Below are 144,179 nucleotides of genomic sequence, written 5' to 3'. Positions count from 1 at the left end.
CCACGTATCCTCCTCTGTTGAGGCTTCTACTTATTCTCTCTGTCCTGCTGTAGGCCCAGACGATGCAAACTACTGCCCCCATATTAGGGGACAAGTGGTCTGAACAGAATCCTTGAAGTCAGGACTAAGTCTTTCAGCACTTGCCACAGAGTCTCTGTAGATTTCAGCAGCCTTAAATAACAGTGCAAACAATAGCCTATAGAAATCAATCAGCAACTTATCTGAAAGTAGTTGATGTTATCTTTAAATAGCATAGGTGGGTGAACCTTCAACTGCACGAGATTAGGAAAGCACATTAGCTCGAGTGTTGAGCTCCAGAATGGCAGCCCCGGTATCAAATTGGTGTTACATGCGGACTGATGTCACAGTAATCAAATCAGCAGAGGTTTTGGCTCACATTCCCAAACCTGTGCTAACCCTGTGCTAAGATGGTATCTGGCATATTTCGCACCAGAAGTGAGCATGTGAGCCATGGATGCCATTGGAACTAAGATGGCATCTGCAGCCTCAAACGTGTAAACAATAGGCAACCAAATTTTGCAGCCGCAGAACGTAAACCATTGTGTGTAAGTTAAAAAGGTTAATTTGATTCCAAACCTGAAAGCAAAGTAGAGAAAAAGAAAAATGGGATTAAGAGAGAGAGAGAGAGAGAGAGAGAGCTAAAGGAGCCAAAAAGAAAAAGGAAAAATAAATTGATTTTTTAATTGTTTAAAATAATAATTCAAATCTGAAGGAATGAAAACTCCACCATTTTAAAAGTAAATTTTCAGTTCCAAAGAGGTTGTTTGGCAGTAATTAAGACTTATCACATAATTAAAAAATCAATTAATGTTGAATGGACCAGTATAAACTATTTTTTCGTATGTTTCGTGGTCATCAATTGGATAAGTGCTGCAACTTTGCACCCTTTGTCTGTTTGAATGTAAGGCTAGAATCTTTCATTTGGAGTGTGGGGCCCACCCCTACACATGATGCGTGGTGACATCAGGTGTGCGTCCTGATGTCACCACGTGTCAATTCTATCTTCAGTTTGGTGGGCATGCACCAGAATCGGCTGCGCGCCCGCCGAACTGTCAAAGGCCTGTTAAGGCCATTAATTACCTAATTGAAGTGATTGTCAAGTTTGCCTGTCCAACATTAATGTTGGCGGGGGGGGTAGGCGAAGAGCCCAGGCGGCCTTCGCATTTATCATGAAACCTCATCCATGGGCGGGTTGAGGTTTCATGAAGGGTTTATAAATTAAATAAAATTTTTTATTATGATTCATAAACATGTCCCAGCTCATGTGACGCTGTCACATGAGGGGACATGTCTGAATAATTTTATTTTTTATTTTAAAAATCTTTTGAACTGAACTTCGTCTCCCTGAGGCAGCTCTGTGCCTTGGAGATTTCTGTGCTCTTTCACGCGCATGCGCAGGCCCCGACTCTCCCTGCTCCCCCCATCCGCACAGGTAGCGCTGAGCGCTTCCGGGTGCACGTCACTCTAGGCGAGCCTTAATTGGCCATGTAAAATGGCGGTGGGCAGCCAATCGCGGGCGGCCATTGGCTCCACACCTTCTCCCAACTGGATCACCCAATGGGGAGAAAACTCTCCCCTAAGTGTCTTGCTGAGATGTTGTTAGAGTGAAGCTACTGGAGGAGCAAGGCCACTCTGACAGAAGGTTTTCAATTTCCAATTTTAACTGCGCATGTGCTGACACCAGAAATTGTTGACCAATTTACCCAAGTGATAGTGTGTGCTGTGAGCCTCAGTGTTAATCTCATGTAAAATCTAGGCCAATATCTTTACCTATCCATCATGATATCAAACCCACAAGAAATCAGCAAATGACATTGCTGGCTACAGATTTCAACTGTAATTGAAACTCAAGTTTTACACAGGAATGGCAATGTGGAAACAGGTAATTTGGCCCAATAAGTCCACGTTGCTGTTTATTCTCAGTATAAGTATCAGACATAATCCTCCTGCCTGCTGCCATATTCCTTTATTTCCCTCTCCTTCCACCACGCATCTGACCTATTCTTAAATGACATGGTCCAAGCTCCATTCATTAACTCTGGTAATGCACCCACAGCCACTCAAGTCTCTGTGTGAAAAATGCTTCTCCTGCTCTCTGTCCTAAAACTCTCCCTACCAGTGAGAGATGTGATAGCATGAATAAAGGACAGTCTAGGTTTGCAAGTGTTGGTTGCATTCAGAATCCCGTTGTTTTATGTAGCAGAGTTGGAATTGTTTGATTATGCTTTATGAAGGACTCAATTTGTGAACCACATAGCTCTAAAATTAATCACCATAAATGACTGAAATTGTTGCAGGGAAGAAATTAAAATGATCCATTCCACAATGCTCAAAAAGAATTCAAGCTGCAATGTCTATTACATAAAAGCTCAGCAATTATTTCATGTTTAATTAAAAGAAAAGAGAAACATAAATTATGGGCTTACTTGATGATTTTAACTTGAGCTTTGTAAAGATGTTGATTGAGATTTTAGTGCTACTTGGCTTTATTTGTTTTGCGCTCACACTGCGGCACTGGAAAATACAAACCAGCAGAGCGGCAGTGTGAGACTCCCTTCAAATCCATGGAATCATCAGCATCTAACAGTTATATAAGTTAACAATTAAAAATTTAGTGGGAGATGGATTTAAATAACAATCTTCTTTGAAAAACACATTAAGCTGTGCTTGTTTCAAGAGGTCTTTCACTTGGAGTGTAGTTACCTATGTCAGCTGTGCCATTTTATGTTTATTTAGTTTTTGAAACATTGCCAATGAAACAGCTTTTGAAATCTGTCTGATCACTGCTTCAATTATCTACATCAATTATAAATAAATAAATAAATATATCTTTCATCTTTATTTCAGCGCCTTTTCCCAGTGATTGTTGAAACAGCACGCGCTGGCTTGAGCGTAGCTTCATAAAATTTTAATCTGTTCAAGTTATTTTTAAATGGCAGGCAAGGTGCCACATAAACATGCTAATATAAGAAGGAAACAAAATGGTTCCAGTTGTGACGTACTGGAACTTAATAAGAATAGGAGGAAAACAGATAATGATAATGATACACGGGAAGTTTTGGAGAAAGAAATATTGGAACTGGATGGCACAGTGAATTGACACATGGTGTAAAGAAAGGGTTACAAATGTACGAACAATGGACAGTTTCAGGATGAAGTCATAAGTGAACTAATAAAAGATCACATCCCTCCCTCACTATATAAAAAAAATTTTGCCTGCTCTTTTTCCATTAGAGACTGGTTTCTAAAATGTTCGAAGAAATTTAAGCATTTGATAAAATGAGAAAATGCTGGCAGTACTCAGGTCATATGGCATCTGTGGGGAGAGAAATATAGCCAACCTGTTATCAAGGGAAGGTAGTGGTGTAGTGGTATTGTCACTGGACTAGTAATCCAGAGACTCGAGGAACTTGGGTTCAAATCTCACCATGGCAGATGGTGGAATCTGAATTCAATCAAAGTCTAATGATGCTCATGAAACTACTGTTGACTGCTGTAAAAATCTGACATCCTTACCTGATCTAGCCTACATGTGGTTGACTTGCAAATGGCCTAGCAAGCTACTCAGTCTAGAAATTCAATAGAAAGTCAAATTGCATAAACAACAAGCAAGAGACAGAGCTTGCCACACTCCCAGCCAAGCTCTTCATGTACCTGGCAATGTGGGAAATTGCCCAGGTATGTATTGCCCACAAAAGGTAGGGCATTTCCAATCTGGCCAATTATTGTCCCATCAGTCTATTCTCGATCATCATCAAAATGATGGAAGGGGCCATTGACAGTGCTGTCAAGCAGCACTCGTTCAGTTTGGGTTCCACCAGGGCCACTCAGTTCCTGACCCCTTTTTTCCAAACATGGACAACAATGCTGAACTCAGGAAGTGAGGTGAAATAAAGTTACTGACCTTGACATCAAGGCAACATTTAACCAAGTGTGGCATCAAGGAACACTAGCAAATTTGAAGCCAATGGGAATCAGAGGAATAACTCCAACATAACATAAAGGAAGATGGTTGTGGCTGTTGGATGCCAATCATCTCAGGCAATGCTTCAGGAGTTCCTCAGGGTAGTGTTCTAGGCTTCAGCTGCTTCATCAATGACCTTCCTTCCATCAGAAGTGGAGATGTTCGCTGATGAATGCACAATGTTGAGGTGTTCAGATACTGAAATGGTCCATGTCCAAATGCAGCAAGACCAGGACAATATCCAGGCTTGGGCTGACAAATGGCAAGAAACATTCGCATCACACAAGTGCCAGGCAATGACCATCTCTAACAAGGGAGAATCTAACCATCACCCCTTGACATTCAATAGCATTACCAGCAATGAATCCCCACCATCACTATCCTGGGGGTTAACATTGACCAGAAACTGAACTGGACTAGCTATATAAATACTGTGGCTACAAGAGCAGGTCAGAGGCAAGTAACTCACCTCCAACTCCCCAAAGCTTGTCCACCATCTACAAGGCACAAGTCAGGAGTGTGATGGAATACTCCCCACTTGCCTGGATGAGTGCAGCAACTCCAAAAACATTCAAGAAGCTTGACACCATCTAGGACAAAACAGCCTGCTTGATTGACACCCCATCCACAAATATTCGCTCCCTCCACCACCAGCGCACAGTAGCAGCAGTGCATACCATCTACAAGGTGCACTGCAGGAACTCAGCAAGCCTATTTAGACATCACCTTCCAAAACCATGATCACTACCATCTGGAAGGACAACAGCAGCAGGCACATGGGAACACCATCACCTGGAATTTCCCCTCCAAGTCACTCAACATCCTGACTTGGAAATGTATCGCCGTTCCTTCACTGTCACTGAGTCAAAGTCCTGGAACTCCCTTCCTAATAGCACTGTGGGTGTACCTACACCACATGGACTGCTGCAGTTCAAGGCGACAGCTCACCACCGCCTTCTTAAGGGCAATTACGAGTGGGCAATAAATACTGGCCGAGCCAGTAATGCCCACATCCCATGAATGAATTTTTTTAAAACTAGACAAAGCTAGTAATGTAATAAATTTTAAGCAAGTGAAAATTGGACAGTTTTTTTCTCATTTATTTGTTCACAGGATGTGGGTGTCGCTGGATAGGCTAACATTTATTGCAAATTCCTAATTGCCTTTGAGAAGGTGGTGGCAAGCTACCTTCTTGAACTGCTGCAGTCCATCTAGTGTTGGTACATTCAGTGCTGTTAGGTAGGGAATACCTGCGACAGTGAAGGAATGATGATATAGTTCCAAGTCAGGATGGTGTGTGGCTTGGAGGGGAACTTGTAGGTGGTGTTCTTCCCATGCATCTGCTACCCTTGTCCTGCTAGGTGGTAGAGGTCATGGGTTTGGGAGATGTTGTCAATGGAGCATTGGGTTGTTGCTGCAGTGCATCTTGTATATAGTACACGCTGTTGCCATTAGTGGCAGAAGGAGTGAATTTTTAAAGTGGTGGATTGGGTGTCAATCAAGCAGCTGCTTTGTCCTGGATAGTGTTGAGTGTCTTGAGTGTTGTTGGAGCTGCACTCACCCAGGCAAGTGGAGAATATTCCATCACTTCTGACTTGTGCCTTGCAGACGGTGAACAGGCTTTGGGGAGTCAGTAGGTGAGTTACTAACTGCAGAATTCCCTGCTTCTGACCTGCTCTTGTAGCCACAGTAGTTATAAGGCTAGTCCAGTTCAGTTTCTGGTCAATGGTAATCCGCAGGGCATTGATAGTGGGGGATTTACCACTGGTAATGCCATTGAATGACAAGGGTGATGGTTAGATTCTCTCTTAGATTTCATGGAGATGGTCATTGCCTGGCACTTGTGTGGCATTAATATTATTTGCCACTTGTCAGTCCAAGCCTGGATGTTGTCCAGGTCTTGCTGCATTTGAACATGGACGTGAGGAGTTGTGAATAGTGCTAAACATTGTGTACTCATCAGCGAACATCCCCACTTCTGACCTTATGATGGAGGGAAGGTCATTGATGAAGCAGCTGAAGATGGTTGGGCCTAGGACACTACCCTGAAAAACTCCTGCAGTGATATCCTGGGATTGAGATGATTGACCTCCAAAAACCACAACCATTTTCCTTTATGCTCGGTTTATTTCCAACCAGCTGAGAGTTTTCCCCCGATTCCCACTGACTCCAGTTTTGTTAGGGTTTCTTGATGCCACACTCAGTCAAATACTGTCTTGATGTCAGGGGAGTCACTCCCACCGCACCTCTGGAGTTCAGCTCTTTTGCCATGTTTGAACCAAGAATGTAATAAAGTCAGGAGCTGAGTGGCCCTGGCAGAACCCAAGCTGAGTGTCAGTGAGCAGATTATTGCTAAGCAAGTGCCAACGTACTGGAAAGAAGCCCCTAACACAGCCATAACATACTGTCAGCAAGCTAAACAGGCTAAGAGTGGTACCTGTGCCCCTCAATCAGGTGACTGGTGATAAAGTCAGATTGGCCGGCAACTCTAGTAGTCGCTGCGGTACCAGACTGAGTAGGAGGTGCTTCTGGAACTGCAAGCAGGCCATGAAGAAGGCAGCCATGGCGTCCAGACCCAGGTAAGTCGGGGTCTTAGACGGGGAGGGATCAGGCAGCATAAGGAGAGGGGGGCAAAGGGGGTATTTTGGAGATCACGCAGAAGTGAACAAAGGGAAGGACGTAACATATTGGGCGGGTGTCCTCGATGTGCAAAGGACACCCCCAAACACTGTGCCTCCTTCCTTCCTGCCTATATAATTTTCTTTTAAAAAACAGCCTGCACACTCCCACCCGCCAGCCCAAACCAACTGTTTTATGGCATGGGCGTGTATTATCTGTGTCAATTGGCTTATTAACAAGCTCAGTTGACCCTTAATTATTTATTTTGGCAGGCTTCCAAATTTGGCACCCCCCCACCCACTGTATTATGGGGGACAGCTCGGGCGTTAGAGGGAAGGTGGTGGACATGCCATTCATCATATTTTACATACCTTCCCACACCACCCACTGCTGAAAACATGCCCGGCAGGGTGGGGGAGTCATAAAATCCAGCCCAAAATCACATTGCCAGGTCATCAGACAGCGATGTTTGAGGGAACCTCAGAAGATGTGAAAGAATGTGAATGTACAGTATCACTGGGCAAGAATAAGTGGCCTCATTCCCCTCAGGTAACTTAGTCTAATCTTAACATTTCCACAGAACGATAGAAAAGTTACAGCACAGAAGGAGGCCATTCAGTCCATCGTGTCTGCGCTGGACAGAAAAAGAGGAAAAAGAAGCTGGCCGCTCATTTTTAGTCCCACTTTCCAGCACCTGGGGAGCCATGTTGGATTAGCTCCCTGACCATGTCCTGTCTTCAGGGAATTTTACTGATGGTGGGGCTGGAATCAGGCAGGCTGCCCACCCCAAGGAGATGGCTAGCCAATTTAAATATACGGAAGCCCTATTAAGGGGCATTTTACTAGACCGTCGGCATTTATCCAGTGGTTGATCGACCCCCTGCCATGTGGGGAAGACCCAGGGAGGGAAGGATCTTTTAGTCAGATAGGAGACTGGAACAGGGGAGGCATCTCCTGCGATTTCCCTGTAGATGTTTTCCCTCCAGCGACCAGTCTCTCAAACTTTTAATTTTTTTTTACTTACCTGCTGAATGCAGATGGTCTCCAGTCTACCCTGAGCAGTGGCTACGGCTCATGGTGGTGCTGCTGAGCTGCCTGTCCTCTGATTGAGCCAGCAGCTCTCGGGGACTGTTGTCATCCTGAATACAGCAGCAAACCCGGCAACAGCCACTTAATTAGCTGCAGCCTGCAGATCAGGAGGGAAGGCCACCCACTCAATCGTAAAATTCAATCCTTAGTCACACTCAGAGAAACCAAAGGGATATGGGAGGGGGTCAAGGCTGGTGGTGGGCTCAGGGGGTGAGGTCAATTAAGCCTATGGTTAAGAGTAGACTGCAGAAAAACTGAATAATGTAATTTGCTCTATTAGCCATACTGACACCCTTCATTCTCAGCATTGAAAACTCCAAAGCTAAGTGCTTGAACAAACTAGATTATTCTAACAAAGTACATTTAATACAAGTGCACAATTACATAGAATTTACAGCACTGAAACAGGCTATTCAGCCCTGTCTGTTTCGGTATTTATGCTCCCATTCTACTTCACCTTCTGACCCTATCAATATATCCTGCTGTTCCTCTCTCCCTCACATACGTGCCTAACCTCCCCTTAATTGTATCTATACTATTTGCCTCAAGTACTACCTGTGGTAGCGAGTTCCAACTTGCACTGTATAAGCAAGTTCCTCCTGAATTCCTTATTGGATTTATAATTAGCCAGTGATGCACTGAGAGCCATACAGTCCACAATTCCCGGGTTTGATCCCTGGTTTGTTAGCAACAGTCTGGACAGCTGGCCCTGTGTTAGTGTTGCTGATTGAAAAGAACCTTCTCCATACAATTGTTAGTAATGCTGTAGAGGAATAGGTAACGCTGCAGGAAGGGGGGAGGTTGAGGCCAAGATGTCCAGTGACTTCTCCTGGTCACGTGGACATTGCTGAGAATCAGATTCAACGCTGAATGTCTGATGGTCAAAGACGCTTATTAGCATCAATTTGAGTATAATTCAGTCTCTGAATCAAAATGCATTGCTTTTAAATTCACTTAAAGTATTTAAAATGTGAGCAATTGAAAAGGCTTTCCTTGACAGAGTTTATATCAATTAATTATTTTATGCATGATGTCACACTCCAATAGAATGCAGTATCATGCATTGAGAAGACTGCAATACAATTATGACATGCGCTGCTCTAATTCACACTCCAATCATTGGGGCTCCCTGCAAACTCAGGCGAGCGATTCCAGTAATGGCCTGATAGAAATCTTGTGCACTAACGAGTTCACACGAATATGCTCTAACAAAGCAATTTTAACAGTTTACTCATTCACCTGTAAATGTTGCCAACATTGCTATAGTGTCATGATGAGTCATACAGATTCGAAATGTTAACTCTGTCTTTCTCTCCACAGACGCTGTCAGACCTGCTGAGTTTCTCCAGCAATTTTTGTTTTTGTTTCAGATTTCCAGCATCCACATTATTTTGCTTTTATTATATTGCTAGTGTTGCTCAGTAAGTAACACAGAGAACTGCTGGCAGCTACTCCCAGGTATCATGGCAATTGCATGCTCTGTTTGCTGCCTGGCTCTGTTCAATTCTACTGAGCCTTAAGTGTATAACATGATCAGTATGTTTCTCAAATTCTTTTTCCCTCTTTATAACATAATGCCTCTCTTTACCACCTTTTTTTTCCAAAATCTTCCAGCTGCCACCCCACCCCCCCCCACCCCCCCGCAACCACACCCCCACCCCCGCACAACTCCCACCCCCCCCCCACCCCCCCCGGCACCCCCTCCCCGCACCTCCTTCCCCGCACCACACCACAGGGCTGGCGAGCCATTGAAATCTCCCTTCACACCGGCGAGACCAAATGATCCTGCTGGCATAAGGGGCTGGAAAATTCCGGCCACTGTGTCCTGTGTCAGGATTTTGTGGCCCCTCCTAACCGGTGGGATATTACAGCCCTGAATGGGTATTTGAACGGCTCGTCCCATCCGCTGGTTGGGGGGAGGCATGCTGTGGGTGAGGCAGTAAAATCCTGGCCACGGCCTCTTATTTTGTTTAACTTTGTTTTAAAATTTTCCATCGACCGAGGTATAGAGATAACAAAGAGGGATGAAAGCAAGGAAAACTGAGAGAGGGAGGGAGAGAATAAAAGAGGGTTCAGAACAAAAAAGATTGAGCTGTTGTCAAGAATGAAGATGACCATAGATCAGAGATATTAGAAAATGAGGCAAATGTTCCAAGATTAAAGAGCAGGAGATAGCGAAGAAGAATGTGGGAGCAAATAAGTGCAGGAAAGAGATAATGTCCCATAAACAGAGCTGAGTGGGAGGCAAGAAGAATACATATATGGAGCTTTCAGTGTGGAATTGATAGAGAACAGGGCACCCACCTAACTTCTTACCAAGACATAAGTATAGAGTTGGGAGAAGAAAAATAGATAGCATTTGAAAGTAGCTATTTTAAGGAATAAATTTGTGTGAAAATACCATGGGGAGGATAGAGGAACATCCGTGTGGTCAGTTCCTGTCAGGCTATACAGAATGGTGCAGAGCAGAGGCCAGGTATTTCCTTGCAAGCAAAAGGAAACCGATCACATTTCTTCACTTGCCTCCTGGCAGTGCGTTTGAAGTTGGAATCAGTCCACCACCTGTCCTGCCAGCAGTGGGAACAAGTAGTGCGGAATGAGTGATGAAAGGAAGGGTAGAAGCAAGACATGTACATGCTAGTCATTACTCTGACTCAGAACTGAGGGTTTGGGGCTTGGGGGAACCAGCAGTGAGATGGGGAAGGAGTTGAATGCTGCAGATCTCAGATCTGGCCTGCTAGGTACAGCGTTTATTATGAGTGAAAACATTCTTCAGTGCCACTGAGCATCAAAGGGGAAGTAACTTATCCCTGCCACTTTAGAAAAACCATTCAGAATTTTACATTTCTTTGTAAAATCTCTTCTTAGTCATTTTGCTCCAGAGGAAATAGCTCCAGTACATCAAGCTTCTCCTTTTAACAACAGTTTTGCATCATCCTGGTTAATCTATTCTTTCTATAGTTTTAAGGTGCTTTTTATAGTGGGCTGCTTAAAATTGAAGAGAGTGCTGACGGTGTAGAGAAATAAGGGACCTTGGAGTGAATGTCCACAGATCCCTGCAAGTGTGGGCCACTTTGATAAATGTGGTTAAGAAGGCAGATGGAATTATTTTACTTACTTGCCAAGGCATAGAATATAAGAGTAGGGAGCGCCAAGTGCAAGTGGCCTGTTTCTGTGCTGTCAACTTCCTATGATTCTATGAGTACACCAAATGTAGCTTAACCGTAGTTATGTATAAAGTTATTACATATTTATTCTTGTACTCTATGGCATATTTATAAAATATTGGCCAGTTTACACCTGCAGATATACTTTCATGGAATTTATTGTTTGAACACTAATGACTATTTGTCTACTCTTTTACAGCATCTTTCCAGCCCTTTTTCTCATTTTTACATCTGATATCCCTTAAGCCTGTACCATGTAAAGAAATATATTTACTCTTCTACATTTCAAAGTGCTTTTCTGTTAAAGAACAAGGGCCAGAGGTTGGAAATCTCTCCTCTATAGTTGAAGCTGCTGGTAATGCTGAGTCTAATGGACCTTGAGATAACTTACACTCTGGTTCTGCTGCCACCTTTAAATGCTGGCATGGCATTCTTTTAAAATTATTTTAAGTATATTCATCTCCTTTTTGTGCATGTGAAGATAACAAGGAATCTAAAATTAACATTGAGCATTGGATGACACCAAGTTGTCTTTCTTTTTGCCTGAAGTCCTGTTGAATTTTAAATTATATGGAATTTAAGACTTAAAAGCTGAATTTGTTTTTAACGAGAAATCTTTGAAGGGTTTACAGAAAAATGAAACATGGTGTGCGTGTAATCAGTGCAACAGTGGGATTATAAAGTTGAAGTTGTTGCTGGATGGAGACAACGTTGTATAAATAACAGGAGTGGAAAGGAAATTTGAAGGATCTGACTGATAATTCTCAAAGGAATAGTGTTAGTCAGCCTTTCCTCATTAGTATATGAGACTTCATCCATGAACTGCTCAGTACAAGGTTGTGTCATTCTGCAGGCCTTTTACTTATTTTTGTTGATGATCTTGTCCATTTAAGTTATTTGGTTGGTCAGTCAGGAAAAGGAATGTTTCTCAGTAATGAAACTCTTAAGAGGAAGTAAAAACGGACATTGTGAGTCAAAAACTAACTTTCAAAGTGAAGATTTCTGCCCCAGAAAACCTCATTAGCCAAAACTCATCATATTTTTGAAACAAGGAAACATTTCAGTTCAATTGTTTATAATTCCAAATGCAGCTATAATTAGTAGATCAAAGAAATCAAGCTGAGAAAAGACCAGAATTATCTCAGAACAGCCAAGAGCCTCCAGGGACAAGGGATTAAAATGCTTTCTTAATACCTCCATCTGAAAATGAAATTGTCAAACTTCATAATTTTCAACATGTAATTGACCAGATTTGTACCAATTCTATTTGTTTCTGGATTAAAATTGCAACCAAGTCCCATTCCAAATCTACAGAATATAGTTTTGAATATTACGCATATACAAAAGAGCTTTAATCTTTTTGCAGGCATTAAATTGAGTCCCATCTGATCTCTCAAGTGGATATATAAGATCATTTTGCACATTTTGCAGAATATGGGAGACATCTTAATGTCCTGACTGATATTTATCCCTTAACCAACATCACAAGAACAGAGTATTTGACTATTTATCCCATTGTTATTTGTGGGAATTTGCTGTGTAAAAATTGACTGCTGTGTTTCCCTACAATAGAATAGTGGCTATGCTTGGACAAAGTTGTTGACTGTAAAGCATAATGGTATGTTCCTAGCTCATGAAAGGGGGTATTTAAATGCAAAAGCAAAATATTATAGATGTTGGAAATCTAAACTAAAACCAGGAAATGCTGGAAATACTCAGCAGGTCAGGCTGCATTTGTGGAGAGAAAAACAGAATTAACATTTCAGGTCTGTGACATTTCATCAGATGAAAATGTGGTTTTCTCTTCTTTCTTGAAAATTGCACAATTAAAAATTTAAGACAAGAGTGCTACCTGCTAAAACCCATCTACCAGGCTATTCATATTCACTGAAGCAACAGGTTCCATCTTGCCAATGGGGAATATCAAAACACTGAAGAAATAATGTGTTCCAGAAATACAGGCCAATTGAGAACAAAACCTGCACTAAAACCACTTCAGGGTAAGTACATAGTTTCATCAAATTTCACCTCGCCCCGATCATCATTTACACAAATGTAAGCTGGAGGAAAAGAGTTACAATTTGGACAGCTAGGAAGAGGATAAAGTCAGTCTCAGGAGACAGAAGTAGGATGATTATTTATTCCAGACAGAATAAAATGGCTCAACTTTATAGGTCAGCCAGTAAAAGCATTATTTGATTCTTGTTCATGAGAATTTTTAAATCAAAGCTTTGCCAGACTGAGTGCTGAACTAGGGCAGGGAGTATGGCAGTGATAGCTGAATGTGACTTAGTTTGCAAACCGCAGAGTCTGGATGAGTTCAGAGGATGAAAGGCAAATGCTGGTTCAGAGAGCTTTGGAACAGTCAAATCTGGAAATAACAACGGCATGGATGAAGATTGCAGTAGCAGGTGAACTGAGGTAGGCTAGTGTGATCAGATCTATGGGCAAAACTTGTATTTTCTTAGGCAGATGTTTATTGAAAAAGGAAATTGACCCTCCCAGTTGCTAAGGAAACATACTGAAACTGAGATTGGAAACCAGAACTTCTGATTGAAACTATATAGGATACAGAACCACCAGAGCTCAGTAGATGATGAGTCCAGAGGTGCAGTACAGGCAGGTTAAAGAAGACAGAAGCTAGATCCAGAAGATGAGAACAAGAAAATTGTAGTAACTGAAAGTATAGCCTCTCCTGCTGTCTATTAGGGGTCATGGAGGTTCCAGCCAATGAGCCCTAAGCATGGGCAATCTGGGGGGTTGGGACTTCCTGACAAGAGTCCTGATTGAGCAGGTAAGCACCTGTAAAGCTCTCTATAATAAAGTTCATTTGCCTCTTGTTGAAGCCTGCCCGCTGCATCGAGTCATTACATGTAGTGAGAAGGGTGAAATAGCTCTGACGCTGCACCTCGTCTTCTTACCATGAGTACATTGAATCTTAAGAAAAAGAAAAGAATATTCACCAGTCATGTCATTTTTCAGCAGAATCGATCCTTATGATGCGACTATGGAGCTCGTAGCAAACAAAGTTATTGCAGAGGAAAATCAGAAAGCCATCCTTTTGAGTGCATGTGGCAGTAAGTCATACAATCTCATTACGGCCTCGAGTGTGCCCAATTCTAAGTCCTATAATGAATTAGTGGACCTTATGAAAACGCACTTGCAGCCAAGGCCATCTACAATAATGAAGCGTTTTAAAGTTAACTCCAGAGTTAGGGCCCCAGGCGAGTCCATGTAGCAAACCATAAGCAGTTGACAGAGCACTGTGAATTTGGGGACACATTAAATTATTTGCTGCTGGACTGATTAGTTTAAGGAGTTCAAAACAATGCCGTAAACACCATTGACTCGCCGGGGTCAACATTGACTTTAAGTGCGCCCTTGAAATCTCTCTTGCCATGGAAAGTACTGCGAGAGACTCGCGGGCTTTGCAATACATACAACATAGTGCCGTTCTTCATGGGGGGCAGGAACCTTCCACCAAGTGTGGCACGAAAGCCAGGCCCACAACATCTACCAATATCTGCTGGTAGAAACATGAAAAGACCTAGTAGAAACACTTCAGCAGCAACTCCAAGATTAACCTGTTATAGATGTGGAGGTGACCGTGGACCGGATACCTGTAAATTCAAGGAGGCAGAACGTCATTACTGACATAAGAAAGGTCATGTAGTAAGACAATGCAGGGCAAAGTTGAAACAGCCCGTAAAGCAGCAAATCAACATGACTAAATTAAAAAATACAGCAGAACCTGAAGATGCCAACACTGACACTTATTCCCTGTATAATGCCACTGCAGTAAACACCGAACCTATCACTGTCACAATCCAAGTTAATGAGAAGCCACTAATAATGGAGGTAGATACGGATGCCTCAACTACAATGGTGGCAGAGAACACTTTCAAATACCTTAACAAAGGTAGGAAGCCAGTAAACCTGGAGCAGACAACCACTAAATTAAAGACATACACTGTAGAATCTATTCAGGTAAAGGGCATTGCCACAGTACCAGTGTTTTATAGGCAACAGACAGTCCAGCTGCCTTTGGCAATAGTGAAAGGAAAAGGACCCAGTCTTTTAAGCCGAGACTGTTACAGAAGATCAAGCCTGGCTAGTCTGAGATATTTCACCTGAAAACAGGAGGAGTTCCTCAGCTACTAAGGAAATACGACAGGGTATCAGGATGAATTAGGGAGGTTAAAAGGTGTGCAGGCCAATGCATATGTGGATCCTCAGGCAACAACACATTTCTTTAAGGACAATCCTGTGCCTTATGCATTGAAGGAGAAGGTGGATGCAGAACTGTGCTGGTTAGAAAAGCTGGGCACCAACCAACCTGTCCAATTCTCAGAATGGGCAGCACCATAGTTCCAGTGGTTAAGCCTGACCAATCCATATGCATTTGTGTGGACTATAAATCGAACATGAATAATGCAGCAAAATTAGACAAATACCCCATTCCAAGGAAAGATGACTTATATGCAAAGCTGGCTGGAGGCAAGTCCTATACAAAATTGGATATGAGCCATGCCTACCAACAATTAGAACTGGATAGCAGGTCAAGAGAATACATGGCTATAAACTGTCCTGCTGCCAGGGTTTACAGGCAGTGATGCAGCTACCTCAATATGTCTGAGGCGCAATGCCGAAGGAGGCTCTGTCTCTCAAGGGAGACAGTGACCTCCAATTGTCAGAGGATCGGCCCTGAGATCAGCTCCGACTGTGTGGGTGGACACCCCATGCCCATGGCGCTGAAGGTCCCAGCGGCCCACTCTCTAAGTACGGCGCCATTACAGCCTGACCAAACCCACCCAAGGAAGACCTCGCAGGGCTCAGCTGATTCGTGACTCTGGAGCCACAAGGCACTCAGTCCAAGCAGTCAGGGCTCACCCCCTTCCCTGGATGCTGCCTTATTGACATTTGCCACACTCACTCTAACACCTCTGAGGTCCACAGGGGAATGGGCCCCTCTTAACTGCTCTGTAAAGTGACCCATGCCAACACGATACTCACCCTTCCCAATCACAGATCATTGAAGCACTTCCAGCACTACACCCATGTGCATCTCACCACATTGTGGCTGCTGACCCTGGATGCTACCTCCTCCCAGGCCTTTTTGGGGAGGTGGGGGAGGCTCCACGCTGCTACCTCCTCCAGGGGGCAGCAAGGCACTCATCGGAAAAATGGGGAGGGGCCGAATGCCCCGCCTACCTGCCCTCCCGCCTGCCTTATCCACCCACAATGCTCTCCATCACAACTTCCACATCCTTCAGTGGCAGCATTCCGAGAGCTGCCAAGGCTGCATTTGAATCCAGTGGACATTGAGCACCTGGCCCTGCCCGCCCCTTTGTGTTCATTCCGCAGCTGTGTCTTACACTGGGCAGGCCTTAATTGGCCTGCCCACGTAAAATCGTGATGCGCTGCCGATCGCGGGCACTGATCCCCACTGATCCCACACGCCAAGGGCAAAATTCTGCCCTATGTGTTTACTGTTGCCTTAATGGAGGTGTAACTGGAGTTAGCTTAATCAGAAGAGCTAGGAGTTATCATAGTAGTAATTTGTAGACCTATGTACGTGCTTAAAATCATTTCTTCCTTTAATAAGTGTTTAATTTAGTTTTGTAAAAAAAAAAAGACTCGGTGGGCTCATTACTATTGAATTCAAGGCACGCTTCCTGAAATAAATATACAAATAGCAAAACAGTTGTGGCAGCTGTTTCAAGCTTCCCTCTGGGATTTGAGCAGCTCAGTATTTACCATCGGCTGTGCCATAACAAAATACACACAATGGTCTTTATCGATATAGTTGCCTACCCTTTGGAGTATCGTCTGCATGCGCTATCTTCCAGAGAACAATGGAAAGTCTTTTGTAAGGACTTCCCCGAGTAGTATACCTAAATTATGTTCTGATCACAGGGTCAACTGAGACCAGACACTTGGTCAACCTGGAGGAGGTGCTAGGAAGATTCATGGAAGCCGACGTACAATTAAAGAAGGAAAAACGCACATTTCAAGCACCAGAAGTTACTTCCTGGGTCAGAGGTGGACGCCATGTGTTTGTATCCGGTAGAAGAGAAAGCTTGGGCAATAAAAGATGCACCCTCACGATCCAATATAACCAAACTCAAGTCCTTCCTGGGTATGATCAACTACTATATCCGCTTCTAGCCTAACTTATCAACTGTGTTGGCACATTACACTTGTTAAAAAAGAATCACCTTTGGTCATGGAGTTCACAACAGGAAGAAGCCTTTTTGAAAGTAAAGAAACTGTTGCATTTGTCGTGTTTATTGGTACATTACGACCCATTGAAAAAGTTGATATTAACATCTGATGCCTCTTCTTATGGTGTAGGGGCCGTGTTATCACATAGAATGGAAAATGGATCTGAAAGGCCCATTGGCTATGTCTCCAGAACCCTCCCCAAAGCCGCGAAGGGTTATTCCCAGCTAGAAAAAGAAGGTCTATTGGTGGTATTCGGAGTGAAGAAATTCCACCATTGCCTGCGTGGACAATATTTCACCGTTGTGTCGGAGCATAAGCTATTAATGGGTTTATTCAGTGAAGATAAGGACAATCCGCCAATAGCATCAGCAAGAACAAAATGTTGGGCTCTGTCATTATCAAAGTATGAGTATACTTTTATATACTGTCCTGGCTTACGCATTGCTAATGCGGATGCACTCAGTCCTCTCCCATTACCAGATAGCATTGTACACGTTGTCCTGTTCCACAAGAAGCTGTGCTAGTACTGAATTTCTTGGATTCTTCCCATGTGTGTGCAAAGCAAATTAGAAATTGGACAAACAAAGATCCAATATTGTCGAAAGTCAGAGACTTTGTTTTGCAAGGATGGTGAAATTCACCTGTACCTGAAGGTTTGAGACCATTCCATGCCCTAAAAACAAAGTTAAGTTGTCAAGAAGGAATTTTGTTGTGGGGATCAAGAGTTGTCGTCTGTTCACGAGGCAGAGAACCACTCTTGACAGAGCTTCACAGTGCACATCCAGGCACATTGAAGATGAAAATGCTTGTGTGAAGTTATGTCTGGTGGCCATACATTGACAGTGACATTGAAAAAATGGTCAAGCACTGTCTCCATTGTCAGCAACAACAGAAATTGCCTGTTTCAGCTCCACTGCATCCGAGGGAGTGGCCTAGTTGACCTTGGGTTAGACTACATATCGATTATGTAGGACCATTCTTAGGTACTATGTTTTTGTTGGTTGTAGATGCACATTCCAAATGGGTGGATGTATAGGAAGTAAAATCTCCAACATTGAGCGCAATTATTGAGAAGCTGCATCATTGTTTTAGCACACATGGCCTACCTGAAATCGTCATTTCTGATAATGGTACAACCTTTACCAGCACAGGGTTTCAGAAATTCATGAATCTGAATGGAATCAGACATATTAAAACAGCCCCTTTACCATCCCTTATTGAATGGTTTAGCTGAGAGAGCTGTACAAACTTTCAAGTCTGGTATGAAAAGTTTATCAGGAGGTACGCTCGACTTTCCCACTTTCTTCTCAGTTATCGTACAACCCTACGTTCGACTACAGGTTCAACACTGATGAAATGCCCTGACGTACATGGTTAAACCGATGTTTCCAAATTTAGAGGGGAAGGTAGAGCGTAATCAGAGTAACCAAAAATTAAACCATGATATACACAGCAAAGCTCGCATGGTGTAAGTGACATGATTTTCATGCAAAATTTTGAAGTGAATCTTGTTGGGTTCCTGGAACCATTGTCTCAGAGACTAGTCCATTATCTTTCCAAGTACAAGTTGAATATATAATGGCTTATAAGCAAGTAGATCATATTCGTGCTAGAGAGAATATCTCTCTATTCCGACAACCAAGTATTTTGCCTGTGATTAATGTCGAATCATCAATTCCTGAGGTGACAGATCGACCTAGAATAGACATTCCCCTTGTCTCTGCAGAGTTACCAAGCCCAGAACTGCCACTTTCTAATTATGTGCCTCATGCTGCAGTTCCAGATCCTGTCGATCCTGTTGAGGAACCTCAAGTGGCAGAGCTACGCCGCTCTAGCCATATAAGGACAGTACCTCAGAGTCTTGATCTTTTATCACATGAAGTTGTATTTATGTATATAGTGTTGGATATTCAAATGTTTCCCTGTAAATAGATATTGTAAAGAACTAAAGGGAGAGGAAATGTAGTAACTGAAGGTTTAGCCTCTTCTGCTGCCTATCAGCGGTCACAGGGTGGGGTGGGTGCTTCCTGACCAGAGTCCTGATTGAGCATGTAGCACCTGTAAAGCTCTCTGTAATAAAGTTTATCTGTTTCTTGTTGAAACCTGTCTGCCCCGTCGAGTCATTATGCAGCCTTTTCAGTTACTTGAAGGTAACATTGGTGGATCTACACCATCCAGATAATAGTAAGCAGAGTTGAGGTGGTTCTGCAGATGTGCGCCTTTATTGGTGAAGACCATGCCCATGGAATTAGGGTTGGTTATATGATGCAGTTGGCTAAGGATCAAGTTAAATCCTAGAAGAGGAGCTGAAATTTTCTCTGAGGAACACAGAGCTGTGAAGGATGTTGTGACTGAGATTGATGACCTATATGCTGTGGGCTGCTGAGCCAGTTTGTAAGATCTGCCTTAGTTGTATCTGCAAATAATGTGCATCCCGATGTCATCACACACGAGCAATATTGAGGTGGGCGGATGCGCGCGGGTGTCAGAGCTGTGCCTGCCGACAATTATAGGGACAATTAAGGCCATTAAAAAGCTAATTGTACCCTATTTTACATTGCTCATGTGGTTTTATGCTCGTCCCATGGGCAAAACGGTCAGACAGCCCGTTTTTAATGAATCGTCATCCAAGAGCAGGATAAAAAAGGTCTGGAATATTGCCTTTGTGAGTAGTGGGGAGTTTAGGAGATAGTTTGCTGCTGGTTGCGTAGTGAAACTTGACAGCTTCACCTCTGTTTTGAGGTTCAGTCTTTGCATTGCTCGCCTTCATTTTAGGACTTATTGGTGTTTCCAAGGCCACTGGAGGCTTTATACCGTGTGGAGCCTTTCAGTCATCAGGCAGCCTTCTGTTTCTCTGGTAATGGGGATTGTGTCTGGTGGCACCTCTTCGGAGGAGAAAGAGAGGGACAGAACGGAGAGGAAGCCAGGTTCCGTAGGCAGCATTCAAGGGAGCAATTTGTGGGAGGGCAGGTGTAGAAACATGTGGCACAGGGCCAGCGGGGAGTCAAAGGCGGAAGGGGCAACAGAAGATGCCACTATCCTGCTGCCAGAGTTCACAGGCAGCGATGCAGCTATGTCAACATGTCAGAGATGCAGTGCCGAAGGAGGTTCCGCCTCTCCAGGGAGACTGTGACCTCCATATGTCAGATGATTGTGCTGGAGATCACATCCAAAGGTGTTGGTGGCCACCCTTGCCAGTGGCTCAAAAGGTCACAGTGGCCCTCAGCTTCTATGCCTCTGGCTCTTTCAAGGGGTCAGTGGGGTGTCTGTGCGGAGTGTCCCAATCAGCTGTCCACAGTTGGGTGAAGCTGATGACTGGAGCTTTGTTCAGGCAGCTCATGACATTTATTCATTTCTGGATGGACAAGATCAGCCAAGCTGAGCAAGCCAGAGGCTTCACTGCAATTGCTGTGTTCCCCCGCTTTCAGGATGCCATCAACTGCACACATGGCCATCAAGACGCCCGTGGGTGAGCCGGGTGCCTTTGTCAACAGGGATTCCACCCCATGAATATCTAGATAGTTTGTGACCACAAGATGCAGATTCTGCAAGTCTGTGCAAGTTACCCTGGCATGTCCTATGATGCATACATGCTCTGACACTCACAGATGCCAAGGCTGTTAATGGCTCCAGCTCAAGTGGATGGATGGCTGCTGGATGACAAAGGCTGTCCATTAAAAAGGTGGTTTATAACGCCTCTCTGGCACTCAAGAACAGAACCAGAGCAGAGGTATAATAGGAGTCATGCCTCCACAAGGGCAGTGATTGAGAGGACCATAGGTCTGCTGAAGATGAGATTCAGGTGCCTGAACCATTCATGGGGAGCACGACAATACCCTCCAGAGTGTTTCTCTCTGATAGTCGTTGCATGCTGTGCTCTCTGTAATCTAGCTCTGGCAAGGGGGTTGCAACTGGAGGAAGAGGATCTTAAGGCAGCTCCAGAGGTGATGACTCTAGTGGTGGATCAGAAGAGGAGCCCAGGGAGGAACACGATGAAAGCATGGAAGCAGACCTCTAGAACCTTCAGGAAGGCAGGGACATGAGGGAGGTCTTGATTTAATGCTCCTTCAGCTAGGCTGCCAATGCACTGCTTCCAACTCAAGTCAGGGGGGGCCACCAGATGTTTGAAATGACTCATTCCATTGAGCCCAAAGTCTACTCAGTAACTGTGCAAGAAAGTTTAGAGCCACTCACGTCCAGTATGATATACTGGTGTGCCTGGCACCTACAAAACAAGTGAAGCATACTCAGGCCATTAACACAAAAACAAAATTTATATAATGATGACACTTACAGAAAATGAACATAATATAAGGTGTTAATCATCACACCAATAAACAAATTAACAAAACATGGCAGAACATAGGGTCACCTGCGAGTAGTCCCTCTTGTGCTCACCATGCCTTAAAGTAACGCTTGCAAGTGTTGAGTCTTGATACCCCCGGTTGCTGGCAGCCTGCTAACTGTGCTGTCCTGTTGGTCTTGACCTTGGTAGTCATCCCCTGGCTAGTGGAGCCTTTGCAGGTCCCGCTTGGGAGGGAGAGTCCTGTGCCACAGCTGGGCAATCCTGTCATTGTGGCCTCATCAGATGCCACAGTCACTGGCAGAGGTGTGGAGGACCTGCTGCTGTCATCCAGAGCGCCCTGAGAGGAGCCCCCAGAGATGACAAGCAGCTCGTACCCCAAAGTGAGGTCGGTCTGGATCTCCCTGCTCGCCATTGATGGAATGGCACCTAGCATAGCATCATACGAGGTGCCTCATCCATCTCTCATACTGGCAGAGACCTTCTGAGATCATTAACTGTGTCAGGGTTTGCAGGTCCAAATGCAACCCCAGAAACCACTGATTCTATTCTTGGAGCTGCCCCTCCATGCAAATTGTCACTCTCTCAATGAAGAAGGCAGTGCACTTGGTGCTGAGGGTCAACTCAGTACTCATGTTCTGCATGGACTCCTCCATGACATAGACCATGGCACACTGACCCTCAGGAATCTCTGCCAGGTTCTCCTGTGCATCCCATTGGACATCCAGCACGTGCCGCCTAATGGACGACTCCAAAGGCTTGTCATCTACCTTGGACTCAGCATGGTCCTGTTCTCCAATAGTCCTCTAACCGCCAGCGCCCTGGGCACACTCTGCCTCTACCTGCTACTCATGCGAGTGTGTCGTGCTCTCACCACTGTGCACTGACATTGTAGCCGATGATCTAATGCCCACCAAGCTGCTGGTATCTGCACTGGTGACTGGCATAGAGAGGGGGTGTGATGTAGGTGCATCTGATGGCCACTGGTCCTCAGGTGTCAAGGGTGGCTCATCGGGGTCCTGCACTCACTGGCTGGCTGGAGATTCTAGGGAGAAAAATTATGGCTTTAGTATTAGTCATCACACTGTCATTGTGAATGCTGGGCAGGCTGGTGAGACAATGGACATCCACATCAGATCAGATCTTTCATTGAACAATGGGGGCTTCAGATTGAGGTTTCCTTTATAGATGAGACAACACAACAATGATTACACACTCCAACACTCCGCACTCTTATCTTGGTCAGAGACCTCTGGCTCTCTACTGCCAGTGGACCAAGCTGGGTGCTGGCACTCCATCTCCATCTCGTACCTTGTCAATATGTGGTGGTTTGGGGGACCTCTGCCTGTCCTTGACCTCTCCATGTTTTTATGGCTTCTCTTCTCCTGAAAGGACAGAGGAGCATTGATTAGTCCACTCTCTAACTGTAGAGCCATTGCAGCCTGGCCGCCCTACCCAAGGAACACCTTGCAGGGCACATCAGAGTCATGGTCCTCAACCTGTAACCAGGCCAAACAGTCAGAGCTCACCTCCTTGGCCGGCACTGACGCCATTTACAATTGGCACTCAGACTGTTACATCCTGAGCACCATGGGGGGACAGTGAGCCATTAATGCTTACCCACACAGATCCATGTCAACTCAATACTCACCCTTGCTGAGCACAGCAGACTGTTGAACCTTTTGCGGCACTGCACCCATGCATGCCGCACAACATCCTGGCTGCTGACCTGGGCTGCCACCTCTGCCTATGCTTTCTTGGTCAGGTGTAGTGGCCTCCTCTTGCTATACCAGCCCACAGGACTTGACCTCCAGCCAGGCGCGCCCAGGTGCAGATGCCATTGCAGATCAAAAAAACGTTTCGTCAAACAACTCCAAAGCTGCAATGTGTCCCCGGGCAGCCTTCAGGGAGCTGCCTCTGCTGCTTTTAAATCCCCCATTGGGTCACCCTCGGACCCGGTGCCTGAAAGCCTCCCGCCCCAGACCGGCCCTTTCAACCATTGAGCAGACACGTTTCATGCTGGGCAGCCCTTAATTGGCCACTCAGCTTGAAATCATGTTGGAAACGCGATCTCGCTCAGGAGCGGGTTATACATCCGCTTCTGGGCCCACCCACTTGGTGCGCATGCCAAGCATGAAATTCAGGCCATGGTCTCAGCTGGGATTGTGACAGTGGAGTTAGGCAATATTACTGAGTGGGTGGCCTTAGTGATTGGAATAGATATAGGGTTAGAAGCTCAGCTAGGGGTCACATTGGGCACCAGGCATTGAACAATCCAGTTCAACCATACAGTGTGGCCAGGGAGAAGGGGTGAAGTCAGTGGCTAGGGAATCAGGGTATGTGGAGGGGAACAAAGGCAATAGCTCAGGTCTCTCCAATAGTTAATTGGAGGAAATTTCTGCTCATCCAATACTGGATGTCAGACAAATCAGATTCAAACTGCTTAAACCAGCTTATATTTCACCCCTCTCCTATTTTTACTTAGTTCTGTTGAAGGGTCATGAGGACTCGAAACGTCAACTTTGTTCTTCTCCGCTGATGCTGCTGAGCTTTTCCAGGTACTTCTGTTTAAATCAGATTCAATGTAGGAGATAAGAGAGGTGGTGGTGAGGTAGAGATTGGTGGTGTCTTCTTACATGTAGAATTTGATGTTGTTTTCGAATGGAAGACCAATATCATGAGAAATAGATGGTGCTGAGGATAAATCCTTGGGGGACTTCACAGGTAACAATGTTTGGGAAAGGTACTGTTTATAGAACATCCTGCGTTTTTTATTAATACAGGGCTGATGGGGGTAGTGTTGTTGATGTATATATGGACTTCCAAAATGTATTTGATAAAGCACCACATAATAGACTTGTTAGCAAAATTAAAGCTCAGGGAATTAAAGGGACAGTGACAATATGGATCAAACTGACTAAGGGACAGAAAGAAGAGAGCAATGGTGAATTATTTTTTTTTGATTGGGAGGAGGTACACAGTGGTCTTCCCCTTGGTGTTCGCATTCAGATCACTTTTTATTATAGATTAATCACATGGACTAATGTATATAGGGTATAATTTCAAAGTTTTTAGCTGAAATAAAACAAACTTCATAGACAAGCTGGTGGAAGAGGCAGGTACATTGCAAATGAAATTTGACACAGTGTGAAGTGAAACAATTGGAAGGAAGAATGAAAGGCAACATAAATTAAATGGAACAATCGTATGTGGAATAGGGAGACCAGTGCACATAAACAAATGTGGGAAGACGGCAGGGAAAGTTGAGAAGTCTGTTTAGAAAGGCCTAATATTGGCTTTATTAATAGAGGTACAGAGCACAAAAGTAAGAAGTTATGGTAAACCTTTATAAAGCACTTCCCAGGTCAACTTGAGTATTGTGTCCCAATTCTGGGCACCACATTTTAGGATAGATATCAACTCCTTGGAGAGAATGCATAGATTTACTAGCGTGGTGCCAGGGAGGAGGGACTTCATTACATGGAGAGATTCAAGAAGTGGGGACTTATTACAGCAGAAGTGGTTAGGGAGAGTTTTAATAGAGGTGTTCAAAATCATGGGTTTTGATGGAATAAGCAAAAATAATAATAAAACTGTTTTCACTGGCAGAAGGGTCAGTAATCAGATTCAGAGATGAGATTGAGTTTTTTTTTTTTTACACAAATTGCAATAATTTGAAATGCACTGCTGAGAAGGGTAGTGGAAGCAAATTCAATAGGAAATTTTCAAAATGGAAAAGGCTATGGGGAGAGAACAGCGGAGTGGAACTAATTGGAACATAGGAACAGGAGTACATCATTCAGTCCCTCTTCCACCAATGAGGTCACAGCTGATCTGTATCTTAATTCCTTCCATCTGTTTTGATGTCATAACCTTTGCAACCCTTGGCTAGAGAAGAAAAAAATCAGTCTCAGATTTATTATTAATTGATCTAGCATTTTCTGCTATTTGTGGGAGAGATCCACACTTCTAACATCTTGCGTGGTATTTTCTAACTTCTCTCCTGAATATCGATTCCTTTCAACGCCAAAAAATTACAAATCAGCCCTTAACTTTCTATGTTCCAGGGAATACAAATCTAGTTTATGCAAGTTCTCCTCATAATCTGCTCCTTGGGGCTCTGGTAACATTCTTGGGAATCTGCAGTGCGGTCCTTCCCCAGGTCAATATATCTTTTCTTGTGGTCTCCAGACTGTACACAGTGGTCTAGGTGTGGTCTAACTAGGGCTTGCTATAGTTATGGCAAGGTTTTCTTCCCTTTATATTCTACCCCTCTAGTGGTAAAGGGTAATGTTTCATTTGTCTTTTTGGTAATTTTTCTCTATGGCATTAGATTTATGTCTACATCGACTCCTAAATCTCTGGATTTCCACCGATCTTAGCTTTTCATCATTACAAAAATACTCAGATCTATCCATTTTTGCTACAATATTTATGTCCTTACACTTTATTGCATTGAAATCTACCTGCTACAGTTTTGCTCACTCCTTTAAGCCATCAATATGCCTTTGTAATTTAATGCTCTCGTCTACATTACTTTCTATTCCTCCAATCATTGTGCCATTGGCAAATATGGTCTTTTTGTACTAAGCTTTTAATAAATATGGCGAATAATTCAGGCCGCACCACAGATGCATGTAGCATACTACTAGTCACTTCCTTCCAATTCGAGTATACACCCATTATCCCTACTTTCAAATTCTACCACTTAGCCAATTTCTTAGCCAGGTCAAGAATTTGCCTTCAATTCCATGAGCTTTAATTTTAGTTAACTATCTCTTATGTGTAAGCCTTATTGGATACCTTATGGAATACCATATAAACTATATCCATAGCTGTTCCCACCTACTACTTTAGTTATTTCCTCAAAAATTCAATTAGACATGATCTACCCTTCTACAAATCCATGTTGGCTCTAATTAGCTCAATTTCTCTAAGTGTTTAGTCACTCCCTAATTAGAGATGCCAATAACTTTCCCACAACAGATGTTAGACCCTGGTCTATAATTTCTTAGTTTCTCTCAGCAATCTTTCTTAAATTTGTAACTTTCCAATGTAAAGGAACAATTCCTGAATTGAAAATGCTTTGGAAGATGGCTGAAGTGCCTATAACTTCCTTACTGACATACTTCAAAATCCTGGGATAAAAACCATCAGGTCCTGGGCATTGTGAATTTTTAGTGCCATAGTTTTTTTCCTAGTGCTGTTTTCTTTAGGTGAGTTCTAATCCTTGATTCATTCATTTTCCTGGTATGTCTTTTCCCTCTGCTGGGAATACTGTAAGTAATTAGTAGTTTTTCAAAGAGCTGGCACTGGCACAATGGGCAGAATGGCCATGTGCTGAAAGCTTCCACAGGCAGAGATACCAACAAACACAAAAGCAGTCTGAAGTACTTAGTTCAATTTTAATTAGCATAAAAAGGCAACAAATTTCAATTTGCACATTTATTTTCCATAAAAATCACAACATGACAGTCACTTAGAATAAGACAAACCAATGGACTATTCAGTAGTTGCATGTATTACCCTGAGGAAGCTGTAACAAATTTACATCATGAATTGCAGATCACAAATAATCCTCAGAATATACAAGCACATTTTAACCCTTGAATTGATTACTTAAACTAATTATTTGACTAATAGACTGGCAAGTAACGAAGGAGGGGAGGAAGGAAATGGATGGGGAAGGAGGAATGAAATAATTTCCAACATTTTGCTGTACAGCAGTCTTCCTTCTCCCATTCATCACAATTCGTGCAGTTATAAAAACAGGTTGATATTTGAATTCTAAAATAAATTCACTGGCATAAATACAATTATAAAGTAATGTTAATACTTTAATATTGTGCAAACCTGACCAGCAACTCTGTTCTGTCAAGGTATACATTCAGTACTGGCAGAAATAGTTATTCAACCCATGTAATCTGTACAACACACAAATACACTGTACATATTTATACACATACACAGAAGGCTAGTATGCGGTAAGCTGTGACTAAAACCATGATCTCTAGTAGTGTACTTAGAACATGAAGCTATATAACCTTTGCATTATGCAACTGTAACAGTCCAGCAGGTAACTTCCTATAAAATCTATCACATTATTTTAAAAACAAAGTTTGCACATATTAATGACAAACTAACTACAAAAGAAGATTGAACAGAACTATGCTGGTTGTACATAAAGGACACTTTTAGTGTGTGTAAAAATATATCCCAAAAAATAAGGGATACCCATGAATGACACCAAAGCCTTCAAGACCATTCTCTAAAGGCTAATCTTTAATCACTAATTGGCCTCAAGATCTGATCTCTTAAATGCAAACAGTTGGTGATTCACTTTTCTGGGAAACTAGTCAGACTATTCGAAACACTAATTGTTGGGAGCACAAGGCTACGTTCACTTCTGCACGAACCAAAAAAATGAGGTGGATTTGGACCATTTGTAAGCTGCTCATCGCTCCATGCTCCTTGAACATTGGTTGTTATGTCACTTTAATCTCCCCAAAGCCTCACAAGCCTTGTGCAGATCAAAATCTCCAACAATATAAATGAACTGCTTCTTTAAATCTAACTCTTTGACTAAATTTTTGGTGACCAGCTCCAATATCTCCATGTGACTCATTGTCAAATGTTGTCTGATAACACTCTTTGTGAAGTACTTTGGAACAATTTACATTAAAAGGTGCTTTATAAATGCAAGTTATTGTTGCTCAGCTGTAACAATTGCTTTTGAAAAGGTTAACTTTAGTGAAGTACCAAAGCCATAAAATCGCAAACAGTATGTTTAAAAGTAGCCTGCGCCTCTCTCAACTGTCAGTTTGACAGGGTAAACACCTTTCCAAGTGCAGATAACATCCATTTATTTTCCCAATCTTCCCATTACTTTGGAAAAAAGGTTCTCCCAACTTTCTAAACATTGATATAGCACTAGTTGCTCTAAAGCAGTTAGAATTTTAGTGTTAGCTTAAAGCAAATTCCCATTTTATTTTAGTCCTTGTAACAATTACGTAACAAACGACTCTACAAAACTGATCATGTTCAATGCATTATTTTATCTAGGCAGTCACTATCCAACATGGAGCTAAATGTAAATCATGCACTCAATCTAAAACAGTTATATTACCCATTGGGCCCAGTCTTAACCAGAAAGAAGCCATCTGCAAAATGAAGCACTGTGGTGTAATCCGTTCTAGATTAAATATGGCTATCCTGGATTTAAAGCCAGGTTTTGAAATGCTGAAAACTAACCATATTAATGAATTTTAGATATGACTTGTTCTGATATTGCTAAAACCCAATGTTTAACCTTATTCCTCAATGTGATCCTTTTCTCAACTGTCCTTTTTGCTCCTCTTGCAGTTAAAATATTTTAGTTAAGCTTATAGTGCAAATTAAAAAATTGCAGTACTATATGTACTATACACAGTTTACACTCATTTCCATAAGCATTTATAGCATTGGTTAATATAAAGGCCCTCCTACTGTACAATGGTGCTCATGCATATATTGCAGTACACCAACTTTTGAGCCTCATGAGTAAAAATTACATATTAATGCTAGATTTGCTAAGAAGCACAAGAACTAGGAATTGAGTTGAATGTACTCAATATATCTCAAGCAACCTTACAACCAATAAACTGGCACACACATCAGTGTGGTATAGATGTGCTGGTCTCAGAAGGTTAACAACACGAGATCCTGATATTTTTAATCAATAATTTTCCCTCTAAATTCTATATTATATCTAATTTCTCAAAAATAAAAAAAACAAAATGAACATTACTCATTTTGATTGCTATGTGGGAAAAGGGATGGATTCATGAGCTTTCTATAAATACATCACTACTTATCAAATTCAAAGAAAGCTTTTTATCAAAGCTTTCTATTTGCCATGATCTCTGTCAGCAGGAGGTGGGGGAAGGGGAAGGGCACAAACCATCTTGGATCTAATTTGGTATTGTGAATACAGTAACAAGATTTGGTCTGAATCAATGAATGGGAAAACATTCCCATTATGGTCCGAATCTGGTTCACCTCTGATCTAAAACAAAGCCAACAGGTACTTGAGCTCAACCATAAGTGCAAAGCAGGACAAAAGTGCCACATAAGCTAAGGAATAGCTACCTTCTGCACCCAATTTAGTTGACAAGCTCTATATAAATCTCACCACATGGCACTTGATCTGTTAGATAAAAAAAAGGTTGCATTGGATATAAAACATCATTAAGGAAAAAAAGACCAACTCTTTACACCAAAAATGCAAAGTCACCACTGATAAGAGAACGTTGAGATATGTTGAAAGTAAATTTCCAGATTAAATCCAAGCATGCAATTAAATAGTTCTTTAAAAAAACCCTCCCACACAGCTGCCCCACAAAAACAGAAACTTAAGTACATAGGCATTTATAAATCAGAACTTGGGTACACTTTCATTGACTAGCACCAGTGATTTAACTCCCTGCTCTGTTGTGAACTTTAAAACATCACAGGTTCCATCCAGAATTCAATAACCATCATAGAAATTTCCAAATATAATCATCCACAAAACAAAGTAGGAAAATAAAACTACATGCATTTCACCCAAAACAACCTCTGTCCCTGCAATGAAAACAATGTTTTGTGCAGACTGTTACTTATTAATCTGTACAGAACTCAAGACAGTAAAGTGCTTTGAGAAAAAGACAAAAATGGCAAACAAATCAAAATCACTTTGGACACTATACAACAGAAGCAAACCAAACTAACTGTTATTACTGACAGTAATATTGGTTATGGTGACTGTTTGAGAAACCAGTTCTTCAATGGACACATAGGTCCCAGCCACAAAACCCACAAAGCCCACCACGCTGATCACGATGTTTTTGGCAATCCGCAATCGGCTCATCCCCTCACCATAGTAGGTAGTAATTTCTAGAAGCGGGGGGATAATTAAAGCAAGAGTGCTGCTACTTATTGATCCAACTAGTGTGATCACAATTCCCAGACGTGGGATCAGGATAGCCAAGGCACCTGTAAAAACAAAAAAAAAATAGTTGAGAGAAAAAGGAAACAAAATGAATGAACATCACATAAAACTTCATTGTATTTAAATATTTATATTTAAATACATAGTTATGTGGGCAAATGAAGAGTGCAGGAGGGCATGCCAGAAGCAGGACCAAGCACACCTAAAAATGAGGGGTCAACCTGGCGAAGCTACAACACAGGACTACTTGCATGGCAAATAGAGTAAGCAGCAAGTGATAGAGCTAAGCGATTCCACAACCAATGGATCAGATCTATGATCTGCAGTCCTGCCACATTCAGTTGTGAATGGTAGTGGACAATTAAACAACTCACTGGATCCCAGCACATCAGTGCAAAACATAAAGCTGAAGCATTCGCAACAATCTTCAGCCAGAAGGCTGAGATGGATGATCCGTCTTGGCCTCCTCTGGAGGTCCCCAGCATCACAGATTCAGCCAATTCGATTCACTTCACATGATGTCAAGAAATGGCTGAAGGTACTGGATATTGCAAAGGCTACGGGCCCTGAAAACAGTAGCGTAGGATTGGAATCCCCTCCAGCTGGGATATTTATGGAACGTAATTTCAAATCCACAGACATGTTTTGATCTTACGATTGGAACTATAAATTACAAAAGCCAAATTGCAGTTAGCAGTTCAGGGCTGGGCAGTAAATGATTAATTCAGACATTTAGTAAAAAAAGGTGACTCATCAAAAGGGCTTGGACATTGACTGATTGCTGTCAAGGAACAATGGTACTAGAGAAATGTCATTACCTGCCATCAACTAATGCAATCAAGAAGTCTGGATGCCCAATACAATGACACAAAGGACATATCATCAATACAGCACATTCAAGTAATTATGCAACTAAGGTCTGCACCACAGACTGGAAGAGGGTCATTCAAACCCTTATTAACTTTGGAGCCAGGTGCTGTTTCTGTACCACCTCTAAAAGGAGAATTGCTCATGTAATGAGAACTGTTAATATTCATCTGGATAAATTTTCCATGGAAAATCCCGTATTGTTTCAACCAGCAGGAGCTGATGATATTTGTCTGGACTTCGCATGGAATCAATTTAATGGACATTGGAACAACAGGAAATATGTTTTGATGTGTCTGAGTTAAAGTATTATAAAAGAAGAGCAGATCCAAGTATCTGGGCTGCGGTTGGAAGGAGGTTTAGGGCTGATCACCTTGACTCAGGCCTACATTCTACACCAGACAGACCAGCCATGTTGGGGATTAAAGGTGTTTTCAGTCATATCATGGTGATATTGGCCTGAAGGTTTCAGGCTGCAGTCGCAAAAAGGGTCAAGTTTGGTCATCTTGACTCAGCCTACAGTCAACACCGGACAGACCAGCCATGTTGGGGATTGTATATTTCAGCCATATCTTGGTGGTATTGGTCAGAGGATTTTTTCATAAGGTTTCAGGACAAGAAGTGGTGTTTTGCCTGTGTTTTTGTAAGTTTAAACTGAGTTGTGGGGACTTCATATGGAGTTAGCATTTTTATAAGTTTAAGCCCAATGCGTGGTGACTTTGTGTCAGATACTGGGAACAGGTCATTTTAAATTTTGGGCTTTTCTATTGTGGGGTTGTAGGTAATTCATAATGCGATTATGAATTATCAGAAGAAACTTGTCTCGCTGGTTAGTCTGTTCAAGCCATACACTTGTGAATCTGGTGTCATGAACTTGAGTGCAGGGAGCATCTCTGAGGGAAAGGGGGAACCCCAAAAACAGTACTAAAGGCTTGTACTTCTAAACTTGCCACACTCCTAGCCAAACTGATCCAGTACAGCTTCAAAGTTGCATCTACCTGGCAATATGGAAAATTGTCCAGGTACATAGAAAGCATGACTAATCTAACATGGGCAATTACCGCCCATTCAGTCTACTTTCCATCAGTAAAATGATGAAAGGGATAATTACCAATGCTATCAAGTGGCACTTGCTCAGCAATAACCTGCTCGCTGACACTCAGTTTGGGTTCCGCCAGGGCCACTTAGCTCCTAACATCATTACAGCCTTGGTTCAAACATGGACAAAAGTGCTGAACTTTAGCAGTGAAATGGGAGTGACTGCCCTTGACATCAAGTCAGCATTTGACCGAGTGAGACATCAAGGAGCAATAGCAGAAATGAAATCAATGGGAGTCAGGAGGAAAACTCTCCGCTGGTTGGAGTCATACTGGTGCAAAGGAGGATGGTTGCTGTTGCTAGAGGTCAATTATCTCATTTCCAGGACATCCCTGCAGGAGTTCTTCAAGGTAGTGTCCTAGGCCCAACCATCTTCAGCTGCTTCATCAATGACCTTCCTTCCATCATAAGGTCAGAAGTAGGTATGTTCATTGATGTTTGCATAATGTTAAGCACCATTCATGGCTCCTCAGATACTGAAACAGTCCATGTCCAAATGCAGCAAGACCTGGACAATATCCAGACTTGGGCTGACAAATGGCAAGTAACATTCACACCACACAAGTGCCAGGCAATGACCATCTCCAACAAGAGAGAATCTAATTGTTGCCCCTTGACATCCAATGGCATTTCCATTGCTGAATCCCCACTATCAACATCCTGGGGATTACCACTGACCAAAAACTGAACTGGGCTAACCATATAAATACTGTGGTTACAAGAGCAGGTCAGAGGCTAGGAATCCTGCACCAAGTAACTCAACTCCTGACTCCCCAATGCCCGTCCACCACCTACAAGGCACAAGTCAGGAGTCTGTTGGAATACTCCCCACTTGCCTGGGTGAGTGCAGCTCCAACAACACTCAAGAAGCTTGACACCAGGAAAAAGCAGCCCGCTTGATGGCACTCCCACAAACATTCACTCCACCCATCATTGATGCACAGTTGCAACAGTGTGTATCATCTACAAGATACACTGCAGGAACTCACCAAGTCTCGTTACACAGCCCCTTCCAAACCCACGACCACTATCTAGAAGGACAAAGGTTCCCCTCCAAGTCACTCATCATCCTGACTTGGAAATATATCACCGTTCTTTTGCTGGGTCAAAAACCTGGAACTCCCTCCCCAACAGCACTGTGGGTGTACCTACACCACATGGACTGTAGCGGTTCAAAAAGGCTGCTCACCACCACCTTCTCAAGGGCAACTAGGGATGAGCAATAAATGCTGCCTTAGCCAGCGAAGTCCACATCCTGTGAATGAATAAAGAAAAATGTACCAGCCAATTTGGACATAGTGTGGTCCCACCTAAATAAATAACAAGTTAATCAGTTGGGAGCTAAATTGTGGCTAGGACACCAGGAGAACAATTCTGTTCTTCAAGCAGTTATAGAATTGTTTTTACAGGGAGATATGGCCTCAGTTTAACATCTCATCTGTAAGACTGAATCTCCAATAGTGCAGCTCTCCTTCAATACTGACTACCACCTAAGTTATGTCTCAAGTCTTAAGAATGGGGTTTGAGCTCACGACCAGAGACAAAAAGATTATAACTGTGCCAAGCTAACACCAGGTCCATAACATTTAGTAAAGAAATACAACTGAAACCATCAACTTAAATGACGACATTTAACTTAGAGACGCTACCGGGGTTTGCGTGACACGTTCGCCGACATAAATGATTACACTTTAAAAATAATTAATTGGCTGTGAAGTGCTTTAAAATGTCCTGTGGATATAATGAGTCTAAATGTTTTATGTAACAAATAGTTGCATGGGAAACATGATGAAACATCTTCTGGGAGATGAAATGTTGCTTTTGGAAACCAAAAACCTTTTTGTTGGCGGGTGGGGGGAAGGAGGTACACTATCATGTTTTACATCTTCCACAACAAGGTAACTTAGTATCACCCTACTGAAATACTTTGACAATGTAAAGTATTAGTACATAGCACATATACAGGCTCGAATGAGGTTCAAGACCATTGACTAAGTATCAAATAACCACAAGCGTAGTCCAGTCTCAACTTGAAATTTTTAGGACTCAAGCTCACGCAAAAGCTCTGTGAGGTTTAATAATTGCTTAATGTTTTAATTATCAGACCTTACTAATGTTGAGCAGGATTGTGATAGCAGCTGGTGGGTATGTCTCAATCTTAAACACACAGTTGGAATAATTCCTCAACTAACAATTTAAACTATATTGCGCTTCACACGAGGCAGAAATATGATTGAGGATTTTTATCAATGGAAGACATTAATTAGTGCTTCAATTATCATTGCTTGGAACTATAATGCATCACAGTACAAATTCTACTGTGTCCACATACAAAACATCTTGTTGAAAACTTAATTTGGGAGCAATTAAAAAGACTGAAGAAAAGGTCTACATTGTAGAAGTCATGAATAGATTTTTAGGTAGATCTATGGTTGGCAGAATCCTGCTGAAGGAAATACTCAACACAAGTCTCTCCTTTGTCCATTTCCCAATAAACAGACCTGACAACCCATGCTATATTTAAAGTAGGGATATAAAGGCTCCTTTGCATTTCCCATCACTTCGCATTAGCAAAGCTGAATACCAGGGCTGCCAATTAACCACTAGTGTCTAATGAAGCCAGCAGCTGTGTTACGGCTCTCCAAGAGCTGCTAAACATGCCTGAGAATGCGGGAATATATTTAGCTTTTAAAACTAGCAGCCACACACATGCTGCTTTCAACTTCTGGCCCAAAACTGGAAAGCTCTCTGTACTCTCATTAACAACTCTCCTTGGCTGAGATCACAGAGTTGCAGGGTCTATCTCTAGGGTTGGGAGCTCTGCTGGAGATGTCCAGTGTCAAAATCTGGACTCATATTAAGCACCTTAGATTTCACAAAATCATTTTGTATTCAGCTACTCAGGTAGACTCCAAGTACTTTGGTCTATTTATTTTACAGCAGCTTAGGTCTTGAGGTAGCTGATAGAGGTCTATAAAATAATCGAAGTGATGGAGAGAGTTGACGTTTCGAGTCCTCATGACCCTTGAAGGGTCATGAGGACTCGAAACGTCAACTCTTTTCATCTCCGCCGATGCTGCCAGACCTGCTGAGTTTTTCCAGGTACTTCTGTTTTTGTTTTGGATTTCCAGCATCCACAGTTTTTTTTGTTTTTATATATGATGGAGAGAATTCTTATTAATGGATTGAATGGGGACCTAGAGATACAAGTTTAAACAATAAGAGTAGGAACAGACTGGATGCAAGGTGTTTCATCCTTATCTAGGCAGTAATGAGCCTCTGAAATATATTGCCAGCTGGAGTAGTGGATGCTGCTTCTCTGTACAGCTTCAAAAGGAAGCTGGATCAGTTCTTGACTCGGGCAGAGATCATAGCACATCAAAGATGTGTCTTTACAGATAGTAGTTGATCCATGTGGTCTTCTGGTTAATCGTGTGAAGTGGTTGCAGAGATTCTAAGCTTTTCTTTTTTTGCAACCCTGTGAAGATGGATGTGATTGTCTTTAATATTTTGGGAATATGGCTGTAATCTTTAAAGACTGTGCACGTGCATCCATGATTAATTAAACTGGGGGGAAGGTTAGTAAAGACAGCTTGTCTGTGGGAACCGAGAGATGAAAGGTAAAGGTGTTAGGTTTATGCATTTGTAATGAGGTTGGATTTACAAGTAAATAGGTTGGGTTTGAAATTTGCATTGAGATAAGTAGGGACTTGACTTTTCAACTGTTAAATTTCAAAGGGGAGTTTAGAAGTGACAAGGAACTTCTATAACTTACAAAGGTTTCATAAGTAAACAAGGGAAGGTTAAATTTTATTTGACCCAGATGGAATCTGGCATCAGCCCAGGCACTGGAAAAGACAAAGGAATTCCCTACACAGTCGACCCTGCAAAATCCTCCTCACCAACATCTGGGGACGAGTCAGGTAACAGCCTGATAATCATAATCACCAAATCATATCTTACGGCCAATGTTCAACTCCCTTTCACTATCCTTGGATACCAGCAGGACAGACCCATCAGAGTTGGCGTGGCACAGAGGTACATATCACAGAGGGGCCTTGGGAGCTTTTTTTTTTTTTAATTCATTCATGGAACGTGGGCATCACTGGCTAGGCTAGCATTTATAGCCCATCCCTAATTGTGAGAAGATAGTGGTGTGCTGCCTTCTTGAACCGTTGCAGTCCTTGTAGTGTAGATACACCAACAATGCGGTTGGGGGAGTTGAGGGGTTTTGACCCAGCGATTGTGAAGGAATGGTGATATATTTCCAAGTCAAGATGGCGAGTGGTTTGGCAAGGAACTTCCAGGTGGTGGTGCACCCACATGTCAGCCTTCTAGGTGGTAGCAGGCATGGGCTTGGAAGGTGCTGTTTAAGGAGCGTTGGTGAGTGCTCAACATAGGGGTCAGAGTCAATGAAGTCTCATGGTATCAAGTCAAAGATGGGCAAGGAAACCTCCTGCTGATTACCACCTACTTCCTTCACTCAGCTGAGGAATCAGTACTCCTCCATGTTGATCATCACTTGGAAGAAGCAATAAGGGTGGCTTGGGCACACATGGTACTCTGTGTGGGGGACTTCAATGTCCATCACCAAGAGCGGCTTGGTAGCACTACTACTGACTGAGCCTGAAGGAAATAACTGCTAGTCTGGACTTGTAGCAGCTGGTAAGAGAACCAAAAGGGAAAAACTGACTTGACTTCATTCTCACCAATCTTCCTGTCACAGATGCATCTGTCCACAACAGTTTTGGTAACAGTGACCACTGGAGAGTCCTTGTGGAGACAAAAGGCTCATTTAAGGTTACCCTCCATTGTGTACCATTGTGCAAAATGGGACAGATTCAGAACAGATCTAGCAGTTCAAAACTGGGCATCCATGAGGTGCTGTGGGCCATAAGCAGCAGAAATGTATTCAACCAAAATTCATACTTTCATGGCCCAGTAACATTACCATCAAGCCAGGGGACTAACTCTGTTTCAATAAAGGGCTGTTGGACAGCATGCAAGGAGCAGCACCAGGCATACTTAAAATGAGCTGCCAACCCAGTGAAGGTACTACATAGGACATATACATGAGAAACAGCAGAAGGAGCACGTTATAGACAAAGCTAAGCAATTCCAAAACCAACTGGAAGAAGAAATTCCACAAACATCTTCATCCTCAAAATGAAAGCAAAATGCTGCTGGAGATCTGAAACAAAATCAGAGTGCTAGAAAAAAGTCAGCAGGTCTGGCAGCATCTGTTGGGAGGGAAACAGAACCTGAACAGGAGCCATATTGGACTCAAAACATTAACTCTGTTCCTCTCTCCACAGATGGTGCCAGACCCTGCTGAATTTTTCCAACAATTTGTTTTTATTTCTCCATCCTCCATGATGGGGGAGCCTAGCACCTCAGTACAAAAGACAAGGGTGAAGCATTTACATGCATTTTCAGCCAGAAGTGAAATGTCGAATAGATGATCCATCCGAGATGCCAGCTTTCAAATAATTCGATTCACAGCATACAGTATCAAGAAACAGCTGAAGGCACTGGATACAGGGGAATATGGGAATATAAAATCCCGAAGGTGGTGCTGAAGAATTGTGGTATAAAACTGGCCGCGCCCCTAACCAACCTGTTCCAGTACAGTTGCAACACTGACATTACCCTGGAAACATAGAAAATTAACCAGTTAGTTTTGTCCACAAAAGCAGGACAAATCCAATTCAGCAATTACCACCCCATCAGCAAAGTGATGGAAGGTGTCACCAACAGTGCTACCAAGCAGCACGTATTCAGCAATAGCCTGCTCACGGATCCTCAGATTGGGTTCAGCCAAGGCCATTCAGCTCCAGCCTTTATAACAGCCTTAGTCCAAACATGGACAAAAGAGCCGAATTACAAAGGTGAGGAGAGAGAAAGACAGCACTTGACACAACACAGCATGTGACTGAGGAGCTCTATCAAAATTGAAGTTAGTGTGAATCAAGGGAATACTCTCCACAGGCCAAATTCATATGTAGCACAAAGGAAGGTGGAGGTTAATCATCTCAGCCCCAGGACATTGATATGCAGGAGTTCCTCAGGTTAGTGTCCTAGGCCCAATCATTTTCAACTGCTTTACCAATGACCTTCTCTCCATCAAAAGGTCAGAAGTGGGTATGTTCACTGATGATTGCACAATGTTGAGTACCATTCGAAGCTCCTCAGATACTGAAGCTGTCCATGTATGCTTGCAGCAAGGCCTGGGCAACATTCAGGCTTGTGCTGATAAGTGGCAAGTAAAATCTGCACCACACAAGTATCAGACAATGACCGTCTCCCTTGCCATTCAATGGTATTACCATCATTGAAACACCCACCAACAACATTCTGAGTTACCACTGACCAGACACCAAATGGGCAGGTTGTCTTATGAGGAAAGGTTGGACAGGCTAGGCTTGTATCTGCTGGAGGTCAGAAGAGTAAGAGGTGGCAAGAGGTGACTTGACTGAAACATAAGGTCCTGAGTGGTCTTGACAGGGCGGATGTGGAAAGGATGCTTCCTCTTGTGGGGGAAGCTAGAACTAGGAGTCACTGTTTAAAAATAAGGGATTTCCTATTTAAGATAGAGATGACGAGAATTTTTTTTCTTTCAGTGGGTCATTGAGTCTTTGGAATTCTCTTCCTCAAAAGGTGGTGGAAGTAGAGTCTTTGAATATTTTTAAGGCAGAGCTAGATAGATTCTTGATAAGCAAGAAGGTGAAAGATTATTAGGGGTAGAGAGAAATGTGAGGTTGAGGTTACAATCAGATCAGCAATGATCTTATCGAACAGTGGAGCAGGCTCGAGGGGCCAAGTGGCTTATTGCTGCTCTTAATTTGTATGTTCGTATGTATGTTAACTGGACCAGGCATGCAAATACTGTGGTTGTAAGAGCAGGTCAGAGGCTGCAAATCCTCCGCTGAATAACCCACCCTGAACTTCCCAAAGCCTGTCCACCATCTACAAGGCACAAGTCAGGAATGTGATGGAATACTTTCCAATTGACTGGGTGAGTGCGGATCCAACAAGATTCAAGCAGCCTCATACCATCCTGGGCAAAGCAGCCTGCTTGATCGGCACCCACCCACCACTGTAAACATTCATTCCCTCCGGTGCAGAGTGGCAAGTTTGTATCCTCCGCACCAACGCTCCTTCAAAAGCACCTCACACCTTCCTCTCCCTCCCAGAACCATGATAGGATCCCCCTTGTCCTCACTTATCACCCCACCAGCCTCTGCATTCAAAGGATCATCCTCCACCATTTCTGCCAACTCCAGCATGATGCCACCACCAAACACATCTTCCCTTCAACCCCCCGGCGGCATTCCACAGGGATCATTTCCTCCGGGACACCCTGGTTCACTCCTCCATCACCGCCTACAACTCAACCCCCTCTCACGGCACCTTCCCATGCAACCACAGAAGGTGCAACACCTGCCCCTTTCCTTCCCCCCTCCTCATCGTCCAAGGGCCCAAACACTCCTTTCAAGTGAAGCAGCATTTCACTTGCACTTCCCTCAATTTAGTCTACTGCATTCACTGCTTCCAATGCAGTTTCCTCTACACTGGAGAGACCAAAGGCAGACTGGGTGACCGCTTTGCAGAACACCTTTAGTCTGTCCGCAAGCATGACCCAGACTTCCCTGTCGCTTGCCATTTCAGCACTCCACCCTGCTCCCATGCCCACATGTCCATCCTTGGCCTGCTGCAATTTTCCAGTGAAGCTCAACGCAAACTGGAGGAACAGCACCTCATCTTCTGACTAGGTACTTTTCAGCCTTCCGGACTGACTATTGAGTTCAACAACTTTGGAACATGAACTCTCTCCCCCATCCCCTTTTTCCCAATAATTTATATATATTTTTCTTTTCCCATCTATTTCCATTATTTTTAAATGTATTTCCATCCATTGTTTTATCTCTACCTTTTAGCCTATTTTGATCCCTTCCCCCCACCCCACTGGGGTTATCTGTACCTTGCTCGTCCTGCTTTCTACCCTTAATGTCACCTCTTAGCACATTTCTTAGCTAATATCACCACTGTCAACACCTCTTTGTCCTTTTGTCTATGACATCTTTTGGCAATCTCCACCTATCACTGGCTCTCTATCCAGCTCTACCTGTCCCAACCCCCTCTTAAACCAGCTTATATTTCACCTCTCTATTTTTCCCTTAGTTCCGTTGAAGAGTCATACAGACTTGAAACTTTAACTGTATTCCTCTCTGCAGATGCTGTCAGACCTGCTGAGTTTTTCCAGGTTATTTTTATTTTTGTTTTGGATATCCAACATCCACAGTCTTTTGCTTTTATCTTAGCAACGTTCAATTCACTTAACTTAATCAGTTGCCAAATGTCTCTACTGCAGGGCATTGACTTATTTGACTTAAACACGATAACTATAATCCAGCATATTCGCTTCATCTTTCTTCACCTCAACTTGCCCTCAACAAACCTGGCTGTCAATGTGTGACTTGTTCAACTGAAAATCAGGTTTTGCTCCTCAAGTCCAGGAGCAAATTGTCCAGATAACTCTCCCTTTCCCCAATGTGGCGTCATGTCTGCAACTCGGACTCCAGCTACTCAACTTGGATAGGAAGTTCCTCAAACTGCAAAAACTTATTACAGATGTGTTCGCTCTAGATCACCTTGGTGTCCAGCAGATCCCACATGCTGCAGCAGCAACACATCCAGTCCTGCCATCGCTAACTTATTTTATTTACTAATTACTCTGGTATCCGCACTCTTTACACTTTATTGTAATTATTTTTTTCCACCACTTTATTGTAATTATTTTTTTCCACCACTGATATTGAATTCCATCTGGCATAATTCAGCCCCCTTGGAATTCAGTCTTGAGCTTGAGGCAATTGGGAATTACAGTAGGTCCAGCTATCTTTTTCTAGTAACTCTTGATTAATTTACACCAAGCTTTTGAAATTACTTTTTGTTTTTGATCAGAAACAGCAGAGGTCCCTGATTCTCTCTCATTGATTCCCCAGAAATCTCAAGGTGCACTTCTTAACCTCATTAGTTCCTTAAGTATTATCTGTTACTTCCTTGGCTAAAACTTGGATAAGGAACTTGCTAAGATATCCACTGCTTTACATTTATGAAGCAGTATTTCCCATTTCCTGGAAACATCCAAATGATGTGTAACTTCAATGGTTTCCAAGAAATGGAAGAAATATTGGCTTGCATTTAACTGATTTTCATAATTAAGTTTCTCAATGATCAACTGTTTTGTCAGGTACTGATGCAAAATCTGCACCATTTTTTTGGGGTTTGTTCAATCATTTGGCAAGTACAACACTGGTTTATTGTCAGTTGCTTGCAATATCCCTGTACTGACCGTGGTTTTCACACAACAATTGTTAGTACTTTTTGGGCCTGATGTAGTTTCACTTAATCTCAGGTTACTTATATGTCAACTGAGCACAGCCACATAAGATAACACATTCCTGGTACTTCTTATATCAGGAGTTCCTTAACCTTGAGTTGAGTTGAAACTCCCCAATGGAGTCACAGGACACGCAAGTGCAGTCACGGCCAAGATTGGCTCTAAGGCCCCATCACACACGTGTGCCTGATTCTTTTTTCGAGCCCTCGTTCGCTGAGGGGTAGGGAATGAGCACAGAGGCAGCATACCCAATTATTCCTCTGTCCCCGACTTGCTGGGAGGAGGGGCGAGTACTCTAAAGTAACCCCATGTATAACGGGGTCACATCAAATCAACAGGAACCCAATTAGAAGATCAGTGAGTGGATGAGGGAGGTCATGCTACAGTTGGACGATTGGGTGAGGAGTGAGGCTAGGAAGGAGCCCCCAAGCAGAAAGTTCCAGAACTCCTCATTAGCATGGTGCTTCTCTAATCTGGAGCTGTACAGTTGGGCTCAGTGAGTACATAAGATAACATTTTCACAAATTAGGTTAAAAACACACATATATCCATGTGTGTGATGCACTGTATGTTCACCTTTAACGTGCAAACTTTATTAAATACTGAATGTTGCTACGCTGCTTTGTTTTTGTTGGCACCTGAGGACGTATCAAAACGAGATCATAATTGGAAAAAGGCTAGGAAGCACAACCCTGTATTTAATACTTACAAGAAGTAGTCATTTAGTGTGTTAACTATGTAGCTATTGTTTGAACTCTGAATCTTTATGCAATCTCCAATCTTTAATAAAGCAGAAATCACTAGTTATACTCAGCAGTTCTAGCTGCATCTGTGGAAAGAAAAACAGAATTAACTTTTCAAGTTGGTGGAGTTCTGACGAAGGGTCACTGATCCGAAATGTTAACTGGTTCTCTCTCCACAGATGCTGCCAGAGCTGCTGCATATTTCCAGTATTTTCTGTTATTGTCAGTTTTCCAGCACCCACAGCACACTCCTCAGCCATTTTTTTTTTAATATTCTTGTTAGAATGGTAGAACTTATTACTATTGCGTTGGGTCTCCATACTTATGGTTACCTCTACTTCCTTTTCCTGAATACCTTCCACGCAATTGTATCAAGAATGTATATTCAGATTTTATGAAGCTATTTACAAATAAGGGTACATTCAGATTGAAATAACAGAAAATGTGGGAACTACTCAGCAGGACAGACAACATCTGTGATGAGGGGAACAGTTAACATTTTGGGTTGATGACAGTTCTTCAGATCTGGGAAAAGTTAGAAATGTCATAGGTTTTGAGCAAAGGATGGGTGGGATAGGAACAAAAGGAAGGTCTGTAGTGGGTGGTGGTTGAGGGGGGTGGAGAAGAGATGGGGAGAAGTTAATTTCCTTTCCTATCTTTCTGGCCTGTAGGAATTGGTTCTTGTTCTACTAAGAATGGGAAAGGAGCTAGCTCTTTGGTGGGTATCTGGTGAGTAGTTAAGGTCTATTCTATTCCCAAGGTTTAAAGTAGCATACAAATTGATGGTAAAGTTGCAATAATATATAAAAAAGCAACATAAATAATTGAATAATATAATTAAGTAATTATTTAAAACACATTAAGGATGGCAGGACAGGTGACAGCATCTGGCAGTTTTTGGATAACATTGTGATCCAGGGCAAACACATCTGCAGTAAGTGTTTGCAGCTCGAGGAAGTTCAGCTCAGAGTCATTGAGCTGGAGGCTGAGCTGCAGACTCTATGACACATCAGGGAGAGGAAAGTTACCTGAATGCTTTGTACCAGGAGGCAGTCACACCACTTAGGACACAGTCTTCTGATTTGGTCACTGATAGCAGGGTGAGACTGAGAATGAGGCAAGTAAAAGGGACCCAGGGTGCAGATGTACAGGTGTGAGAGCCTCTGCAATTGTCCAATAGGTTTCAGGTTCTCAGCTTGTTTGGATGAGAGCGGGGGCTGCAGGCTAGATGAGCAAACTGATCGTGGCACCATGGTACAGAAAGCCATCCAAGGTGGGGGAGCAAAAAGGAATGCAGTGGTAGTAGGGGACAGTATAGTGAGGGAGATTGACACTGTTCTCTGCAGCAAAGTGCAAGAGTCCAGAGGGCGTCATTGCCTGCCTGGCGCCAGAGTTCGGGACATCTGTTCAGAGCTGGAGAGAAACTTGCAGTGGGAGGGGAGGATCCAGTTGTCGTGGTCCATCCAGGTACCAAAGACATAGGTAGAGCTAGGAAAGAAGTTCTCCATCGAGAGTATGATGAACCAGATACTAAATTAAAAAGCAGAACCTCATAGGTTATAATCTCTGGATTATCTGAGCCGCGTGCTAATTGGCATGGGGTACATAAAATTAGAGGGATGAACACTTGACTCAAAGGCTGGTGTGGGAGAAGTGGGTTCCAGTTTTCCAGTTTGTGAGGCACTGGCACCAGTACTGGGGAAAGTAGGGGCTATACTATTGGGGTGGTCTACACCTGAACCATGCTGGGAACAATGTTCTTGTGATCCACATAACTAGGGAAATAGAGAGGGTTATAAACTAAATAGTGGGGACAAGGGATCAAATGTGGAAGATGTGGTATATCAAAGAGTAGAGACAAGGTAGGAGTGGAAAATAGTATGCAATTCTCCGACCCTCATGGGAATGAGGATTGGAGAATTGCAGGAAAGGACAGGAAGAAAAAAAACCTAAGAATACACCAAGAATCAAGACTAGATGCTACAAAGATAACAAAAGGACAAAACTAAAGACTCCATATTTGAATGCACATAGCATTCATAAGAAAGTAAAATATTTGATAGTGCACATTGAAATAAATAAATATGTTCAGATAGCCATTACGGAGGCGAGACTGCAGGATGACAAAGATTGGGTCCTGAATATTGAGGAGTATATAACCTTCAAGAAGAATAGGAAGCTAGTTAAGTGCAGAGGGGTAACAGAGTTAATCAAGGATGGCATTTGTGTAATAGCTAGAAAAGACCTTGGTTCAGAAGATCAGGATGCAAAATTGGTTTGTGTGGAGATGAAAAATAGTAGAGGAAAGGAGTCACTAGAGGGAGTGGTCTACAGGCCGCCTAACAGTAACCACAATGTAGTTCAAAGTACACAAGAAATATTGGGCACTTGTGATAAATGGATGGCAATAATCATGGGTGACTTTAATCTACTTATAAACTACTTATGATTGAATTTTATATTCAGTATGAAAGGGAGAAGAGTGGGTCGAAGGCTAGTATTTTCAACTTAAATAAGGGCAACTATGTGGGCATGAAAACTGAGCTAGCTGAAGAAAACTGGGATAGTAGGCTAGGGGATAGGTCAATAGAGAAGCAATGGAAGACATCTAAGGGGTATTTCAGAATACTTAGAATAAGTATATTCCTACCATAAAGAAAAATTCTAAAGGGAGGACCCGCCATCTATGGTTAACTAGAGAAGTTAGGGAAAGCATCAAACTTTAGGAAAAAGCATAACTTCACTAAGATGAGTGACAGGTCAGATGACTTGTTAGAATATAAAGAATGACGGAATGACTAAAAGGTTCATTAGGAGAAAGAAATTAGAGTACGAGGGGAAGCTAGCTAGGAATGTAAAAATGGATAGCAAGCATTTCTACAGGTATTTAAACAGGAAAGGAGTAGGTAAAGTGAGTGTTGGGCCTCTAGAGAGTGAGAATGGGGAATTAATAGATAATAAGGAAATGGTGGGGCGGATGACATGAACAAATATTCTGCTTCTGTCTTCTAGAGAGTATATAAAAAAATATTCCAGTAATAGCTGTAGATCAGGAAGTGGAGCAGAGAGAAGAAATTGGTGAAATTACAATCACTAGGGAAGCGGTACTGAGCAAACTGATGGAGCTGCAGGCTGGCGAGTCTCTGGGCCCAGATGAACTATACCCTACAGTCTTAAAAGAGTAGCTACTGAGGTAGTTGATGCGTTAGTGTTCATTTTCCAAAATTCCCTAGATTCTGGAAAGGTTCCATCAGACTAGAAAGTAGCAATATAACCCCTCCATTAAAGTATGAGGGGAGGCAGAAAACAGGAAACTATAAGTTAGTTAGCTTGACATCTGTAGTGGGGAAGGTGTTAGAGTTGATCATTAAAGAGATTATAGCTGGGCACTTAGAAAAACACAAAGTAATCGGGAAGAGTCAACACTTTTGTGAAATGGAAATTATGTTTTCCAAATTATTAGTGTTCTTTGAAGGAGTAACATGCTGTGGATAAAAGGGGTAGACATACTGTATGGGATTTCCAGAAGGCATTTGATAAGGTCCACATCAGAGGTCATTGCAGAAAATAAAAGCTCAAGGTGTAGGGGGAAGCATGTTAACCTGGATAGAGGATTGCCTGGCTGACAGAAAACATGCATAAATGATTGGCAGGATGTGGCTAGTAGAGTCCAGTTAGGCTCTGTGCTGGGGCCTCAACATTTTGCAATTTATATCAATGACTTAGATGAGGGGAGGGAGCGAAGGCATGATAGTTAAATTTGCAGACAACACAAAAGGTAGGTAGGAAAGTATGTTGTGAAGACATAAGGAGCTTGTGGACAGATATAGGTAAGTTGAGTGGGTGGACAAAAATCTGTCAGGTTTAGTGTATTGCGGCAAAATGTGAAGTTGATTACCTTGGCAAGAAGGATAAAAAAGCAGAGTATTACTTAAATGGAGAATGACTGCAGAATTCAGAGGTGCGGAGGGATCTAGGTGTTTTCGTGTAAGAGTCACAAAAAGTTAGTACGCAGGTACAGCACGTAATCAAGGTGGCTAATGGAATGCTATCCTTTATTACGAGAGGATTGAACATAAAAGTAAGGATGTTATGCTTGAGTTATACAGGGCATTGGTGAGGCCACATCTTGAAAACGTGCGCCGTTTTGGTCTCCTTATTTACGGAAGGATGAAGGATTGGAGGCGGTTCAGGAGTAGTTTACTGGAACGAACAGGTTTTCCTATGAGGATAGGTTGGACAGGCTGCGCTTCTTTCCATGGGGTGAGGGGTGACCGGATTGAAGTATGGGAGATCTTGAATGGCCTTGACAAGGTGGACATGGAAAGGATGTTTTCTCTTGTGGGCAAGTCCAGAACTAGGGGGCACAGTTTTAAAGTCAGGGGTCACCCTTAAAGGGCAGAGATGAGGAGAAATTTTCCGAGGGTTGTGCAACTTTGGAACCCTGCCTCAGAAGGCAGTGGAAGCGGGGTCACTGAATATTTTTAAGGCAGAAGTAGATTGATTCCCTTGCCTGACAAGAACCTAAGGTTATCAGAGGTAGATGGGAATGTAGAACTAAAAGCACAAACAGGTCAGCCATGATCTTATTGAACGGCAGAGCAGGCTCGAGGAGCCAAATGGCCTACTTCTGCTCCTATTTCGTATATTATTAATAAGGAAAGGATGGGCAAAAGTAAACATGGTCCCTTAAAAGTTAGAAAGGAGATATTATGATGCAGAGTATGGAAAAAGAGGCATTAAACAAATACATTGTTTTCTACCATGATGACAGATGCGAAAACAATTTCAAAAAGTGATGAGGCAAGTATCTACTGAAAATAAGAAGCGTGAGGACATTGTTAAAGAAATAATGGTGGAGAAATTAGTGGGACTAAAAGTCAACAAATGGATGAGGATTGGTTAACGGCTAGAAAACAGTAGGAATAAATGACTTGGGAGTGCAGAACTAGGGATCATAGTTTCAAATAAGGCATTGGCCATTTGGGTGAGATGAGAAATTTCTGCACTCATATGAGTTATGGATCTTTGGTATTCTGTACCCCGGCCATGGATGCTCAGTTGTTAAATATATTCAAGATAGAGATTAGTAGATGTTTGGATACTAAAGAGAGTGTGGAGATAGTGTGGGAAGGTAGAGTTGAGGTCGAAGATCAGCCATGATTTTATTGAATGACATGGTCAACTTGAAGGGTTGAATGGCCTACTCCGGGCTCCCATTTCTTATGTTTTAACTGCTGCCTAGTTAAATACATCACCCCATTTTTGGCCCAAATGCCACATGCTTCTTCATTGCCAAATGCCAATTCACTTAGACAGCTTAACTCTACCATGCTTATAAGGAGGGGAACAGAACTACACAAAGGCACACACACACAATCAATCCCAGTTCCAAATAGTCAACTCCCTCAGCAGGGCAGTCACAGGATCAACTGCTTTTGCTGACTAAGTTCCATACTTTCACTTCACTACAAGTGAAAAGTTAGGGAAAGCCAACAGTTTGCTTCTGACTTCTTAGTTTCAAATTTGGATTCTCTAAACTACACAGCCCAAGGTATCCTCTCTTTTGAGTCATGCTCCCAATTTTTCCTCCTTAGTTGAGGACTAAAAATTTCTTTCCCAAAACTCAAATCCCAGAATCATCCTGGACATTCACTGAATCCTCTCCAATGAATTAATAACCTTTTAAATGCAGAGTGCTTAAAAGCACATAAAAATAAAAGGCACAATGATCCAAAGGATTGTTTTTGTTGGGGCTTGAACCCTTTCTGGTTCAAATCTAGCTCAGACTAATGAGTTAAAAATCTCCACTCTGGTGCATGGGTCTTAAACGAGATCCTAGTTCTCAGTGGGTGCCAGCCAGGAGGCCGAAACAACCTAGTATCCAGCAATTCATTCATTAACAAACGCAGGAAAAAAAAGCATTGAAAACGTCACTTTAAGGACTGTAGGCAAGTCAAGAATATTTTGTAATGCGATGTCGAATTGCCAAACCCCCATTAAGGCACAAATGCGTGCAGCGAAAATGAAGCATTTAATTCTAATAGTCTCACTGACATTGATGAGAACAATAAATAATCTATTCCATTATAAATACATAGGTAGCAGGAAAATCATGTCCAAAGTGATTTGGAGCTCTGCTAATGTTGACATGAAGCTCAATCCAGTGTATTGCTGGTCACATCTGAAATTTAAAATATGGCTCATTACAGATAACCTGCAACTGATGTGTAGCAGTACAAGAAATTTCATGACGGTCTCACAACAGTGCCAAACAGCAACATTGGCTACCTTCATGCTGCATGTTTTTTGGCATCAGTGTACAAAATGGAACAACTGTTATATCTATCAAGTGTTTACTACCAGGATGTTATACCTCCAATTAGAACTTTCTACACAAGTCCATTTTTCTTACCTCCCATCTAAGTATCTCATCTTAATAGCCTCATCGTAACTTAGAAACTAGTACATAATCTTCAATGCTCATTTTTCTATTAGCTTGGATTGATTTGCTGCCTGCCCTAGATATTAAACTAAAATGCAAAACCTTCGCAGGTGTTCCACACATGATGCAAATCACTTCTGCAGAAGAACCATAAATCATAAATACTACTATAAATAATTACATCAGAATGCTATTTTGAACCATTACTGAGATCGTTCAAGTAATGGTGTCCAGTCTCCATTTATATTTCAGCCATTGAAAGAATTGGGACCTAGATTATCCTAAAAACACTTTTGTGCAGCTATTCAAATTACAGATAAGCTAAAGAGTTAATTTGAAGTATGTTGCCATTGTCATAAGAAACTAACATTTCACTGTCTTGATGTCAAAAAAGCAAATAAGCTTACAAATTAATTAGTATTCAGTCATACTATCCTGAAAGTGAATTCATGAATTTTTTAAATGGTGACCCAATCACAGAAAGGGACCTTAACATCAAGTAAATCAATCTTAAAAGCACCAAGAAAGTAAGTACTCCGAGTTACTTCCAAATTACACAAATGATCAAAATATGACATCTGGACATCCACTGTAAATAACTCCATTCTTTACTTTAATCAGGAATTGAAAAAAATTGCCCCACTTTAGGCAGCACTACACTGATTTTGCTTCGATTACTGCTAATCAATATAATTAACTAAAAGAGCTAATTTGCTGAATGGTGCCAGTCATGGGAAAATACTGAAATGAGTTAGGAAGGCAACATTCAATACCAATGTCAACCCTAGTGAGCGTGCTCTGGTTCAAATAGTTGGCTGAACAAAACAAGAAGTTACAAGTCTCAAGAAAGCAGTTCTAGATTTAACATTTAAAATTTAATTTAAAAATTCCAGGTATCATGGCTGCAGCTGATAGCCATTGCTTAATAACAGAATGGTAGAGCACAGAAACAGGCCTTTCAAAAGTGTGTGCCAGTATTTATGCTCCAATATGAGCCTCCTCCCACTTTACTTCATCTCACCCCAACATATCCTTCTAGTCCTTTCTCCCTCAGGTACTTATTTGGCCTTCCCTTAAATGTATACATGCCATTCTCCTCAACTACAAGCTCCACATTCTCATTACTGTGTAAAGCTGAACTATAATTGATATAATTGAAGAGGAAAATAGATGCCTTCCTTTAAACAAACAAACATTTAACTTTGTATTGAAATAGGGAAAAGTTTCCAAATGGATGTTTTCCACTTGATGAAAATGTTAAATAGCATTTTGCTGGCTACTGTCTCCACAAATTAAATACCATGGCTACTGAATAGAATGACTTAGTGGCTCAACTCCTGGCAAGTTTGAGTCTTCAATGCAAATTTACCTAATTACCACAAGACTAGCAATACATGCACACTAGAAAATAGAAACATATACTTGTTTTGCATGCACAAATATCAAAAGCATATTTATAGATATTAGATACCAGAGCTCTTGTGCAGTTTTGGAGTCAATCTTTCTTATATTTTTTAGCTAAAACCTATATGATTTATCATCCACCCAACCTTCTTAAATGGCTGCCCCTCATGGTAGACTCTTTGTTTTCAAGTATGTCCAAGCTATAAGTGATTTCAGTATCATCTTTGGGTTCTCTCATGACTCAAGAACCCAATGTGTGATCAGCATGGACATCCTCAGAAGTGATGGCTCATGTTATTGTTGTTGGTGTTTGGAAGAATCTTCGCAAATGTGCCACTTCTGGACTCCCTCCTTGTATCATTTATGCTGACCATCTTGATGTTGTTTGCTCTGAAGCAGTTCCCCATAGAAGATCTGCTTGGGGATTATGTAGTCACCCATGTGGAAGACATGGCCTATCCATTTAAGTGAATTTTCTGGAAGGTAGTCTCCATCCTGTTGAGCCCAGCATGAAGAGGGACATCTGTCTGCAGTTTTGTCTTGCCAGCAAATTCTCATGATGGAGCTCAGGTGTATTTAGTGGAAACTTTTCCAGAGCTTGATAGCAGACCCAGAATTCAGCACCATACAGCAGGATGGTAAGGACAATGACCTGACAGAGTTTGATTTTAGTTGCTCGCTCAATGCCATGCTGCTGCCAGATACAATTATGGAGTCGACTGTAGACGGAACTTGCTTTCTGGATGCATACGCAGGTATCTTCATCATTCCTGTCATCCCACAGTATCATTTACTACCTACTCTACCTTTTATATATGCAAGGCCAGGGAAAACAGCTACGTCAATGTGCTTTACATTGTATGGTCATCACTGAACGTAGAATCATTGGTGGACTGCAGCATGGAAGAAATCTATTTAGCCCATTGTGCGCCAGATCAAACCAAATACTGCCCAGCTGTTACAGCACTGTATCATATTTTATCCTCTTTTAAAAATATATAGATGGATAAATATTTGAAGAAATGGTTTCCACCTCAATTACTGCACCAATGCATTTCATGCTCCAATAAATCTTTGCATTAAGAAACTTCAAAATTCCACAGATACTCTGGAGGAAAGCCTTTCCTTATTCACCTCAAAGCCATTCATAATTCTTTTTAAACTCAATCTCCCATTGTCTTCTGCACTAGAAATAGTCACGGAGCCTCCAGTCTCAACTATAGTTTCTCATCCCAATTATCTTGATTAGTCTAAGTGCTACATTGTCCTACATGCTTTCCACAAGGGGCACCCAAAACTGCAGTGCTGTGGTCCAGCCACAGTTTGTACAAATTCATCTTTGCACATACGACCCAAGTTCCTGCTTGTGCAAGTTAAAGTACTGTTGGTTTGACCTATCTGCCCTCAAAATGCCACATGTCCGCTCACCCTTTAGCATCATTCCATTCAAGTGCACAGACTCATTCATTTTTTTCCCTTCCCAATAACCTCCGCATTAAATGTATCTGTCACCTGTCTGCGCAGTTCATTAGTCTTTTGATGTCTTCCCGCTGTTTGCTGAAATCTTCATACCACAAAATTATCAATGTCATGCTCCCTGTGCTCGTGCATAAGCACGCTTATTAGGAACAGAAGTGAACCTAGCATTGAACCCTCTGGTATGGCATTTCTCATCCTTCTATCAGATCAACAGCCATTACTTCCTGTCCAATCAAATCTGTGTCTATACAGCCACCTTGACATACTGTATGCCTGAGCTTTTGTAACCAGCTTTAGGAGGCATTTCAAACTTCCTGGGACAAAAGAAAAGTACATCATACATACTTCAATGTTTACCCAATTGGTCACTTCAAAGAAAAATACAAAAACCAACTTAACTTTAATAAACCTGTGTTAACTGTCCGATTCACATACATTTTTCCGTTCTCACTGATTTCATTTTCTCTATTGGCAGTGCCTGATTTATGTTTCAAGGTGCTATATTTCTATCCTCCAACCCAAATTTTACATATCCAAACATTGTGGTTGGAACCAATCCTCGTCTGATCACCCTGACATCAGATGCAGATCATTAGAGGTGGATAAATTGTCATACCTAATGACATTTTTAAGCTTTGAAGTTATAGCATCTTCCTCCATTACAACCACATTCCATTATTTGTAAAAACATAAAAATTCTATCCTATTTCCATATGAGCAGTCCATCCTCAAGCCTTAAAAGTCCTTACTATTTCCTTTGATCTATTTTCATATCCCATTTATCCCTTCTAATCTCCACCCATTACATTTTCAACATAGTGATTTTTTAGTATTAGCCAGAGTTGAAAGCTGAATTTTTAAATTTTAACCTTAATTTATCCATGGAGTTCCGATGATTTTTTAAAAAACTTTAATATATCTACTGTGTGCTCTTAATTTCATTTGAAGATTTCCCATTGTTGATCTGATATCCCAGTTCCTAACTGTTTTGGCCAGTTAATTTGAACTAGCCCATTATTTCACCAAAATAGTCTTTTTCTGGACTAGCCTTAACCCAATTTAATTTTTCTATTTTACATTCCTTTAAACGCTGGAATAGTCACTGCAAGTGAGTTTGCCTTTCGCTGGTGTTTTTGGTGGTCCTTGTACACCAATGGCTGATACCCAATATGCTCCTATTCAACGTTCATTGAGACAGCACATCCATACAGCAAAGAATGAACTACAATTTCAGCTAAGATACAATGTTATTTTTTCAGATTAAAAGCTGCAACTTTTTGCAGGAAGTCCAAATTACTTTACACGTTAGAATTTGTTCAAAAAAGTTGATGTAAAAGTTGAAAACTGACTTTATTTGCTTTGTTTTTTTGAAAAAAAAAAGCAGCTCAAAGAAGGTTATCAAGCACAACTGTGCCTTATAATTATATCGACAGCAACACAGCAGGGACAGTATGCATGTTTGGACAGAGTATAGCAGAGATATCTTAAGTAGAAAAAACAATTTAGAAGAGTTACAAGCTATGTACCAACTCCCTCAGCACTATAAATTCTGCATCACAATCTGAATCCCTCATCAGACTACATTATACAACTCCATAATAATCTGAACAAACATTCCACAGGAATCTTGTATGAAAACTGCTATCCCTTCAGGGCTAAGGGATAAACTAAGCAAACCCTATTAAGAAGCTCAATGCATTATATCTCTTTGCTTTACCTTACTTTCATGACATACAGTTAAAGTAGATACATAAAGTGCTTCATTTATTCTCCGCTTGCCCCCACCTAAACATTTACCAACAGTTACAAGCAACAGCTTGCCAGCAACGTAAATATGCATACAAACTTGAAGTAGTAAACTTTGTTCATATTTTCCCTATAGCCAGCCTAAAGGTATCAGGACAGGAAGACTTTCTAAAAACCTCTCAAGAAATGGGTAATGCTGAACCCTATTAACTGTGAAAGCAATGATGTGCTAGGCAAGATTTGGTGCACAGCTGAATGGCTTGTTGGAACATTAAAAGTCTATTCAGTGTGCTCGACAAGACTTAGTCAGAATTAGTTAACAAAGTAGCCATTTATGACAATGATTTCCAAAAGCCACAGCATGGATTAAGGGTATCAAAAAGCTTATAAAAAAGTTGTACTGTAGTACCCAGGATGATTCAAACTTTCTATAGCCTCATGTTGAATTGAAGTGTTTGAGAGTATAAGTGGTTCAACTTCTTGTTCAAACTTCTGCATGAGACTCTAAAATTCCAGCCGGTCACACAACAACTTGCATTCACATAGTTTCCTTAATGTAGTAAAACATCCCAAGGCGTTTCGTAGGAGCTTTATCAAACAAAATTTGACACGCAACCATTTAAGGAGACAATAGGCAAAGTAATTAGGCTTTAAGGGACATTTTCTTTTAAGAGGACATGCCAAAGGGAACATTGGAACAGAGGGTAAGCCTGATCAGCCGTCATTTAATGAGGTCATAGCTGATCTGTGACTTGACTCCATATACTCACCTTTTCCCATATCTCTTAAAACTTTCAATGGCAGTTGTGAAATTTACCATTCATGTAGCATCAATTGCCATATGTGGAAGAGATCTAGACTTCTACCACTGTATCTAGAAGTGTTTCTAATTTCATTCCTGAAAGGTCTGGCTCTAAACTTTAGATTATGGCACCTCCTGCATGTCAGAGGTCCCCCTAATACCCCATCAATCCCAGACTCCAGACTCCCCAACCAGCAGAAATAGTTTCTCTCCATCTACCCTAAATGTACCACATAATACCTTGAAAGCTCACCAAATCGCCCCTTAATCTTTTAAATTCCATAAAAGTCATTCCTCATTTGCATAATTTTTCCTTGCAATTTAGTTCAAGTATCATTCTGGTAAACTTACACTGCACTCCCTCCAAGGCCAATATATCCCCCAAATGTGCGATGCCCTGGATAGCTGAAGTATGACTTTTATTCCCCTATATTGTACCCCTATAGATATAAAGGTCCTAACAGCTGGCACATATAGGTTCTAATGTATGGAATATATGGTGAAAGCTAACAGAAAGAAAATTAATGTAAAAATATTGAAGGGCTGAATTATACACAATACTGGATTCTCTGCACGCGGCCTCAACCATATTATTGGGGGAGCGCCAGCTGTCGGTCAAATGGCTCTTAATTGACTTGAGGCAGGACTTCAGCCCTTCTGGATCAGGAAGTCGTGCCTCAGAAAGCTGTTGACCAATCAGCAGCTCACCATCACCTTCTCAAGGGCAACTAGAGATGGGCAATAAATGCTGGCCCAGCCAGCAAAACCCACATCCTGTGAATGATTTTTTTTAAAATCAGAGGCTGGCAGCTCTCCAGTACTTCAGGTCAGTGTTTGGGGGTCTTGCCGTGTGCCAAATTGATAGGCCCCAGCAAATGGGCAGGAAAATACCTTGTGGGGGCCCTCCGATGGACCCAGAGGGCCTGTTAAAGGAAAACAACAAGTCCCCTGCACAACCCCCATCCCGCAACAGCCTGCAGAGGGAAACTTGCCAGACTGTGCACTTAGCGTGGGCCTCTCACGTCAGTGAATCCCAGCAGTAGAGGGAAGAGCCCCTGTAATGGACACTAATTGCCCCCTGGCGGGTAAGCTGCCTGATGCCACCCCTGGCACTAGTATAACTGCAGTGAGGGTAGGGGTGGACAGCATGCAGACTGCCTGCTGGATTTAATGAGCCCCCTCGCCTTGAAATCCATCAGCAGGGGGAGCATAAAATTCAACCATCAAGTTATGAAGGTTGGCAGAAATAACGGTAGGAAAGCAGAGGTCAAGATAAATAGTCAACAGCTGGAAAAGGTTTCACAATTTAAGTACCCGGGAAGCATCTAGTCAGAAAATGAGTTACTCCCATAAAGAAACCAGTACTAGAACATCAATGGTAAAGAATGCATTCTCCAAACATCCTCATCTGCATGGGCACTTTGACCACTCCCCGATCCACCTCAGCTGTTCCTGTTCCCGCCCCTCCCAGCAAAGGATGTGCTCAGCAGGAACTATGGTGCCTTGCCATGCCTCTATTTATTAAACTACAATCAAAATTACCAGAAATGTTCAAGACTTAATTATTTTACCTAGTTTAAGTTATAGGTAGGTTAATTTAAATATTCATTTGGAACTTACCCCCAGCTTCCACGCTTTGTGATGTGGCAGCCCTCTCATCCACATATTTGTGATGTCACTTTTTCACATTCCTTCAGGTGTTTGTTTTATGCACTCTTTATTCTGTGATTACTCCACTTAAATTTCAGGCCACTCCTACAATACTCTGCCATTTCATAGCAGCATAGACTTAAAAGGAGCAGGCCAGTCAGCCTTTCGAGCCTGCTTTGCCATTCAAGAAGATTATGGCTGATCTGAATGTGGTCTCAACGCCACTTTGTCTGCTGCCTATAACCCTCGACTCCCTTGTTATTTAAAAATCTATCTAACTCAGCCTTGAATAAATTCAATGACTCAACCACCACTGCTTTCTGAGAAGAGAATTCCACAGACTAACTGCCCTCAAAGAAAAAAATTCTCATCTCCACATTAAGGGCAACCCCTTATTCTTAAACTGTGTTCTTTAGTTCTAGCCTCCCCAACAAGAGAAAACATCCTCTCAGTATCCACCCTATCAAGTCCTCTTAGGTCTTATATGTTTGAATAAGATTACCTCTCATTCTTCTAAACTCTAGTGGGCATAGGCTCAACCTGCTCAAACTTACTTCATGAAATAAGCCCAGGAATGAATCGTGTGAACATTCTGCAAACTACTACTAACACAATTATATCCTTTTTCAAAAAAGGAGACCAAAACTGTACACAATACTCCAGCTGTTTTGTGAAGGTGAAATCATATTTAACCAACTTTTTGGAGCTCTTTGAGGAAGTAACATGTACTGTGGATGAAAGGGAAACAGAAGGTGTACTGTATTTAGGTTTCCAGAAGGCATTTGATAAAGTGCCACATCAAAGGTTATTCCGGAAAATAAAAGCTCAAGTTATAGGGGCTAATATATTGGCATGGGCAGAAGATTGGCTGGCTAACAGGAAGCAGAGAGTAGGTGTAAATGGGTCTTTTTCAGGTTGGCAAGACATACCAAAAAAGTGGCGTGCCACAGGGATCAGTGCTGGGGCCTCAACTGTTTACAATTTATATAAATGACTTGGATGAAGGGATGGTTGCCAAATTTGCTGATGACACAAAGATATATAGGAAAGAAGAGGACATAATGAGGCTACAAAAAATATAGATAGGTTAAGTGAGTGGGCAAAGATCTGGCAATTGATTATAATGTGGTAAATGTGAAATTGTCCATTTTGGCAGGAAGAATAAAAGAAAAGCATATTATCTAAATGGTGAGAGGTTCCAGAGCTTCGCGGTGCAGACGGATCTGGGTGTCGTGCATGAATCACAAAAGGCTAGCATGCAAGTACAGCAAGTAATTAGGAACGCTAACAGAATGTTATCATTTATTGAGGGGGGAATTGAACGCAAGAGTAGGGAAGTTATGCTTCAGTTGTACAGGGCAGCTAGCGAGACTACATCTGGTGTACTGTGTACAGTATCGGTGACCTTAGTAAAGGAAGGATCTCAATACATTGGAAGCAGTTCTGAGAAGGTTTACCAGACGAATACCTGGAATGGATGAGTAGTCTTATGAGGAAAGATTGGGCAGACTAGGCTTGTATCTGATGTTTAGAAGAGTAAGACTTGATTGAAGCACATAAGATCGTGAGGGATCTTGACAGGATGGATGTGGAGAGGATGTTTCCTCTTGTGGAAGAATCTAGAACTAGGTATCACTATTTAAAAAAAGGGGTTACCCATTTAAAACAGACACGAGGCAAAATGCTTTCACTCAGAGGGTCATGAGTCTTTGGAACTCTCTTCCTGAAAAGGTGGTGGAAAGAGTCTTTGAATATTTTAAGGCAGAGGTGGATAGATTCTTGGTAAGCAGGGTGGTGACAGGTTATCAGGGGTACGTGGGATGCAGATTTCAGGTTACTATCAGATCAGCCATGATCTTATTAAAATAGCGGAGCAGGCTCGAGGGGCTGAATGGCCTACTCCTCCACCTTGATCGTATGTGGTCTCACCAATGCCCTGTAAAGCTGCAGTAAAACCTCTCTGCTTTTATATTCCATTCCCTTTGCAATAAACGTCAACCTTCCATTTGCCTTCCTAATCACGTGCACACCAACTTTTTGTGATTCAGATACCAGGATACCCAGATCGCTTGTACCTCCGATTTCTGCGATCTCTCTCCATTTAAAATAGCAAACAGTTTTTCTATTCTTCCTGCCAAAGCAAACAAATCTATTTTCTCTCACATTATGCTCCATCTGCCAAATTGCTGCCCAATCACTTAACCTATCCATATCCCCTTGTTGGCTCTTTTCCTCCTCTTGACAACTTATTTTCCTACCCAACTTGATGTCATCAGAGTCATTGATATAGATTATAAATAGTTGAGGTCCCAGCACTGATCCCCGTGGCCCTCCTCTAGCTACAGCCTGCTAACCTGGAAAAAAGCTATTTGTCCCTTCTCTCTGCTTCCTGTTAGCTAACAAATCCTCCATCCATTCTAATATATTACCCTCTACAAGATGAGCTCTTATTGTGCATAGTGACCTTTGATGTTGTACCTTATCAAAGACCTTTTGGAAATCCAAGTATTCCACATCTACAGGTTCCCCTTTATCCACCTTGCTTGTTACTTCCTCAAAAATCTCTAATAAATTAGTTAAGCACAATTTCCCTTTGACAAAATCACGTCGACTCTGCCTGGCCCCACTATGATTTTCTAAGTATCCTAATATAACCACCTTCATAATGGATTCCAGCAATTTTCCCATGTCAGATGTTGGGCTAACTGGCCTATAGCTTCCCATTTTCTGTCTCTCCCTTTTCATGAATAAAGGTTTCACATTTACTATTTTCCAATCCATTGAGACCCTTCCAAAATCTAAGGAATTTTCCAAGGTTATAACCAATGTCTCTTTCTCTGCAGCCAATTCTTTTAAGACTCTAGGATACAGGCCAACAGGTCCTGGGGACTTGTCAGCCGTTAGGTCTAAAGCTTTTCCCAATACACTTACACCAGTGGTGGCATTTGTTTTGTGCTCTTCTCTCCCTTTCACCCCTTGATTTTCAAGTATCTTTGGGAAGTTTTCCGAGTCTTCTGCAGTGAAGTCAGACAAAATACCTGTTCCACACTTCTGCCATTTCAATGTTTCCCATTTTTAATTTCCCAGTCTCACTCTCTAGTGGACCAATGCTTGCTTTAGTTACTCTTTTCCTATTTAAATGCTTGTAGAAAATCTTATTATCTATTTTTATATTTCTAGCTAGCTTTCTCTATTACTCTACTTTGTCCCCCTTTAAGTCATTCTTTGCTGGTTCTTAATTTGTCAATTCTTCTTGACCTCCCACTAATCTTCATTGATTTGTACAGTGTTTTGTTCAATTTGATAATATCCTTAGCACTCTTATTTAGCTACGGATGATGTATCCTTCTCAAAGAGTCTTTGGCTCTCACGAGGATGAAATCTTTTAAGGAAACATTGAATAACTCTCAGCAAAGTCTGCCACTGCATCTCTATTTTCCTAGCTTTTAACCTAGTTTCCCAGTTCACTTTTGCCAGTACTGTCTTCATGCCCTTCTAATTACCTTTATTTAGATTTAAAACAGTAGTCCTGGACCCACTAATCCTGGACCCACACTTCTCACCATCAAACTGAACTAGAAATTTTATCATGTTACGATCGCTGTTGCCTTAGCAGCTTATTTACTATGAGGTTATTGATTAAATCAGTCTCATTGCACATTACCAGATCTAAAAAAGCCTGTTCCCGGTTGGTGCTAGAACATACTGCTCTAAAAAATTGTCCCAAATACATTTTATGAACTCATTTTACAGATTATCTTTGAATCTACATGAGGATTAAAGTCACCCATGATTGCTGTGATACCTTTCTTACATGCACCATTTATTTCTCTTTCTTACCATTTATTTCTTTCTGTATTCTCTGCCATACAACTAACTACTGTTGGGGGCCTATAATTCCCACAAGTGATGTCTTACTTTTCCTATTTCTTATCTCTACCCAAACTAACTCTATACCTTGCTTGTTCAAGCTAAGGTCATCTCTGACTACTGTACAAATTACAACCTTAATTAACTGGGCTACGCCACCACCTTTTCCTAGCTTCCTGTCTTTTCGACATGTCAAATACCCTTCAAAATTCAGGTCTCAGCCTTGGTCATTTTGCAGCCACGTCTCTGCGATGGCTATCAGGGCATATATATTTATTGCTATTATGCTAATAATTCATCCATTTTGTTACAAATGCTGTGCACTTAAGTACAGCGGCTTTAATTCTGTCTTTTTAACATTTTTGCAATCTCTGACCTCATCTCCTGGTGCACTCCTAAGTTTGTACATTCTGTCCCTTCCTGCCACACTCTGGTTATCATGACCCAAATTGTTACGCTGCTTTATTACCTCATTGTTTCCCTTTGATTTACCATATCTCCTCTCATAAGATCCCTTGCCCCAATATTTAGTTTAAAGCCCTTTCTACCACCCTAGTTGCACAACTCACCAGAATACTGGTCCTAGCATGGTTCAGGTGAAGGTCATCCCAAAGGTATAGCTCCCACTTTTCCCAGTGCTGGTACCAGTGTTCCAGGAATCAAAACTCATTTCTCTCACACCAGTCTCTGAGCAACATAGTCATCACTCTAATCTTATTTACCCTAAGCCAATTTGCTCATGGTTTAGTTAATAATCCAGAGATCACCAGCTTTGAGGCTCTTCTTTTCAATTTAGCCCCTAACTGCTCATAATCCCCAGGCAGAACACCTTTCCTAGTCTTATCTATATCGTTGATACTGACATGGACCACGACTACTAGAGCCTCTCCCTCCCATTGCAAATATCTCTTCAGCCCCGAGCAAATGTCCTGAACCCTGACACCAGGCAGGCAACATTGCCTTCTGGACCCTTGCTCTCGGCTGCAGGAGAACTGTGTGTGTTCCTTTGAATATAATGTCCCCGATTACCGCAACATGCTTAATTACTCCTCCCACCGGAATGGCTTCCTCTACCACAGTGTTAGTCAGTTCCTTTATCGACTTTGCAGCCCGTGTTCTCATTCATACAAGCTGGAAGAACCTTGAGCCTGTTGGGACAATTACAAGGGCTGAGGTACCTCTATTTCTTCCCTCTCGATCCCCTTACCTGCAACACATGCAGTCGCATCCTTCTGTCCCTGAACACTAAATTAGAAGACTCTAAGGGGTGTGACTGCCTCTTGGAACAAAGTGTTAAGATAACTTCGCCCTCCCTGATGTATCGCAGGGCCTCGAGCTCATTGTCTCTGAGCTGAAACTCCTTAAACAAATGCAGATGTCTTGGATTGCACTGGTGTCCACCAGCTCCCAGATATTGCAGCTGCAACACATCACCTGCCCGACCACCTCTACTGTGTGTAAATTAATTTATTTTTCTTAATTTATATTTAACAAAGCTTACTACTCTTAAGCCTTACAACTACAAGTAAAGCTTACCACTGCTAATAAAACTTTACAATTACTAATACATTATCACAGAATCACACAGTGCAGAAGAGGCCCTTTGGCCCATCGAGTCTGCACCAACACATGAGAAACACCTGACCTACCTACCTAATCCCATTTACCAGCACTTGGCCCGAGCCTTGAATGCTATGACATGCCAAGTGTTCATCCAGGTACTTTTTAAAGGATGTGAGGCAACCCACCTCTACCACCCTCACAGGCAGTGCATTCCTGACCATCACCACCCTCTGGGTAAAAAAGTTTCTTCTTACCTCTAAACATCCTGCCCCTCACCTTGAACTTATACCCCCTCTTGACTGACCCTTCAACTAAGGGGAACAGCTGCTTCCTATCCAACCTGTACATGCCCCTCATAATCTTGTACACCTCGATCAGATCACCCCTCAGCTTTCTCTGCTCCAAAGAACACAACCCAAATCTATCCAACCTCTCTTCATAACTTAAATGTTTCATCCCAGGCAACATCCTGATCAATCTCCTCTGCACCCCCTCCAGTGCAATCACATCCTTCCTATAATGTGGCGACCAGAACTGCACACAGTACTCCAGCTGTGGCCCCACAAAGGTTCTATACAACACCAACATAACCTCCCTACTTTTGTAATTTATGCCTCAAATGATAAAGGCAAATGTCCCATATGCCTTTTTCACCACCCCACTAATATGCCCCTCTACCTTCAGAGATTTATGGACACACACTTCAAGGTCCCTTTGTTCCTCAGAACTTCCTGGTGTCATGCCATTCATTGAATACTTCCTTGTCAAATTACTCCTTCCAAAGCATATCACCTCACACATTTTAGGGTTAAATTCCATCTGCTACTTATCTGGCCATTTGACCATTCCGTCTATATCTTCCTGTAGCCCAAGACACTCAACCTCACTGTTAACCACCTGGCCAATCTTTGTGTTATCCGCAAACTTACTAACCCTACCCTCCACATAGTTATCTATGTTGTTTATATAAATGACAAATAATAGATCCCTGTGGTACTTCACTGGACACTGGCTTCCAGTCACTAAAGCAGTCTTCTGTCATCACCCCGTCTCCTATAACTACGCCAATTTTGAATCCACCTTATCAAATTACCCTGTATCCCATGTGCATTTGCCTTCTTTATAAGTCTCCCATGTGGGACCTTGTCAAAGGCTATGCTGAAATCCATATAAACTCATCAACTGCACTAGCCTCATCTACACACCTGGTTACCTCCTCAAAAAATGCAATTAAATTTGTTAGGCATGACCTCCCTCTGAAAAAGCCATGCTGACTGTCCCTGATCAAACCTTGTCTCTCCAAGTGGAGATAAATTCTCTCCTTCAGAATTTTCTCCAATAGTTTCCCTACCACTGACATGAGACTCACTGGTCTGTATTTCTCTGGCTTATCTCCACAACCCTTCTTAAATAGCGGAACCACATTAGCTGTTCTCCAGTCCTCTGGCATCTCCCCCGTGGCCAGGGAAGAATTAGGAATTTGGGTCAGAGCCCCTGCGATCTCCTCCCTTGCCTCCCACAGCAGTCTGGGACACAAATTATCCGGACCTGGAGATTTGTCCACTTTTAAGCCTGCCAACATCTCCAATACCTTGTCACTCCCTATATCAATTTGCTCAAGAACCTCGCAGTCTCTCTCCCCGAGTTCCATACCTGCATCCTCATTCTCTTGGGTGAAGACAGATGTGAAGTATTCGTTCGACATTCTACCGATATCCTCTGGCTCCACCCACAGATTTCCCCCTTGATCCCTAATGGGCCCTACTCTTTCCCTGGTTATCCTCTTCCCTTTGATATACTTTTTACACACCTCTACAAATTGTGCACATATTTGCTCCTCAATTTCCCGCTGACTATCTGGGGGTCTATAATAAACACCTAACAATGTGGCTATCCCTTTTTTATTCCTAAGTTCTGCCCACAAAGCTTCATTTGATGCCCTCCAAGATATCATCTCTCCTTTCTGCAGTAACTGACTCCTTAACTATAAATGCAATGCCTCCTCCTCTTTTACTCCCTCCCATCTCACCTGAAGATTCTATATCCCGGAATGTTGAGCTGCCAATCCTGCCCCTCCCTCAACCACGTCTCTGTGATGGCTATTATAATCACAATTCCAGTGTCAATCCTCACCCTTAACTCATCTGTTTTACCTATAATACTTTTGGTATTAAAGTAGTGGCCATCCAGCTTTGCCTTACTCCCTTGAAACTTAATGCAGCTGTACTCCCTCTGACTTGATTGTTTTACTGTATTATGATGTGTCCCTATTCTGCTAATATTCCGTGTCTCCTCCCCCTGCCGAATTAGTTTAAACTCCTCCCAACAGCACTAGCAAACTCACCCGCAAGGATGTTAGTCCTGGTTTGGTTCAGATGTAGACCGTCCTGCTTGTACAGGTCCGACCTTCCCCAGAAACAGTCCCAGTGATCCAGGAATCTAAAACCCTCCCTCTTGCACCAACTCTTAAGCCACATATTCATCTGTGTTATTCTCCTATTTCTGTGCTCGCTCACACGTGACACTGGGAGTAATCCAGAGATTACAACCCGACAGGTCCTGCTTTTTAGTCTACTGCCTTACTCCCTGAATTCTCGTTGCAAGACCTCATCCCTCTTTCTACCTATGTCACTGGTACCAACATGTACCATGACCTCTGCCTTATCACCCTCCCCCTTCAGGATGCCCTGCAGCCGTTTAGTGACATCCTAGACCCTGGGCACCAGGGAGGCAACACACCATCCTGGAGTCATGTTAATGGTCACAGTAGCACCTATCTGTTCCCCTGATGATAGAATTCCCTATTACTATTGCTCTTCCTCCCCTCCTGAACAGGCAGGCTGCTTGTGATGCCAGAAGCTTGGCTCTGTCTGCACTCCCTGGAGGAACCGGTGCCCTCATCAGCCTCCAAAATGGAATACCGATTTGCGAGTGGGACCCCAGGGAATTCCTGAAGTACCTGCCTGTTTCTCTTGGACAGCCTGGTCACCCATTCACTTCCTTCCTCAAGTCCCTTCAGCTGTGGTGTGACCACCTCTCCAAACGTGCTATTCACGATGCTCTCAGGCTCGCTGATGCTCCAGTGTCCCCAGCTGCCATTCTAGCTCTGAAACCCGAGTTTCCAGGAGCTACAGCTGGACACACTTCCTGCACACATGCTGGTCCTGGGCATTGGAAATGTTCCCAGCTTCCCACATGGAGCACGAGGAGTGCACCACGGCTTTGAGCTCTCCTGCCATGACGTATCCCTTTAAATTAAACCTTTTAAATCAATTACTCTAGGGCCCTTCTTTCCTGATCCTCGTTACTACAGAATATACAAACTACAAACCACAAAAATATCTTAAAATATAAGCGATAAAAGTAGTAAAAACTTAACCAACCTTACCCACTACTTACCAGTCATTCCTCTCCCTTGTAGCCTGTACTGCTGCAGCAGGGCAAGACCATTCTCTGAAGATTTAAGAAGTTGGGATAGCAAAGAAAAAATGCAAATAGCACCTCTTCCCCTCTGCATCAAATTCCCACTGTGCAGGTTGTGTCTCACTCAGGATGAGGTCTCTCCCCTGCTCATGTGCAAGCACATTGATACCAGAGTTTCAAAAGATAAACAAGAAAAATACACACTAGCCAATCTCTTACCTGTTTTGCAGTGAAGTCACACTTTTAGATTTTCTCAGCATGCGGTCGGTCCGCTCTGAAACCACAGACTGGTTCAGCTGTTTTATGGTGCCTCACTGCTCTCTCTCCCCTCACACTGTTTTATGATGTATCCTGCTGCTGCTCCTCTATTAAAATCTCAGGCCTCACCTGAGGTATTCTGTGCTCAGGGTACAAATTCCAGAGTTCAAGGGATGGGTAGGTGAGCACAGCTGCCAATGGTAGAGCTAGAGGTAGCTACAGCCATAGGAAAGGGTGAGGTCATGGAGGGATTTGAGAACAAGGATGGAAATTTTAAAATTTCAGGTGTTGCTGGTGCCAGAGCCAAGGTAGGGAAGCAAGAGAGGTGTTTGCTGAACGGATCTTGGTGCAAGTTAGGTTAAGGGCAGCAGAATTTTACACCCAGAGCAGCTTTGGAATAGTCAAGTTCAGAGGTAACAAGGGAATAGAAGAGGCCTTCACCAGAAGAGGCCTTCACCAGAAAGCAATCTGTGGTAGGGGCAACAACAGACAAAGCTGCAAAAAGTGGAAATAGGTGTTCATGGCTCCATATACCTGCCATTGTCTAAAATCTCATATTGGGCAACAAAAAAAAAAAGGTTGTGGTCGAATCAGTTCATCTCAGGGTCAAGGGTGCCAAGGTTGCAACTGGCCTTGTTCAGTCTCTGACAGCAGCCATGGAACAGTGGTAGGGTGTCAATATTCAGTTGGAGGAATTTTCGGCTCATCCACTACAGGATGACTGATGAGCAGTGCGACATATCAGAGACGGAGTGGTGAAGTCGAGCTGGGTGTCGTGTGGGAAATGCTGCTGAGTTTTCAGATTACATCACCAAGGGGCAGCATATAGATGAGAAACAGGAGCAACCAAGGATAGACTCTTGGGGGATGGAGGTAACAGTGTAGAAGCAAGAAGAGAAACAATTGTAGGTGACTCGCTGGCCATGATTGCATATATAAGAATAGAACTAGGCAAGAACAGTCACACACAGCTGGGAAGACAGAGAGAAGTTTGAGGAGGATGGTGAGGTCAGTTGTGTTGAATGCTGCATACAGCCTTTTTGGGATAAACTATCATATTTTAATACTGTGGCAGGGGTAGAAACTCAAATACGGAGTTGAAGAAAGATGGGCATGGATCTAGGAAGTGACAACATGTTCAAGGACTTGAGAGGAAAGGTAGGTTTCAGACATGGTAGAAGTTTGTAAGGATAGAGTGAACCACTAACAATAGTAACTAACATGGGAGTCAGTAAAGGATGTTGGATGGTCAGCAGTTTAATGGGTTTAGGATGCAGGAAATGTATCTCAAGACAAAATAAGATGGGAGTTAGCATGAGGGGAGATAAGATTCGAAAGAGATAAAGATGTGTTCATGGCTAAGACACCAGGAGGAGGGGGGGAACAAACAGGCAAGGGTAGAAAAGCAATCCGAAACATGCCAATATTAATAGTACAGGAAGCTCGAGGAACAGCACCTCATCTTTCAGTTAGGCACTTTATAGGCTTCCAGATCATAAGATCGTAAGAGATAGGAGGATTAGGCCATTCAACCCATCATGCTTGCTTTGTTATTTGATAAGATCATGGCTGATCTAATTGTGGCCTTAACTCTACTTTCCTGCCTGTCCCCCATAACCATTGACTCCCTTGTCAAAAATTTGTCCAACTCAGCCTTGAATACGTTCAATGACCCAGCTTCTACTGGAATTCTTTTCCACAGAGAGCAAAGTCTAATCACCATCATAGATGAAATTTCTCATCTCAGTCTTAAATGGGAAACCCTTTTTTTGAAACGGTGCCCCTTAATTCTAGATTCTCCCACATGGGAAACATCCTCCCAGCATCCATCTTGTCAAGCATCCATCAGCATCTTATATGTTTCAATAAGATCATCTCTCATTCTTCGAAACTCCAAAGGGTATAGGCCAAACCTCTTCAACCTCATAAGAATAAAACAAGTGAACCTTCTCACAACTGATTCCAATGCAAGTTTTTTTTTATTCTGTCACAAGATGTGAGGCTTGCTGGCTAGGCCATCATTAACTGCCCTTGAGAGGGTGGTGGTGAGCCACCTTTTTTGCTCAAGTATATCCCTCGTTAAGTAAGGAGACTAAAAGTATGCACAGTACTCCAGGTGCAGTCTCATTAATGCCCTGTACAGCTGTAGCAATAAATGGATGCCTAACTTTGAGATTCATGTACAAAGACACCCAAATCCGCTTATGTAATGTAGAATTCTACAGTCTCTCTCCATGTAAATTATATTCTGCTTTTCTATTCTTCCTACCAAAGTGGACATATTCTCATATTCTACTCCATTAGCCAATTTTCTGCCCACTCATTTAACCTATCTATATTCCTTTGTAGACTCTTTGTATCCTCCTCACAATTTGCTTTCCTACCTTTTTGTATCAGCAGCAAGTTTGGCTACAATACAGACTGTTTCTTCATTCAAGATTTTATTTAAATTGTAAACATTTTGCGGCCCAACACCAATCCCTGCAGCACTCCACCAGTTACAGTCTGCTAACTTGAAAATGACCCATTTATCCAGACGCTGTTTCCTGTTAGTCAATCCTCTATCCTTGCTAATATATCACCCCCAACACCATGAGCTATCTTGTGTAGGTACCTTTCATGTGATACTTATTGAATGCCTTTTAGAATACCAAGTACCCTACAACTACCGATTCCACATATACACAACGTGCAGAAGACAGCCCACCACCACCTTCTCGAGGGAAATTATGGATGGTAATAAATGCTGGCCTAGCCAACCTAGCCCACATCCTATGAATGAATTAAAAAAGCATCCTATTTGCCTTGCATTATCATTCCTTTTGTCATTAAATCTCTCCTAATTTTCCACCCTATCACTAACCTTTGCTTTTGTTCTGTTGCCCTTTTCTCTCCATCTGTACTTTTAAAAAATCTGTTATATCTCTAACTTTTCCCAGTTCTCAGAAAAGATCATTGACCCAAAACATTCATTTTGTCTCCCTCACCATAGATGCTGCCAGGCCTGCTGAGTACTTCCAATATTTTCTGCTTTGATTTCAGATTTCCAGCAGCTGTAGTATTTTGTGGGTGATCTATTATGCTGTCATCTTTTGGGTACTCGATCCTAAAGCTTGCCTCAAGGTTTGGAATCAAGGGCCAACGGCTGCTTCTTAGTTTTATTGCCATGGATTTCACAAACAAAAACTGGAAAGAACAGCTGAAATGCCTTGGAAACCCAGTTCTCAAAAAAAGGGGTTTACTTACAGGTGATTATGACTAGAAGAGTTCGAACAGCCAGGTTAACCCACAACTCCCAGCGTTCAGAGACCTTGGCTACTGCAACTGGGACAATTATCTCTGCTGCAACGAAGAACTGGACAGCATAGGTTATGAAGATTCCCAAAGAATACAAAATCTTCACTGACTGGTACAACCTGGAAGAAAAAATTTTACACAGTTTCAAGTCTGGAGAGCTTCAAAATTCTCAGTGTTAACATATTTTATTTCCATTTTCTTCCCCCGCCACCCCCAATACAATGAATACGTACTCATCAACTGAGTGCCACGTAAGAGGTACAGGAAAGCAGCCAGGGCAATCCTTTTTCATTTCCGATTAACTTTGCTGGTTTCCACATCAGCTCATTCATGCAGAAGTGCAGTAGACTTCTACATATGTCTTCATACTTCATTCAATGGTGCTGGCGTGGCACACTTTAAAGTATTCTACTGCTGACCTGTTCTACAAGGAGTTCAATGGTGGGGAGAGTGTAGTGCAGTTACAATGCCCTCCCTGAAGTACATCCATTTCAATGATACCTTCTGCCCTTACTCTATTTAAACCTGATGGAAGAGCAACACACAACAGGAGAATCACTTGTATTCTAGCCAGAATAGAGACAGCATGCATTCAATGACTGTAATAATTTGCTCTCATCAATACAGATTAGGAATATACCACTGATTGAGCAAAATACCACTTGGTTAATTAGGCCTCTAGGAGAGGAAGCAGAACTAATGGACCAGTTGGCTAACGAGCAATGCAGGTAATGGCTCAGCAAGTCCACTGCCAAGTGGTAAATTAAGTGGGATTGTCAATTGTATGAAGTAGATATTGCCATCACTTGGCAAAGATTCATAGCTGCCATTGTTGGATGCTGGCAACCAAAGTTTAACATTCAGGCCCATTCACTAAAATGACTAATTCAAGATGTTGCCTGCAAGTTAACTGCTTAGCTTTCAATCATTGCTGTGATTGAAGGCTCACATCAATTAAACGACATTTAGTTTATGTCTATATAATGTCATAGAGGACAGTTACCAGCAAATAAAGTATATTAAACACCCTTTCCATTGCCTTGATCCTATCTCATGCTTTTGCTCTTCAGCAGCTAACTGAGGTGATTAGTACAATCAAAAGTGCTTTAAATCCACTTGACCCTAATCCTTCACCCATTCTACTATCTTCAAAGTCAGGAGGCACCATACTTTCCTCCTACTCTCCTAGCCTATCCATTTTTCTCAAGGAGGCTGTTCAGTTCTTTTTAATCAAAGTGCAAAGATTCCCTTTCTTCCCATTTATTTTGTGACAGCAATTAAAACCTTACACAAGTAGAGGTAATTAGTGGTCTTCAAAGCAGCTTGCCATGCTGTTTTCAAACAGTTAACTCCACGTTTTGTTTTAAACACTCCAATTTTACATTAAAAAGCCTCAAATTTTGACTTATAGAATGTGGTCAGTTTAAGTCTTCAATACATAAGACACACCACAATTCCACAATAGAAGTTCAGCTCTCAGCTCCATGCAAAAATATTAACTTCAAGCCCAGAGTTTTGGAACAGGCCAAGAAAATTTAAGAAAAATGTAAATGAAGGCATTCAAACACAGGACAATTCAATGGGTAAATACAATGTTATTGAGAGATGTGTAATTGGTTATTTTGCATAAACCTTAATTTACAAAAATTTCAGCTGAGGAAAAAGTGGCAGCATATTCAAAGCAGAACAATTTGTGGAAAAATATAGCACCACGTGGCGGCCAATTCTGCAGTTGCCATCACAGATTATATACAGTATAATAGAAGAATGCTAACTGTTTGGCCGCAAGATTAAAAAAAATCAGTCTACAAAAATAAGGGTAGAGTGAATGAATAAAATTGGAAGTGATTAGGTCTGCACATTGGTTCAATTACTCAATGCCCTATGATCTCATTTCACATGCAGACTACTCTCCTATGCTCCCTAGAGCATTGAAGAATGAAACGTGATCTCATTGAAATGTAAGATTCTGAGTGGGCTCGACAAGGTGAAGGCTAAGAAGCTGATTCCCATGAATGGAGAGTCAAGGACTTTGCAACATAGTCCCAGGATAAGGGAGAGCCATTTCAGACTGAGATAAGTAAAAATTTCTTCACAGGTGTGAATCTTTGGAATTCTCTACTCTAGAAGGCCATGAATGCCCAATCATATATGTTCTTAGCATACCCAAGGTTGAGTGAGATGAGATTTTTGGGTTGTAAGGGAATCAAGAAAATGGCTATTGGGCAGAAAGCAAGATGAAGTCAAAGATCAGCCATAGTCGGATAGAATGGAGCAGGCCCAGAGACTGTATGGTCTACTGCCGCTCCTATTAATTATATTTTTACTACACTGCATCTCAACTCAAATAACATTGATCAGCTGGTAGGACAACATCAAGTGGAAAAATACCGTCCTAATCTGAAAGATTACTTAAATACACTTAACTTGAAATTCCAAACTGCCACAGGTTTCTTTTTCCGCAATGATCTACCTAGTTGTGATTTCTGAAGAATGGTTTTTGACTGCCTTTTGTAATTCAAAATAACTGAGGCAGCCTACAGTTTAGGTCACTGACCTCACATGCAAAAAACCAGCTAAATACAATCCAAATCCTCCGGCTCAGTTTGAAAATTATTAGCTTAGTTTTAGGTTAGAGAAGGTGAACGCTTTGCCTGCTAAAATATCTGTACAATAAATTTACAAAAAGGGTAGCTATCACAATATGGAACAGAAATATACAATGTGCTACAGATGGAAAGCAGTGGTCAAAATAATTAATCATTGAATGCAAGATTGGCAACATTTTCTAAAAAAAAGAACTTACCAGCAAGCTGGCAAATTGAGTGTTATACTTCCTTCAATTTCATCCCCAAAGCGAATGTATCCCATAACTCCTAGAGTCAAGTACAACACTGTGACGATTGCCATGCCCAAATACAGAATTACTGGAAATTTCTGTGGTTTCGCCATATGGTTTTCTAATGGAAGCACCTGATAATTACAACACATTAGGCATATTTTTCTTTATTTATTCATTCACACGATGTCGGCATTGCTGGAAAGGCCCACACTTATTATCTGTCCTTAATTTCCTTCGACTACATTTGAGTGGCTTACTAGGCCATTTTACAGGTGAATTAAGAATCCACCACACTGCTTTGGGTCTGGAGTCACATATAGGCAGACCAAGGCAACAGATTTCCTTCCCTAGAGGGCATTAGGTGGGCTTTCATGAAAATCTAGTAATTTCATGGTCTCCATTACTGATACTACCTTTTTACTCCAGATTTTAATTGATTGAATTTTAATTTTACAGTTGCCCTGGTGTGATTCAAATATATGTCTCCAGATCAATAGTCCAGCCCTCTGGATTACTAGTCCAGTAACATAATCCATTATGCTACTATACCCCTAAAATAACTTTAATTTTGTTATTCTCTTGTCTAAAGAGATATGGAGCAAAGCCAGGAAAATGTTAAGGTGCAGGTCAGCCATGATCTAATTGAATGGCCCTACAGCCATGGAGGAACTGAACGGCTTACTCTTCTTCCTGATGTTACTTTGTTATGAAGTCTGAAAACATTTTTGGGTTAAATTGAATATTGCCGAAAACGAATGCAGATTAACCAGTGTCTTTTGATTACAACACAGACATGATGCCAACTTTGTGTAGCCTGCTCATTTTCATGATTTCCTGTGAGCAGCCAACGCTTGCAGGGTTGTCCGTTAACTGCACGGATCAGCAGGGGGCCCAGTATCATTAATGTTTAACACCACTAAATACTATCCCGTACTTTTTGAATGGAAGACATATCGTAGCTGTTGGTGATACTGAGATCATTTTGATGACTGTGCTCTGAAAGAATGAACACTGGGTGGTCATGGAGAGAACACACAGCAAGGCTCTGTACCTGAATACATGTTGCATTTGAAACAACAGATGAACTGAGAGCACAAATTGAAATAAATAGGTACAATCTGATAGACATTACAGCGGCAGGATGACATAGATTGGGACCTCAGTATTGAAGGGTATGTGACATTTAAGAAGGACAGGAAGCTAGGAAAAAGGTGGAGGATGGCTCTGTTAATTAGTAATAGTATTAGCACAATAGAAAGGGATGACCTAAGTTCAGGAAACCAGGATGTAGAAACGGTTTGGGTAAGATGAGAAATGATAAAGGCAAGAAGTCACTTGTGGGAATGGTATACAGGCTCCCTAACTGTAGCCATACAGTAGGACGATGTATAAAGGAAGAAATAATGGTACCTTATCAGAAAGGTACGACAATAATCATGGGGGATTTTAATCTGCATAGAGACTGGGAAAATGAGATGGACAAAGGGAGCCTAGATGAGAAACTCAGAATGTTTTCAGGATAGTTTCTTAGAGCAGCAAGTTCTGGCACCAACCAGAGAGCAGGCTATACCAGGCCTGGTATTGTGTAATGAGATAGGATTAATTAATAGTGAAGGCACCCCAAGGTAGCAGCAATCATATGATTGAATTTGACATTCAATTTGAGGGAGAGAAGGGTGGGTCCAAAACTAGCATTTTAAACTTAAATAAGGGCAGTTAGGAGGCCATGGAAGCACAGCTAGCTAAAGTGAACTGGCAAATTAGGTTAAAGGATATGTCAATAGAGATGCAGTGGTGGACATTTATGGGGATATTTCAGAATACACAGAACAGATACATTCCAACAAGAAAGGAAAATTTCAAGGGGAGGACCCATCTTCCATGTTTAACTAAAAAACTTAAAGGTGTATCAAACTTAAAGAAAAAGCATATAATTGCACAAAGGTGGCAGGCAGGTCGGAAGATTTTAAAAAAAGCAAAGAATAACCAAAAGATTGATAAGGAAGGAAAATTAGAGTACAAAAGAAAGCTAGCTAGAAATGTAAAGACAGAGTTAAGAGTTTCTATAGATATTCAGAAAGAGTTAAAGTGAGCACTGGTCCTATTGAAAGTGAGTCTGGGTAATTAACAATGGTAAATAAGGAGATAGCAGATGAATTGAACCAGTATCTTGTATCCTCTATGGTGAAGAATTATGCAAGTTACATCCCAGAAATAGGAAGGGAGGGAGGAAACTCCAGAAAATTACAATCACCAAAGAAGTGGTACTGCGAAAATCATTGGAGCTGCAGGCTGGCAAGTCTCCAGACCCTGACAGACTTCCATCCTCTAGTTGTTTAAAAAAAAAGTGGCTCATGAGAAGGCTGATGCATTGGTTTTAATTTTTCAAAATTCCCTAAATGTGGGGAAAGTTCCATTAGCTATTCTCCAATCTAATGTAACTCCTTTATTCAATAAGGAAGGAAGACAGAAAGCAGGAAACTACAGGCCAGTTAGCTTAACATCTGTCATAGGGAAAATGTTAGAAGCCATTGTTAAAGATGTTATAGCAGGACACTTCGATAAATTCAGGATAATCAGGCAGATAATCACGGTTTTGTGAAGGGAAAGTCATATTTAATCAATTTATTGGAGTTCTTTGAAGTAGTAACATATGCAGTGGATAAATGGGAACTGGCGGATGTACGTATTTAGATATCCAGAAGGCATTTGATTAAGGTGCAACAAAGGTAATTGTGAAAAATAAAAGCTCATGGTGTAGGGGTAACATATTAGCATGGATAGGAGACTGGCTAGCTACCAGGAAACAGTGGGTAGGCATAAATAGATATTTTTATGGTCAGCAAGATGTATTGAGTGGTGTGCTAGAGGAATCAGTGCTGGGGCCTCAACTTTTTACAATTTATATACATGAATTAGATGAAGGGACCGAAGGTATAGATGCTAACTTTGCTGATGACACAAAGATAGGTAGGATAGCAAGATGTGAAGAGGACATAATGAGGTTACAAAGGGATCTAGACAGGTTAAGTGAGTGGTCACAGACCTGGCAAATGGAGTATAATGTGGGAATATGTGAAATTGTCCATTTTTCAGGAAAAATATAAAAGAAGCACATTATCTAAATGGTGACAGCTCCGAGATGCAGATGGATCTAGGGGCCCCACTGCATGAATCGCAAAAGGCTAGTGTGCAGGTACAGCAAGTAATTAGGAAAGCTAATACAATGTTATCATTTATTGCAAGGGAAATTTAATACAAGAGTAGGGAGGTTATGCTTCAGTTATACAGGGCGTTAGTGAGACCACATGTGGAGTACTATGTACAGTGCTTGTCTCTTTATTTAAGGAAAGATACAAATGCTTTGGAGACAGTTCAGAGGTTTACTCACTAATACCTAGAATGGGCAGGCTTTCTTATGAGGAAAGGCTGGACAGGCTAGGCTTGCATCCACTGAAGTTTAGAACAGTAAGATGCAACTTGATTGAATCATATAAGATCCTGAAGGGTCTTGACAGGGTCTATGTGGAGGAGATGTTTCCTCTTGTGAGAGAATCCAGCACTAGGGGTCACTGTTTAAAAATAAGGGGTCGCCCATTTAGGACAGAGATGAGGAGACATTTTTTTCTGAAGGTTAAGTGTCTTTGCTTCCACTGCCTTTTGAGGAAGAGTTCCAGAGTCTTTGAATATATTTAAGGCAGAGGTAGATAGATAATTGATAACGGGGTGAAATTTTATCAGGGGTAGGTGGGAGAGTGAAGTTGAGATGACAATCTGATCAGCTATGAGCTTATTGAATGGCGTAGGAGGCTTGAGGGTCGAGTGATCTACGCCTGCTCTTAATTCATATGTTCTTGGGTGCTGCACTGGAGTCTTAGTGGAGGAGATGGAGACAAATCCTGTATCCTCAGCACTGGAGCTAGAAACCCTCCTGACATGCTCAGAAGACAGTGGCAAGAGGTAGCAGCGGAGGTCAGTGCCAGGAGGTTAGCCCTAAGGGTCTGGATGCAATGCAGGAAGAAGTTTAATGATCTCATGAGTGGTCAAGGTCAATGAATGCAATGTTAGCTACCATGTCTCATCAAATGCACCACCAGCCTCACCCACAGATCAATTCACTGCAACCCCATTCCCCTGCCAACAATCTTTTTGGGATGCGTACCCAACATTGCTAAATTTCTTCTCGTTCTCATATACTTAGCATTGTTACAAGCTTTGCACCCGTACCTCTCGGCTTCCACACACCGGCAGCCATTTAACAATGACAGCCACTTCATTCAAACACATTGAATACTCATTGACACACCTCTTTTTCTTCCAGGAGTAGGTGGCGCACAAAAGGAGACAGCAGGAATTAACAGGAAGGGGAGAGGTATGCTGACACATTTTAATCTGCACAGAGAAGGCAGTGCTGGACTTATGGGAAAGGACATTGTCAAGAGCCCTCCTCTTATTGTAGTTTGTCCTCTGTGTGGCCTCTAATCATTCTTCCAGTCATGTGCAATATCAAGAAGCTTTACTAATTCTCTCGTCTAGAAGCAACTGATTTGTGCTCAAGCTTTCTAGTCATGCAGAAAATAACAGGAGTAAGCCTGTTAACTCCACGATCCTGTCCAGCCATTAAATGAGATCATGGCACATCTGTCCCAACTCAATGTGTCTTTGCCTCAAATTCCTTATAATCTTTGGATAACAAGTCTATCTATCGCAGCTATAATATTTACAAAATCTAGCATCAAAAGCCATTTGCAGAAGACAGCTTCCAACTTCTACCACCCAATGTACAAGTGTTTCCTAATTTCACTCCTGAAATGTCTGTCTCTAAATGTTAAACTATGTCCTCAGTCCCTGACACCCCAACCAGCAGAAATACTTTCACTACTATCTGTTCCCCTTAATTCCTTGAAAACTTGAATCACCCTTGACCTTCTAAGTTCCAGGGAATACAACCTTAGTTTAATTTTTCTTTTTAATTTAATCCTTGGAGTCCAGGTAACAATCTAGTAAACCTAAGCAGCACTCCCTTCAAGGTCAATATATTCTCCCCAAGGTGTCATGCCCAGAACTGCTCAAAGTGGTCTAACCAGGACCTCGTATTGCTGAAGCATGTATCCTAGTTCTCTTGATATAAGACTAATGCTAGGTTAGTCTGTACTTTCTGTACTCTTTGAACCTCCATTGTGATTAGCTCATGCTTACTGCTATCCACTACTTTACAAATTAGTGGATGATATTAGGACAGAGCTTAAATTTATTTGCGTGAAGAATAATTCTAATTGTTTATGAAACAATAAAGAGAATTTTTAGTGCACTGCTAAAACAGATTATCTGATCATTATCTCATTGCTGTTTCTGGGACCTCACTAAGTTCAAATTGGCTGTTACACTGCCTACCTTACAGTGACTACACTTCAAAAGTACTTCATTGGTTGTAAAGCATCCGCAGATGTGAAAGGTGCAACATAAGGTGCCCGCATCCCATGCAAGAATAAAAAAACATAAGTGCAAAACCCTGCCAGTGCAGTTATATAAGTTTAGGCAAATAGGAGAACCGGTTAACAGCACTCATCTAAAACATGCAAAGCTTTACAAATATAGAAAAGGTTATACAAAAGTGAAAAACAAAGCTAAGGTTTCTCTTGCAGTGGTAGTTTCTATGACAGTTTTCAGTTAACAAAGTAAATTAATTGCCAATTACTATACAGGAGTCAGGTGTGTTTTCAGATTTACACATCACTGTCCAACAGGCTGCCAATATCATCTTTGATATAATAAACATGTTTTCACTTACCACACCAATGCCTTCAAATGAAAATATGGCTGTTCCGAAAAACATTGCGTAAGATTTCCACCCAGCCACTGGTGGTAGATCATTGGTATATGTTGCACTCTGCAAGAGAAAGAATGGTGATTAGATTATTTAGGCCATTCATATTCAAAATGTTAACATCTAATTCCAGAATGAGAATGGTCAGATACTTTGTCAGGAAAAATTATAAAAGAAAAAAGTACGAGGCTAAACTTGAGACCAAAAACTCATTATAAAAGCTGCTATAGGTATTGTCATGAGGCTATGCCCCTTTATTTTTGAAAATAGGAGTTAAGCTTTCAACTGACTGGAAATTCTGCAATTTGAAATGAAACAGAACTACTTAAAAATACAAGGCCACCTTAAGCTGAAAGTGAAAAAAAATAAACAAGTTACCCTCAGGGGAGGGTGAAGGGGGCGAAATTTCTTTTCATTCAGAGACCCACTGAAACTCGTCACTATCAAAGGAAGAGACATTAAAACGCAAAATGCTGGATATTGAAACAATGGCTATTACAGACAGACCCACCCAAAACCCCTTGGAAATACACAATGGGTGAACAGCCCAAGCTGCAGCCACTGCAAAGATTGCAAGAAAGTTTTCAGCAGAGGAACAGACTAAAAACTGGGCTCATTCACTCTCTCTTTTGGAGCAAGCGCATTACCCAGTTCAGGAACCGCAATCTCGTAATAATCACAGCATCTTCTATATCTGACCGCATCCACAAAACCAGCTAATCCAAATTAGCCTCAACGTTTAACTGTCTACGCCTGAAGGACAATTAACCATATATTCTTTTAACTTATTTCTAGTGGACTCTTAACTTCCCTTATTTTTGATATCTATGTGGGTGACGTCACGTTTTTATGATTTTTTTCTCTCAGGTTTAGTGGTTAATAAGTTTGCTCTTTAACTCAAGAAAACCTAATAATAATAATAATAGGATTTAAAAAGAGGTAGCAATAGAGGTAGTGGATGCATTGGTTTTGATTTTCCAGAAACCCTTATATTCTTGAACAGTCCCCATGGATTGGAAGGGAGCAGACAACCCTGCTGTTCAAGGAGAGAGAGAGGGAGATGGGAGAGAGAGAGAACGAACACAAGGATTCAGACCAACAGCCTGACATTAGTGAGGAAAATGCTAGAATCTATTAATGACGTGCTAATAAGACATTTAGAAATATATGAAGAATTTTAGAATCACAATTTGGAAGAGTCACGGATTTATGAATGGGAAACTGTGTTTAACAAATTTGTTAGAGCTTTTTGAGGATTTAACTAGTAATGTAGATAAGGGAAGAAAAGGTAGTGCATCTGGATTTTCAAAAGACATTCAGTAAGGTGCCACACGAAGTTATGATGCAAAAAAGTTCATTGAATGGTGGTAATACTTCAGCATGGTTCAAGGGTTGGTTCAAGGTCAGAAAACAGTAGGAATGAAAAGGGTCATTTTCAGGCTGGCAGGTTGTAATTAGCAGGGGGTCAGAGGATCAGTTAGGTCTCAGCAGAGCTACTTACAATTTTCATGTATTCAAAGTAAAAACAAAATACTGAAAATACTCAACAGGTCAGGCAAGATGAAGACAGAGGTTATGATCTAAAGTTGTTGAACTCAATATTCAGTCCAGAAATCCGTAGAGTCTTAAGTTGAACGATAAAATGCTGCTCATTGAGCTTGCATTAAGCTTTGAGGAACACTGTAGCAAGCCATGGACAGAAAGGTAAGAATGGGAGCAGGATGGAAAATTAAAATAACAAGTAACTAGAATCTCGGGATCATGTCTGCAGACTGAATGGAGCTGTTCCACAAAGCAGTCACCCAGTTTGTGTTTAGTCTCCCCAGTGTAAGGGGACCACAGTGAACAGCGACTTCACCTTATTCTATGTGTTTTTTTGTCTTTTGTGTTAGAGTCGATCATTAAAGAGGTTATAACTGGGCACTTAGGAAAACACAAAGTAATCTGGAAGAGTCGGCATTATTTTGTGAAAGGGAAATCATGTTTAGCCAATTTATTAGAGTTCTTTGAAGGAGTAACATGCACTATGGATAAAGGGGAGCCTGTAGACATATGGTACTTGGATTTCCAGAAAGCATTTGATAAGGTGCCACATCAAAGGTTATTGTGGAAAATAAATGTTCATGGTGTAGGGGGTAACATATTAGCTAGGACAGAGGATTGGCTGGCTGGCAGAAAACAGTATGAATAAATGAGTCTTTTTCTGATTGGCAGGATGTGACGAGTAGAGTCCCGCAGGGTTCTGTGCTGGGACCTCAACTTTTTGCAATTTATATCAATGACTTAGATGAGGGGAGCAAACGCATTATAGCTAAATTTGCAGACAACACAGATAGGTAGGAAAGTATGCTGTGAAGACAACATAAGGAGTTTGCAGACAGATATAGATAAATTGAGTGAGTGGGCAAAAATCTGTCAGATTTAGTATAATGTGGGAAAATGTGAAGTTGTTTACTTTGGCAGGAAGAATAAAAAAGCAGAGTATTACTTAAATGGAGAATGACTGCACAATTCAGAGGTGCAGAGGAATCTAGGTGTTCTTGTGCATGAGTAACAAAAAGTTAGTATGCAGGTACAGCAAGTAATTAAGAAGGCTAATGGAATGCTATCCTTTATTACGAGGGGAATTGAACATAAAAGTAAGGATCTTATGCTTCAGTTTTGCATTGGTGAGACCATATCTCAAATACTGCAGTTTGGTCTCCTTATTTAAGGAAGGATGTAAATCCATTGGAGATGGTTCAGAGGAGGTTTACTAGATTGATATCTGCATTGAGCAGTTTGTCCTATAAGGATAGGTTTGACCGGATGGACTTGTTTCCACTGGAGTTTAGAAGAGTGAGAAGCCTTGACTGAAGTATACAAGATCCTGAATGGTCTTGACAAGGTGGATGTGGAAAGGATGTTTCCTCTTGTGGACGAGTCCACAACAAGGGGACACTGCTTTAAAATTAGGGGTTGCCCTTATAGGACAGAGATTAGGAGAATTTATTTTCTCTGAGGGTTGAGAAACTTTGGAATCTCTGCCTCAGAAGGCAGTGGGAACAGGGTCACTAATATTTTTAAGTCAGAAGTACATTGATTCCCTAGTTATCAGGGGCACATGGGAATGTAGAACTCAAAGCACAAACAGATCAGCTATGATCTTATTGAATGACAGAGCAGGCTCGAGGGGCGAATGGCCTACTTCTGACATAAGTTTGTATGTTTTGCTGGGTTGATCTTGTTTCCTTCTCTATCCCTTCATGTTGCATTCAGATGGTTACTGTGTAGCCATTCACACGTCCTTTGGATACAATTGTTTTTCTGAATTACATCCATTACCACTCTGGTGTTTACATCATGAAATATTTTGTTATTTAACCTCCCCTGCCCTCCAACCTATCACAGAGCTTTTCTTTTGTTCTTCATGACCCCTCCCCCTTCCACTGGCTTAAAAATTCTTAAATTTCTTTCTTCAGTTCTGAAACAAGGGCATCTTGGCCTAAAATGTTAACTCTTTCATTCCACAGATGCTACCTGGCCTGCTGAATGCTTTCAGCACTTTTCGTTATTTCAGATTTCCAGCATCTGCAATATTTTGCTTCTGTGTTGCAATGTATCCAAGGTTGCTGATGATTAAAGTTAGGTGGGAAAGTAAGCTGTCATGAGGATGAAGAGAGGTTGCAAAGGGATATCGACAGGTTGAGTAAATGGGCAAAAACATGGATGAAAGGAATATAACGTGGAAGGAAAAGTGGTAAAGAGATTTTTTTTTAAACTGGCGAAAGACTGTGGAGTGTTGGTATTTCGGAGAGATCTAATTGCCCTAGTTCATGAATCAGAGGTTAACATGCAGGTGCAGCAAGCAATTAGGAAAGCAAATGGTGTGTTAGTCTTTATTACAGTGAGACTGGAGTGTAAGAGTAAAGAAGTTTTACTAAATTATATTAAGCCTTGGTGAGACCACATGTGGAGTGCCATGTACAGATTTCTTCACCTTATCAAAGGATACACTTGCCTTAAAGAGAGTGCAACAAAGATTCACCAGACTGATTCCTATGAGAAGGGGATTATCCTATGAGGAGAAATCAAGTAGAGTGGGCCTAGATTGAGTGTAGTGGAATGAAAGATAAGCTTGTTGCAATATATAAAATTCTTACGGGACAGGGTACATTCTGGGAGGATATTTCCTCAAGTTGGAGGCTCTCAGGGGTCACAGTCTCAAAATAAGGACTTGGCCATTTAGGATTGAGTCAGAGAAACGTCTTCACTCAGAGGGCTATGAATCTTTAGAATTCTTTATCACAGAGAGCTGTCGATGCTCAGTCGTTGAGTATGTTCAAGACAGATATTGTTAGATTATTTGAGGAATTAAGGTATATGGGGATAGCATGGGAAGGCAGAACTGTGGTAGATTATCAATTGTGATCCTATTAAATGGCAGAGCAGGCTCAAAGGGCCAAGTGGCTATTCATTCATGTTATGTGCTTATTTATAGCTAATCTCAATGGGTCAAAATTCATCTAAACTTGAGCCATATACTGTAATTTATTCAGATAATCTATTCAACCAAAAGTATGTAGCTGCATCAAGTGTAAATTGTACAGGAGGTGAACTTTGACCCTTTTACACATCTGGACTGACTGATTTACAAACCAAGTATCAAGCTAGAGGTTTGGCAGTTAACTGTCAGCCACTAACAACTGGTGCATTCACCATATCAATGCTTCTACCAGAGTCCACTTGCCAGCCAATCAGCACTCTCTTCTCATGTTGTATAAACTGTTGTTCTCTTTGCATTTAGTATTCTTACACATTCTCCTGATGAGTGCAAGACAAAAAGCTTTGACAAAAAAAAAAGTCTCTTTTTTTTAGCAATACTCAAAATAAAACTCCTCATTCTTTAATAATAACTGCAAAATGTGGACACACAAAGCTGAATACTAGTTACTGGCTTCAAACTGCAGTCCTTTTAATTATTGCATTTGGTCTACAGCTCTCCTTGTAGTCTGCTACAGCAAGAAAAAACAAATACAATACTGTTCTTTTTCCCTACAGTATTTTCCAGCTTAGAACTAATATTTTTTCTTTTAAAATCAGATATCATAAGTTTCAAATACACAAGATATTTTTGGTGCTCAGATCCAGATTCTAACAGGGTAGCTTTAACAATCATCCTACCAAGGTCCTTGGCAATTATTTGCCAAATCGCAACAAAGTGCTGTGATTTTTTTTAACTACAGGTAGGGAGAGCAGCCAGGCCCCGTCTACTTCAGCCAGTACAGGAACTGAACCCTGTACTGTTGGCATTAATCCGATCCACATGCTAGCAGTCTAGCCAACAGAGCTAACCGCCCTTGCTGCCTATGGTAGGGTTATACACTGTAAAATTTCAAACAAGGACCAGTGTTCATAAGTTTGTGGTCTTTTTAATGATTTATTGTGCAAAACAGTACTTTTAGAGCATCAAGGAAACCACAGATTATCTTAGAATCTCCATAGAATGAAGGCTTAAAAAAATTACATCACTGAAAGCTTAAGAAGAAAAAAATTCAGTTACTCACAGTGAAGATGTACCAGTAGATCAAAACGAGGCTCACACACATGGCTAGGTTGGCTAGCAAAGATAAGGGAGCCAGGCATTTCCAGTTGCGGATGTATACCAACAGAATAATGAATGGCAGAAAAATAAGCATGTACAGACGGCTGTCCATACTTCCAGGTTCCAATGTTGTGATGTTTTGATAGCAGTTATTACTTGTAGCATTTGCTGCATCCACAAACTTAAAAGAAAAGTAATCATGCAAAGATTTAATTAAACATATGTTGCACAGAAATGCACCTTTGTCTTTTGTTCTCTTACTGTTAAAACGTGGCAAAAGGAATGTAACCCTTGCCTGTTCCTCACATTAATTGGGTACTGCACCATTCCACAAATTCAATTTTAAAATGTGCAGGCAACTGACCGAGGACAAGATATGCAGGTGGGTGATTTTTTTTAATTCATAGTAAAATCGTATACTCAAAATTAGAATAGATTCAAAGAGGGAACAACATTCCAAACTTTGCAACAAAAAAAAGTATAGCTATCTTACAAACTAGACACCTGCAAAATTGGAGTGAACAATATCAAATACTGTATAATTTTAAGCTTTTATCAATACTTATTCTACTTCCCTTCTCCTCCCTTCTACAGCTCCCCACCTCCAATTTATTTTTAAATATACAAAATCAATAGAACCTCTAACATCAACGCTTGCTGGCTTGACTCAAAAGCAATACACTCAGCTCAATAGATTTTGGGTTCAAACTCCATTTCCAGACTTGAACACCGAGGTTAAAGGAGTGCGATTAAAACTGCCCATTTCTTCAGGAGGGTGCATAAAATTCCATAATATCTTTTGTTGGACATGGAACTCTTAGTTACCTCAAAGAATTAGCTGATAATTCATCTAAATTACTTGGTCAGCCTACAAATAGTGGCTTACTGTAGGAGCATTTCATGGGCTGCCAAATGCTGAGGGTGTGAAAAACAGTAGGCAGAGAGCATAGCTTGGGTGCTAAATAAGTACTTTGCATCTGCCTTCACTAGAGAAGAGGATGCTGCAAGTCTAACAGTAAATGAGAGATAGTAGCTATTTTTGATGGGGTAAAAATAGAAAAAAGTTTGGCAGCTATCAAAAGTGGAAAGTCACCTTGACAGGATGGGATCCATTCCAAGTGGCTGTGAAAAGGGGGAAATTGCAAAGGGCCTGGCCACAATCTTCCAATCCTCTTTAGAAATGGCAGCAAGGCCAGAGGACTGAAGGATTACAATTGTTACAGCCCTGTTCAAAAAAAGGGCTAAACACGCCCAATGTGAGGGATGAGGAAATAAAAAGAGAAAATGTCAGAAAAACTCAGCAGGCCTAGCAGCATCTGTGGAGAGAGAAACAGAGTTAACGTTGAGTCTGTATGACCCTTCTTCAGAGCTGAAAGAAGGGTCATACAGACTCAAAACGTTAACTGTTTCTCTCTCCACAAGTGCTGCTAGACCTGAGTTTTTCCAGCTTTAATCTGTTTTTGTTTCAGATTTCCAGCATCCGCAGTATTTTGGTTTTATCTAAGGGATGAGGAAGCTGTTACAGGCAATAATCTGGAAAAAAATTAATTGGCACTTGCAAAAGTATGGTTGAGTGAATAAAAATCAGCATGGATTTGTTAAAAGGAAATCACTTTAACTTGATTCAGTTTTTCAATGAAGTAAATGAGAAGATTAATCTGGATAGTGTGGCTGATCTGTATATAGACTTTCAAATGGATCTGATATAAAATGCCATGCCTTGTCTTAGAATGGGATTTAAAAGGACAGCAGTTGTATGGATACAAAATTAGCAAGGGATAGAAAGCAAAGAATAGTGGCACAAAGCTATTGTTCCTGACTGGAAGGAATTGTACAATCCTGTTCCCTAGCAGCTGGTATCAGGCAGGGCCCGGGAAAGGGGAGTGCACCTGCTACAAAACACCAGGGCCTGGGGGGGCTATGGAGGGGTGGAGGGGGCTCAATGTTGAGTTCTTCCATACTGAGCAGCCAAAGGCAGAACTGCAAACCTGAAAGACCAGCTTTAAAAAAATTAAGAACCATCAGGCAAAGAGTGCTGCTCCTCTAATCACAGATCCCTCTTCCACTTGCGCACTGGCCTCCAAAATTCTTCTAAACCTTCATTAAATATAAATTGTTGCTTTTTTTTTGACGCATGGGCAAAAAAGGGAAAGGGAGATCAGAGAAGATGTGGAGAGGGGTGTGGACATGAAGAGAGATAGACAGAGAGAAAGGAGGATAAAAGCAAAAAACTGCAGATGCTGGAAATCCAAAACAAAAATAAAAATACCTGGAAAAACTCAGCAGGTCTGACAGCAACTGCAGAGAGGAACACAGTTAACGTTTCGAGTCCGTATGACTCTTCAACAGAAATAAGGAAAAATAGAAAAGAGGTGAAATATAAGCTGGTTTAAGGGGGAGTGGGACAGGTAGAGCTGGATAGAGGGCCGGTGATGGGTGGAGATAGCCAAAAGATGTCATAGACAAAAGGACAAAGAGGTGTTGAAGGTGATGATATTATCTAAGGAATGTGATAATAGGTGACATTAAGGGTAGAAAGCAGGACGAGCAAAGTATAGATAGCCCTAGTTGTGGGGGGGCGGGGGGGATTGAAATAGGCTAAAAGTTAGAGATAAAACAATGGAAATACATTTAAAAATAATGGAAATAGGTGGGAAAAGAAAAATATATATAAATTATTGGAAAAAAGGGGCGGGGGATTGGAAAGGGGGTGGGGATGGAGGAGAGAGTTCATGATCTAAAATTGTTGAACTCAATATTCAGTCCAGAAGGCTGTAAAGTACCTAGTCAGAAGATGAGGTGCTGTTTGCGTTGAGCTTCACTGAAACAATGCAGCAGGCCAAGGACGGACATGTGGGCATGAGAGCAGGGTGAAGTGTTGAAATGGCAAGCGACAGGGAGATCTGGGTCATGCTTGCGGACTGTACCTTGCTCGTCCTGCTTTCTAACCTTAATTTCATCTATTAGCACATTCCTTAGATAACATTACCATCTTCAACACCTCTTTGTCCTTTTGTCTATGATATCTTTTGGCTAGCTCCACCTATCACTGGTCCTCTCTATCCAGCTCTACCCCCCACTTAAACCAGCTTATATTTCGCCTCTTTTCTATTTTTCCTTAGTTCTGTTGAAGAGTCATACGGACTCGAAACATTAACTGTGTTCCTCTCCGCAAATGCTGTCAGACCTGCTGAGTTTTTCCAGGTTTTTTTTTTGTTAAAGAGAAAGGAGGGATGCTTAGAAACGTCCGCAGGGACAAGAGGGAAAGCAGCAATGATTTCTTGGGCTCTCAGGTGTGCTGGTATCCTTTGGGAGAGGGTAGTTAAACAGATGGAACCAAAACCAGCCTGTTTAAGGCTTCAATGGAAGCAGAAAATCAAATAAATGAATTGAGTTTTTGAATTTAAAAATACATTAAAATAGCACAAATTCTTGAGGGGCCAGCGCCAGAGGAAATCCGTAGAATGGCGATTCTATTGGTATAAGTAATTGTTTGCACATCTACTATAAATCATTAGGGTTTTCAGCAACATCAAATTCACAGGGCAATAAGAAATTTTACTCGCTCTTTTTAGCTAAGATTTATGCAACAGAGGCGCTTTCTATCTGCACACAATAAGTATATTAAATTTAACAACTCTGTGTCATTCCTAATGGCCTCAAATTGCATAATTTTAATCTAGCCATTTTTGCAGCTTCTAGCATTTACAAAAGCTTCTGTGCTACAATATTTGAATATTAATTTCTTTGGGAAAGTTCAAACAATGCATTCTGCAACAGCAAAAAACAATGTTGCTGTATTAATAATGGTATTTATTAAAAAGCACCAATGCTTTTAATTGTTGTATATTTAATCCTTTTGGCTTTTCTGACAAGTCATTACTTGTTATTGAAAAAGGGCTATACTTGTTTCGCAGAACTCTGAATCTACAGAAAACCCACACATTATGACACAAAATTAGAAGCTCCGCAGTTCCGAAGAATCATATTGGACTCAAAACATTGACTCTGTTTCTCTCGCCACAGGTTCTGCCAGACCTGTTTCTCTTTCCACAGATGCTGCCAGACCTGTTTCTCTCTCCACAGATGCTGCCAGACCTACTAAGCTTTTCCAACACTTTTTTTTTATTTCACCCCTGCTGCTTCCTGGCCTTTCCTCTCCCATTTCAAGTCTGAAGATGCTTGCTTTACAGGATGGGTGTTTCAATCACCTGTTTAAAAAGCTGCGTGAGAGAAGAAGTTATAATGTATGAACAGATCTGCAGGTGATTGTACTGCTAAGGGCTTTCTTTTGAAGCTCTTGTGTTATCTTCCCTTGAAGGTGCTAAGACCTGTTGAATGCAATCTATTGGCGAACTCAATGAGACAAGAGAAAACTGTGCATTCAACGCTCGAGTTAATCATTGCTCCAGCTCCTCCAATCACAGGTTCCTTCTCTCCCAATCTTGCTGCTCCTGCAGAACAAGACTTATATTTGGAGCTAAAAACCAAAAAACTGCGGATGCTGGAAATCCAAAACAAAACAGAATTACCTGGAAAAACTCAGCAGGTCTGGCAGCATCGGAGGAGAAGAAAAGAGTTGACGTTTCGAGTCCTCATGATCCTTCGACAGAACTTGAGTGAGTCCAAGAAAGGGGTGAAATATTTCACCCCTTTCTTGGACTCACCCAAGTTCTGTCGAAGGGTCATGAGGACTCGAAACGTCAACTCTTTTCTTCTCCTCCGATGCTGCCAGACCTGCTGAGTTTTTCTAGGTAATTCTGTTTTTGTTTTATATTTGGAGCTGTTATTCTGGCAATTCTCACTGGCCACCACACAGGAGTCTTTCAGCTGCATTGAATGATTTGTGACAACATATTCTGGAGGCCAACAAGCAGAAAAAGACAGAACAGCAGGGAGTCTCGGCCAGTAATGAGGCCAGAGCTGGCACTCGGCCTCATGCCAGGCTGGGCCCAGCTGTCGCCCTCATCCGCAGCACGAGCCACTCCTAGGGAACTGGAACTTCAATTCTTGTGATACTGAGTTATCTTGAGTGAGGTGAGAGAGTGCTGTGTTAGAGTGTCCAGGGAGGCAGGGGGAGGTTAGGCAGCAGGTGAATGGGACCACTCCTTCTCCTCCACCCCTCCCTCCTTCCTTCTTTTCCTTCTACACCTCTCCAACAATGAAATAATGCCAGCTGCAGCATCTTTCATTTTCCTAAACTGTACAGAACAGGTAGTCAAAATATACAAAACAAAAGCTGAAAGGTTTTCTTGCAACTGGTGTAGCAAGTATTGAATCTTTTCCCAGATTTGAATTTAACGTCATCGTGTACATATTCTGCATATTGCACTACATGTTAATGAGGCAGTCACCAAAATCAGTGTTATTGTCCGCAGTGTTACAACTAATGGGATACTTCTCTGTCAAATTAACAATATTGCTCAAATTAAAATTTGTACTCTCTGGTTTATTTAACAGTGATGGTGGGATCACCTATAAACTGACACTGCATTATATCATTGCTGCTCTTAATATTAATGACATATACTGCCTATATAATCAGACAATATTTGTAAACAGATGCCAACAATGGGTGTTATCATTTTATTAGGATCTTTTGGCAATTATTTGGTGAATTGATTGGTGGATCTTGAAAGGGGGGAAAAATAGCATGCACAAATGAAGGCAAAGGTTAAAGGGTGGGGAGGGGATAAGTGGCCCAACAAGTATCCGGACCATTACTCTTTTTGATAAACATCAACGACCTGGGCTTGGGTATACAGAGCATAATTTCAAAGTTTGCAAATGCAAAAAACTTGGAAACTTCACTAACAGCGAGGAGAACAAACTCCAGGGGAACAAAAGACAGATTGGCAAAATGGTCAACACGTGTTAAATTTCATCTGCACAAAGAAGTGTGAAATGGTAACAGGGACGAGAAGACACAATATAAATGCTACAATTTTAAAGGGGTGAAGGAACAGAGATCTGGGAATGTATGCATGCAAATCTTTGAAAGTGGCAGAACAAGTTGAGAAGGTTATTAAAAAGGCACCTGGGATCCTTGGCTTTATTAGAGGAATAAAGCACAAAAGCAAGGAAGTTATGTTAATCTTTATAAAACTTTGTATAGCTCTCAGCTGGAATAGTGTTCAGTTCAGAGCTCCACACTATGACGGATCGCAAGGATTTAAAGAGGGTGTGAAAGAAATGTATTAGAATGGATGAGGGATTTTTGTTACATGGGCAAACTGGAGAAGTTGTTACCATTGTCCTTAGGGCAGAAATGGTTAAGAAGAGATTTGATAGAGTGTTCAAAATCACAACTGGTTTTAATGAAGATAGACTGGGGGAGGCAGTGGCGTAGTGGTATTGTCACTGGGTTGGAGACCTGGGTTCAAATCCCACCACAGTGGAATTTGAATTCAACAAAAATCTGGAATTAAAAGTCTGATGATGACCATGAAACCACTGCCAATTGCCGTAAAAACCCATCTAGTTCACTCCCTTTAGGGGAGGAAATCTGCCATCCTTACCTGGTCTGGCCTGGTCAACCAACGTGGTTGACTCTTAATTTCCCTTAATGAGAGGGCATTTAAGGATGGGCAAAAAATGATGGCCTAGTCAGCGATGCCCACATCCCAAGAACGAATATTAAAAAAACAGAACCAGTTTGCAGTGGTCGTAACCAGCAAACACTGATTTCATATAATGGCAAAAGAATCAGGGGCAACATAAGGAAAAAAAGCTTTTGCAGCACATTGTTAGGATGTGGAATGAACTGCCCGAGAGGTTGGTTCAGTAAAGATTGATGTTAATACTTGGAGGGAAAAAATGTACTGGTCATGGGGAAGAGCAGGAAAGTGGGACTAACTGGATAGCTCTACAAGGAACCTGCACAGGTCTGAATAACCTCTTGTTCATGGTACATAATTCTATGATAAATATTTATTTTATTCAACATTCCACACTTACATTATAGCATCAATGTTATCAGATATGTTATTTCATGAAGCCAGGAATTTCTTCTATATAAGTACAGAGTGGGTAGAGATGTATGGTTATGGTTTTACCAGTGTGGTAGCTACAATCCAGTGTCCAATGAAGGTGTTTCACTAAGAGTGCTACTAACCTACCTGCTTAGTGTTGTCAGCCAGAAATACGAAGTAAACACAGCAAAACCCCAGTTGGGTTAGAATCAAAAAGAACTCCACCAAAAGCCTGCAAGAGAATAGCAACAGCAATCACAGACTAGAGTTAACTGTCTTGGCCTAATATGCTCAAAAAAACAAACTACAGGGTTTAGCATTATAATAAAAGCAGCATAGGACTGACAGCCCTGTAGCAAGTAGAAGGAAGCATTCATAATGCAGCCCCAATTGTGGTCGTATGGGGAGTTGGAAGGAGGCAACAATGGAGAAGTACCCTGAGATATGGGTGGCAGCGGAAGGAGTTTGTAATGCACAGAGTAGGGGAAAGGGATAAGCAATGGTGTCCAAGGAATGGAGGGGGAAATAGGAACAGAAAGAGGGAAGAGCAAAACAGACATTCAAACAGGAAGTAGAAATTTAATGTTTTCACTTGCATACTGCCATCCATTACTTTCTAGCACAATTAATACACCCTGATCTTGCCAAAGATTCAAATACCTTCCAATAAATGAATGTCTTTGCAGCCACAGATTGGGGCACTCTTCCAAACTGTACATCACCACATTTCCATAATCCAGAAATGGCTTCTGTAACCTAAGTTTATACAGGCATATAAAAAAGAGATTCTTAAAAATTCAGCAATCCAAACATTCTTCCCCACGAGACAATAATTTCAACAGTATGCATCTTTCTCACCTAAGACCTAGAAATCTGACACCCCCAGTAATTATCTTTTCCTCATTGACAAACAGACAGCAAGTGCACACCAGCAACACAAAACAAAGGATCCAAAATAATTCACCCAGCTTTACTGCAACTATTATTTTACAAAACAACTACTCAATGCCTCAAAAGAACAAAGTTAATTCCGTTTCAATTGTTCAGATAAAGTAACCAAGTGGAACAGGAAATAGCTTACAGTATTACAGATTGATTAGCCCAGTGAAAGAGTGACATCTACCTGAATTTTGAAAAACTACACAGAATTTAGAATGAAGTCCAAACGGAAACAATGACATTTATTACCAGTGTTTGATTGTTAATAATGACTATTGGGAAATTCTACATTATTAGCTTTAAACCAGAATCTAGTCAAGAGAACCAAAAGCTTAATTGAATAATTAGAAACCAAAAATTGGCATTACATGTTAGAATTCTAGGGATCTATTCACATTGCATTTTCACATCATTATCACTGAAGAATCTAATGTTTAAGTGAGAGATTACCAAACAGTTCATGATACAGACACCAATATCACAGCATCTCTGAACAGTCTCAGTTCTTTCTTCAAAAAACTGCACACCCTTCATGGCATATGCAAGTATCCAAACCATAATAATAAAAACAAAAAACTGCGGATGCTGGAAATCCAAAACAAAAACAGAATTACCTGGAAAAACTCAGCAGGTCTGGCAGCATCGGCAGGGAAGAAAAGAGTTGACGTTTCGAGTCCTCATGACCCTTCAACAGTTGAAGGGTCATTGAAGACTCAAAACGTCAACTCTTCTTCTCCGCCAATGCTGCCAGACCTGCTGAGTTTTTCCAGGTAATTCTGTTTTTGAATCAAAACCCTAATATTTGCTTCCTTTGGACTTCTGAGATTCTAACAGATTAAAAAAAGAGAAAAATAGAGAAAAAAGCTGATCATGTTCTTTCACTTTAGATACAGGTAGGTTTGATTTACGATGTTGTTCAAAACAACCTTGTGCTTCTTACCACAACATTCTGGAATCATATCAGCTGGCCTTTAGTGATCACAGAAGTAAGGATCCTGACCCTGTATGCAAACTTCAAGGATGTGCATTTAGTGCCACAGAACCAATTTTCAATGCCCATTTTGGGTTCCAAAAGACAGGTATTCCTCAGCTAAGGCAAGGTCATCTTCACATTAAGGTAGCATTTTGACTATGTAACACCAAGGTGACTTAGAAAATCTGAAGTCAGTTGGGATTGAGAAAGAACTCATAACTAGCACAAAGGGAGGTAAAGGTTGTTAGCCCTAAGCCTTATCTTCAGCTGTTTCATCAAAAACCTTGGCTTCATCAGGAGTGAGGTTGTTTGCTGATGACTGCAGTGTTTAAGCTTCATTCTCAATTCCTTGGATAATGAAGCAGGCCACTCCTGCATGCAGCAAGGTCTGGGCAATAAAAAAACATTAAAGGGAAACTCAATTGGACTGCCATAAAATGCCATTGCTAATACTGGCCAGAGGCTATGTATTCTGTGTCAAATGGCTCACCCCCTGATTTGTGAAAGGTTCCTCATAACCTACAAGTCAAACGCCCAATGGAATACTTTCCCCTTGCCAGGATAGGCACAGCTACAACAACGCACAAGAAACTTGACACCATCCAGGGGGAAAAAAATGCCCACTTGACTGGCACCTTATTGTTAGTATAAAACATTTATTCAATCCACCACTAGCTTATGTGAGTGCAACTGTGTACTATCTACAGAATTCACTGCAGCACCTCCCAAATGCATGACCTCAACCACCTAGGACTAGGGCAAAAGGTATAAGGGAACATTTCCTCCAAGTTCCCCTCCTAGTCACACATCATCTTGACTTGGACATACATAATTGTTCCCTCATCTTCACTGTTGAACTCACAGAAATCTCCATCCAACATTATGAGAATATCTTCACTGCATGGAAAACAGCTATTTCAGAACGCCCACCACTGCCTTCTTGGGACAACTAGAGATAGCAATAAATGCAAGGATGGTCACTGACACCCACATCCAGAGAGTTATTTCCACAACTTGCATTTATACAATGGGCCATAACTTCTGTGGAGTGGCAATCACAGTTAAGATTGCCAGCCAGCTCCCAGTTACTTACACTGAAATGTAGCTGCATCTTTCTCACCTGACCTTCCAACTCAGTTGGGGTGAGAATAGTGCAATGTAGCAGGTTCCCAAGGACTTCAGTCGAGTGCAGGAGAGTTAATGGTGAGGGAGCCGTAGCCCTTTTTTTATTGCACTAGCTGCCATAAAGCAAATAGGTTTAAAGGTGAAGCCAATTTGAGATGTAAGGGAGAAGATGAGTGTGTAAGGTCAGTGGGCAGAATGGAGTGGGTGGGTGCAGGGGCCACTCTTAGTCAGGGAGGTTGGGGGGGCGCTCGGGGTGTGTCAGTACTATAGTACTCAGGATTTAGAAGAGGTTTTAATTCTTCTAACTTTTCCTGGATAACCATTTCTGTAAGACTCTTCAAACCATTTGAAGAGTGAAATTTAAATTGGAGTATCAGATGGTTTCCAGTGCAGGATAATTGCCCACTGGAAGTTTGAACTTCAAGCAATTGCCATGCAATCCCTATATAGAGACTTCCAGGGATTCCCTCAGCCCCTCAGGTGCAATGCCCTGGAGATCAGTAGTTATGGGCTATTGCCTTTAATGGAATAAAACATCCTAAGGTGTTTCATAAGAGCATTATTAAACAAAAGCTGACACCAAGCCACATTGGTCAAAGCGGTAGGCTTAATGGAGCATTTTAAAGGAAGAGAGGTTTTGAGACAGAGATTAAGAGAGGGAATTCCAGAGCTCACCTTGAAGAACTGATTAAAACAGTGGGCAGAGAAAGGCTGTGCATATTATTTATATGGACTCCCAGAAGGCATTTGATAAATGCCCTCATAAGAGACTGTTAGTTAAAATTTAATTCCAAAGACTTCAACGCAAATTAGAAAACTGGCTGAGTGGCAGAAGACAGTAGAGATAACAGGGAAAGTATGATAATTTGCAAAATTTGCAAAATGTGCCCAGGTGTCCTTAAGGATCAGTGCTGGGGCCTCAGCTACTCACCATATTTATTAAAAACTTAGATGCTGGAATAGAAAGTCACATATGCAACTTTGCTGAAGACAGAAAGATAAGTGGCATTATAAGTAACGTAGATGGAAGCGTAAAATACAGAGATATTGATAGCTTAAGTGAATGGGCAAAACTGTGGCAAGTGGATTTCAACACAAGTAGATGCAAGGTCATCCACTTTGGACCTAAAAAGGTTAGAAAAGGTCCTTCCCTGAACAGCGAAAAGCTAGAAACAATGGAGATCTGAAGACACTTGCGGGCCCAGGTACGTAGAACATTAAAAGGTCATGAGCAGGTGCAGAAAATAATCAAAAATGCTAAAGGAACACTCCTCTCTATATCTAGAGGACTAGAATACAAGGGGTTATAATCATGTTGCAGCCATACAAAGCCTGAGTTAGACCACACCTTGAGCCCCGTGAGCAGTTCTGGCCAGCACACCTTAGGAAAGATATAAGCAAAAATACTGTGGACGCTGGAGATCTGAAATAAAACAAAGTGCTGGAAAATCTCAGGGGGTCTGGCAGCATCCGTGGAGAAAGACAAACTGTTCGACTTCTGATGAAGAGTAATATTGGACTCAAAATGTTAATTTTGTTTCTATCTCCACAGAACTAGGGGCAAAGTCTAAGTCTCTTCCGCAAACAGTAATTGATGCTAGATCAATTGTAAATTTGAAATCTGAAATTCATAGATTTTTGTCATCTAAAGGTATGGGATATACAGCAATGGCGGGTGTGTGGGGTTAGGTCGCAGATCAGCCATACTCTCACCAAATGGCAGAAGGGCAGGCTAGATGGCCTACTCTTGTTGCTATAGTTTAGGGTCCAGGCAGCTGAAGGTACAGCACAGAGGTAGAGAGGTAAAATCTGACATGTTAAAAGGCGCTAGATAAATGGAAGTTATTTTTTAGTTCCATCTAGAATTTGAAGGAGAAAACGTACAAGAGCCACAGTAAAAAGGGATACAAGAAATGGGGTTGTGCTCTTATTGGAAAAAAATATTATAAACTCTTGACAGAATACAAATCTAAAATTGACTAACCATTCACTCACCAACTAAAAATCATTTATTTTAATCCCCCGTAAGTTAAAAGTTATTTAGTACTGTATCAACAAGTCTGAAGCATTACAGATGTACAAATGCTGACTACCTGGAGAATATTAGCAAAATCACAACTCACTTAGCACATAGATAGTGACTGCATTTGACCAGCAAATGCATGCAGTGTACAGCTACCACTCCCATGATAATTAAGCTGATCGGACCAAGCTGTGGATAAACGGAAAACAGAATTAAAACCTTAAATTAGACTAGCCTTAGTTCTGCATGCAAAATTCATGAGATTTCCAATTGATTCATGTAAATCCCAAATATTTAATACACACAACCTTTTTGAAAAGTCTACTTGAACAGGCATTTTAGGACCCACACAATGGGAGGACCAACAAAACTAGAGTAGAAAGATGTAAAGTTAAACCCAATGGTGCACAATGCCAGTTCTAAATTTAACCAATTACAAACTACAATGGTTGAAGGGGAAAAAAGGGATGATCTCTCAGCGGTTCCACATTCCTATGATACCCCACCATTTACCTTCTCTGTGGCAGTTCAACAGTTTCCATAAACAGGCCATAGACATTACAAAGGCCATTCAGTCTAACAAATCCATGTTAGAATTTCACACCAGCAAATAGTTCCAAGGCCAAGTATCCTAGAAACTGAAATTTGCATTTTAATTTACTGCCAGAGTTTGTGTAGCCTTAATTGTTTGTTGCAGTAGTAGCAGCAGCTATTATACTTGGACAAACAGGCTTAGACTGACAAGTGGGAGGTAACGGGAGCACAAAATGCCACCAAATAACCAATGTTTGGCTGTCATCTACCCTAGGTTTGAATAACAGATGACAACTGTCTTGCCACCATCTACAAGACTCAAGTAAAGTTGCGGTGGATTTTTCACTCACCTGGACGGGTACTATTACAATATCTGAAGCTCAATAAGATCAAAGTAGTGCTTTGGAAAGCAAAAGCTAATTTTTGGGGTTAGAGAATGGAATTAGAGAAGATAGAGGACAATAGTGAGAAATATTTAAAACGGTGATCAAGAATGTTCAGAGAAACATATTCAGCCAAAAATCAGGAATAAACTACCAAATAATTAAACACAATGGAATAATAATGGAACACCATGGATGAATAAAGACATGACAGTAAAGTTGAAACGAAAAGACAAAGTGTATTTAAAGACACATAATGAAAAGTCAAAAGAACAAGAAGAAATCGAAGAAGAACTATGAATTATCAAGGATTATAAGAACAGTGAAGTACTTTAGAGGTGCTTAAATAAAGAATAAAGTTAGGGATAGGGCCACCTGGGGTTGCACAAGATAAGCTGATTGGAATGGCAGCAAAATGGCATATCTATTGAATAGTTATTTTGCTTTAGTGTTTATCTGGGAGACTCAAAAGGTAAGAATGACATTAGGTAGAACACAAAAATGATAGACTTTTAAGATAGAAAGGAAGGGGATCATTGATAAAGTAAACATGGAGAAGATAAAACTCTTGATCCGAATGGATTGCATCCATTCATATTAAAAGTTAGGAAGAGATAGAAGCACTATTACACATAAAAATTAATTAGAAAATTTAATAATGCCAAAACATTGGCAAACAGCGAATGAAATATAACAAATATACAGAACTACAGGCCAGTTAGCTTAACAGTGGTGGTAGGAAAAATAACAGAATCTCCACTACGATGTGATTGAAAAACTATCTAGAAATAAAAAATATAATAAGAACAGTTAGCAGTTTTCAAAAGGGGAAGCCACATTTGACCAAGCTTATTGAATTATTTGTTTATACTTTATCATTTCTTCAAAGGTAATGCCGATGTAATATATTTGAATTTTCAAAAGCTTTCTGATAAGATACTGCGTTGTAAACTTGAGTATGTGGAATTAGGAACCGATAGCAGAATTGATAGCAAGCTTGCTGCAAAACAGAAAAGGGGTTAAACTACTCAGACTGGTAAAAGATGGGACATGGTGTTCCATAGGGATTGATTATGGGGCCACTGTTGTACACAATTTACATCAACAATTTGAACTTGAACAATATAATTACCAAATTTGAAGATGAGACCAAACTGAAGGTTGAAGTTGATACAAAGGAAGAATGTGACAAAATAGAAGAGGACATTTTATAAACTTATAGAGCGGGCATGCAGTTGACAAAATAATTTCAATATAGGTAAGACTGATGTGATGCATTTTAGTAGCAAGAATAAAAAGGCTGCATACTGCTTGGATAGTAAGAGTCTAAATGGGGTAGAGGTGCAAAGGGATCTAGGGGTACAGATTCACAGGACACAAAGGGATATAGGTTAATAAGACCACAAAAAAAATGCACTGGGGTTCATTTCTAGAGGAATAGAGCTGAAAAGCCTAGAAGTTATGCTAACTTTGCATTGAACCTTGGTTTAGACCACACTTGAGTACTGTGTAAGTTTAGGTCTTCATATGATAGAAAGAATATAGTGGCACCAATAGCAAGATCATGTCAACACCATCACATTCCCCTTAACGTAATCACTGTTAGGTCAAAATGCCAGAAATCTCTCCTTAATACCATAAGCAGAAGGACGGCAGCAGTTCAAGGGTCACCTCCTCTCATTCCCAAGGGCTACTAGAGAATATACAATGAATGCTGTCATACCAGGCTCACCAACAACAAAAAAAAAACAACTAGAGGAGTTGCCAGTGTAAAGGACTAGGATGGGAAGTTGGAAGAGAAGAATGTTAGCAGTTTGAAATACGTTTAGAGAGAGTAGTAGAACAGGCTGGAAATAAATGGTTGTGGAAATAAAATCAGGCCACTTAGAAGGCCGAGCTTTGTTATTTATAAATCCAGGACACCGTATTGTAAGGGTGGAATTGATATTTCCACCAATCCTGCCTCCCATTTTGTTTCTAAATTATGGTGTGCCAGCAGCAATAAGGTTGGATGACAACAGGGCAAGTGGTGGTGCCCTCAAGACTGCAGGAATGAGGGAGAGTCAGAAAAAGGCCAGGACATTTCTCAAGATTATGGGGTGGCAGAAGCCAGGGAACAGAGGCTGTGATGGATGAGTTACCAAAGCCAGGCAGGGGTAGACCAAGAAAGCCCAGTGAGATCAAGGGCATCAGAAATTCTAATACAAGTTCCCTTCTCTTACCAAACAGCTAGAGCTTAAATAGAATGGGTAAGAACTTCCACTGGCGACCTCCTGAAGTTACACCAGGATGTCAGGAAAACCCCAGCAGAGGTTCTAGCCAAGCACTGACAGCATGCAAATTGACAGTTGCTCAACATGAAGAGGCCATAGATTTGCCATCTGGTTGAGCAGCAATTATTTAGAATGAACACTCTTACTCCTTGCAAATGAAATTAGATGTACTGTTTTCTCTCTTTCAAAAATGTTTGAAGTGTGTGTTCTCCCTTTCTAAGTTCTTGCTAGCTCAATTCGTTAAAGAATCTTATTTCAACATTTAGGTCACCATTTCCTTACAATATCACATGGTTAATCATTCCCATTTCCCACCATTCAAATGTTAAAATTACATTTTTAAACAGTTCAAGGAATTGTTATTGCTTCCGAATAATGCAGACAGCCTTCCTATAGCTGAAATCAGGTACACATGAGCGTAAAGAACACGGCAATTCAGCCTCTGATCAGATGATAATTTAATTCTTGCCAGGACATTGCTTACAGCCCCAATACATCCACGAATCAGCATCCAAACACTTTTCAGCATCAAGTCTGTATGCAAAGATGATGTAGTTACAAAATACTATACAGAAAATACCATGGTTTTACCTAGATACATAATAAAAGTGAAAGCATCTCACCACAATACCCGCATTCTTCACTGCCAATGGAAGGCTAAGAAGCCCCGTTCCTATGTTGCCTTTCAACAAGTGAATTAATGTCTCGAGAGGCCTGAAATGTAAACAAAAATTAACACCGTCATCATATTGTTTACATGATCCTACAGCCCAGTCCTAACCATGGGGCTGAGCTACAAATTGAATCTAGAATTCAAGAGAAAACTGCAATTGTGTGGCCCTTTGCCAATTTCATAGACACTCCAGATCATACAGTACAACGGAATAGAATTCAAACTACACAAACTCATTCTGTTAATTACTTCGAAACATAACCTTCAAAGCAATAACATTCATAGGCCAGTCTGAATCCAAGAGACTTGATTGCACTGTCAAAGATTTTATACTCATGACCTGCAACAAATTTATGGAACACCATCCCAATTTCTAAACAGTTAACAATGCCCTTCTCTCAACCTAGCCCTGAAAATAATCTGTATTTTAAAGTTTCTTAATGAAGTCTGAGATTCTGCAGTGCCAAACAAAACAAGACAAAAAGGAAAACGCTCCTATCTCAAACAATTAATATTCTGAGGACACATTAACAACAAAGCTCCCATTTCAAAACTTTACAGCACTTACGTTGTGCCAGTTCTTTCATTTAGACGCTGATAATTTCCAAAATTATTAGATGATCTTGAAGAAATATCTGGTGAAGAGCTCAAGCTGTCATGGTCTGGGCTATTTTCTGTGGAGCTATAATCATTGTAATCTTCACTTGTCAGTTTTTTGGTCGACATGGTGGCAGCTTCTCAACAGCTGTGTAAAAACATAGAAATTGAAGTAACCCAGCAAAATTTTCCCACAGAAAAAAAGCAAGATATATTGTTCTCCAAACAAGCTATACTTTAAAAATGCAATTATATTTTGATTCATTGTTAAAAATGCAGTGTACAATGCCATTTCATTATATGATAGCATCAATATTCCATTTCAGATCATCTTTTCACGGCTAGATGAATTTTCAAATACTGGCCACTTCCAAGAGAACCGAACACAATGAAAATTCTCCAGCAGACACAGTCAGCTGAAACGGCATTCCTTTACAACATTCCTGCTGTTCAATGAGGCTCTATATTGACTCCAGTTTCCCCTCAATTTTAAGGCGAGTCATTGCCTCCACAATCACAATGCTGGTCACCCAAATCTTCATAACTGGAATATCTTATTGATATACAGAATCAAAGAATGAGGCAGCACTCCCCACATAACTGAAGTGTCTCACCTCAGGTATCATTCACTTAAATCACTTGTGCATCTTTTGCAAGGACTTGACATCCTTCCTAAAGTGTGGTACCCAAATTTGAGCACAATCTGCAGAATTTTCTCGTCAGCGATTTGGGGGCGGGGCCCACTCGCCGACAGGAAAATGACGCGGGATGACGTTGGGAGGAACCCACGACGTCATCCCAGTCCATTTAAATCTTTAGGAAGGCAGGCGGACAACGAAATCAGCTGTCTGCCCGCCGACCTGTCAATGGCCAACTGAGGCCATTGACAGGGTAATTAAGATAATTAAAGACCCTGCCCGTCCAACCTTAAGGCTGGTAGGATGAGGTTTCATTTCCGTTTTTAAAAACTTTAATAAATTTTATGTGACATTTATTAACATGTCCCATTTTGTGTGACATTGTCACGAGGGGGACATGTTAATGATTTTTTAATTTTTCTATTTTTTTTAAACTTTGTAACACTTTCACTGATCTCCCTGAGACAGCACTTAGTTTCAGGGAGCAGTGCGCTCTTTTGCGCGCATGTGCATAAGAGCACAATTTGACAGATGGGGAATCCACCCCCCAGCCCCCGCACAGTGCTTTCTGTCAGGCAGGCTGCTGGGCTGGCCTTAATTGGCCCACCCACTTAAAATGGCGGTGGGGCCCGCTTTGGCGGCAGAGTTCAGCTGCCCGCCTGCTGCCGAGCCGGTGGGGCCTGCCCACCAACCAAGGACAAAATTCTGCCCAATATTCCAGTTGAGGACTAACCAATGTTTTCTAAAGGTTTAGCATAATTTCCTTACTTTTGTATTCTATTCTTCTATTAATAAAGCCAGGCATCCCTTTTTTTTTAAAAAAAGAAACAGCCTTCTCAATTTCTCCTGCCATCTTCAAAGAGTGTGTACATACGCTCTCAGGTCGCTGTTCCTCTTTAAAATTTAACCATTTAGCTCATATTGCCTCACTCTTCGTACCAAAATGTTTCACTTCAGTTCTCTGCCTAAATTTCATCTTTCCACTTCAGTGCGTTTCCTCCCGAAATCTGTTAACATCCTCAACGTTAATCGCACTCCCAAGTTTCACATCATTTGCAAATTTTGAAATTATGCCCTGTGTACCCAGATACATGTTGTTAGTGTGGTCATCAAAAACAGTAGTGGTCCTAAAACCTAACCCTGGAACATCATTGCACAGGTCCCTCCAGAAGACTCTCGGCTTTCTATCCATTAGCAACTTTTTTTATCCATACAGCCAGTCTCTTTAATCCCATGGGGTGAATTTTGCCAACAAGTCTGCGATACTTTTACACATCAACTGCACTACCCTCATTATCCAAATCCATTGCTTCAAAGAACTGCATAGAGGCCAAGTGCGAGAGTGTAAAAACAATACAGATACACACACATGCATGAGAAGCCCAAAATGGGCATTTGTTTCCTTAATTGAAAAATATTGTCAGGTTATTAATGTACTATTAATTGAAGATTTGTGGACAATCAAACACTTTCTCTCTTTCAAGCTTTGTTATTACACAATTGCATAACATCTAACTTTCCCACCATACCTACCATACTTCCTCGATAAGCTAAGTCCCCTTTAAAGTCAATAGCCAAAGGAAAAGGTCTTTGAGAGTAATCATTTGTCATCCTCAGAAGTATCAGGTCAATGTATAATAATTACATCCAATTGAATACTGAGGGGCATCTGGATGGCATACAGTTTTGGTCATCCTACCACCACCTCCCCCACTCGTAAAAAGGATTGACTTTTAAAGGGGTTCAGAGTGATCATGAATTCAGGCTGAAATCAGCAAAACCTTTGGCAATTAGCATACAATCACAAACCTCCAGGTTATGTGGACTTCCACAGAAGGTTGGCAATTTTGGGTCAACAGACACTTTAAAATGGAACCACTGTTGGAAAGGGGAAAGTTTATATAAATGTTAACAGTACTGATCAATAACCCACATTACCAAAGGAGAAGCTTCTGGAATAATCTTTTCACACCAGACTTAATTACAAAAAACACAGAAGTTAGTCATCCCAAGTACAAAAGAATACAAAATGGTTAATGCATGACAATTGCATGTTTTGAACCTTCAGATATAGTGAGTGATGCAGATGGAGGACAAACTTCCAGGCAGCTTGTCATTTGGCACAGGCACAACACTGGCTGCCCAAGCTGAGATAAGTTGCTCAGACAACAACTGCATTATAAAAACAGGAAAAACTATAATTGTTAGAAATCTGATTTTCTTTAAATGAAAACATAACAGCTCCCTATGTGCAAAAACCAAAAATAGGCAATTTTTCAGGGGTGAACCCATTTGTGCAGAACAGCACTTCTGAACTGTCTTTCCCCTAACAGATAAAAAAATGACATTGCATTTCTGGCAACTTCGGCTTTTAATTGCAGAATTGCAACAGTTTGGTACAACTTAAAGATAAGCCTTTGGTTCACACGATGTGAGTGTCACTGCTAACTGCCTCGAGGTCGTAGTGAGCCACCTTATTGAATCACTGCAGGCCTTGTGGTGAAGGTGCATCCACAGTGCCTTTTTAAAATTCTTTCATGGGACGTGGGCATCAATGGCTAGGCTTGTATTTTTATTGCCCATCCCTAATTGCCCTTGAGAAGGTGGTGGTGATCTGCCTTCTTGAACCGCTGCAGTCCATGTGGTGTAGGTATACCTACAGTTCTGTTAAGGAGGGAGTTCCAGGATCTTAACCCAGCAAGTGAGGGAACAGGGATATAGTTCCAAATCAGGATGGTGTGTGGCTTTGAGGGGAACTTTCAGGTGGTGATGTCCCCACGCACCTGCTGCCTTTGTAATTCTAGGCGGTAGAGGTCGAATGTTTGGAAGGTGCTGCCGAATGAGCCTTGGTGAGTTGCTGCAGTGCATCTTGTAGATGGTACACACTGCTGCCATTGTGCATCAATGGTAGAGGGGAATAGATGTTGAAGATGGTGGGTGGGATGCCAATCAAACAGGCTGCTTTGTCATGGATGGTGTCAAGTTTCTTGACTGATGTTGGACACGCACTCATCCAGGCAAGTGAACAGTATTATATCACACTCCTCACTTGTGCCTTGCAGATGGCAGACAGGCTTTGGGGAATCAGGAGGTGAATTACTTGCCGCAAGATTCCTAGCCTCTGAAATGCTCTTGCAGCCTCAGTATTTATATGGCTGGTCCAGTTCAGTTTCTGGTCACTGATAATCACTAATGAGGGATTCAGCATAGATAATGCCATTGAATATGAAGACGATATAGGTGGATTCTCACTTATTGGAGATGGTAATTGCCTGGCACTTGTGTGGCACAAATGTCACTTGCCACTTATCAACCCAAGCCTGAATATTGTCTAGGTTTTGCTGCGTATGAGCACGGACTACTTCATAATCTGAGGAGTCATGAATGGTGAACACTTGTGTAATCATCAGCAAACATCCCCACTTCTGACCTTATGATGGAGGGAAGGTCATTTATGAAACAGCTGAAGATGGTTGGCTGAAGACACTACTCTGAGGAACTCCTGCAGCGATGTCCTGGGATTGAGATGATTGATTTCCATACCTGAGCAGTTTTCCATATTGCTGGGTAGTTGCCAGTGTTGTAGCTGTACTGGAACAGCTTAGCTAAGAGTGCAGCTTGTTTTGGAGCACAAGTCATAAGTACTATTGCTGGAATGTTGGCAGGGCCCACAGCCTTTGCAACATAAGTTCCTTAGCCATTTCTTGACATCACATCGAGTGAATCAAATTGGCTGAAGGTTGGCACCTGTGATGCTGGGGACTTCTAGGGAGGGAGCTCCAAAACCCCAGCAAAGGTGTGATGACATTAGTTCCAAGTCTGGATAGTGCTTAGAGAGGAACTTGCAGGTGCCCCTCAACTGTTAAAAATACTGTGCCAATATCGCAAAGGCCTGCTGTTGTGTGTAGTATGCTCTATCAAACAAAATCCTCATACCATAAAATTAATTCTGACAAGAAAGAGGTCCCCTTCTCTTAATAGATTAATCCAGTCATGTTACAATGTATTTGACAACGCAATTCAATAAAATATTGCCCACCATAATGGATGATAACTGATGATGCCCAGAAAAAATGGACCTGCACTACAAGTCATATCGTGGATTGTGCTGCCAGATGCAAGATGATTTAATGTTAACACTTCCTGAGGAATACTACTTTGTCCTCTATGTATCTTTAGTTACATATGAACTCGAATTTCTCTACTGAAATAGTGACATCTTACAATCCACTCAAGAAACTCTATTAACTAGATCAGAAAATAGAAATACAGCTTTGTTAGGAATTATATATTCTCATTCGGGGTTTAATTTTGTTACCTCATGCCAGCAAAGTCAAGAATCAGCAGGTCAGCAAAATGGAAGGTGCTGTCAAGATATCATTGTTACATGCTGATGGAGAGATTAAAAAATTTTGCTCTAGGTTTAAAATGCACAATGCAACTGATGTAAATAATCCAGCCCTAACTAATTACCAAGCAGAAATCTGCAAGTTTCACCCATGCACAAAAATCACTGCATGTCCCACCAGAAAGAGGATTTCCTCCAGTGTATTTCAATTATTTTTCAAATTTGGGGAAAAGAAAATCATTGAAATTTATTAACAAGCAAAGCAGCATTCTATAATAACAGCTTTGGTGTTAGCTGAAAGCCATCCCTGAACCACACAATAGGATCTCTAACTCAAAATCAACCTCTATTTCACCTTAAAATTTTGCTCCTGTAGAAGAGATTTGAACAATGTGTTCAGACGAGATCCACTATGGATTAGAAATTCAGAAAAAGGGCCAAGCTACAAATTTGAAATGAGTTTTAAAAAATTGAAGTTTGATGAAAGATGCACCTCCAAAAAGTTCTGAGCACAAATGAATAGCACTGTTAGACTTGCACTTGCCCAAAGGCTGACAGTAACTTTTACACAAGGTATTGCCTGCCAAACAGTGCAACACTCTTCAGTGTATCGAGGATCTACGTAAACACCACAACAACTGTGCACCTCCTTAACTAATCATATTTAACATCCAATGAGCTGCACAGTCTGATCTAGGAAGCGTTAGAATGATATGGTCGGTGTCAAATCAGATGCACAAAGCAAAATAAAGTGAAAGGTTGATTGGGTTAAGAAAGTTAAGGTAAAGAAAAAGTTAAACACATTTAAAATCTCCAATAATTAAAAGCTGAAGAAATGAGACTTAACTTTTACAAATGTGTTTTCAGTGTCAAATTTGTTTGACAGTAAATATAGGGTTAGCTCATAGATCAGTCATGATCTTGTTGCATTCAGAACAGGCCAGAGGGCTGAATGGTCTACTCCTGCTCCAATGTTCCCAGTAACTAAGACTGATCACGTCGTTAAAAAGGTACGTACATCAGGACGGACAAATCCTAATGTTTTCTGGCGAGTTTAGTCTGCAATGTCAATACAGGAACTTTTCATTGCCTCACCTTTCAAAATACTTCAAACAAAGGTAGGATTCCATTTTCAGAAAGTTTATGCAGAAATGTTGTGGTACATCAGACAGCAATCACCGGATTGCAACATTCAACTGCGCAGGCATAATGACTGGAAGTTGCTGCCCGATTTGCAAGCACACAACAGCAGACACTTAGCCTCAGTTTCTTTTACCAGAAATTCAAGCCACATAATTGATCCTCTTACTTTCTGCAATAAAAATGGACACCTTACGAAACATGGAGCCCACACTCCTTGCTAACTTTCTGAAGCAAGCTTAATGGACAAATCTAGCCAGGTTTTAGAAATAACGGAGACGAAGAAAGAAAGAGATACCACTTGCATAAAGCAAGCAACAGTGCAAATTGACTAGTGTCATGAAGCTATTAATGTATGTATTTTGGAAAACATTTTTCTTTTAAAAGAGGTTTAGACTGTGGGTGTGTCTTCACAGAATCTCACAGAATCACAGTGCAGAAGAGGCCCTTCAGCCCATCGAGTCTGCACCGACACGTGAGAAACACCTGACCTACCTACCTAATCCCATTTACCAGCACTTGGCCCATAGCCTTGAATGCTATGACGTGCCAGGTGCTCATCCAGGTACTTTTTAAAGGATGTGAGGCAACCTGCCTCCACCACCCTCCCTGGCAGTGCATTCCGGACAGTCACCACCATCTGGATAAAAAAGTTTTTCCTCACATTCCCCCTAAACCTCCTGTCCCTCACCTTGAACTTATGCCCCCTTGTGACTGACCTTTCAACTAAGGGGAACAGCTGCTTCTTATCCACCCTGTCCATGCCCCTCATAATCTTGTACACCTCGATCAGGTCGCCCCTCAGTCTTCTCTGCTCCAACGAAAACAACCCAAGTCTATCCAACCTCTCCTCATAACTTAAACGTTTCATCGCGGGCAACATCCTGGTGAATCTCCTCTGCACCCCCTCAAGTGCAATCACATCCTTCCTATAATGTGGTGACCAGAACCGCACACAGCTGTGGCCTCAGCAACATTCTATACAACTCCAACATGACCTCCTTACTTTTGTAATCTATGTTTCGATTGATAAAGGGAAATGTCCCATATGCCTTTTTCACCACCCCACTAATATGCCCCTCTGCCTTCAGAGATCTATGGACACACACGCCAAGGTCCCTTTGTTCCTCAGAACTTCCTAGTGCCATGCCGTTCACTGAATACTTCCTTGTCAAATTACTCCTTCCAAAGCATACCACCTCACACTTTTCAGGGTTAAATTCCATCTGCACTTATCTGCCCATTGGACCATCCCATTTATATCTTCCTGTAGCCTAAGACACTCAATCTCACTGTTAACCACCCGGCCAATCTTTGTATCATCCGCAAACTTACTAATCCTAACTCCCATATAGTCATCTATGTCGTTTATATAAATGACAAATAATAGGGGGCCAAGCACAGATCCCTGTGGTATGCCAATGGACACTGGCTTCCAGTCACTAAAGCATCCTTTTGTCATCACCCTCTGCCTTCTACAACTAAGCCAATTTTGAATCCACCTTATCAAATTACCCTGCATCCCATGTGCCTTTGCCTTCTTTACAAGTCTCCCATGTGCAACCTTGTCAAAGGCTTTGCTGAAATCCATATAAACTACATCAACTGCGCGACCCTCATCTACACACCTGGTCACCTTCTTAAAAAATTCAAATTTGTAAGGCATGACCTCCCTCTGACAAAGCAATGCTGACTATCGCTGATCAAAACTTGCCTCTCCAAGTGGAGATAGATACTCTCCTTCAGAAATGTCTCCAATAGTCTTAATTGGATTAAAGGCAGTTAGTCTGGGTGCTTTGAAGTGTACTAATTTTGACATGTAAGAGAGATAGCAGGCATTTGCATTTTTTGAATAGAGCATTCAAGAAGCAGGGTGAAAACTGACACCTATCTAGCAGCTACAAAGCAATATGTAAATATTACTAATAAAATTGGTACTATGAAAGGGGTTTTATTGTTAGAGAGGTTTGGTTCAGATATAATGAGAATTAACATTCAATGGGACTGGGAGGTATAAGTTCAGCAGTTTTGGGTGTACAGGACAGAGGCAACATGAGATCAAAAGGCAGCTGTAAGCCTCTAACTGGCTCCACAGGAACCAAAGTGAAAAGAACCTCATTTTGAATTCGTAAGGTGAAAATGCTTTGCCTAGTGCCTGGATAAGTCTATGGGTTGCTATTGCCTTAATAGAGATATGATAGTAGTAATTTGTAGCCATGTGTATAAACATCTTAACCTGTGTAACTTAATAAAATGTTTCATTTAGTCTAATATAAAACCTCGATGGTCTGATTCCTGAATTTGGAGTCGCATCTCAAACACAACCTATAATTTTAAACATTATGACAGTTGTTTAAAGTTTCCCTCTGGGAATTTTAAATAACTCTGCTTTACCAACTGCATCAGTCATACACTAGCAGATTCTGGAAATTGGTAACCCATGGTGTATCTCATACTGCTGAATTTACTATATGATTTACACCCTAAGGACACTACAAATTAAGATTTGGCTCTTTTTTATTTCCATCAGGGAATAAAAAAATTCCCCTGGCAAAACATTATATCTGTTTCTCTCTCCACAGATGCTGGCAGCCCTGCCAGCATTCTGTTTGCATTTCCTTGACAACAGCTTGCATTTATATGGCACCTTTAATAGAGCAAAACATCCCATACGCTTCACAAGAGCATTATCAAACAAAACTTGACACCGAGCCCCATAAGCGGATATTAGGACAGGTAATCAAAAGCTTGACCAGAGAGCTCAGTTTTAAAACAAAAACAGAATTACCTGGAAAAACTCAGCAGGTCTGGCAGCATCGGTGGAGAAGAAAAGAGTTGACGTTTCGAGTCCTCATGACCCTTCGACTGTCGAAGGGTCATGAGGACTCGAAACGTCAACTCTTTTCTTCTCCACCGATGCTGCCAGACCTGCTGAGTTTTTCCAGGTAATTCTGTTTTTGTTTTGGATTTCCAACATCCGCAGTTTTTTTGTTTTTAGCTTAGTTTTAAAGATCATCTTGAAAGAGGAAAGACAGTCAGGGAGGTGTGGCAAGGAATTCAAGAGCTTGGGTTCTTAGAAGAGAATGGCACAGCCACTGACAGTGGAGCAATGAATATCAGGAAAACTCAAGGAGCCAGAATTAGAGAAGTACAAATATCTCAGAGGGCTGTAGTCTGGAGGAGATTACAGAGATTGCAAGAAACTAGGGCATTAGGGGGATTTGAAAACAAGGAAAGATTTTAAGTTCAAAGCATTGCTAAACCAGAAGCCAATGTAGGTCAGTAACTACTGTACTACAAGGGTGATGTGAACTGCAGGGCCTACTTGTAAAACCCAGATAGACTCAGTAAACCTGGTTTTTCCAGCCCAGCCTCACAATAGGAAGAAGGGATAGAGGGATGGGTATGCATTAGACACAATCACAGTATGCTCTGGCTGCGGATTGTGATCCCGGACCGCTGTCGCCCAGGCCTAGTATTACTTTCTAACTCTAATGTAAAACGTTTAAGTGTGTGTCAGAGGCTGCAGGCGCTGTTTCCTTACCTGGATCCCCCCCGGCTGGAGAGGTGGAGAGAGGCTCGGATCCCCCCCGGCTGGAGGGAGGCTCGGATCCCCCCGGGCTGGAGGGAGGCTCGGATCCCGCCCGGCTGGAGAGGTGGAGAGAGGCTCGGATCCCCCCCGGCTGGAGGGAGGCTCGGATTCTCCCCGGCTGGAGAGGTGGAGAGAGGCTCGGATCCCCCCCGGCTGGAGGGAGGCTCGGATCCCCCCCGGCTGGAGGGAGGCTCGGATCCCCCCCCGTCTGAAGGGAGGCTCGGATCCCCCCCCGGCTGGAGAGGTGGACCGTTCTATGACAGTCTTGATGGGGACTGAGTCGGTGTCACCGGTTCTCGCTCGGGGACGCGCTCTCTCTCTCTGGTTGCCACCCGCGCTCGGAGACGCGCTCTCTCTTTCTCTCTCCGGTTGCCACCCGGCGTCGGGGACGCGCTCTCTCTCTCGCTACCCCCTGCGGAACTAGCAGGGGTCACGTGCTGATCGTTGTCACGTGCTGGTCAGCTGACCGGCCGCTGTCCGCTCGAGCTGGAGAAGGGAGCGCGCGGTAGGAGACGGTTTAACTGTTAACTCCGACCCACCTCCCCCCCAATCCCTTCCCGCATCCCCACCCCTAGCCAATCCCCTCCCGCACCCCCACCCCCCGCCAATCCCCTCCCGCACCGCCACCCCCCCCCCCCGCCAATCCCTTCCCGCACCCCCACCCCCGGCCAATCCCCTCCCGCACCCCCACCCCTGGCCAATCCCCTCCCGCACCCCCACCCCTGGCCAATCCCCTCCCGCACCCCCACCCCTGGCCAATCCCCTCCCGCACCCCCACCCCTGGCCAATCCCCTCCCGCACCCCCACCCCTGGCCAATCCCCTCCCGCACCCCCACATAATCCTCCTTTTCCTTCCCCCTCACCTCTCTTCTTTCCCCCCTCCCTTATATGAATCAGGAGCAGCAGAGCCTGCTCCGTCTTTAATAAGGTTATGTCTGATCTAATTTTAACCTCAACTCCTGCCTACCCCAGATAACCTTTCACCCCCATGATATCCGAGAACCTTATCTCGCTCTGCCTTAGAAATATTTTCAGAATCTGCTTCCTCTGCCTTTTAAGGAAGAGAGTTCCAAAGACTCACGACCCCGAGAGAAAAAACTTTTCAACTCCATCTAACTGGGTGACCCTTTATTTTTAAACAGTGACCTCTATTTCTAGATTCTCCCACAAGAGGAAACACCCTCTCCACATCCACTCTGTCAAGACCCTAAAGGATTTTATCTTTCAATCAAATTGCCTCTTATTCTTCTAAACACCAGCTGATTACAAACCTAGCTTGTCCAACCTTTCCTCATAAGACATCCCACACGTTCTTGGTATTAGCCAAGTAAACTTTCCCTGAACTGCTTCCAACGCATTTACATCCTTCCTTAGATAAGGGGACCAATACTGTACTCAGTATTCCAGAGGCTGTCTCATCAATGCCCTGTTTAACTGAAGCATAACCTCCCCACTTTTATATTCAATTCCCCTTGCGATAATCAGTAACAATCTATTAGCTTTCCTGATTATTTGTGTACCTGCATATTAGCCTTTTTGCGATTCATGCAATAGGACACCCAGATCCCTCTGCATCTCGGAACTCTGCAATCTCCCAATTTAGATAATATGCTTTTTTTATCTTTCCTGCCAAAATGGACAATTTCCCAATTCCCCACATTATGTTCTATTTGCCAGATCTTTGCCTACTCACTTTATCTGTATACTTTTGTGACCTCCTTAAATCCTCTTCACAACTTACTTTCCTATCTATCTTTGTGTCATCAGCAAATTTAGCAACTATACCTTTGGTCCCTTCATCCAAGTCATTTAGAAAATTGTAACAAGTAAATTTGGGGAGTCAGGAGGTGGGTTACTTGTCGCATGATTCCTAGCCTCTAACCTGCTCTTATAGCCACAGTATTTATATGGCTAGTCCAGTTCAGTTTCTGGTCAATGGTAACCCCCAGGATGTTGATAGTGGGGGATTCAGTTTATATAAATTGAATTTATATTTATTGCAGTTCTTTGAAAAAGTAACATACGCTGTGGATAAAGAAACCTTTGACATGGCACCTTATCAAACGCCTTTGGAAATTGAAGTACAGTACATCCAATGGTTTCCCTTTATCCACAGCACGTTACTTTTTCAAAGAACTCCAATAAGGGTTAAACACACATCTGGACATAAGAACAAGGAGTAGGCCATTCAGCCCCTTGCCTGCTCCGCCATTTAATAAGATCATGGCTGATCTGATAATAACCTCAAACCTGCATCCCGCCTACCCCCGATATCCTATCACCCCTTTGCTTACCAAGAATCTATCCGCCTCTGCCTTAAAAATATTCAAAGACTCTGATTCCACCACCTTTTCAGGAAGAGAGTTCCAAAGGCTCATACCCTCTAAGAGAAAGATTTTCGCCTCACCTCCATTTCAAATGGGCACCCCCTTATTGTTAAACAGTGCCCCCTAGTTCTAAATTCTCCCACAAGAGGAAACATCCTCTCCACATCCACCTGTTAAAACCCATCAGCATATTATATGTTTCAATCAAGTCGCCTCTTAATCTTCTAAACTCCAGAGGATACAAGTCCAGTCTGTCCAACCTTTCTTCATAAGCCCATTGCAGGTATTAGTCTGGTAGACACACTCTGAACTGCTTCCAATGCATTTACATGCATACTTAAATAAGGTGAACAATACTGTACACAGTACTCCAGATGTGGTCTGTATAACTGAAGCATAACCTCGCTACTTTTGTATTCAATTCCCCTTGCAAGAAATGATAAACATAGAAACATAGAAAATAAGAGCAGGAGTAGGCCGTTCGGCCCTTCGAAACTGCTCTGCTATTCATCATGATCATGGCTGATCATCCAACTCAATAGCCTGCTCTGGCTTTCTCCCCATTTCCTTTGATCCCTTTCGCCCCAAGAGCTATACCTAACTCCTTGAAAACATACGATGTTTTGGTCTCAACTACTTTCTGTGGTAGCGAATTCTACAGGCTCATCACTCTTTGGGTGAAGAAATTTCTCCTCATCTCAGTAACATTCTATTAGCTTTCCTAATTATTTGCTCTACCTGCATACCAGCCTTTTGCGATTCATGCACAAAGACTCCCAGATACCAATGCATCTCAGAGGTCTGCAATCTCTCACCATTTAGATTACGTCCTTATTTCCTGTTCACAACTTACGTTCCTATCTTTGTGTCATCAGCAAATTTGGCAGCCATCCCATTCACCCCTTCATCCAATTGTAAACAGTTAAGTTCCCAGCATTGATCCCTGTAGCGTGTCATTCGTTACATCTTGCTAACCTGAAAAAGATCCAATCTCTGCTTCCTGTCAGCCAGCCAATCTTCTATCCATGTCAATATGTTACCCACTAAACCATGAGCTTTTATTTTCCGCAATAACCTTTGATGTGGCCCTTTACCAAATGTCTTCTGGAAATCTAAGTACAGTACATCCACCAGTTCCACTCTATTCACAGCACATGTTACTTCATCAAAGAACTCCAATAAGTTGGTTAAACATGATTCCCCTTTCACAAAACCATGTTGGCTCTGTCTGATTACCTTGAACATATCCAAGTGGCCTGCTATAGCTTTTCTAATAATAGCTTCTAACATTTTCCCTATGACAGATGTTAAGCTAACTGGCCTGTAGTTTCTTGTTTTCTGTTTCCCTCCATTTCTGAATCATGGAGTTACATTTGCTATCTTCCAATCTAATGGGACCTTCCCCTAACCTAGGGAATTTTGAAAAGCTAAAACCAATGCATCAACTGTCTCACTAGCCACTTCTTTTAAGACCCTAGGATGAAGTCCATCAGGACCCAGGTGCTTGTCAGCCCACAGCTCCAACAATTTACTCAGTACCATTTCTCTGGTGATTGTAATTTTCCTGAGTTCCTCCCTCCCTTCCATTTCCTTATTTTCTAGCTGCTGGGATGTTACTTGTATCATCTATAGTGAAGACTGATGCAAAATACCTGTTCAATTCATCTGCCATTTCCTTGTTTTCCATTATCAATTCTCTAGACTCACTTTCTATAGGACAAATGCTCACTTTGTTAACTCATTTCTCTTTTAAATATATATAGAAACGCTTACTATCTGTTTTTATATTTCTGGATAGCTTTCTCTCGTACTGTAATTTTTCCCTCTATATTAATCTTTTAGTCATCATTTGATGTTGCTTATAGTCTGTCCAATCTTCTGACCTTCCATCTATCTTTGCACAATTATATGCTTTTTCTTTAAGGTCAATACTATCTTTAATCTTTCTAGTTAGTCCATCCCTTGGAGTTTTTCTTACTCATTAGAATGTAAGTATTCTGTGTATTCTAAAATATCCCCTTAAATATTTGCCACTGCATCTCTATTGACCTATACCTTAACCTAATTTACCAATTCGCTTTAGCCAGCTCTGCTTTCATGCCCTCATAACTGCCCTTTTTTAAGTTTAAAAACAGTCTCAGACCCACTCTTCTTTCCCTCAAACTGAATGTAAAATTCAGTCATATTATGGTCTCTGCTACCTAGGGGCACCTTCACTATGAGATCATTAATTAATCCCACCTCATTACACAATGCCAGATCTAGTATAGCCTGCTCTCTGGTTGGCTCCAGAACATGCTGTTCTACGGAACTATTTTGGGAACGTTCTATGAACTCATCATCTAGGCTACCTTTGCCCATCTGACTTTTCCAGTCTATATGTAGATTAAAATCTTTCATGATTATTGCCATGCTATTCTGATAAGCTCCCATTTTTCTTCCTTTATGCTTCACACTACTGTTAGGGGGCCTGTACATGACTCCCACAAGTTACTTCTTGCCTTTACCATTTCCCATCTCTACTGAAGCCATTTCCACCTCCTGGTTTCCTGAACTTGGGTCATCCCTCTCTATTGTGCTAATACCATCATTAACTAACAGAGCCAGCCCTCCACCTATACATTGCTTCCTGTCCTTCCTAAATATCCTAAATACCCTTTGATATTCAGGTCCCAATCCATGTCCTCCTGCAGCCATGTCTCTGTAATGGCTATCAAATTGTACTTATTTATTTCTATGTGCTCTCTCAGTTCATGTCTTTTGTCTCAAATGCTTCATGCATTCAGATACAGGCCCTTTAGTTTTATCCTTTTATTTTTTTTGTAACCCCTAGTCTCATCTGTTGATTTACAGTTAGATTTGTACTCTCTACCCCTTCCTGTAACGGCCTGTTTTTCATTTCCTGTAATAATACCGTTCTCTTTTGCCATGTCTCTACTCATTGATTTACCACATCTTCCCAAATTTGATCCCTTCCCCCCACTACTTAGTTTAAAACCCTCTCTACTTCCCTTGTTATACATCTCGCAAGAATACCGAACCCAGCACGGTTCAGGTGTAGACTGTCCCAAAGTTACAAATCCCACTTTCTTCAGTATTGGTGCCAGTGCCCCTTGAACTGGGACCCACTTCTCACACCAATCTTTGAGCCATACATTCATCTCCCTAATCTGATTTATTCTATGCTAATTTATATGTGGCTCAAGTAATAATTCAGAGATTATGATCTTTGAGGTTCTGCTCCTTAATGTGGTGGTGTAGTGGTATTGCCACTAGATTGGTAATCCACAGACCCAGGGCGATGCTCTGGGGACCTGGGTTCAAATCCCGCCATGGTAGGATTTGAATTCAATAAAAGTCTGGAATCAAAAGTCTAACGGTGACCATGAATTCACTGTCAATTGTTGTAAAAACCCATCTGGTTCACTAATGCTCTTTCGGGAAGGAAATCTGCTCTCCTTACCTGGTCTGACCTACATGTAACTCCAAACCCACATCAATGTGTGTGGCTGACTCTTAAATGCCCTCAAGGGCAATGGGATGGACAAAAAATGCTGGACTAGCCAGTGACACCCACATCCCAAGAACGAATAAATTTAAAAATAGCTCCTCATACTGACTATGCAGAACCTCCTTCTTAGTCCTGCCTATGTCGTTGGTACCAACACAGACCATGACAACTGGGTTCTCCCCTTCTCACTGCAAGTTCCTCTCCAGCCCCGAGCAGATGTCCTGAACTCTTGCACCAGGCAGGCAACACAGGTGTCTGGACTCATGCTGTTTGCTGCACAGAACGGTATCAATCCCCCTGACTATACTGTCTCCTACTATCACTATATTCCTTGTTACTCCCTCCACTTGACTGTCTTCCTGTACCATGGTGTCATGGCCAGTTAGCGCATCCAACCTGCAGCCCCCACTCTTATCCAAACAAGTTGAAAAAACCTCAAACCTGTTGGACAATTACAAGGGCTGAGGCTCCTGCGAACCTGCCCTCTGGGTCCCCTTACCTGCCTTGCTTACAGTCACACCCTCCAGTCCCTGACCACTGACCAAATCAAAAGACCCTATCCTAAAGGGTGTGACCGGATTCTAGAATAAAGTGTCCAGGTAACTTCCCCTCTCCCCAGTATGCAGCAGTGTCTGCAGCTCAGCCTTCAGTTCAATAAACTAGAGCCCAAATTCCTCTAGCTGCAAACACTTACTACAGGCGTGTTTGCCCTGCATCACACCGGTATCCAGAAGCACCCACATCCTGCAATCGCAACACATCACCTGCCCTGCCATCACCAATATGTGTCAATTAATTAATAATTGCTAATTAATTATAATTAATAAAACCTACACAGCCCAATAGGTTTTGGCACAGTCAATAAACTTAGCATACTGATAAAACTAATATACCAGTTACTGATATACCTGCTCCTTCTGCTGCACCAAAGTGGAAATCAAATACAGTAGGCTAAAAAACAGTTGAAGCAAAAAGCACCTCCTCCCCGCCCTTCACCAAACTCCCCACTCAGCACACTTTCTTCTTGCAGTAAGCCTTACCTAAAGCACCCCTTTCTCCCTATGCACCTAATTCTCACTTTGAACCAAATTCCCAAATATTCTTACTCAGCCTCTGTCTCACTCAGGCCGAAACCTGCCCTCACTGACCTTTTCCCACTCACAAAACCATGCTGACCCTGCCTGATTTCCTTGAATTTTTTTAAGTTCCCTACTATAACGTCTTTAATAAACAGCTTCTAACATTTTCCCAATGACAGATGTTAAGCTAATTGGCCTGTAGTTTCCTACTTTCTGTCTCCCTTCATTTTTGAATAAAGGAGTTACATTCACTATTTTCTAATCTAATGGAACCTTCCCCGAATCTAGTGAATTTTGGGAAATTAAAACCAACTATCTCACTAACCACTTCTTCTAAGAACCGAGGATGAAATCCATCAGGCCCCAGGGACTTATTAGCCCGCAGCCCCAACAATTTGCTCAGTACCACTTCTTTGGTGATTGTAATTTTCTTGAGTTCCCCCTCCCTCCTATTTCCTAATTTGCAGCTATTTCTGGGATGTTACTTGTATCATCTATAGTAAAGGCCAATTCATTTGCCATCTCCTTATTTTCAATTATTAATTCCCCAAATTCACTTTCCATAGGACCAGTGCTCACTTTGCTAACTCTTCTTTTTTAAGTATCTGTAGAAACTCTTACTATCTGTTTTATATTTCTAGGTTTCTCTCATATTCTAATTTTTCCCTCCTTATCATTCTTTTATTCACTCTTTGCTGTTTTTTATATTCTGTTCAATCTTCTGACTTGGCACCAATCTTTGCACAATTTTATGATTTCTATTTAAGTTTGATACTATCTTTAAGTATTTTTAGTTAACCATGGTGATGGGTCATTGCCTTGGAATTTTTCTTTCTCGTTGAAATTCTATATCTATTCCATGTATTCCAAAATATTCCCTTAAATGTCTGCCACTGCATCTCTATGGACCGATCCCTTAACCTAATTTGCCAGTTCACTTTAGCTCGCTCTAATTTAATGCCCTCATAATAGCTCTTATTTAAGTTTAAAATACTAGTCTTGGACTCACTCTTCTCTCCCTCAAACTGAATGTAAACTTCAGTCATATTATGATCGCTGCTACCTAGGCGCACCTTCGCTATGAGATCATCGATTAATCTTATCTCATTGTACAATACTTGGTCTTGTATTGCCTGTTCTTTTGTTGGCTCCAGAACATGTTGTTCTAAGAAACTAACTCAAAACATTCCAGGAACTCATCTAGGCTTCCTTTTCCCATCTGATTTTCCCTGTCTATATATAGATTAAAAGCACCCATGATTACCGTTGTACCTCCCTGACAAGTTCCCAATATCTCATCTTTTATACCCTGCCCTACCATGTGGTTACTTTTAGGGGGCCTGTACACCACTCCCACAAGCGACTTTTTGCATTTATCATTTCTCATCTCTACCCAAATCACTACTACATCCTGGTTTCCTGAACATAGGTCATCCCTCTCTAAGGTGCTCGTACCATCATTAATTAACAGAGCCACACTTTCCCAGTATTAATGCCAGTGCCCCACAAACCAGAACCCACTTCCACACCAGTCTGAGCCATGCATTCATTTTTCTAATCCTGTTTGTCCTATGCAAATTTGCACATGGCTCAGGTAATAAACTAGAGATTATTATCTTTGGGGTCCTGCTTCCTAATTTGGTGCCTAGCTCCTCATACTAACTATGCAGAACTTCCTTCTTCATCCCGCCTATGTTGCAGGCACGTACATGGAACACTACCACTGGATCCTTCCCCTCTCATCATAAGTTCCTCTCCAGCCTGAGCAAATGTCCCAAACCCTGGCACCGGGCAGGCAACACAGCTGTCTGGGCTCTCGCTCTCGCCTGCAAAGAACTTTGTCAATCCCCCTCACTATACTGTCCCCTACCACCACTACATTCCTTTTTGCTCCCCCTATCTGAATGGCTGCCTGTACCATGGTGCCATGGTCAGTCAGCTCATCTACGCTGCAGCCCCCACTCTCATCCAAACAAGCTAAAAGTACCTCAAACCTGTTAGATAATTTTTTCCTATTCATTCATGGGATGTGGGTATCGCTGGCTAGGCCAGTATTTATTACCCATCCCTAATTGCCCTTGTTCAGAGGGCAGTTAAGAGTCAACCACGTTGCTGCGGGTATGGAGTCACATGGAGGCTAGACCAGGGAAGGACAGCAGATTTCCTTCCCTAAAGGACGTTAGTGAATCAGATGGGTTTTTACAACAACCAACAGTGGTTTCATGGTCATCATTAGACTTTTATTTCAAGATTTTTTATTGAATTCAAATTCCATCATCTGCTGTGGCAGGATTTGAACCTGGGTCCCCAGAGCATTACCCTGGATCTCTGGATTTTTAGCCTATGCCATTGCCTCCCCGTTGCAGAGACTGAGGCTCCTGCACTCCTGCCCTCTGGGTCCCCTTACTGCTTCACTCGCAGTCACACCCACCTACCGATGACCACTAACCAAATCGGAAGACCCTATCCTAAGAGATGTGACCGCCTTCTGGTCAAAAACATCCAGGTAACTTTCCTCTCCCAGATGTGTCAACAGTGTCTGCAGCTCAGCCTCCAGCTCAATGACTCTGAACCAAAGTTACTCGAGTTGCAAACACTTACTGCAGACGTGTTTGCCCTGGATCACAATGGAAACCAGGAGCCCCCACATGCTGCAGCCTTGATACATCACCTACCCTGCCATCCTTAATTCAATTATCTACTTAATTATCTTATTCAATTATTCACTTTCCTTTTTTATGTATTTTGTTAACTCTACCACCAGTTCCTGTACCATTTTAAACCTTAGGAATAGAATAGGCCTTAACCCCTCACCAGATACTCATCCAACAGCTAACTTCTTCACCAACAAATCAAATTGCTTCTTTGCAGTGATGGCACTGTTATTTTTTCAATCTTCTTTCAATCTCAGCATGGGCCAGTTTCAAGCAACTGATTGGTGTGCCTCTCTGACTCCCAGATCCAGCAAGGCCCGCTTCCTTATCGGGTTGGAAACATACTGCTCAAGAAAATTCTCCTGAACACACTTCAGAAACCCTTACTCACCACCTGTCTTTGCCTTTTACACTATTACTATCCTAGTCCATATCAGGATAATTAAAATTCCTCATTATAACTACTCTGTGGACTTTGCACCTCTCTGTAATTTTCTAACAGATGTGTTCCTCTATATCTTTCCTCCTAGTTGGTGGACTTTGGAAGACACCCAGCAGTGTAATGGTATCTCTATTGTTTCTTAGCTCTAACCAAACAGATTCTGTCCTTGACCCCTCTAGGGTATCCTTTCTTTCCAATACTGAAATATTATTCTTAATCAAATCTTCCACCTTCCTTCTTACTTTCCTTCATTATCTTTCCTAGCTGGCATCCAAGAGTATTTAGTACCCAGTCGACAACTATAGGGGCATCTCAATCCTTAACATCACAGGAAGACCTTCAATGGAGTCATGCTTAAAAGACTTCACCTAATTCAGTGCCATTACAATCGCCGAATCCCCCACTATCAACATCCTGGGGGTTACCATTGACCAAAAACTGAACTTGACAAACCATGTAAATGCTGTGACTACAAGAACAGGTCAGAGCCTAAGAATCCTGCGATGAGTAACTCACCTCCTGACTCTCCAAAGCCTCTTCACCACCGACAAGGCACAAAGTCAGGAGTCAGTTGGAATACTCTCCATTTGCCTGGATGAGTGCAGCTCCAACAATACTCAAGAAGCTCGACACCAATAAGGACAAAGCAGCCCACTTGACTCCCTTCACCACCGATGCAGAGTGCCAGGTAGTGTGTACCAGCTACAAGATGCACTGCTCCTTGGACAGCACCTTTCAAACCTATGACTGCTACCATCTAGAAGGACAAGGGCAGCAAACATATGGGAACACCACCACCTAGGAGTTCCCCTCCAAGCCTCATGCCATCCTGACTTGGAAATATATCGTCGTTCCTTCACTGTCAGTGGGTCAAAATCCTGTAACTCCCTCCCTAACAGCACTGTGGATTTACGTGCACCACCTGGACTGCAGTGGTTCAAGAAGGCTATGCACCACCACCTTCTCAAGGGCAATTAGGGATGGTCAATAAATGCTGGTATAGCCAGCGAAGCCCACATCCCATGAATGAATTTTTAAAATTGCAAACCGATTTTATCCAGAAGCACATTTCCATTCTGACAGGCCTATTGTAGACCTGATCTTCTCCATACACTAGCTACAGAGGAAGTATATGGAACAGGATATACCTCTTTACCTTGCTTGTATAGATCTCAGTAAAGCATAGAACAAGTTGGAAGACAAGACTGTGCAAGATTTTGGGGAAAACTGGCTGTCTACCAAAGCTTCTCAATCTCATTCACTTCTTCCATGACACATTATACTGTACGGTACATTTGGACAGCACTATTTCTGACACTTCCAGGGTGTATAATTTAGTGAAACAGGGCTGTGTCCTAGCCTCCACTTAGTTTGGTATCTTCTTCTCCATGCACCTTTATTTTGACTTCCTTGCAGATATGGAAGGAGTTTACCTGCAATCTAGGTTAGAAGGCAAGCTCTGCAATCTATCCAAACTGAAAGCAAAGGCAAACATGCAGCACTTCTTGATCAGGGCACTCCTTTACCCTGATGATGCTGTGCTTGTCACAAACATGGAAACTTAGTAACAAAGACTCATGGATTGTCTCTCCCATCCCTGTAACTTGTCATCCCTTACCATAAGCATCAAGGCAAGACTTTAGACAGGGTGTCATATCTCTGTCCCTGATCACATTAAATAATATCCTGGTGGAAGTGGTTAGCAAATTCTGCCACCTTAGGTCAACGGAAAAGGTCAATCTGTCCCTTGATGCAGCTCTCAATGCATGCATAGGGAAAGCAGCTTTTGGCTGACTCACAATACGTGCATGGAATAACATCAAGCTGACTCTTAGGACCAAGTTGAAGTTTTAAGATATATGTGTTCCCAGCACCTCATTGTATGGCTGTGAAACATGGAGGACTTTCAGCTATCAAGGAAGGAAGCTCAACAACTTTCATCTTTGTGGTTTGCGATGCATTCTGGGCATCTCATGGAATGACAAAATCATGAATGCGGCAGCAGTCCTCTCAAAGGCAAATCTCCCAAATATGTTGACACTGATCATGCAAGGGTAATTTCACTGGCTTGGGTACATTCTGAGTTCCAAAGAAGAGTCATATTGGACTCATTGTAACTCCATTTCTCTCTCCGTGGATGCTGCCAGACCTATAGAGATTTTCCAGCACTTTCTGTTTTTAACTGTAATTTAGACCTTATTGCATTCCCCCTTATTCTGACCCAACTTTACTATTTCTTAATCTAGTGCTATCTGCCTATCTCCCAATTCATTGTTCGTCTTGTTTTTCCTCTCAGATGTTACCTTGTGGTTCCCATCCCCCCTCTAAATTACCTTAAACTGTCCCCAATAGCACTAGCAAACCACCCTGCAAAGACATTGTTCCCGCTCTGCTCAACCCGTCTAATTTTTACTAATCTGATCTCCTCCAGAACCAGTTCCAATGTCCCAGGAATCTAAGGCCTTCCTTCTTGCACCATCATTCCAGCCACACATTCATCTGCTCCAGCTACCTATTTCCACACGCACTAGCATGTGACTCTGGGAGTAATCTGGAAATTACTACCATTAAGGTTCTGCTTGTTAGTTTCTTTCCTAGCTCCCTGATTACTGCCTCTATGACCACATCCCTTTTTCTTTCTATGTCATTGGTACTGATAGGGACCACAATCCATGGCTGTTCGCCATCCACCTCCCTCCCCCACACCCTCAGAACTGCTACAGAACTGAATACTGGTTGGAGGTGCACTCCAGAGACTCCTGCACTAGCAGCCTGCCTGGCAGTCACCCCTTCCTTCTCTGCCTACGGACACTTAGGGCAGAAATTTCCCCTCATCGGGGGGGCTGTGCGGGGGTGGGCATGAACTCGATCGGCGCCCCCGATCGGAGTTGCGCTGCCATTTTACGTGGGTGGGCCAATTAAAGCCCACCAAGCATGACGCTTGCCTGGAAGCGCTGAGCGCTCCCTGTGCGGGCGGGAGGGGGGATTCCCTGAGTCAGGGCCTGCACTCTTTCGTGAGCGTACGCAGAGACGCCTCAGGGAGATTTGTTTAAATTTTAATCATCTAAATAAATTAATTAAAAACTTTTAAACATGTCAAATTTTTTTTGGAAATTTTTATTGAATTTTTAAACATTTCATGAAATCTCATCCCGCCATGGATGAGGTTCCATGAAAAATGCGAAGGCCACCTGGGCTCTTTGCCTGCCCGCCAACCTTAAGGTTGGATGGGCAGCTTATTTAATTATTTCAATTCATTTTTAATAGGCCTTTGACAGTTCAGCGGGCAGGCAGCCAAGTTGGCTACGTGCCCGCTGAACTGAAAATCTAAATTATGCACGGTGACGTGGGGACGCCCCGCTCGCCAACCCATAAGTTCTACCCTTAAACTGGCAAGATGACCACACCTGGGAAACTGTGCTTTCCACAGAACTCTCAACCTTGCAAATGCACCACAATGACACCAGCTGCAGCTCAAATTCCAAAATCCACAGCATGAGCTACTCCAGCTGACAACACTTCCTGCCCAGTCATTTTACAGGACATGAAAGGCATCCTGGAGTTCCCACATGGAACAGAATGCATGCTCCATGGATCTGAGTTGCCTTGCCATGTATCAATTTATTAAACTATTAACTGGCTTAATAGGAAAACATTTAAGGAAAGACTTAACTGCTCATGAATCAACTACTTCCCTTGTGCTGACATTATTTTTTGGGAAGTTAACTTAAATGTTTTACTTAACACTTATTAGATAGAGCTCAGATTTTAATTTGCTGAAAAATTCAGGATAATTTAGCTTTACTATCCCTTTGATTTTAACTTTATTCTTCGATTTAATAAATAAATCTAATTGTATGATAAATTGTCTTTACTTTTCTGCTAATTAATTAATCAAGTCTTAGTTAATTTAGTTTAATTAATGATTTAATTAATTTAATTAAATTGAAATTAATATTAAATGCATACCAGTGTACTAAGCCCACATGACACCTTGTTCTGTGATGTCACTTTGTGATATTTCCCTGTCTCTTGCTGCTGCTCCTCTCTCCCATTGTTCTTTGCTGCTTCTACTTTTGCTGTTGTTTCCTGCATTATTTATTAAGGTTCCTCTCTCTTGCTGTGTTGGCTGCTCTGCCGGTAGTTTCTGTGCTGTTCGTGGTCAACAATACTGTTCTTGTGTTGGTTCAGTGTCACGTAGGACAGAGATTATCATCCACTTCAACTTGACAATAACCATGCACTGTTCAAAACCACGGAGAACTAATTTGCTGACGGATAGTGTTATGTAACAGGCATTGTTAGAGAACCAGAAGCAAAAGGAAAAACTTTTCTTTCCCCTTTCAGAATACAATCTTATAATAGTATTAATGCAAAATAGCTCTGTAATTTAAATTCATGTATAAACCTGCACACAATGAAATAACTTTGCATACATTTTATAAGACCTTGCAGCTTGCAAACAGTACACAAACCATTGCAAAGGGAATTGAAACCGTTGCACCGTTAAAATGTCACCCAAAAAGCACAGAGAGTTGGATGCATTTGCAAAATTTTGCTTGAGGATTAGTCATTTAAACAGCAGGATTTTGCAACTGGCTCACTTTTTTCCAGTAAACGCCTTGTACAATCCAAATGTATTTACTTTTTTAATAAGAAGCCAATCAAGCCAGGTTTTCTTGAGTCAAAGAAAGAGTAAGTTTATTAGTTACTAATCCCGAGAAAAAATAATAAAAAAATCGACAACACACAAACACAGATCTCAGAAGTAAGAAAAGTTAGACTCCAAATAAGTTAAAAGAATATACTATTAAGCCTTTTGCTTGTTCTTAAGGGATAGATTGTTAAGCATTGCAACTATTTGAAGTTAGCTGGTTTCCTTTGAAATCCTGGAGTTGAGTTGAAGTTCAGTCAACTGCACCTTGCTGGAGTCAATCTTAGCTTCTGAGAGAGATTCCTCACTGCTCCCTTCAGCTGTGTTTCCAGATTACTTTGATTTTTTTCTCTGTTCCTAGCTTGGCAAAACCAATTCTTAAACCTCCTATCTATATAATTCCAAGAAGGAATTTGATTAATATGCCTTGCAGTCATTTTTGTTGAACAAGTAATCACATTTTTGATCTTTCATCTCAGAAACCTTTGACACATATCAGGGTAATAGAATCCAACAAATGGGGTTATTTCATCCTCCATAGGGTTTTGAATGTCTGTTGGGTATTTGGTTCGCTGTTCACAATGTCTTGACAGAATTACAGTTGATTAACGTCCAGGACTTTGCATTTTTATTCCCTTCCGTTGAAGAGTTCCCCTTTGAAGTGGACCTTGACACCACCAGATGTGAAATTCCATGAGCAACATATCAGCAGTGCAATCCATATAGTAACTTTCCAGAAAAGGCCAAGTTATAATTCCAGACATCATGTGACTCATGGCAGCCATTTTTTGTCAGTATCTTTTTTTTAAACTTGTCTGTTTTAAACAGTTAAATATGTTTTATGGTTGGCTGGTAAAGTTATAGGTAGATCTCACTCAGTCATAATTTCCCACCATCACAAAAGCAATATCATGACAACCCCCTTTCCTTAAATAACAAGAATTACACAAGTTAAATAAGCAGAGGTGAGGAGAAATTTCTTCAGCCAGAGAGTGGTGAGCCTGTGGAATTTGTTACCACAGAAAGTAGTTGAGACCAAAACATTGTATACTTTCAAGAAGGAATTAGATGTAGCTCTTGGGGTGAAAGGGATCAAAGCATATGGGGAGAAAGCGGGAACAGGCTAATGAGTTGGGTGATCAGCCATGATCATAATGAATGGCGGAGCAGGCTCGAAGGGCGGAATGGCCTACTCCTGCTCCTAGTCTCTATGTTCCATGTTCTATGTAAGCTATGTACATGATAGAATAGGATTACTGTTAACAGTGTTTACACATGTATTGACCTTCGCATTAATTGTTCAAGTGTCTCTGAAATGTGTAGATGGTTTGCTGATTCGATGTGATCTGGTAACAGTGAAGCTTTATTGAAATCTGGAATTGACAACTTTTTTTCTTTTGATGCTTAGATATGGACTGACAATCACCTTGCACTTGAGTGTTGCGACTGTCATCTTCCTTAACTCCACTCTCATTACTTGAATATGCATTCATTCATGATGCTATAGGAGTATTAGGTATGATGCTGTTGGATAACTCTCTGAACTGACATTTATTTCTCCTCAACATTTCTCCATTTGGGATGGTCACCTCATATTACCATGGCTCATTACAGATCTTTGATACCTCCTCAGGCAATCATGTCCTTGCTTGCAGATGGATCACTCTGACCTTCTGCCCTACATGCAAAGGAGACAATTCCACACCTGCATATTTGTCATGTGTGATTTTTATTTTCTTTTGTCTTTCTAATAATTTTTTCTGGACTGATGATAATCTGATCAGATGATGACTCGGAAGTTGTCCTGACTTTCCTTCTGAACGTATTCGATGCTAGGAATGGTAATCCTGTATCTAGAAATGCTAGTTTCATCATGGCCATAAGGTCCTGAGATCTGTGGGATCTCTTGCACCATATCTGGTGATCCACTGACAATAACCTATCATAATGCCCTGAGTATAGGATCTCTGCAAGTCTCTGTATAGAGCTTCTCACATTTATCGTGTCCAAATCACATTTGATCAATGTTGTATACATCTATTTCTGCATTTGAAGTATCCACTTGGGCACCCAATGGTATACCTTCTGTCTTCTTGGGTTTGGGTAGCCCCTGCTCAATATGTGAGACATAATCATGTATTTCGATTGCAGATCTTTGAATACACTCAATAGGATCACACGTGACATGACCATCTAGCATTTACTGGTCTCATGAATCATCACACTTTGGAGTTCATTGTATGCTGACGGTCCTACTACCACTTGCCTATTGGTGTCAACAATGTGTAAGACTTGAGACGACCATACTTCAATGTCAATATTCCCAAACAGTAGTTTGGTGAACTGCAATAAATGGTGAGTCTGGCTCTTGTTGGCTGTAACATAGACTCCCACTTCACCAGACACATGTCTAAGTTTTCGCAGTGGTGAAATATTGGCCTGTGCCCCAGTATCTATCCTCAGTCATAACTTGTGCTTGCCACTTCTATTGGGACATATGACCTCAACTGTGAGGAAGGCTTCCATTGGGTGATTGCAGCCACATGCTGTGCGATTGTCACCGTATGAAAAGTCTGTTCACTCTTGAACATGTGTTGGGTTTTCTCAGTGGCTCTTTTGTTGTCCAGGTCTTTGCCTCACTCGTGGACATACCTGTGCTTGAACTGGTATTTGGTGAACTCTTTCTTATTCTTGTAAGCTTTTTTGCTGAGTTGCAGCTTGCTGTGACTTCTGAGTGTGTTTTTGCTTTCACACTTTCTCTCAATCTTGCCTAGTGTCCATTTAGACCACAGGCCTTGTTGGTGGACCACCCAGCATCGACCTATGGACCAGAAACGACAGCGGCAAACCCTGACCCTGCCAAGTCCTCCTTATTAACAGGTGGGGGCTTGTGCCAAAATTGGGAGCGCTGTCTCATTGACTAGTCAAGCAATAGCCTGACATAGTCATACTTGTGGAATCATAACTTACAGATCATGTCCCAGCCACCACTATCACCATTGCTGGGTATATCCTGTCCCACCGGCAGAACAAACCCAGTAAAGGTGGCGGCACAGTGGTATAATGTTGGGAGGAAGTTGCTCTGGGAGTCCTCAACATTGAGTCCATCCCCCATGAAGTCTCATGGCATCAGGTCAAACATGTGCAAGGAAACTTCCTGCTGTTTATCACATACCACAGAAACCCTACCCACCACCTCTCCGCCGCACCCGCCCCCCCCCCCCCCCCCCCCCCCCCCCCCCCCCGCCCCCAAAACAACTCACCACCCCTTCAGCTGCTAAATAGCACTCCTCCATGTTGAACACTACTTGGAGCAAGTACTGAGGGTGGCAAGGGTACAGAATGTATTCTTGGTCCATCACCAAGAGTTGCTTGGTAGCACCACCACAGACTGAGCTGGCCGAGTACTAAAGGACATAGCTGCTAGATTGGGTCTGTGGCAAGTGGTGAGGGAACCAACAAGAGGGAAAAAAATACTTGACCTCATCCTCACCAACCTGCTTGCTGCAGATACATCTGTGCGTGACAGTATCAGTAGGAGTGACCACTGCACAGTCGTTGTGGAGACGAAGTCCTGCCTTCACATTGAGGATACCCTCCATATTGTGTGGCACTACCACCCTGCTAAATGGGATAGATTTCAAACAGATCTAGCAACTCAAGGCTGGACTGGGCATCCATGAGGTCCTGTGGTCATCAGCAGCAGCACAACTGTACTCAACCACCACCTGTAACCTCATGGCCCAGCATATCCCCCACTCTACCATTACCGCCAAGCCAGGTGATCACCCTGGTTCAATGAAGAGTGCAGGAGGGCATGCCTGGAACAGCACCAGGCATAACTAAAAATGAGGTGTCAACCTGGTGAAGCTACAACACAGGACTACTTGTATGCCAAACAGCATAAGCAGCAAGTGATAGACAGAGCTAAGTGATTCCACAACCAATGGATCAGATTTAAGCTCTGTGGTCCTGCCACATCCAGTCGTGAATGGTGGTGAACAATTAAACAACTCACTGAAGGAGGAGGCTCCATAAATGTCCCCATCCTCAATGGTGGGGGAGCTCAGCACATCAGTGCAAAAGATAAGGCATTCGCAACAATCTTCAGCCAGAAGTGCTGAGCGGATGATCCCCAATCTTCAGCCAATTCGATTCACTCCACTTGATATCAAGTAACGGCTGAAGACACTGGACACTGCAAAGAATATGGCCCCTGACAATATTCTGGCAATAGTATTGAAGATTTGTGCTCCAGAACGTGCCATGCCTGTCACGAAACTATAATTATTTTCATAATATTTATTGTGGTTTATTGTAAAGTAAGTTTATGGGTGTGTGTAGATGGTTTTGTCTAAGTGATTTAATTAAATGAGAGTCAGATAGACTGCAAGCTAAAAGTCCCTTTTACTGTTCTTAGACAGGTACGGTGGTACTTTTAGGCTTTTAATATATCTGTTAGTAGATGCTGATAAAATGTTTCCCCACAATTATTTCTTAAGGCATTTGAAATGCTAATGAGTAAACATGGATGAGGGCTTAGCATGTAGGGTGTGAAGGAAATTTGCATTTTTAGATAAGTGAAGGAGTTGTTTGGATTTCAAATGGACGGTGGAATGTTTACAATGAACCAAATAAATAGGGCAAAGTTATTATGTTTATTTTTTCCAAAAGGTACTAACCATAGTGGCTACATGAAAGATTTTTATATAATGAGAAAAGTAAATTTCCAAAGATATATAGAACAATGGAAGTAACAGATTAAAGAGAGAGAGAAACATATATAAAGAAGGAACGTGATGTTGTGGGGCCATATAACAACTAAAAGGAATGTGTAAAACAGCCTCAGGGAAGTCTCCAGCCAATTTTGCAAAAGTTTGCTGTTTCCAGTAACTAAAGTTGGAGAAAAACCTTTGGAATTCCATTGTCAAGTGGGTACTGTGCTGGCCTGTTATTTTGGATTGTTGCCTTAGTCGGGAGTCAGTTTAATTGGGAAATTTGGGTCTTGTTATAGTATTAAGTAACTGTAATCTTATATGTGCTTGAACCCTTTACTTTTGTTAATAATTTTAAAAATTTAGTTTTTAAAATCACTAAAGGTGTTAGTGGACTCGTTACTTCTGAATTCAGTGCCCAAATCTGCTCATAATAAATACAAATTGCGAAACGGCTGTGATAGCATGGCCAAGTTTCCCTTGTTGATTTGGTCCGTTTGGCACACATCACCTGCCATGTCATAACACAGCCCTAGCCAAGCTGCTCCAGTACATCTACGATACTTGCATTTACCCGGCATCAACCTATGAACCAGAAACAACAGCGGCAAACCCTGACCCTGCCAAGTCCTCCTTATTAACAGCTGGGGGCTTGTGCCAAAATTGGGAGCACTACAGACCATCATCTGGCATTTTCTACTTTAACTGAGAAATTGCAGGAACAGTGAAATGGGTCTGCTTGTGTTTCTGGATTCAGTGCACGCTGCAGAAAAATGAGTATCATTTATAATTGGATCAGCAGGAGTACATATGATGAATACGATTATATAGGAATTGTAAGTGAACCCCTTCACTATTGTGGGGTATGTCCTGTTGAGAACAGCTTTCAGCTTTATTCTTGAGTAAGGTTTAGACGCGACATACATTCACACGCAGGAGCCCGTTCTCTGCAAAAAAGGATTATGTTCAAGCCTTGTGCCTTTTTTGAATTACCTGGGAGCTCGGAGAGTCTCTCGTTCTCCGTTGCTTTCTCCGTGACAATGTCCCAGCCAATCAGAGTCGACTTGCCAACCTTTTCTCCTCTAGTATAAATTGTTGTGATCATTTGAAATTTGGCATTCTTACCTGTTCCTGATGACTGCAAGACAAAAAGCTTCAGGGGGTGGGTGGTGTGTGCAAGTGTGAACAGGCATGGTGGGTGTGCAGTTGTGTTTGTGTCTAGGGAGGAAGAGGGGAAAGGAGTTCAGAGGGAATGCTCCATGCTGTCAACTGATGAGTCCTGGGGGAGCATACTGAGGGAATTGTTGATAGGAAGGGATGGTGAGGGTTAAAGGGAGTAGTGCGATCCGGTAGGGTGGGAGGGTCAGGGTCCTACGATGATGAGTGAAGGGATGCTAAGGGTTGTTGGAGGGAACGCAGAAGTAAAACCGGATTCTGGAGGTCAGCTGGATGAACGGTTGGGCTCCTTGGGAAGGTTGGGGACATGGACATTCAATTGCATGGGACAGAGGGTGATGGGCGAGGTTTGTAGGATGACAGTGGGGTGGTCAAAGATCACGCTGGGAAAGTCAATGTTTATGAGAGGGGAGAGTGTGGGTCACAGTGGGGGTTTGGAAGGTGTTGGACTCTGCCTGAAAAGTCACACCCACCATGGCCGCTTGCAAATATCTAGATCCTTGAGGCAGAGATCTTGAGATGCTGCATAGGAATTTGGTCCTTGGGCGTGGGGGGAGTGACAGATCAGTTCAACTGGACAACTGAAGGGGAACCCCAGCACGAGGTGCTGACAATGTTAAGGCATTTCAGCAGATGACCGTGTGACAAGCAAAAGGTCAGCATGCATGGGAGGCTTCTTGCACATGGCTTGTAAGGGCCCTGGGAAAGATCCTTGCCTCCCTGCATGATTCCGGGAGACATAGGCCCAGCCTGGGGTGTGCCCCTGAAGATGGCAGGATAGGGGCTGTGGTTTAATGGCTATGAGGCATCATCTTATCACATTGAGTAGCTCTTTTATACATGAGCTGCATGGATGGTGCCCTTGCCACTGAGACCCATGTCCCCTCTACCATTCAGTGAGGTGAGTGTGAGCAGTTGAGGGTTCACTTACCCTGGCGGTGCGGATGAGGTCATTTACCTGTTTCCATGCAGGGCAGTCTTCCAATGAAGGCCCTGGGCACTAATCACCCTGGTGACTTCCTCCCATGCAGAGTTAGCCAATGGCTCAGCCTTTTCTTTCCATCTTCAAGGTACAAGACAGCTCACCTGGCCTCCACTGCATTGAGCAGCACATCGAGGGAAATGTCACTGAATCTGGCGCCCGGAGCTCCCTGGGATTGCAGGCCCATCTCCTCCTTCTATGTGGGTTTTCAACAAATAAATTGATGTCTGGGGGCCTTTTAAATATGGTACCTGGATGTGACAGCGGGGCACGTGTCATCTAGCTCACCCCACCGCGCAATATGCTGGGAAACCCCCAACTGCATGATTAATGAGTCCAGCATTGCGTGATTCAATGTGAATTTCAGCAGGAAACAGTCCTTGTTCCTGCCCCCATCATGGGACTTGGGCCCGGAATGGAAAATCCTGGCCAAGGGTGGGAATTTCAGAACATGGTGTTGTAGGCCTGAGGCCTGCAGCCACTAATTTTTGCAATTTTCTGCTTTGCTTTTAATTTTAAAAGAACCTCTCTTAAACTTGCATTGAATATTTGAAATGACTTTGTAGGCCTTAATTTAAAACGAAATATGATTGTGCTTTGATTAAATCACATAATTAATGAATAGAAATCAGTAGTGATACTATTAACTGTTTTCCCAGATTTTGTTTTTCATATAGGCCACTCACAGCTGGCATTTTATCTACAATGTTGTTTTTCCTTTTCAATTTAATAAAATAAAAGTTATTTATGTTTAGCAGGAGTCATTTGTCTTATTCCATTTGTCAAGAAGATATAATAATGTTATTGGAAATTATTTTAAGCAAGAGTTTAATGGTGTTTGTGTCTATGTGTGTGTATACGTGCGTGTGCCTTAACTGGATTAAAGCCAGCTGCTCTAGAGGCTTTGATGTGTGGAAGAGAAGTAGGGTTGAAATGGTAATTAGGTGAACATAGGGAAATAGAAGGTGAGGTGTAAAAGGGGAAATATACATTTGTAAATAGATCGTTCAAAGGAGCAGACGAAATATCACACCTAGCCAGGTGAAGCTCAGAAACAATGTATTTATTTTGTTTAAACCTTACTAGTAAAGTGGGTATTATAAAAGGGATTTATTGTTCAAAGGTTTAAAGTTTAAAAAAAAGTGACAATGAGAATTTGCATTCAAAGAGGAAAATATGTACAAAGGAAGAGAAGGCTGTTGATAAAAGGAGGAGGGATTCTAAGATCTAAAGCATCCAGCCTGTAAGACTTAAGTCTGTCTGCAAGGATCCAGGACTGAAAGAAACTCATTTTGAATGTTTCTGTCCAGGGTGTGCTTTGCCAAGGGTCAGTTTAAATCTATGTTTTTTAATGTTGCCTTATCGGGGGTCTAACTGAGAGTCAGATTAATTAGGAGATATTTGTAGTTATCACAGTAGTAATTTTGTAGACATATATATGTGCTTACAATCTTTCTTGTATTAATAAATGTTAAATTTAGTTTTATTAAAAAAAACCCTTGAGAATTGGTGGTCTTATTACCATTGAATTGGAAGCCTGCATCTCGAAACATACAAATTGCAAAAATGGGTGATGACGGTTGTTTCAAGTTTCCCTCTGGAGTTTGCACAACTCAGCCTTGACCATCGACTGTGTCATAATACATTCGATGACCCTTGAATTATAAGCCAGAACAATGCATAACTTTGCATGTGGGGTGGTCAAATATGGTGTGGAATCAGGAGATGGAATTTGACTTATAGACATACAACCTGATTGATAGCAGATGGGAGACACTATCAAAAGATACGCAAACAATTGAAATATTGCGAAGCTTGTAATCCTTGCAATGTCTGTGAAGAGAATCGATAAGGACTTATGTTTACCAGACCCTTGGAAAAGTCTGAGCAGAGACCTCAAAAGGCTGGAACGGAGCTAGAAATTAGACTTTTACGGAGGATAGCCTTCAACTTTTAGGGCTGCAGCCTGAGTGGATTTGTCCACCACTCAAAACTATGGGAGGAAGGACTGTCAACAGAGCAATTGACCGGAGTGTCTACCCTCATGCAGGGTTATCCAGAGATTTGGGATGGAATTTTACGACCGCATGATTTTACTGTCCCGCCGAAGTCAATGGAGTTTAGAATCGTTCGCCGCATTTTACGGCCCAATTCTCGCCTCGAAGGGGCTGTAACATTTCAGCCTTGATGATGTATGAACCAAGGAGAATTTTACCATCCTGGGGAGCTGTCTTGAACAGACCAATTTGATGTTACGATTTGTAATATAGTATATAACTGTATGTATTTGTAATATACTATGCATGTAAAGTTGTCTTTCTTCCTTACTTTCTCTTTTATAAAATTATCTTTCTTTCATTTTCTTTTAATCATTAATAATTATTTAATAGTTATTTAATAACATTTGTCGTTTTCACATATTATCAGGTATTGAGTCACTAATTCCTGTTCACTCAGAGTACGGCTCTGAACCTAAGTGAGATTCTGCAAGGTACTCTCAAGCCCTTACACTGTTGCTTGACTGAGTGCCAGTGAAGGTCAGCGAGCACAGAGGTGACATGGGGAATTGGATTTGCTGCTTTTTACGATATGGCAGCAGTGTTTTAGATGACCTCAAAGTTTACAGAATATAAAATGTTGGAGACCAGCCAGGAGTGTGTTGGAATAGCCAAGTCTAGAATTAACGAAGAAATGGATGAAGGTTTTAGCAGCAGATCAGCTGAGAAAGGGGTGAAGTCAAGTGATTTTATGGAGGTTTAAAAAAGGCAGTCTTAGAGGTACCTTGTGATACAGAACAATGATTTTAAAAGAGGGGTGGAAGTAGGTGAGATGCTCAAAGAAGTAGAAAATGCCAGAGGAAAAGTGGGGGTGGTGGTGGGGGGGGGGGGGGGGGGGGGGGAGGGGCGGTGCACCAGGCAAAGGTGTGATCTTGTGATAAGTGTCACACCACCACCGCGACAGTCTTGACAGGGCCATAGTCTTGACTAAAACCTCCAGTGCTGCATCTGAAAACCTGGGAGACTTCTCTGTGCCCTGTCTCTCCGTTTGCGGCCCTGTACCTCCCAGCCAAGCCTACGTGAGACAGTTGCAGCAGCTTCTATTGCATGAGGGGGAGGCAATGGTGCAATGATGTTGTCGCTGGACTAGTAATCCAGAGACCCAAGGTAATGCTCTGAGGACCTGCGGTTCAAATCCGACTACGGCAGATGGTGGAAGTTGAATTCAATAAAAACCTGGAATTAAAAGTCTAATGATGACCATGAAACCATTGTTGTAAAAACCTATCTGATTCACTAATGTCCTTTAGAGAAGAAAATCTTACTTAGTCTGGCCTACATATGACTCCAGACCAATGTGGTTGACTTTAAAAATGCCCTCTGAACAAGGGCAGTTAGGGATAGGCAATAGCCAGTGATGCCACATCCCTTGAATGAATAAAAATACAAGAGTGCAGCTCTCCTTTAAGAGGTCCAGGCTAGCTGTATGGTATGCCAGCCAAGCCTGCCTTTGAGTCCACTGCTGAGCATGCAGCCAATCAACAACATGTTTTATGCATCGGCTGCATGCTGCAATCATTTAGATGGAAGTACCACATTTGCATGCTGCCTGTCTCAATGGGCTAATCTCACATCACACTTCCCACCTAATCAAATTTTTCTCCGTAGGCTTTTAAAAGACAGACTTTTTACTAAAACAACGGTGGGCATGGAGAAGGAAATTACTGTAGTATAAATAAATAGATTCCTCTTACTTTTGGTACTGTAACAGATGAGATGTCAAAGGCTTGTACAACAAGGGTTATAATTTGGGAAGAGCTAAGATATGAAAATAAAGCCTTGGCCTAGATTATTGTGCTCAAGTCCTAGTAGGACTTGAGCCCAGAACTTCATGACACAGATGTGAAAGTGCTACTAACTCAGCCACAGTTTGTAGTATAAAGGGTTAATAGCTATTATGCTAATAGCTAATGTACATAATCAGTGATGTCAGATCAGGTGTGATCAGAGCTCAGAGAGAGATGATTCTGGAAGGAGCCTCGTACTTAGCTATCCCTGTATGTATAAATGTTGGAAAGTTCCTGCAGCCCTAGTTTTCAGCAGTCTATGTTAAACACACCCTGGGACCATTTGTGATGATACTTCATGGTGACTTCAGGAAACCCACTGAATAGCTCGGATCTCTGAAGAAACTGATGGTGGCAGGAAAGTGAAAGTCACCAAACACAAGACAGCTAGGGAACGGCTGTGGCTGAGAATCAGAGGGAAAAGCATCAACAGAGTCCCAAAATAGTCAACTAAAAGTAATAGACAATCATGGAGAAAGTCCTGCCTCCACCCAGATCCTTTGACCACATGGAAGGCCCTGACTGGCAAAACTGGCATTGCACACTCAACAGGTATAGGACCGCTTCATGGTTACCATGGAAACCTGATAAAGATCAGGTTAGTATACTTCTCTATTCCATTGGCAGCAATGCAGATGACATTTTAATAAGACAGCATGTTAATGAGGGCACAGCAACCTATGGAAAGGCTACTAAGGCCTTTGATTCATATTTCAATCTTTGGAGGGACATTATTATTGACTGGGTGAAATTTAGCAGGTACACTCTGGAATCCGGAGAAAGTATTGACTTTTCCATTAATGACCTGTACTATTTGGCTGATAGTTGTGAGTATGGGGCTCTAAAGGATGAAGTCATCTGAGATCACATTGTGTTGGGAGTGCTTGATGAAACTGTACCCGATTTTCTATAGTCCAGGGAGGATCTAACATTATCTGAGGCAGTACAGTTAGTGAGATAGAGTGAATTATGGAAGCAGAACTGAGTTTTGCTCTGGGGTGATGGAGAACTTTTGTGGAGCCAAACCACTGACTCAATACAGTTAGTGATCAATCGAAGTACTGGCACACCCACTAAAAACCAGACCCAGAATGAAGAAGGAACGGTCGCTGCCATTTTCCAGTGCTCCCATTACGGCGCAAGGGAACCCCATTAACACAAAGACTGTCCTGCTATAAATACAGAGCGCCATTCCAGCAGGAGGCAGGCCATTTTAAAGCAGTATGTTGCAGCAGCAAGCTTTCAACTCCAGTTAAAAATTTGCAGACAGACCAGTCTGGTCAACCAGTATCCAAGAAACAGGGAAGACTGATGAACATGAAGTGCCTTTCCTGGGCGAAGTTGCTAAGTCCCAGGGGAATTTTTGTAGTGCAGATATCATGGTCAATGGCCACAAGATGGATTTTAAATTAGACACGGGAGCTTCACAGTGGCTAACCCTGAGCTTCTCCAGCTATCTACCATCCGGCTCCACAATCCGAGGGGCATCCCACTGAAATTACACGGGCAGACGATTGCCACACAAAGGAATTTCTGAAACCATTCACTGGCCTGGGGAATCTCCAAACTGCTTAATATTGCCTTGAAGCCAAATGCCAAGCCAGTGTGCTTTGGGCTGCATTAGAGTGCTTCAGTTGGAGTTTGGTGAAAGAGGTACTTTTAAGGGTTAATTTCCACCTAAAATCTAACCTTTCTTTAATTTAGCAACTAACTAAATGTTGCTGTTTGGGTTGGGAGAAGGAGAGTTCTAGTCCAGCTTTAAAACAGGGTTCATGCAGGCTCTGTTTGCAGCTTCCGATAGTAAATTAGTTAACTGGCTTAAACAGGTTTTCAGAAGCTAGATTCGGACAGCATAAAAGCAAGCCATCTACAGTGCTACTTTTGTCTGCACTGGAGTGCTGCTTTGGGTTGTGTTAGAGTGCTTCACTTGGAGTTTAGTGAGACAGGAAGTTCGCTGAAGAGGGAAGAAGGTGATCCTTTCATTTTCTACCTTTCTTCAGTAAGAAGAGTGGTGATAAGTAGGACATGGTAAATATTTCATCCGTCTTTAATACTCTCCAAACTAGAGGAAGGAAAAGTAAAGGGAGTAATTTATGGGTAGCGCGTACAGTGAGGTGGTCACACCGCAGGTAAAGAGTACACAGGCAGAAGGGGAATGGGTGACCACCAGACAGAGTAAAAGCACTAGATAGGTAGTGCAGGGGTCCCCTGATTTCATCTCCGTCTCCAACAGATTTTCCATTTTGGATACTGCTGGGGGGAATAGTTTCTCAGGGGAATGCAGTAAGAGCCAAATCCATGGCACCATGAGTGGTTCAGTTTTATGGGGGTGGTGGGTGGTGGGTGGTGGGTGGTGGGGGGAGGGGGGGGCGCGGGGGGGGGTGGTGGGGGGCTGATGTGTGAGAAAGCAATAGTGACAGGGGATTCTATTGTAAGGGGAACAGATAGGTGTTCCTGTGGCCGTGGATGGGACACCAGGATGGGATGTTGCCTTTCTGGTGCCAGGGTCAAGAATGTCACCGAGAGACTGCAGGACGTTCTGAAGGGGTAGGGCAAATAGCCAGAAGTTATGGTCCATATCGGTACCAATGACATAGGTAAAAAGAGGGAATGAGATCCTAAAAGCAGAATATAGGGAGCTAGGAAATAAATTAAAAAGCTGGACTTCAAAGGTAGTAATATCAGGATCACCCTGGCCTCGTCACCACAAGATCTGTAGCACGCTGTGCTAGCGAGATCAGGAATAGGAGAATAGACCAGATGAATGCGTGGCTGGAGAGATGGTGTAGGAGGGAGGGATTTACATTCCTGAGGCATTGGAACTGATTCCAGGGAAGATGGGACCTGTACAAGCTGGACGGGTTGCATTCCAGCAGGACCAATATCCTCACAAGGGTAGTCGTTAGTACCGTGGGGGAGGATTTAAACTAGATTGCCAGGGGGATGAGAACCTGAGTGGGGAGACACAAGAAAGGAAAACAAAGATAGGAATGAAAGAAAAGTCGAAAACAAAAATGAAAGTAGAGGAAACAAGGGCTAGCTGCAAGTAGGGCCATAGAACAAAAAAATGCATAAAAATGTTAAAAAAGACAAGTCTAATGGCACTTTATCTGAATGCATAGAGCATTAGCAATAAGGTAGATGAATTAACAATGCAAATAGATGTAAATGGGTTTGATATGATTGCGATTACGGAGTCATGGCTGCAGAGTGACCAAGGCTGGAACCTGAATATCCAAGGGTACTCGATACTTAGGACAGACAGGTAAAAGGGAAAAGGAGGTGATGTGGTATTGTAAGTTAAGGGTTAGATCAGTGCAATAGTGAGAGAGGATATTGGCTCAGAAAATCTAGACGTAGAAGCAGTCTGGGTGGAGCTAAGAAGCCACAAACGGCAGAAAACGTTAGTGGGAGTTATCTATAGGTCTCCAAACAGTAGTGATAAGGTAGGGGAAGGCAGTAAACAGGAAATTAGAAATGCATGTAACAAGGGTGCTACAGTAATCATGGGTGGCTTTAATCTACATATAGACTGGGCAAACCAAATTAGCAATAATACTGTGGCGTATGAATTCCTGGAGTGTGTACGAGATGGTTTTTTATGCCAGTATGTCGAGGAACCAACTATCTTAGATTTGGTATTCTGCAATGACAAGAATTTAATTAATAACCTTGTTTTGCAGGGTCCCTTAGAGAACAGTGACCATAACATGATAAAATTCTTCATTAGGATGTAAAGAGAAATCGTCCAATCTGAAAATAGGATCCTATATCTTAACAAAGGAAACGACAAAGGTATGAGGTGTGAGTTGGCTAAGACAGATTGGGGAACGTCATTAAAAGGCATGATAGTGGATAGACAATGGCTAATATTTAAGGAACAAGTGTATGCATTACAACAGTTATACATTTCTTTCTGGTGCAAAAACACAGCAGGATAAGTGGCCCAACCATGGCTAACAAAAGAAATTAAGGATAGTATTAGATCCATAGAGGAGTCATGTAAAGCTGCTAGAAAAAGTAGCAAGTCTGAAGATTGAGAGCAGTTTAAAATTCGACAAAGAAGGACCAAGAGATTGACTAAGAGGAGAAAAATAGGTATGAGAGTAAACTTGCATGGAACATAAAAGCGGACTGTAAAAGCTTCTATAAGTATGTAAAAAGAAAAAGATTAGTGAAGACAAATGTAGGTCCCTTACAGTCTGAAATTAATCAGATACGTGGATAGGGTCAGACAAAATAGAGGAGGAGACTACTATGGAACATATTCCCCCCTCCACACAGCCTCAACATTGATTTCCTACACTAGCTCCTTCTTTCTCAAGGTGTCAAAAGAGTGTAGCTCCTTACTTGCATTAATCATCCATTCCTTCTACAATTGATCAGGCTTCTAAAGCTGGTTCAGTATGACTCATATTGGGTCATGTTGGACTTGAAAGTTTAATTCTGTTTCTCTCTCCACAGATGCTGCCAGACCTACTGAGATTTTCCAGCATTTTCCATTTTTATTTCAGATTTCCAGCATCTGCAGTATTTTGCTTTTATTCTAAAACTGGTATGAGCAAGCTGCTATTTCTAACCTCTTTAACACTTCCTTAAAAATAGCTCATATTCTACACTTGATATGTTATCCTTCACCTGGGTTTTTGTATTCAAAATAAAGTAATCCACTTCATTGCTTGTTACACAAATATAATGTAGAAGCATTCTTGTGTAAGATAATATATCTCAAAATATCTTCTATATTAATCACAAGTTACCTTATCACAGCTGAGTAATCATGTGGTGGACTAATTAAATTTAAAATAACAAATTGTCAGTAGAGGCAGCACTTTACAATGTTTGCTCAGTAAACTATAAATTGAGCAAGACCGCTGAAAGTACAACACTCCTTTTTGGACTCGCTGGATAGAAGGGACTTCTGATTACTGTGAAGTATGTCCTTCTTAGGCAATCCCTCGGGACGGAGCATGACTTACTTCCACTCTGGTTCAATGGGTTCTGAAATGAAAGTCTAATGCATGATCTGCAGACTCTCAAGCAGGGCAGGTGGTGCTTGAGGGTGGGTAGATGAGTTGTTTGGATGTTTGTGCTTTTTCTCCCCAACCTCGACTTCACCTCTTTGTGTTGCCGATGAAGTCTCTCGGTGTTTGAGGTTTTCCAGAATGACCCTTCTCCATTTTGACTGGTCACAGGTCAGAGGCTGCCATGAGTTGGGGGGAAACGTTTGACTTCTTCAATGATGCTTTGGGGACATCCCTAAAGCATTTATGCCATCCTTCTGGGAGTCTCATGCCACAACCTGGTTCTGAGCAGAGTAGTTGCTTCAGGAGTCTGGTATCAGGCAAGCAAATTACATATCTTGCCCAACAGAGCTGAATGTTACACCATTGACAGTTTGCAAGTATAAGGTGTGAATGTTTGGAAAGATCAGGCTCAGTAACATACAAGAAATCCTCATTAACCTCTAGGTTTCTGTTTCACTTCCAGACCAGATACAGCTCTGACAAAGTTTGTGGTGTATGACAAATCAGTTTGAACTGGGGTAAACTTTCTGATTTAGTGTTCTTCACACAGAGGTTCATGAGAGCACAAATTTACTAAAATCACACTAACTTTGAAAAGTTTTATTTTCTCTAGTTTCCGCTTAACTCAATTGCATATTGCCATATTTAAAATCTTCAATGAACCAGCACAACTGGGCAATGTTTTAGAATATACTTTTGTTTAAATAAAAGCATTTTAATCAGAGCATCTAGCCCATACCATCTGTGAGTAACCATATTTTAAATAACTAAAAGTGGCTTTAAAAGTTATACAGAGCCATTTGCCAGTTACATAATTATACAATAGTCAGCTTCTTACTGAAATAAAAAAAAATCAAAAGCTTTTAAAAAGTGTCTATTATTGTCTATTGAATCTAAAAAAATGTTTAATTTTTAGATGCCCCATCAAGGCCTGCAAATGATTGTAATTAATGGAAACTCTCAATGGTGATTAATTTGATGTGGGGGCATGTCCAGTTTTTTGTGGGACCTGCAGGTTGCTATGTTAAATTCAACATATAAATTCAAGTTGCTGTCATCGTTAACTTTATTAACATCCCCAATTATCATCTTCAGCTAACTCTAATATTATAGAGTCTCTGCACATTTCTTAATCAGGCTTTTGCTTTGCCTCTCAACATTCGTTCTGTTAACAAGACTGCCTTTGTTCCTCTTTGAAATACTGGGTGGGATTTTCCAGTCCCAAGACCGATGGGTGTAATGGCGGGCAGAGGGGGACAATGCAACGGAGCTGAAAAATTGCTTTCCTGCCACTGTGAAATGATGGCGGGAACATGCATTCCTAACTGTCATGGCAGGTTGCCATTCCTGCCAGAGGTTGGTGTGAAACCGTTTTGCATCCCATCCAGACCAATGTGGTGAGGACATGTTAGGACTCACCTGGAAGAAGGCCTGGGGCAGCTAGAGAATAGTGGAAGATGGAGGTCTCCAGCGACCATGACCCTGGAACACCATGGGCAGCAGTGGGTAGGCGGAGCATAAACCATGTGGATCTTCTCACGCTGGAGCTTCCAGGAGGTGGATCTTCTCGCTGCAGGTGGACGGCTGCATGAGGTAATGTTGGGTGGCGATGATCTGTGCTGGTGTGGGGTGGGGGCTGGTTAGACAGGGAGAAGAGGAATTAAGAGGTGGGGCAGAGGTGGAGACCTATATGGGGGTGGGGGAGGCTGGGGGTGGCAGGGGAAAGAGAAAGATGCTGTGGAGCCGTGGGATGGGTGAACTGGCATAGAGTTGGAGGGCGGGAAAGGCTGTGGTGGAGTCCAGGCGATGGGGGAGTTGGGGGTTGCAGGGTGTACAGGTATGAACGGGCATGGAGGGGAAGAGGGAAAAAGGTTTTGGAGGGAGAGGCCCTTGGTGGCAACTAAAGAGTTCGGAGGGAGGCACACTGAGAGAATTGCCGATAGGAATGAATGGTGAGGGTTAAAGGGCATAGTAGGAGCCAGTAGGGTGGGAGGATGAGGGTTTGGCGATGATGAGTGAAGGGATGCTCAGTGTTGTTGGAGGGGATACAGAAGCAAAGGTAGATTCTGGGGGTAGGCAGGATGATTGGGTGACAGGGCATGTCAATTGTAATGGGGGGTGGGCTCCTCGGGAAGGTAGAGGACATGGACATTCACCTGCATGGGACAGGGTGATGGAGGCGGGTTGAAGGGAAATGTGGGAAGGTCAAATGTTACACTTGGGGATGGTCAAGAGTTATGGTGGGGAGGGTATTTGTCACGGGGGGAGGGGTAAAAGTAGTGGATTGCACATCGATGCTAACATGAACCTTGGTTGCTCGTAACTATCTAGAGCCTCATGGTGGAGATCCTGAGATGCTGCATTGGAGTTGGGCCATCGGGGGTGAGCGGAGCTGCAGATCATCTCAACTGGACAACTGAAGGGGAACATCAGCATGTGGTATTTACAATGCTAAGGAGTTAGAACAGATGAGTGTGTGAAGAGCAAAGGCTCAATGTGCATAGGAGACTTCTTGTACATGGCTCGTAAGGTCCCTGGCAAATACTTTTGCATGATTCCGGGGGAAATAGACCCAGCCTGGTGTGTCCCTCTGCAGATGGTGGGGGGAGGGTGGGGTGCATACAGGATTAATGACTATGAATCACAAATAAACCATATCAAACATCATGAAAGTGCAAGTGTAATCTATTTACAAAAGTTTTATAACGTTAACAGTTATAGTGCACCCATGCAACACATGTGAAATCAAAACTTCTTAATCATACGTTCCCTACCACTTCTTCTGGGTGATCCCCTAACATCCGTAACAGGGGTGGAGGTAGCCTGCTGACCAGTTTGCCCTGTTGTCTTGGATAACCTTGGCAACCATCCTCTGGAGACCCGAGGCCTGGAGGGCCCCAGCTTATTTTGGCTGTCCTACTGTGGGACAACTGCTCCCTCTGTGGTCACAGAAGACAAAGCTGAAGGGGTTATAGGCAAGGGGTTTCTGAAGGGCAGGATACCCTCAGGGAGTCCAGAATGGAGGTTCCAGGGGTGTCCAACAGTTGCTTCTCCTCCCTTTGTGTGCCTGAGGACCCCTGCTTAATTCCTTGAGGGGAAGAGGCAGCTGGGGGGGAAGTGCCCCATCCCTCTCTCATATAGCCACTACAAAAGCCGACCCATAGCTACAGCAATGGAATGCAGGTCTGCGTGCATCCCCGTCAGAAACTGGACCTTCTGCTGGACCAATTTCTTGATGGCATCTGCTACCCTTCACATGGAGACCTTGATGAGCACACACATCAGCACCACTTCATCAGCCAGCAGCTGGACAGACTTCTCCGCCACATGTGCCATTCTGATGAAGGCCTCCGACACCTCTGCCTGATGTTCTCCTGCCTCTCGCAGCTTCCCCAGTATCTTGTGCAGGGCCATCCCAGAGGGTCATTATCCAATTTGGGCATCGCAGATGCCTCTTCCCCAGCATTCCTCTGAGTGCCGGTGAACTTGGCTGACACGGCCTCCTCCTGCTTGAACATGTGTCCATGCCGTGACCACCAGCAATTTAAACCCTGCCTTTGCTACATGAAGTACCCACTGAGGTGTGTGCCTCTGCAGCGGTGTAGAGTGCAGGTGACTACCGTGACGTCTCTAAAGGTGCACTTTCTTCCTCCTCCCCAATGTCCTCGGTCCACTGTGGGCTGGGGGAACTGCTGGACAGGACTTCCTACTCTTCCCTTCCCCTCTTTCTGCTAGTATCTGTAAGTGAGCGAGGAGAGAGTGAGTGACTGCATGAGCTGCCTCCAACTTGGAGAAATGCGCGACCCCTTGTTTTCTATGTGACTACTTTATGCTTGGATCCTTACTGGATGGAAGCTGCCTGCTGATCTCTCTATCCGCACAGGCTCAGTCTGGTTCTTCCCCTGCCATTAGGGTTGCCCGCTCCTCAAACTCATTGAGGTTCTTGAGGTCAGGCCGGGCCCCTCCTATCTTTTCTCTCTCTCTCGCTCCTGTTGTGCCTCAACTTTTCCTGTGCAAGGAGAGAAGATGAGGTTGAGAGAAATTGAGTTTCCTGTATCTTTTTCATGCTTCCAGTCTTACAAATACCCACTGGATTGTGTTCCATGTGATTTATGAACTGCAGGTTGTCCACAAGGGTTCAAGGGCAGCAGCCTCCAGAGTGGTGAGCCCATGCAGATAGAAGGACAAGGCTCACAGAGACCCATCATTAAAGTGCTGCCTGGTACCCTCCATGCCTAAGGTCCTTCCCCTCCCACACATCCCAGACAGAATCTGAGCTCTCAGTGTCGAAGGTTCAGGGGCCAACAGTGGCCTCTCCACATGCAGACTAGATGGACTCCAGTGGGGCTATGAGGCATCACCTCATCACCATTGAGTAGCTCTTTTATGCATGGGCCGCATGGATTGTGCCAACACTGAGGCCCATGTCCCCTTTACCATTCAGTGAGGTGTGTAAGAGCAGTTGAGGGTTTGTTTATCCTGGCATTGCAGATGAAGTCATTCTCCCATTTTCAGCATTGCAAGGCAGTCTTCTGGTCCACCAGTGCCCTGGGCACTGACCATTTTGGCAACTTCCTCCCATGCAGGCCTCCTCCTTCCATCCTCGAGGTGGAGGACGCCCCTCCTGGCCTCCGCTGCATTGAGCAGCACTTTGAAGGAAACATCACTGTATTTGGGGGCCAGAGCTCCCTGGACCGTTGGGCCATCTACTTTTTCAACAGTGGGTAAGAAGTTGATGTCCGGGCGCCATATTTAAAAGGATATGATGGTGGGGCACCCGACCCCGCCCCATGGTACATAGGGAAACCCCCAACTGCATAATTAACGAGGCCAGCGTTGCACTATTTGGTGCGAATTCCCACCGGCCTCCATGGTGGGAAACACTCCCAGTTTCCGTCACTG

General features: G+C 42.0%; 1 protein-coding gene across 1 annotated transcript; it reads right to left on the bottom strand.

Annotated features, from left to right (window-relative positions):
• Positions 1-26,779: 26,779 nt before the first annotated feature.
• slc36a1 (solute carrier family 36 member 1) lies at positions 26,780-109,334 on the bottom strand. The gene is made up of 11 exons (XM_041193965.1): positions 108,819-109,334; positions 99,120-99,296; positions 98,502-98,592; positions 94,789-94,877; positions 90,289-90,384; positions 89,776-89,860; positions 82,620-82,838; positions 77,038-77,136; positions 71,211-71,377; positions 68,354-68,523; positions 26,780-30,400 (listed from the first exon to the last, which is right to left on the bottom strand). Exons 2-11 carry the CDS (start codon positions 99,275-99,277, stop codon positions 30,132-30,134), a joined length of 1,443 nt encoding a protein of 480 aa, XP_041049899.1. The 5' UTR covers positions 99,278-99,296; positions 108,819-109,334; the 3' UTR covers positions 26,780-30,131.
• Positions 109,335-144,179: the final 34,845 nt, after the last annotated feature.

Source organism: Carcharodon carcharias, chromosome 8, assembly GCF_017639515.1.
Source record: "Carcharodon carcharias isolate sCarCar2 chromosome 8, sCarCar2.pri, whole genome shotgun sequence".
NCBI classification, from domain to species: Eukaryota; Metazoa; Chordata; class Chondrichthyes; order Lamniformes; family Lamnidae; genus Carcharodon; species Carcharodon carcharias.
This window is presented reverse-complemented; position numbering and strand designations above follow the sequence as displayed.

What these genes read in the sequence shown, in the direction of transcription:
- slc36a1 (XM_041193965.1), bottom strand. Translation starts at nt 99,277, where the DNA reads ATGTCGACCAAAAAACTGACAAGTGAAGATTACAATGATTATAGCTCC. An exon ending in AATGAAAGAACTGGCACAAC is followed by an intron (nt 98,593 to 99,119) that starts GTAAGTGCTGTA and finishes TTTACATTTCAG; the next exon opens with GCCTCTCGAGACATTAATTC. An exon ending in AGACATTCATTTATTGGAAG is followed by an intron (nt 89,861 to 90,288) that starts GTATTTGAATCT and finishes ATTCTCTTGCAG; the next exon opens with GCTTTTGGTGGAGTTCTTTT.